Source organism: Eptesicus fuscus, chromosome 21 (genome assembly GCF_027574615.1).
Source record: "Eptesicus fuscus isolate TK198812 chromosome 21, DD_ASM_mEF_20220401, whole genome shotgun sequence".
Lineage (NCBI taxonomy): Eukaryota > Metazoa > Chordata > Mammalia > Chiroptera > Vespertilionidae > Eptesicus > Eptesicus fuscus.
The window spans coordinates 27,327,862-27,453,657 of NC_072493.1; the positions used below are offsets into that span (position 1 = coordinate 27,327,862).

At 54.0% G+C, this 125,796-nt stretch overlaps 4 protein-coding genes across 9 annotated transcripts; 1 reads left to right on the plus strand and 3 right to left on the minus strand.

The window, feature by feature from the left end:
* Positions 1-220: 220 nt before the first annotated feature.
* Positions 221-20,584, plus strand: SLC38A8 (solute carrier family 38 member 8). Its single transcript, XM_054711015.1, has 10 exons — positions 221-403; positions 4,209-4,407; positions 7,443-7,584; positions 8,401-8,502; positions 11,720-11,777; positions 15,667-15,781; positions 17,088-17,235; positions 17,657-17,850; positions 19,100-19,151; positions 20,491-20,584. The coding sequence occupies exons 1-10, from the start codon at positions 221-223 to the stop codon at positions 20,582-20,584; spliced, it is 1,287 nt and encodes a 428-aa protein (XP_054566990.1).
* A 5,821-nt stretch (positions 20,585-26,405) lies between these two features.
* On the minus strand, positions 26,406-55,758 carry NECAB2 (N-terminal EF-hand calcium binding protein 2). Its single transcript, XM_054710605.1, has 13 exons — positions 55,513-55,758; positions 53,017-53,041; positions 48,166-48,274; positions 45,589-45,614; positions 45,350-45,447; positions 36,830-36,966; positions 34,250-34,368; positions 34,063-34,142; positions 30,953-31,006; positions 30,272-30,384; positions 27,721-27,798; positions 27,171-27,262; positions 26,406-26,622 (listed from the first exon to the last, which is right to left on the minus strand). Exons 1-13 carry the CDS (start codon positions 55,756-55,758, stop codon positions 26,594-26,596), a joined length of 1,206 nt encoding a protein of 401 aa, XP_054566580.1. The 3' UTR covers positions 26,406-26,593.
* Positions 55,759-56,968: 1,210 nt separating this feature from the next.
* On the minus strand, positions 56,969-89,302 carry OSGIN1 (oxidative stress induced growth inhibitor 1). Of its 4 annotated transcripts, none has more exons than XM_028142877.2 (7): positions 89,219-89,302; positions 69,797-69,898; positions 63,647-63,751; positions 62,026-62,162; positions 60,964-61,155; positions 60,614-60,705; positions 56,969-58,250 (listed from the first exon to the last, which is right to left on the minus strand). In XM_028142877.2, the coding sequence occupies exons 3-7, from the start codon at positions 63,711-63,713 to the stop codon at positions 57,302-57,304; spliced, it is 1,437 nt and encodes a 478-aa protein (XP_027998678.2). In that variant the 5' UTR covers positions 63,714-63,751; positions 69,797-69,898; positions 89,219-89,302; the 3' UTR covers positions 56,969-57,301. The 4 variants fall into 4 exon arrangements, with proteins under 4 accessions (XP_027998678.2, XP_054565988.1, XP_054565989.1 ...); XM_054710013.1 differs by lacking the exon at positions 89,219-89,302 and adding an exon at positions 75,811-75,828; XM_054710014.1 differs by lacking the exons at positions 69,797-69,898; positions 89,219-89,302 and adding an exon at positions 68,663-68,680.
* Positions 89,303-95,774: 6,472 nt separating this feature from the next.
* Positions 95,775-111,235, minus strand: MLYCD (malonyl-CoA decarboxylase). Of its 3 annotated transcripts, XM_054710012.1 has the most exons (6): positions 110,653-111,235; positions 103,753-103,865; positions 102,683-102,839; positions 99,160-99,309; positions 97,117-97,255; positions 96,813-96,996 (listed from the first exon to the last, which is right to left on the minus strand). In XM_054710012.1, exons 1-6 carry the CDS (start codon positions 111,190-111,192, stop codon positions 96,887-96,889), a joined length of 1,209 nt encoding a protein of 402 aa, XP_054565987.1. In that variant the 5' UTR covers positions 111,193-111,235; the 3' UTR covers positions 96,813-96,886. The 3 variants fall into 3 exon arrangements, with proteins under 3 accessions (XP_008137933.1, XP_054565986.1, XP_054565987.1); XM_008139711.3 differs by lacking the exon at positions 97,117-97,255 and having other exon boundaries at positions 95,775-96,996; XM_054710011.1 differs by lacking the exons at positions 97,117-97,255; positions 99,160-99,309 and having other exon boundaries at positions 95,775-96,996.
* Positions 111,236-125,796: the final 14,561 nt, after the last annotated feature.

Genomic DNA, 125,796 nt, shown 5'->3' on the forward strand with positions numbered 1-125,796 from the left:
GATAAGCTGGCAGAAAGCTAGAGGGGGAGGGGCAGGGGCGACCTTTCTGGAGGTGGAAAGCAGCGAGGAGGAGAAGTGATGGGCCTATGAGTGAGCAAGGAAAAGGGGCAGCAGAGGGCAGGAAGAGGGAGATGTGGTAGCTGGGACAACTGAGAATGAGACTGGCTATGGACGGGAAAGTGTGAAGACTGTTCTCTCCACCCTTGTGCTGCTTCTAGCCATGGAGGGACAGACTCCTGGAGGCAGAGGCCTTTTGGAAAAGCCGGTGACCGCCAGCCACGGTCTGTCCTCACTGAGCGCTGTCTTCATCCTCCTGAAATCTGCGCTGGGGGCCGGCCTGCTCAACTTCCCCTGGGCCTTCCACAAGGCCGGTGGGGTGGTCCCCGCCTTCCTGGTAGAGCTGGTAAGCCCCTGGGAAGCGATTTGGGGGGTCTCCCCGGGCAGGATCCAGGCAGCATCCTCAGTAGCAGAGCTGCCTGTCTTAGAAACTGTGTACATCTGTGGGGTTTGATTTTCTGCCCGCTGAGCTCAGGAGGGGAGCAGATAACTGTACCTGGGCACACAACATCCTCTACCTGCCCAGTCTTCTGCCAGGCACAGCACCTGGACCCAATGAACCTGACATCGCCGCTGGGAAAGCGCTGAGAACACTCGGTCTCTGAGCAATCGCCTGGCCAGTTGACCTCACTTGCCCGCTGGTCTCATGTCCACGTTCAGATCAGGTCAGGACCAGGACTGGCTGGGACACCCCCACCCGAGGTGGGCCAGGCCCTCTGCTGTATCAGAGGCCGGCAGCCACTTCCAGGGCCTGCCTTCCAGCTGAGCTCCCTTTCCAGGAAGTCAGGGCTGAGCGGCTGTAGCAGAGAAGAACCACTGATTAGCCCAGCTTTATTTTGTTTGCAATGATTCTTTTCCTGGCTGCCAGGAGCCCGTGTTTCGTGGTAAGCTCTGACAGGTATCCCAAATGCTTTTCCATGGCAGCCAGCTGATAATGGTCCTGTTCTTAATGGCCCTGTTCTGTGTGTAGGCCACAGGGCTGGAGACAAGATACTTGAAATATCAATAAGATATTTCAGACGGTGGGTAGTGCTAGGAGGGTCACATGACAGAGGGTAGAGCAACATGGCACGTGGCTAGAAGACTCTGGGGGGGTGACATTGCACTGTGCCCCAGTGGAAATGGAAGGACTTATCCAGGTGCATGAGAGGTGCAACATAACTGTTTGGATGGGTGCAACAGAAAGGCTGGCCTTTCAGCTCTGGCCAGTGGGCTCAGTGGTTAAAGCGCCAGACTTCGCACTGAAGGGTCATGGGTTTGATTCTCGGTCAAGGGCAGGTGCCTGGGTTGCAGGTTCTATCCCCAGCCCGGTTGGGGCTGGTGCATGAGGCAACCAATCAATGTTTCTCTCTCTCTCTCTCTTTCTCTCTCACTCTTCTTCCCCCACCCCATCCTCCCCTCCCCTTCCACTCTCCCTAAAAAAACAACAATGGAAAACAATATCCTAGGGTGAAGATTAACAAAACAAAACAAAAGGCTGTCCTTTCAGACAGGAGTTAATGTAGGGGGCGTGGTTGGGCACAGAGGTGTCCAGTCTGTAGCAAGCAGAGCTGTGGCCCCCACTCCTCACACCCCTGCAGCACTCCTGGGCACCTTGCTGAAATGCAGATGCTGACTCAGCAGGGCTGTGCAGGTCTGAGGCTGTGCATCCTGATGAGCTCCTGGTGACGTGGAGGCTGCTAGTATGGCTTGCACATTGTACAGTGTGGTCTAAAGACGTGAATAAATTGAAACCCTGGACAAGCGAAGGAATCAGGCTGGTAATGTGCACACAGACCCTCCCCGCCTCTCCCCTCCTCTTGGGAGACTTCTACCCTGTCTCCTTTGCAAGGAGCCAACTTGGACTTGGGGAGCAATTAAACATTCCCACTACCAGGAGGTCAGTGGTGCGAGAAGTGGTAGGTCTCTCATGACCCGTTAGCATTGGAGGATTACTAAGACTTAATGAACCTGACCCTCAGAAGTTGCAGAGACGGAGCCTGGGCATGAGCAATAAGGGCTCTTTGCTGTCTGCCAGGGTCCCTCCCGGAATGCCTCACTGGCAGAGGCATTCCTCCCACCCCCCTTCCCTTCATCCTCAAGTGCCTGTCTACTGAGTGCCTGCTATGTGTCAGGCACTTCTCTGGGGACTAAATGGTGAGCAAAAAATGCCCCAGCCCCAGTGTTCACAGAGCTTAGAGGCTCTGGGTGAGAGATGTTGGAGACCCTGTAGCAGGGGTCCTCAAACTACGGCCCGCGGGGCCACATGCGGCCCGCCGAGGACATTTATCCGGCCCGCCGGGTGTTTTTGCCGCCGCTGCCTGACCTGCTTAGCAGCCGACTTAGCAGTGTGCATAGGAATTTGTTCATAGTTGTTTTTTTTTAAACTATAGTCCAGCCCTCCAACGGTCTGAGGGACAGTGAACTGGCCCCCTGTTTAAAAAGTTTGAGGACCCCTGCCCTATAGTATATGTTCAGTTGTAAGCGTATGTCCTTGGGCTACTAGACCAAGGACCACAAACTGAGTGGCTTAGAACAGCAGAAATTTGTCCTCTCACAATCCTGGACACAGAAGTGTGAACGCAGTCTGTCAGCAGGGCTCTGCTCCCTCCTTCCTGCCTCTTCCAGCTCCTGGTGGCCCCGGGCATCCCTTGGCTTGTGGCCACATCACTCCAGCCTCTGTTCCATCATCACGGAGCCTTCTTTTTATGTCTTCTGTCTTGTCTAAGGCACTTGTCATTGGATTTCAGGGTTGCCCAGACGGTCCAGGATGACCCCATCTCAAGGTCCTTAATTACACCTGCAAAGATCCCTTTTTATTTAATTCCATCTGCAGAGACTGCCCAGTAAGTCACCTGCACCGGTGGTGGAGGTGAGGGTGTGGACTTGTCTTCTGGGGACCACCATTCAGCCCACAGCAGGCACAGTGTACCCAAGAAGGCATAGTTCTATGAGAGCCTGAGATGGGGGGGCCGAGTCCACCTTAGGGTGAAGTGTCAGGGAGGCTTTCTGGGGGAAATGACCTTGGAGAGGAGAGGGAAGATTAGGCATTCCCCAGGTGAGGGGAAGTGGTGGGGGCGGGAGGGCATTCCAGGCAGAGGAAACGGCGTGGGCAAAGGTTCAGGGACCGAAGGGAGCCGCGTGTTCCTTCCAACTCGGAAGTTCCAAGTTCCTCTCCACAGTCCAAATGATGCTCCTCCTCAGCAGCTGTGTGGTGGCGTCTGGAGTAACACAGAATTAATCTGCTTGTCAGGGCCCTGCGCTCTCTGAGGATGTCCCAGCTCAGCTTTCTTCTTCCCCAGTTCCCGGCAGGGGTGCGGAGGCCTGGAGACCAAGTTCAGTTTGGGGCAGGCAGCCATCGGTCCTGCAGAGGCTCAAAACCATTTAGCTCCATGCAGCAAGTGGGGCTCCCATGCACCAATAGGGGTGTCCAGTGGCACAGGCACTTGGGAAAGCAGTTTGGCAACTTCTTCGTTAAAAACGGGTCTCATCTATGACCCAGCGATTCTCCTGGGTGCATGTCCAGGAAGACAAAACGCACATCCTCAAAAGGCCTTGTTCCGGGTGCTCAGCGCTTTATTCACAGTAGCCAGAGACTAACCACCAGGTGCCTGTCAGCAGCAGGCTGGAAGAAGCAACTGTGACTGCATCCATGCAGAGGGGTGGCACTCGGCAAAAACAGGAGCAACATGTGACCGCCAGTGTGGCTGGATCTCACAAGCATGACACTGAGGGAGAAGCCAGATACCAAAATACGTAAAAGTAGAAAAGTATTAGATCAGTGGTTTCTGGGGACAGGGTTGGGGCATAAAGTGACTGGGACCAGACAGGAGGGCATATCAAGGTGGTAGAATGTTCTGTGTCTTGATAGAGGTGCATTTGTTGTGCCTCTTCAGGTGATGGCCCTTGTATACATGTGGCCCATGCAGTTTTAGCACCATCTGGGTTTGTGATACCTCATTTGTCCATCTGGGCAGAGTGGTCTGAATCCCAGACTGACGGCCAGCAAGGCCTCGACAGTCCACCTGCCCTGCAGCTCTAGTTTCAGGGCAGGGGGGGGGGGGGGGGCCCAGGCCATAGGCAGCGTGACTTCCGCAGGTGGGAGGCCCCGTGGAGGGAGCTGGCTGGGTGTGGCCTTTGGGAGCACCCTGGCCCACAGTCCTGCTCTGCAGGTCTCCTTGGTCTTCCTGATCAGTGGGCTGGTCATCCTGGGCTATGCCGCCTCCGTCAGTGGCCAGGCCACCTACCAGGGCGTGGTTGGACGGCTGTGTGGACCTGCCATCGGGAAGCTGTGTGAGGCCTGCTTCATCGTCAACCTGCTCATGATCTCCGTGGCCTTCCTCAGGGTGATCGGGGACCAGCTGGAGAAGCGTAAGTACTTGCACTGGAGGTGGGGTGGCCTCAGGGTTCGGTGCTCCTTATGCCCCCTGAGGCTCCTGGTTTTGAACAGGACGGGGCCACCGAGCGGGACCCTGGGGGACAGCAGAGACCGAGACCACCCCTGAGCTCCTAACGTCCTGGAGAAGGGAGACTTGGAATTAGTAATTACCAGCACAAGGAGAGTCCTGGTGGGGGGCAGGGGCAGGCTGTGGCTGGCTGTCTTGTGGGGTCCACTGCAAAGAAGCCCCTGTGGGAGAGAACCAATAACACCTTGAGTTTTGGGACGTTGGAGACTAAACCCCATGCACCTGGGCCTCTAGTTCCCCATTAACAATTTCCCTCTAAGCACAGCTTTAGTTGCATCCCCATCAATTTTGATATGTTCTAGTTTCATTTTTGTTCCATTCAAAACATTTGTTAAATTTGCTGTGATTTCTTTGACTTACAGGATGTTTAACGTTGTGTGGTTTGATTTCTAATTATTTGGGACTTTTTTTAGATCCCTTTTTGGGTTCTATCTTCATTGCATCATGGTCAGACAACACACTTGGTGATTTCCATTTTCTTGGTATTTGAGACTTATCTGTGGGCCCCCAGGTGTTCTGTGTTGGTGAGCATTTTGTGTGGGGTGCAGTGTTCTGGAAATCTCCATCTGGTCAAGGTTCTCCACAGCTTTGAACAGGTCTTCATAGCCTTGCTGACTTTTTGGGTCTAGTTATTCTATTCGTCTGAGTGAGGGTGTTAAACCTGCAATCACAGTTGAAGATTTTATCTGTTTCTCATTTTTAACTGTCCAGTTTTCACCTCATGGTCCTTGAAGGTCCGTCATAGGCACCCACCCACGAACTACCCTTTTATTGTTATGAAATACCCGCTTTTGTCTCTGGTGATACTTGGTCACTAAATCACCCTTCTCTACTATAAATGTAGGCCCTCCAGCTGCCTTCGGATTAGTGGTTATGCAGTATTTCTCTTCCCGTTCTTGCTCTGTGAACCAAACTGTGATGTGGGCTTTTCAATGCATTTCTCGTAGATAGCATATGGTCGGATCTTGCTTTTTTTTTTTTTTTTTTTAATCATCTTGACATCTCAGACAGACTTCTAATTGGAATGTAATTATTGATATGGTTAGATTTCGCTCCGACGTTTTGATGTTTCTTTGGTCTGTTCTCTCTGTCACTTTAACCGTGAATAAAAAGGCCCCTGCCTCTGGGGTGCTGAGTTTAGAGGCTTCTATGTTTGGGGCTGCACTCTTACCCAGAAAGCATTGAGGTTGGTAGATCTGAGCCTGCGGTGGGTAAATGGGTACAAAATGCCCTGCTTCCAAGTGGCAAGTCGAGGCCACATCAGTTTCACCCCAGGTCACCAGCCGTACTGCCGTGTGAGAAAAATTCTGAAGCTGCGTGCAGGCTCAGCTGTAGAGCCCAGAGTGATTAGAGTTGATTAGATACTGGCCACTTGGTTCTGGGGCCGGGGGAGGTTTTGACTGGAGAGAAGAGGCATTGTGTGTGTGTTTCTGGTTAGGTATTTGAGGGGGGAGTCTTTCTGGAGCAAGTCCAGGCTTCTCAGGAGGAGGACTACCTAGAGGTTGGGGAAGTCACTGAATGTATTGGGTACAGATGAGTTGACTCTAAGTGACTGGTACTGAGGGCATCAAGGAATGACCCAGGACGTGCGGGTTCAGGCAGGAGTCAGTATCCATGGTGTCAGAGCTGGGTTCCGGCTGCAGGAGATCAGTGGAGTGGAAGGGCTCGCCCACGCGGGCTCTGACACACACCCAGATCTCTGCAGCTTTGGTGCATGCATTCCCTTGGCATCTCTGGCCCAGAAAACCTGCCTCCCCCTCCTGCATGGGCATCTCTGTACAGTGACCTCGATGTGGAACCGTCCCCTTGCGTCATTTCAGTAGAAGTAAGCTATTCTCATAAGGCATTTATTTGTTTGCATGGCTGGCTTTATTGAGCATTTGGTGAGGACAAAGAAAGGGCAGTGCGAGTAGTCAGTTCTCAGCCACCCCCAGTGGGGTTGTCGGGGCCCTCTCACCCCACAGGTTCCAGCCTCAAGCCACCTTGCCATCTCCCCTTTGCTCTCCCCTCCCCCACCCATCTGTCTTGCCTCTGATACCAACTACAAATTCTCCATCGTATGTGGTGGAATAAAACAGTCCCAGGTTCTTAGTGTTCCCTCCACTGAGAGGTGGGTGGGGTCTGTGCCCCCTCCCTGAATCAGGGTGGGCTCTGTGGCGTCTTGGCCCAGTAGAGGATGGCAGATGTGGCACCATGCCAATTCCAGGTCTGGCCTTTAAAAGGATGGGCAATTTCTCCCTGGGTCTCCCAGTTGCCATGGACTAGGGGGTCCATGTGGAGAGGCCCCAAAACTGCAGGGAAGGCCCAGCTGAGCCCAGGTGTCCCCACCAGGCACCTGATGTGGGGAGAGCCATAGAGAACCCTCCAGACCAGCCCTCCCACCAGCCAAATACCTGCAAGTGACCCCCATGGGTTGCACATGGAGCAGAAGTAGCCAGCTCATTCTTCACATCCTGCTCATGGCAGATAATCAAGTGGACACGCCAGGCCATGTTGGGGTAGCTTGTTGTGCAGCAGTGACAGAGAACATGGCTTTGCCCAGCACCAAAAAGCCACCCTGGCCCCTGCTAAACCCACACACCCACTGAGCTCCTGAGCAGAAACAAAAGGTTCTGTTACAAGAACATAAGGGCCCAGGTGCCTCAGGGCAGGTCATTTGTCTCACTTGTGGCTGGATTCCAGCACGGGGAGCAGTGCCTGGCTGGTAGGAGCCCAGTGAGCATCTGTCGAATGAGTTTCTGCAGCCAGATCTTTCTTTCGTGGTGGCACATGATGGGGTCCCCATCACGCTTATGCCATCCCTTTAGACTCACAGGGCTGACAGTGCCCATGGCAACCCCTGCCAGGGATGGAGAGCTGGGAGCTCGGGGCAGGGCTCTGACTGCTGGGTGAGAGCCACAGGCTCACTGCGGCCCCCCCTTCCTCCCGCCTTCCCACCAGTGTGTGACTTCCTCCTGCCCAGTGCGCCACCCACCCTGCCGCCGTGGTATGCTGACCAGCGCTTCACCTTGACCCTGCTCTCCATGCTGGTCATCCTGCCCCTGTCCGCCCCGAGGGAGATCGGGTTCCAGAAAGTCACGAGGTACGGAGCTGCAGGCTTCCTGGCAGGGCAGCGGCTTTGACTGGTCCCCCATTGTGGTTGGTGTTGGTATTTGTGGGGGCTCTGTCCGCCTCTGCTAGGGGAGCTGTTAGCATTGGCCTTCCCATTTGGAGAAGGGGGAAAACATTAAAAATTACGCAAGTAACATATGTGTGTGATAGGAAATATAGAGAAGCAGAAGACAAAACTACCATAATGGCATAACCTGCTGCTGCTGTTTTATTTCACTATTACAGACTTCATATGCCCACGCATGCGTACACACAGGCACAGAGACAGACACTTACTGTTTTTCATTTTGTGGTCTGTGGCCTTATGTATATTTTTGAAGAAAAAAAAAAGTCTGGCAAAAGTTTTCATGCAAATTTGCAACTTGTGTTTCCCTGTTGTGTTCAGAGCAACAATGGACGTCTTACCTTGGAAACAGAGACAGTGGGTAGGGGACTAGAGCCCCTAGGTGCCCCAGCCCTCCAGTCTCTTGTCACGCCCAACTGAGTCAGGGGTCCTCCTCCCCATAGCCAGTGTCCTGACTTAGATGCCACTTCCGGGCCTGTGTGGCTGTTGGAGGGACAGGGTGCCGGTGGTCATCACAGCCTCGCAGGTGCGGCCAGTTAGGAGCTGGCCCAATCTGACCCTGGGCCTGGCACACTCCTGCCTGAAAGATCTTCCACCATCCCCACCGTGCAGATGAGGGATCCAAGGTGCAGAGCCGTGAGAACTGCCTGGCACCTTGCCCGTGTGGGCAGAGCCGCATTCAGACCCCACCGTGTTGGTGGTCATGCATCGTCTGTGTGTTAGCTTCCTAGGCACCCTGGCCGCCTGCTACCTGGCCCTGGTCATCGTGGCACAGTACTACCTGGGGCCCCAGGGCCTTGCTCGTGAGCCCCGTCCTGCGCCGAGGTGAGTCTGAGGGCATGGCCTCCCATGGCTTCCCGGGGTGCTGCAGGGGATCCTGCAGGAAGGACACCTCTCCCCCACTGTTTGCACAGAGCCCCGCTCCTCTCAGCGAAATCCTTGGTGTCTCTGATGCCTGAGGTCCCAGCGAAGGCCCCTTTCCCCTCCAGAATGGACACGCTGTGGTTAGTAAGAACCAGGGGCAGGCCAAGGAACACAGCTCTAAGCCCGCTCCACCCTGGGGCTCCTGGGCTTTCGCAGCGGTGTCCCCACAGCCTGGAGCCAGTGGAACTGGCCAGCGAGATGCCGATGCCTGGGCAGAGGGAGCAGGGTGACAGAGGCCAGTGTGACCCCACCAGCCTGAGCAAGGCCAGGAGCGGGGGCGGGTGTCCTGTGGGGATAGGAGCCTCACTGAGGAAGGGTTTTGCTGGCAGCTGCTTCAGGGTGTGAGCACAGCAGGGGCTTGAAATCGGATCTTCGGGTGACAGGCCAGCTCCGTAGGCATGTGACCTATGAAGTTACCCAGGGCTGCGCTCAGAAGGGCCTTGCACTTGGTTTAATGCCCTGCTGCCACCATCCCAACGTTCTTAATCATTGTTAAACAAGGGTCCTCCATGTTAATTTCGCACTGGGCCCCGCAAATTATGTGGCCCCTCCTGGCTGACAGCTTGGAAGTGGAGCATGAGAGAGAGGAGTCCAGGGTGGCTCTGAGCTTTGGCCTGAGCACCGGGAAGGTGGCGGTGCTGTATCATAGGACAGAGGAGGAGAGAGGAGCCGGTGGCTGGGGGAGAGGCAGGAGGTGTGAGGTTGGAGTCGGTTTGAATGCCTAAGTGAAGGTACAGGTAGCTTGTCAGACCTGCGTCTGGAGTTCAGGGAGAGAGAGGCTGGGCTGGAGGGAGCAATGTGGCTGGTGTCAGCCCAGAGATGGCATTTAAGGTCCGGAGCTGGGAAGGTGGTACACTCAGAACCCACATGCTCTGTCCAGCATGGGAGGTCGGCAGGGGGGGGGGAGGAGGGGGGAGGAGCTGCGGAGGGGTGGGGAGTCAGATGTGTTAGCTTTCTGGAGCTGCTGTGACAAATGACCACAAACCTGATGGCTTAACACAAAATCAGTTTGTCCTCTCTCAGTTCTGGAAGCCAGAAGTCCAAAATCAAGGTGGGGCAGGCCAGGCTTCCTCTGGAGGCTCCAGGGGAGGGCCCTGCCGGCCTCGTCCAGCTCCTGGGGTAGACAGTGGTCCTCGGCTGAAAGCTGGACGTGTCGCTCCAGTCTCTGCCTCCATCGTCACGCGGCCTCTCCCTGGGTATCTGTTTCCCTTCCTATAACACCTGTCATTGCATTAGCTCCCAACCTACTCCTCTGTGACCTCATCTTAATTTAACTAATTACATCTACAGAGACCTATTTCCAAATGAGGCATCACTCTGAGGTTCCCAGAGGATGTAAATTGGGGGGGGGGGGGGGCAGTATTCAACCAGGATAGAGGATAATAGTAGGTGTGTCGCAGGTGTCAGTGGACAAAATTTCAGGAAGTTGGTATGATCATTGCTAAATGTTGCTCCTGGTTACAATAGACTGAGCCCTGGACATCGATTTGGAGGCTGCTGGTGGCATTACTTGGTCAGGGCAGGAGAGGGAGTGAAGGCCCAGGTGGATTGGGTTCAGGAGAGAAGGAAGGAGGCAGGAAAGAGTTCTTCTGAGGAGGGGAGGAGAGGAATGGGCATGAGCTATAAGGGACAGAGGCCCCAGCCCCTGTTTTATGCTGATGGACATCTCTTAGAGAAGGAAGAACCAATGAGGAGAGGGCCAGGCTCACTGCTAATCTGCAGCCTCGAATCAGGGGGTGGGGAGGTCCTGTGCTCTGGGGACTCAGGCTAGAGCTCAGACTGTCTCTTTCTTGGGGCCTGCACATGTGGGCCCAGGGGATGCAGGCAGGCAGATGGGGCCGTGCCTACATGGGCACTCTGGTGGTGAACAGGAAGCCTGGCAGTTGAGGAAAGTGTTGAGGAAAGTGTGGGAAGCCCGGCCTGGTGGGGAGCCGCCATGAGCAGCCTTCAGAGTTAAGTCAGCCGTGTGCAGCGCAGAGCAGGAGTCACCACTGAGCAAGTGTCCTGTGGCTTCTGTAACAAACTACCACCACCCTGGGGGCTTAAACAGCACAGATTTACTCTCTCTCATCTCTGGAGGTCAGAAGTCCAAAATGGGCCTCACGGGGCTAAAGTTCAGGTGTTGGCAGGGCTGCGTTCCTCTTGGAGGCTCTGGGCGAGAATCTGTTTCCTGGCCTTTCCTAGCTTCTAGGGGACACTCACTCTCCGTGGCTCATGGCCCTGCCTCTGTCTTTAAAGCCAGCAGCATTCCTTCTCTCTGACCCTATCTCCGTAGTCATAGCCCCCTCTGCCCACCCCCAGGAAAGGTTCTCATCGCAGGGATTCGTGTGACACCTTGGGCCTAGATAACCAGGATCACCTCCCACCTGAGTCCTTCCCTTACTCACACCTGTCAGCTCACTTATTCCCAGGTTGCTGGGATTCGGACATGGGCCTCTTTGGGGGCCATTATTCTGGCACAACCAGGAAACCCTGATTCTGCAGCAGGTGTTATTTACACCCCACTTCACTATATGTTCCTAAAGGTGCTGGATGCTGGCATGTAGAGCTGCTTGCCAGAGGAAGCTTGAGGGTCACCATCCTGAAAATTCTGCCCATGCACACCTCTGTCCTTTTTGGAACTTGGGCAGAAGTCAATATCCCTGCACCGTTGGAGTCTGTTTGATGGAGGTCAAACCATCCCTGCACTGTTGGGGTCTTTTTGTTGGAGGTCAAACCATCCCTGCACTGTTGGGGTCTGTTTGATGGAGGTCAAACCATCCCTGCACTGTTGGGGTCTGTTTGATGGAGGCTGCCTGTGCTCCCCAGCCCTAACCTCGTGGGAACAGGCAGCCTCAGAGGGAGGCTGGGAGTTCCTGCTCAGCATGCCCTTTCCAAGTTCTGCCGGCCCAGAGAACATCAAGTTACCAAAATGTCAGCTCACATGTAATTAGAAAGTGCAACACAGAGCATGCCTCTCTTTCCATCTCCCAGACCTGGGAGTGGACGCAATAATTAAAAATGCATTTTACAGTCATGCTCAGTGAACACCTTTCTGGTCTTTAAAACTCATCTTCAAGTTGAACGTGGCTGTGAAGGTAGCTTTTTGTAATAAACACCTGTTCTTGTCTGTTTGCAGTCCTTCCTCCTGGACCTCTGTGTTTAGTGTCTTCCCCACCATCTGCTTTGGATTTCAGGTAAGCTCAGCTCTGTGTTGGCGAGCGTAGCGTTGGCAGGCTGTGGTGACTCCCTGCTCCCGTAGGAGAGCGTGGCCTCCCTGGCAGGAGAGAGGGGTGAAGGCTTGTTCCAGGATGTGATGGGCTGTCTTCCAGAGACTGCTTGTGTGTTGGAATCTGGGTTCAGTGAGGTGTGACTTGCTGTTGAACTGGGGCACCCGGCCCCCACTGGCAGCCAGCAGCAGCAGCAGAGTGGGAATTGAGCACCTGTCCCTCCGTCTGTAAAACCCTCGCAGGACTGTCGCCACGCCAGGACACCCAGAGTTGGCCATGTCCTCAGCAGATCTCTGTCCCAGGGGCCTCGGCGAGGAAGCATCCTGCCTCTGGAGGCATGGAGGCCGGGGGCTGGAAGGTGTGCAGGGGGCTGTGTGATGGAGGTACAGGGCAGAATGTCTGACAGAGTCATGCACTGAGGGTGGGCTCTGTGTGCAGTACAGCTGAGGGGCTTCTGACAGCCCTGGGCAGGCAGGGCCAGAGACACCCTCTTTCAGGCACTGATGTCTGAAAGGCATCTTGGAAGAATGTGTGGGAGGCGCCAGGTGAAGGGGAGGGCGGTCCAGCTAGAGGGGACAGCACAGGTGAGGGGGAGAGGAGAGAGGGGGGAGGGGGAGACCATGCCTGGTGGGGCTGCAGGGCTGTAAAGGGCTCTGCTAGGTGGGGTCCCTGGGGTGCCGGAGGGTACGGCGGAGAGCATGGGCTCTGCTCCCTGCCTTCTGGGTTTTCCAGGCTCCTAGCAGGTGGCAGCTGACTCCATTCTTCAGTGTTTATTTTAGGAAAGATTTGCCTCTCTCCTAACAACCTACCCACCACACCAACAGCAAAACCACCCCAAAGCCAAGTCGAGTTGGCAGGGGAGGTGTTTCAGGAGTGACAACATCTCAGCTTCCTACCCTGCGTGTTTCTTCCCTCAGCCTCCAACTGGCTCCTGTTGCTGTTCTTCATCTTGCATTTTCTTTGAGAAACATTTTTGAAAAAAATCTTGAAACATTTCCATTTCTCTTTCTCATAAATGAGTTGATGGTATCACTTCTGGAGCTTAGCAAGCCATTTATAAGAAATTCTCACATTTTTCCTTGCACGCCCAATATTTTGAAAGATCTAGAGCAGTGATGTTGCTGTCAGCTGTTAGTCTGGATGTGGTTTAACGCCCTCTCTCTGGTGTCTGAGCGCCATATGGTGTGGCAGGCTCCCACTGGGGGCTGCTTTTCAGATGCTTCCTGGGGGTGCCCCCCTCACCTTTGCCTCAGCGCCCTCCTTCCATTCTCCTAGCAACCGAGGCCTGGCTGAGGTTTCCAGGGACAGGGATGCTGGATGGAGATTTGGGAAAAGATGTGAATTGCAGGGTGTGGGTGGGGCTGAGGCCAGAGGCCAGGGGCTGTCAGGGTCTGGCTGGGAGAGTCTGTGTGGATGAGGGCAGGAAATAGGAAGAGAGGGGGCAAGACTGGAGGGCCGTGCTCCTTGTCCTCAGGAGCCCTGGCCTGGTTCGAACACCACCCCCACATTTAGCAGCCCCACCACCAGCTGCAGGGAGCTGGTAAGAGGGGCCTGCGGGAGCAGAGTGGGTGCGGGCTCAGCTCCTGCCATCCCGACCGCACTGGGGACTTCTCTATTGCTGTTTTTCAAACAATAGCTTTCTTGAGATAGAACTTACGTAGCATGCATTTCACCCACCTGAAGTGTAAGATCCAGGGGTGTGGTGTGTTCACAGAGCTGTGCGACCATCACCACAGTCGATTTTAGACCATTTCATCTCCCCAAGAACCCTGAACCTGTTACCAGTCACACACACACACCCCCATCCCTCCCTCAGCTCCTGCAACCGTGAGTCTCCTTGCTGTCTCTGCCTGCCTGCTGTGGACGGTTCACGTAAATGGAATCCCACGACGCTGGTCCTTTGTGACAGCTCTCACAGCATCGTGTCCACCTGGTGGATGTGTCAGTGCTCTGTTCCTTTCTATGGCTGAGGCATATTCCACCGTTTGCTTATCCATTCCTCACCCGTGCACACCCGGCAGTTTCCACTTCTTAGCCAGCGTGGGCGCCTCTGCCCTGCATCCTGTCTCCCACAGGTTGTTCCAGCAGGGCAGCCTCCCCTCCCCATCCCGGGGGGGGGGACCTGTTGTAGCTTCCCTATGAAACCAAGAGAAACGTGACCCAGGAATCTTAGGACAAACAGAGAAAGAAGGGCAGGGCTCATCCAGACCCCGCCAAGCATTTTCCCCATTTCTGAGTTTGGGAGACAGGCAGGGGGAGCATTGATCCACGGAGTTCCCTGCCCCGCGGTTGAGGGTCCCCAGGGATTCAGGGCTCCTGTGAGGCCAGAGAAGTCCCAGGAAAGAAAGCCGAAGATGCACTGGTGCCCCGAGGCTAGTCTGTCCTAGAAGGTCCATGTGAGCTCACTGGGGACCATGTTGGGCTAGTTTATGTGGTACCCAGACTTGCACTGAGTCAGACTGTAAGATTAGAGTCCCGGAGAGCTTGGGCTGGGTAGGGGCAGCCTCCCTGTTGCCGGGTGGGTTACATAAAGGGATGGGTAAGCGAGTAACCCCTGGAGCATTCCTCAGCGGTGGACTAGGCTCCCTGCTTGGCTTGAGCAAGACAGATGTGGTCCTTGATGTCAGGGAGCTGATGGTAGATGCTGAACAAGAAAACCCCAAGTTGCTCACGTGGGGTGGTGGGGAGAGGAACTTGGCCGGGGTGGTTGTGTGGGAACACGTGAGAGAGGAACTTGAACTGCCTGGGAGGCTTGCCTAAGGCATGAGAAGGAGCTGCCAGGCCAGGAGAGAACCCCAGGGAGAGGAAACGGCTGGAGAAAAGGCCCTGTGGCCGCGCAGGACAGGTGGGCCTAGCTCAGTGAGTGGGAGGGGTGGGCCCGAGCCTGGAGAGTGGGCAGGAGTAGATCAGCACGTTTGGTTTTGATCAGAAGTGAGTGAGCGTGTGACGTGACAGTGGGAACCCTGACCCAGGAGCCTGGGAAGGTCCCAAACCCACAGGGCACATCCAGATACAGCGGCGCCTCTCAGCCCTGCCTGCGCGTCAGGGCCTCCCAGCTGCCTGTAAGACACCCCTGCCCAGGACTGCCCCCGGGAAACAGCGTCCCCGGCACAGGTGGGCTCTTGGCATGGGCTAGATGGACTTTAGATTACATTTATGACGCCATAGTCATACTATGAAATATGCGAGTCATACGTATGTGTGCTCCCGTGCAGCCACCACCCCAGGCAGGATAGAGAACACTGCCAGCTCCTATGGAAGGCTCCCTCGAGACATTTTCCACCGAGTGACACCCACCCCACCCACACCACTGCTCTGCCTGTGTCGCCATCAGTGGCGGTTCTCAGCGGGGGTGATTGGGCCCCGCCCCCAGTGGAAATTTGGCACTGTCTGCAGACATTTTTGGTTGTAACACTGGGGGCAGATGTTCCTGGCATCTAGTGGGTCCAGGCCAGGGATGCTGCTCAATATCCTACAATGCCCAGGGGGGCCCCTGTTTGGGCTTGTTTGGCTTGTACTTCGAACTTCACGTACAGGAAAGTGTTCTTTCGTGTCTGGCTTCCTTTGCAAAAACATCAAAGCTGTGAGGTCCTTTCTTGTTGAGGTGCATAGTGAAGTGGTCAGCAAACTCATTAGTCAACAGAGCCAAACATCAACAGTACAACGATTGAAATTTCTTTTGATCCTTTTTCATTGCCATATAATATTCCACCAAATGAATATCTAGTGATTTACTTAAGCCTCTTACTGCTGGTGGACATTGGGTGGTTTCCTGTATTTTGGGACACTGACACTTTTGAGGTTGTTCCGGGTGAGTCCAATGCCCGGCTACCCACTGCGCCCGCCTGTCTCCTAGTGTCACGAAGCTGCTGTCTCCATCTACTGCAGCATGCGCAACCAGAGCCTGTCCCACTGGGCCCTGGTCTCCGTGCTGTCCTTGCTGGCCTGCTGCCTTGTCTACTCGCTGACAGGTAAGGCCCTGCCTGGGGCACCCGGGTAGGGACTGGCAGGAGAAATGGGAATAACGACGAGTATTTATAGAGAGCTTACAGTGTGCAAAGCACGGCACTATGCAGTTTGGGTGCCTTCTCTCATTTAATCCTTAACACCCCCTAGGAAAGTCCCCATTTCATAGATGAGCAAACTGAGGCTCAGAAGGTCCAGGGCCTGCAGGGTCATGGGTTGGCCAAGGTCTCCAAACAAGGTGGCAAATCTGTGACCCTAACCCTGGCCCGGCTGTCTCCAGGGCCCCTCCCTGCTCTGTGCCCCTGCCTGCTGCTGCCTGATGGGACAGTGATAACAATGGTATCATCGCATTACATCTGGGTAGCAGTTTGCAAAGTGCTCTCATGGATTCGATGGATTCGGGTGCTCACAAACCTGTGCTGTACACAGAAGGGTCTTCAAAGGTGGCGGCAGTGTGGCTCAGAGAGGGGCTGTGATTTGCCCAAGGTCACTGCATGCCCACGGCACAGCCCAGGTCCAGGCTCAGGCTGGCTTCTGGGCGCCTTCCTCCAGCCCAGAGGCTGGCTTTTTCGTCTGCCTGTTGGGGCCTCTGACTTGGGAAGCCTTGGGCACCATGGTTTCAAAAAACTTGCTGGGCGACCTCTCCCCAAGCAGGGGAGGTCCCCGTCAGGCTGTGTCCCCTGCGTAGGAGGGCCATGGCCTGGCCACTGAGAGTCACATCCAGATGGCTCAGGTCGAGTGTCAGTAGGATCATGAGATTAAAGGGAGCCATAGCTCTCGGCCAGAGATGGGTGTCTCAGGGCAGGGCAGGTGACTAGGCTGAGAGAGGCAGCATTGGGTTGCAAGCAAGGGGCCTGGTGCCCTGTACCCAGTTCTGTGCTGTCTGTGTGATTCTGGCGATTGTTGACACCTGGGGTCTTGGTCTTCCCCATCAGGAAAATGGGCGCACTGCCAGCGGCTTTCTGTAGGTGCTGTCGGAGTGGGATGAGGGGCATGAAAGGCACTGATACCGTTTTCAGAGCGCTGTGTGCCCCTGCAGTGCCCACTCCATGGCCAGGCCCCTGGTGGGCTATTTGGAAGAAGGGTTCGCAGTAGTTTTGCCCAGAGGGAGTGTTGAGTCGGAGGAACAGAGTCTCCCATAGGCTGAGGATGGGAACACCTTGGGAAATGGCAGAACAGAGAACTCTTCCAGAACCTTCTGTGGGCTCCTAGGAGAAGCCTTACAGCTGGTAGAAGCCGGTGGGTGTGTCAGAGTTGGGAGGGGCCGAGCCTTTTCCAATCAGCTCCCTGCCCCACCTCCCTCCCTCCCAGGCGTTTATGGCTTCCTGACCTTCGGGACTGAAGTCTCCGCCGACATCCTGATGTCCTACCCGGGTGACGACGGGGTCATCATCGTGGCCCGAGTCCTCTTCGCCGTCTCCATTGTGACCGTCTACCCCATTGTGCTCTTCCTGGGGAGGTGAGCGGCTCGGGGTGGGTGTGTTCAGCGCAGGGCACGGATACCGATCATGGTTTAGACGTGCCGTGCACTGCTAGCCAGTGTGTTGTGGGACGGCCGCCATCTCTGCTTCTTAGAGGAGTAAACGGGTCAGGTAATTAGGTCACTGGCCCAGCATCACCCGGGAGCAGCGTCAGCACTGGAGCCTGGTCTCCAGCGGCCCTTAACCACCCACTGTGGCCCCTCGCTGCCGGCTGCCTGACACGGACTGACCGCCCGAGGGCTGGCGCGGTGCCTGGGGAATAGTCGCGCCTGGTGTGGAACCGGAGCCCGGCCAGGTGTGCAGGGCATGCATGGGGTGGGCCTCTAGGGCGCCCGGAGGCAGGCAGGTGAGAGGGCTGGAGCCCGGAGCCCTGTGTGCCTGTGCTGGCGTGGCCTCCAGGTCGGTGATGCAGGATTTCTGGAGGAGGAGCTGTTGCCAGGCGTGTGGGCCCAGGGCCCTGGCCAACCCCTCGGGGCTGCTGACCGTCCTGTGGGTCACCGTGACGCTCGCCATGGCCCTGTTCCTGCCGGACCTCAGCGAGATCATCGGCATCATCGGCGGCATCAGTTCCTTCTTCATCTTCATCTTCCCAGGTGAGGTGCCTCTTCTCGGTGCTGCTTGTTGTCTCTCCCCGGCCCCCCCCCCCCCCCCCCCCCGCTCCTCTCAGCAGGGAGTTCCTGTGTTGGGGGTCAGGGGTCTGGAGGCAGGAGCCCTGTGTAGACAGGATGGTTCCCAGCCTGGTTTCCTGGCCAGGCACAGGCTGGTGGCTTTATAGACCTTCCCTCATGAAACACCTCTGTGCCCTTGACACTCCTGACCTCCTGACGGGGGCTCCGTTACTCCCACCTGCAGATGGGGACCGAGGCCTGGGGGCCTCCCCGTGGCATGGCGAGCGTGTAGCAGGCCCAAGTCCACCTCCCACTGCTGCCACTCGCTGCAGGACTTTATTTCTTAAAAATGTCTTCAATTACATGACATTCATAAGGTCCAAAGGCACCCATGAAATCTTTGTCCCACCTTATCCCCCGACCTGGAAGGCAGTTTCTGACAGTGTCGTAGGAAACTTTCCCAATGTTAGTGAATGTCGAAATGTCCTGAGGGGGAGCCGTGGAGGCCAAGGCCTCCAGGCCACACGTGCATCGCCCTTAAAGCCCTTCTGCCTACGAGGAGGAGCCCTGGAGGGGCTGCGGTCTCAGGCGGAAACCCAGCCCGGCTGCCCCGGCTCTGGGAAGCGCTTTCACATGACAGTGCTGCGGTCAGCACGCCCCCTTGGCCTCCTGGTCCAGCTGCTGCCGCAGGCATGCTCATTTGGGGTCTGAAAGATATACGCGTCGGCCTCGGTGCCCATGACCTGGGTGGTGCCATTAGCTCGTGCTGGGAAGGACTGGCAGGGATAGATTTGGGATGGGGACATGCCATGGAGCTTTAGGCAGAGCTGTCTGGCTTCAAATCCCAGCAGAATTATTTGGAGCGGGGGAGGGGGGGTGAGGCAGGGGGAGGAGAGAAAGGAAGGAAAAGCTGCCAGATGTTGAACTCATCCCAGGTGTCAGCCCGAGTGTGGCCCTGAACATCTCACAGAGACCCTGGCACGCAGCTGTGCGTCAGTGTCATCTGTGAGACTGAGGCTCAGGGGCCCAGGTTTCAGGGAGATGTTGAGCTGGGACGCACAGCAGTCCTCAGCCACTGCACTGTGCCCCTCGCCCCGAGCAGGGTGAGCCAGGGGGCCTTGAGCAACGGTTTAGCTGGCCTCTCGGGTCCCTACTGGGTGTTGGCCGAGCTCTGATAGCTCAGGGCCGCTTTAGTTTCCATAATGAAGAGCCGGGGACCCTGTCTCCTTTGCAGGTCTGTGCCTCATCTGTGCCATCGGCACCGAGCCCATAGGACCACGAGTCAAGTAAGTGTCCCCCAGTGAGGGTGCAACGTGGGCATTGGAAGGGCCCCGAGTGAGGAGAATGTGAGTGCTGCAGGGGCCAGGGAGACCCCTCGTCTTGCAGATGAGAAAACTGTTGGCCATGGGGGTAGGGCCGTGTGCACACAGGGAGAGGGAGTCTGAGCCAGGACTCGAACCCAGGCCAGCAGCACATGGCCTGTTATCTTTCCCTTCGGCTCTGAGGGTTGTGGTCTGTGGTTGGAGCTTTATGTGGACTCGGGGTCTTCCTGACAAAGACCCTAGGTCACATTCACAGGTTCCAGGTAGATGTGAATTTGGGGACCATTCAGCCCAGTTCAGATGCTCATAAGTCCTAGCAGCCATGGCCTTGGGTCCCACCTGCAGGCCGGGGCTCTGTCTCCCACTCCCCAAGCTTGGCTGTCCCAAAGCCTAGCTCGGCTTGTTTCCTTCTGGGTGGAGAAGGGTTTTTCTGGATGTGCCTACACCTGCCTGGGCTTAGGGCTGGCCCGATGGTCTGGTGGCCCCCGCACGGCCCTTCCGGGTAACGCCCTTTGAAGTCCTGCTGCTCACAATAGTTGAGTGATGGGCTTTCACGGTATTGTTAATTCTGGAACCGCTTTAGGGCCTTCTGATCCATCAGAGCTGCTCTGAGAGCGCTGCGGCCCCGTCACCATCACCTCGCTCTCCCGCTCTGACGGGTGGATGTTTATGGCACCAAATTGCCGTTCTGAGATGCTGCTTGACTAGAGATGGTCTTTCCATGACAACGGGTCCTCGTGGCCTTTGTTAATGGGGCCAGAAATCTCTCTGGCGGCCCTGCCATTGTGTGGAGATCTTATTATCATCGTTCTCATCTCATTGCTGCGCCCTCTCTTTTGGTTACATCATGAAGCTCGAGATGTGGCCTTGGTGGCGGCCAGTTCTAGCCACCTCTGCCTCCTGCACGCTCGTCCCCTCGCCACTGTTCCAATCCTGTGTGACATGGGGCTTTCTTCGTCTCCCTTATTTCTGGGGGCTTCGCCCCTCCCACCCCAAAAGGAACAGGGATGGGCAGGGAGTTTGAGACTAGTGTCTCTCTCTTCCTATTTCTTTGGCTTTGATAAAAAACTGAACAGGACTGAGGTTATGAGAGGACAGGTGGAGGTTTTTTAATTGACTCAGGTTCTTTCTTTCCTGTTGTTTCAGGAACCCATCCCTACAGGCAGGGGAGGGATACCCGGACTTTTTTTTTTCCAAATCGATGACTCTACTGGGCTTCAAAAAATGTTTTCTCTGTGTGCTTGGCTTGTCTATGCAAAACTCGCGAGGCATGCGTGCTGACGTGGATTTGTTGACTTGGCAGGTGCTGCTTGGAGGTCTGGGGAGTAGTGTCCGTGCTCATCGGCACCTTCATCTTTGGGCAGAGCACGGTGGCAGCCGTCTTGGAGCTCCTATGAGGGGCGGCCACCCTGGGCAGGCGGGGGGCTTCCCTGGGCCACCCTGGTGCGGCTCCCTGGTCCCCGCATGCGACCGATGTAATCCCATCATAAAGATGCTGGAGAAACTGGTACCTCTGCCTTCTCAGGTGCTCATTGGGGCTTCTGCTTGTCTGAGGGTCTCTGGTCTCTGGTCTCTGGTCCATGCTTCAGTCTCCGGGGCTGCCCTAACAAATGACCACAGGCTGGTGGCTTGAAACAGCAGGCATTTATTCTCTCAGAGTCCAGAGGTCAAGGTGTGGGCAGGGCCACGCTCCCTCTGAAGGCTCCAGGGGAGGATCCTTCCTGCCTCTTCCAGCTCCAGGGGTTGCCAGCAATCCTTGGCTTGTAGACGCATCCCTCTATCTCTGCTTTCCTCTCTACATGGCCTCCTTCCCTCTGTGTCTGTGTCCAAATTTTCCTCCTCTTGTAAGGATGCTGTCATGGGATTAGGGCCACCCTAATTCATCTTAAGTTACTTAATTATGGTCTGCAAAGATCCTGTTTCCAAATAAGGTCACATTCACAGGTTCCAGGGATAGAACTTAATATTTCTGGGGTACACAACTCAATTCAGGGGGCTGAGGCCCAGACATCCCTGCTTTGGGGCACCAGGATCAAAGACATGGGGTGAGGGTAGCACACAGAGAGCCCCAAAAGGGATTTCCGGTGGCATCCTCTGGACATGGAGGTGGACTCAGGCTGGTCCGCGACCAGGGCACAGGGAATGTGGGAGATGCCCAAGGCGATGAGTGCCCCGAACTGCCACACAGCCTTGCCCCTGGCCCACGCTCCAATGGGGAGAGCCCTTTCCTCCACTGGCTGGACCTGAAGGGCCTACAAGCCAAGCGGATCGTTTGCTCCATAGCTCCCTTCCGACCCAGACCAGCTCTGCAGTGAGGAGCCACACCTGCGGCTGAAGATGGGGGCGGAGGGCCTGCCCTGGGGCCAGGGAGGGGAGAGGAGACGGGTGGGGAGGTCCAGAGGCTCCCCCAGGCGCTGACCCTGCACCGGCCCAGCATGTTGCTGGGTTCAGGCCACTCCTCCCCCTCGGACGCCTGACAGAAGCCAGCAGTGCGGGGCTGACGGCCCAGGACACCTCCCGCAGGGTAGGTTCTCTTTGTGTCGTGCAATGTGTACGTGACCACGAGAGGGTGGTGGTGATAGAACCGTTTTTTGTGTTTTTCCGGCTTGTCCACCTGCATTAATTTTTTTGAGATATAATTCACATACTAAAATATTCACCCTTTTGAAGTGTAGAATTCAGTGGGTGTTAATTGACGCAGAGTTGTGTAGCCATCACTGATGTCTAATTCCAATCCATCACCCCTAAGAAACCCTGCACTGTCAGCAGCCACCCCCCCCCCCCCCCCCGCTCCGCTCCCCTCCAGTCCCCAGCAACCACAAATCTGCTCTCTGTCTCCACGGATTTCTGTCTGGCCGCCTCATGCAATGGACTCGTGTACTATGTGGCCTTTGTGTTTGGCTTGACTTAGCATAACGTTTTCAAACCTGTCCATTTCACAGGTGAGGCAACTGAGGCTTGGAAAAATCAAGGCTGCCTGTCCTGAAGGTAGAGTTAGAGTCGGGACCAGTTTTGGGTTAAATTCCCTCATCTGTTTCCTTCCCACTTCACTCCTCGAATGGCCAAGGGGGTGGGGACTGCTGTGCCTGACCCCATGGGCAGGGATGGGCCCTCTGCCCTCCTTCACTCTGGCTGCTGGTGGAGACTCTGACCCAGGGCGGGGGACACAGGACCCTGTGCCCATCCCACCTCACCCTGCCACAGCCTGTGTTCATTGGCCACCGCGGCCTCCCGGACAAGGACATGTGTCAGGGCAGAACTGCTTAAAGGAGCATTTCTCCTCCCAGTGCTGGCAGTGAGAATAGACGGCCAGTCGCTTACTGGTTGCACCCTGCGTGCTTCCTAAAAGTGCCTCGGTGCTGGCCACACTGCTGGGCTGTGCTGGGGCCATTCACAGAGTCACAGAGAAGAACAAAGCAGGATGGGGAAGGGTTGTGCCAGTGTATGAATTGGCTTTGGAGTTAGACTACTAAGTTTTAAACATTTGACGTCTCAAGATTTGGGAAGTTTACAAACCTAAGAATCAGTTTCTCCACCAGCAACATGGAACAGGCTTATTGTATGTGATGCAATGTGGGCTTACTGTGAGGATGAAAGGTGATACTGTATCTACAGCAGCTAGTGGGGAAGCCAAACAATAGTTTTATTTCCAGAAAACCTACGTTGACATTGGCAAGTCAACACTGAGCTTCCTGGCAGCCAAGGGAAAAGGGGACACATGAGGACACTAAGTTCACCCAAAAGGAGGAAAGCACATCAGGAAGGAAGTGGAATGGCATTAACCTGCTACAAAGAGATGAGGTGATGCTGTTTAAGGGGTGACAAACATCACTGCTGGGGACAATCGTTTCTCCTTCTGTGACAGGTACAGATGTGATCCTCATAGGATTGAGCCTCAAATCAGCCATCATAATGCAAAAAACACAATGCAGTCAGAGAAATGCATGCTGGGATGTCCCCCTCTGATGTCGGACCTAGGAAAGGAAGGTATGCGCTCTCCCGTGGGCTGTCCTGCTCCAATACTAAGTGCTGCCCTCAAGTTTCCAACAGCCGCCAGATGAAGGAAGGGCTGAAGGGGCATCCTTGGACTTCACGCATGGGCTCCGAGCCCAGGACCTGAGCTGCCTGCCTGCCCGCCCCTTCCCAGGCCTGTCCCCCTCTTCCTTAGCCTGGGCATCCTTCCTCAGTCCCCGGTGAGCAGCCCCCTCTTCCCTTCTTCCTTCCGGAACCTTGGTGGAGGTCCTCTTCATTCTCCTCTGACACCTGCCCAGGATGGCCAGGAGGGGGAGCTGGGATATGCCTGCAAAGCCCATGGCACAGAGCCTGGCCTGTCACAAGTTCCTGGTCAGTGGTCACACCTGTGCTTGAGTGGAGAGACCTCCACATCTCATGACGAATGTGAACGTGGCCAAGGGGCGTTTTGTAGTCTAGCTGACTAGTTCTCTCGGAACGGCATGGGCTGCAGGGGCTCCGAGGCTCCTGGGGAAGCACCTTTCCACTGGCCCAGGTGCCCCAGGGAACTGCGCAGGGACGCAGCCCGGGGTGCCCACCTCCCACCCAGGATTGCCTCGTGCCTCCCGAGGAAGGTTAGGGGTTTGACCTGGACGTGGGAAAGGTGCGGAGCGGCCACTGAATACAGGTGGTAAACTTCTCTGTTTGGGTAGGTGAGTTGATTGGGATTTTTTTTTTTTTTAATTGGGATGAGATTCATGTAAATTAACCACTTTAGTGTACCATTCAGTGGCATTTAGTACATTCACAACATTGTGTAACCACCACCTGTGTCTAGTTCCAAAACATTTCCACCATCCCAAAGAAGCCGCACGCCCTACTTCCTCTTCCCCCAGCCTCTGGCAACCAAGAGTCTGTTTCTATGGGTTTAAGTCTTCTAGACATTTTGTACGAATGGGATCACACACCTGTGGTCATTGTGTCCGGTTCCTTTCACTTAGAATGTTTCCAAGGCTCATCTGTGTCGCAGCGTGTCAGAGCTGCCTGCCTCTTCATGGCGGAATAACATTCCATTGTGCGGATCGAGCACCACGTGTTTCTCCTTCTGCAGTTGTAGGCCTGCGGGTTGTTTCCACCTTTTGGCTGTTGGGAACAGTGCTGCCAGGAACATTTGTGCACATTTGCTTTAATGCGTCTTTTCAATTCTCTTGGGTCCCATTCATACAGGAGTGGAACTGCTGGGTCATATGGTAATTCTGTCTTGAACTGTTTGAGGAAGCTGACTGGGATTTTAATGTACTCACCTGGAGCTGTTTCTCCCCACATGTCTATGTTGTATGGTGCAGGGGTTAGGATACCTGATTGGGGACAGATAGCTCTGGGTTTGGATATACCTGCTGTGTGACCTCTGGTGAGTTGCTTGCCCTCTCTGACTCCATGTTCTCACCTGCTGATCATAGGATGGCGTAGGCAGCACTGAGGGAGTCACTGCCTCCCAAGTGCCTGACTCCGTAGTGTAAATTAAGTGGGAGCTCTCATACCTTTTAGGGTTGAAATCTGTTCTCTTCAGAGCCTGTTTCCACCCACTCGGAATCGAGGAGGCTCCAAGTTGCTTGTGGGCTGCAATCACAGAGATGCTACAACGTGGGGAGAGCTCGGGCGGGCGGTGCGATGTGTGGAAGAAGTGGAACATGCCCAGCTGGCAGTGTTCCTCAGTTGCACCCCGAAGAGCCTCAGCCCCCTGTGAATAGTACTTTTTAAATAGCTGAGCTGATTGGAACAGCCCCAGCTTCTGGGTGAGGTGGGCTGGGAGGGGGCAGCTCTTGGGCCTGCCGATGCCGCCACAGGGCCTAGTGCAGTGGCATTATCATGCGCCAGGCAGTTCCTTATCTTCAGACTAGAGGTCTTCTCCCCACTTTACAGATGAGGAAGAGAGGCTCTGAGGGGCTGGTTGCAAGGAAAAGTTGGCTCAGAGATGCGCCGCTAGGACCCAAATTTGCATTTCACTCTTCCTACAAGCCCATGTTGTGTTTTGTGTTACTGCTATCGCGTGAGCGTCAGCATCAAACCTTATGAGGAGGTGTCAGGGGTGTCAAGGTTCCAGGCAGCCAGAGGAGGCAGCGTGGGCAGGGACCTCGCCCAGTGTGATGGCTTTAATCACAGCACGTTTCACAGGCTGGCTGCTCCAGGCTGGGGCAGGAGGTGGAAAGACACACATCCATGGTCCCACCTCCCCAGGGCTCCCACTGGGCCCAACTCACAGCTACCAGGTGAAGGCCTGTCTCCCTCCTCCTCCTCCCCAGGCCTCTGCTGCTCTTAGTGTCTGTCCCCCAGCTGCCCGCTCTCCATTCTGCCTCCTTTGCGCCTTGAGATTGTGTGTGAGTCTTTCCTGATAACCAGGACAGGGAAATAGAAGCAGGCATGTCACAGAGGTTCCAGAATAGGACTTAACTGTTATCTCACATCCAGGGCCTTGGTCTCCTGTCTTGCTGGGAGAGCAGATGGACAGGTGGGCACGATTAACTGTGCCCTGAGGTCTGGCCTTTGTGCCCAGCTCCTGGGAGGTCACCTCTGTGTACCTGGGGCCTTGTGCCATCAGCCCGAGGGGCTGGACCCAATGAGCTCCCATCACCGCGGCTCCATGAGCATCCCTGGTTGGCAATACTCTGCAAAGCGTCACCCGTTAGGGAGGGAGAAAGTCGCTTTCTATACCTGCCACTGGGAGGACATAGTGTGGGCTCTGTGCCTGGTGTCTCCTGTCCCGCGCGCCTGACGCTTCCCTTTGCTGCCATCAACTGTGACCGTGGTCTCCTGGCTTCGATGAGTCCTCGTGAACGGCTGGCACTGGGGATGGTCTGGAGGACCCTGACTTGGTGCCAGGCACAGACTTATTTGTCAAAATAGGGTTAGTGCCTCTATTTTGCAGATAAGAAAACTGAGGCTCAGGGTGACATGGCTAATGAGGGCCCCATGCATCCCAATGGCTTCACTCCTCCAGCTGTTACCCCTAGAAAACAAGTAGAAGCACGGCACGTGACTGTTCCCAACGGGAGTTTATTTTGTGCTTATCCCAGCGGCGGCGGTTTGCCTAGCGTGGCACTGGCTGTGTGGGCGCTACTGCCGTGTGCAGACTTGGCACAGGCCTAGGTTGGGCACTACAGGGTGTTGACTCCTACCAGGTAGAGGAATGTAGACCAGGATTGGAAGAGGCGGAGGGAGAGGTGTGGCCTGCGAGGAGTGAGGCCAGAGAAGGCCGGTGGGGGGGGGGGGGGGGGGGGTTTGAGGATGCCGGGAAAGGGAGTTCGCCTTCACTTCAAACAGTGGGAAAATACATTCTTGTTTGGAAGTATATGGAAAAGACCGCTCATATACCAAAGTTTCTAGAAAAGAGGGGGCGACCTTTATAAGAAGAGAGGGAGGGTGCCAGGCTCGTCCGCAGGGTGTTGGGGAGCAGGTCAGTCTCGGCCCACCGTGCACCAGGCAGCTAGTGAGGGGCAGGAGAGAGACGTTAAGCAGAGAAGGCTGTTGGGGACCTGTAGCCCCTCCCCCGTGCCCCATGGGCGCTGCAGTGAAGGGCAGGAGGGCAGCGCCGGCAAGCACATCCCTCCTTCCCCCAGGCCCACGCTGGGCAGGCTGGGCTGTGAAGGTAGGGGCCCGCCCTGGACGGGGGGGTGGCCCACGCCAGGGCTCTGGAACAGACCCACAACACACGGGCTCTGGGCCCACCTCCCTAGTGACCTCGGCCCCGGTCTTGCCTGAGGCCCTGTCCTGTGGCCTCTCCCGTTGTTCCAAGGTTGTAGGCCAACCTGTGTCTCTGCCCTGCCCTCCTCACCTCTCGGACCCTCTGCACACCGGGCACTGATGCTGAGCACCCATTTGTGGACTAGAACTCCTGGCAGCTAAGGGGGCAGAATAAAGGGTCATTGGAAGGTTTGGGCATTGCCCTTAACTCTGCCTGGCGGAGGCTGCTGCTCCTGTGGGCACTGGGGCACCCCCAGTGCTATCCCAGGCCTCCCCCCACCTGCCCTCTACCTGGCACCGAGATCCTGGAGAGGGCCTCCGGCTGGCTCAGCGTGTCCACCTTGACGTGCCGGAACGCCTTGCACACGGGGCTCTGCAGGTGCCTGTAACCCATGGGGCACTGGTGAGCCCTTGAGGCTGGGGGCTTAACCACCTGATGTGGGCTTAGCCTTGGGGTTTAGCCATCATGTGAAGATAAGAAGGCGAGGCCCCAGGAAGGCTGAGCTGTGGGGCAGGTTTGGGAGGGAGAAGAGCCTGTTTCTTGCTTCAGTGAGCATCGTTAATGAGAGAGCTTTCCTGGGTTTTTATCCCCTGGGGCAGCAGCTTTCAAACAGGAGTGGCCTTGGCCTCAGATCCCAGGGCCAGGGACCTGCATTCAGGACCCAGCTGAGGGGGTCACACCCACACTGAGAAATGCTGCCTCCCCCTGGCTCCAGGGCACAGGAAGCCCACGAGGCCAGCGTTCTGGGTGGTGGTGCTGCTGGGACTGGGCTCCCATTCCCCTCCCCTCGACACCGTCTGGGACAGGAAAGGGCTGGTGTTAGGGGACCTGCGTGCTTACCTCTTCCACTCCTCCTCTGTCTCCCAGAACTCGTAGACCACGAAGGTGAGGCCGTCAGACAGCCTCCCCGCGGCGATGCTGCAAGGGGAGGGGCGAGGTTGGAGGCAGGATTAGCCTGGGCTGCCCCCCTCTGGAACTTGGTTCCCTCATCCCGCTGTCCCCCACCACTGCCCTCAAACGAGTCTGGACAAGACACCCCCAGAGCCAGGCTACGGGATACCCTCAGACCCTGGAAATGAGAGCCTGGCAGCAGCTGGGGCACCCAGTTTGCCACCCGCCCAAGGCCGTGAGCCACAGTGCTGCTGCCTTTCTGAGGGGAACAGCCCAGCGCCTGCCCCACCACCAGAGCAAGGCCTGGCCCCAGACAGTGGCCAATTCATGTTTGTTGAATGAATTACAATGAGATGTCATTTTAAAGGCTGAATATTTCTTTTCTCCTTCACAATCTCCATCATTTAAATCCTTAACCCTGTGAGTCAGAATTGGCCGGCTGAGGCTGGGGCAGGTCCAGGTCACTCCGGCATTACCTCTGTGAGGGCAGCAGCCCACTCACCTTGATTTATATAGGACTGGGGGTGCTTCCTAGAATGCGGCAGAGCTGGGGGCCCGGAGGGCTGACCGCCACGATTACATCAGCGCTAGCACCGCCCCTCTGGCCTCCCGCCTGCCCCCAGCTGCTTCTCTTTTCCCACGCTCAGCAGAACAGAACCCCGCAGCCCTCGGAGGAGAGCTGTCATGGTGGCGGCTGCTGTGTAATTACAGGCAATCCCAGGTTCGCCACCAGGACAGACGCGGGGAGGGAAACAAGGCTGCTAATAGTATCATTAGTTCATTAGGCTCCAGCTAAAATTACAGGTGCCTGCGGGCTTGTAATTTGATGAGAGCATCGGGGACCGGGGATGCGTGCCGCCCACTGATCAGATGGAGCCATGGCCTTTCGCCAGATCCAGAAAGCGCTGCTTGTGGGCCTGCCCTTGCGACAGATGAAGGTCATCGGAGCAGCTTGGTGCGTCTAAGTCTGTAGCTGCAGCAGCATGAGGCACTGATTGGGTTTTGGGGGTGGGTGTCTGGATGGGCAGGGAAACACAGCAGGCTGGCATGGGGTACAGGTAGGACACAGAGTGTGAAGCCCTACTGCGTGCTGCCTGTGTGCAGAGGAGGGGCAGCTAGGCCCCTCTCCGCTCCACCCCACCCAGCCCTGGGCCCTCTGATCCCCCGCCATGAGCACAGCGCTACTGTGGCTTTCGGTGCCATCTGCGCGCCCACCACTCCCAGCCCGCCCTCTCCCAGGATCTCCACACTCCTACTCGGCATCTCGAATTTAACGTGACTCCCCCACACCAGCACGCCTGACCTCCCTGACTCCTCTAGGTCATCACACGACACCAACCTCTATCGGGTTTCTGAAGCCAGACAATCTCAGATGCCGCCTTGTCTCCGCCCCACACCCCTCACAGTTCTCCAAAACAGCTCCCAGCTCTAACCGTGTCGCGCCAAGGCCATGCCCCTCCCTGGGTGACCGCAGGGCCTCTCCCTGGCCCCTGCTGCACACAAGAGGCCAGCCCGTGTCTCTCTCCTGCTTGTACATCTCCAATACGGTCCATTGTACTCCAGACGAGCAGCGCGGGAGTGCGTCCTGCCCGCCACCCCTGGCCCTCGCCCTGTCACCTTGTCCAGACATACCTGCTTGTTCTCAAACATGGCACCTTGCTGCCTCCCAGGCAGTGGCACCAGCTGGTTCCAGCCCACACTGCCCTTCCTCAGACTCTGCTGTCTGAATGCCTCGGTGCACACGCAGCCTCCCCCCTCCCCAGAGCCCCTTCCTTCTCTGGAAGGACCCTGCTTCCTGGCCTCCACAGCACCCATCACCCTTCAGAACCATCCCTCTTCCTCTGCCCTCTCCCGCCACCTAGACTACATGTTGAGTAAGAGCAGCGCCTGATTCACGCTGCACCCCAGCTGGCCCCCCAGGGAGAGGGTGAAGGGGCGTGCTCTCAGGGTGCAGAAAGCAAACTGGACAGGGAGCATTGGGGCAGAGAATGGCACAGAGGCCATGGCTACTTCCTGGGCACAGGTGGGTGGGCCTGGGACAGGAGAGGGCCAACAGCCCTCTGGGACCAACCCATGTGAGGGTGAGAGCTGTCGTCTTTTGTGGCCCAATCTGATATGGCCACGGCCACCTGGTTCAGCTTTGCCGAGCAGCAATGCAGGGACCAGAGGGTGAGGCCTTGAGGGGCAGCCACATAGTAAGAGGAGCCGCTGACGTTACGCAGCTCCAACTACTCACCAGGCATCGGCCTAAGCCCTTCCCATTCCTTATTCCATTTACACCTCCAACAGCCACAGGGAGTGGGTCCAGTCAGTGCTCCCATTCTACAGATGAGTAAGCTGAGGCCTGGGAGACGAAGTCACTTGCCACGTTTGCACAGTGGGGAAGAGCCTCAGCTAGGACTTGACCCGCTCTCCTAACCGCCCTGCTAGGCCTTCCCGGGGGTATGGGTTGTCCTCGGAGGTCCTGCCCTGTCCTCCACCCCGCCCACAGCTTACTCACTGGAAGCAGCTCCTGGCTCCAGCGGTGCCCCGCAGGTACTGGCGCAGCGAGTCCAGGAACTCGCTGAGCTGCTCAGGGCACACGGCCATCTCCTGCCGGACCAGCTGCAGATGCTGTGGGGTGCAGGGTGAGTGAGCTTCCTCGGGCTCCCTAACAGCCCTCTCCCCGCAGGACCCCAGCCTCCCCACACCTCCCTCCTGAGAGGAAAGGACAATTGGGGCAAAATAAAACAAAACCCCATGCACACACGCTTTCCATTCTTACACATGAACACTGGCTAAAAAGGAACAAGAATTCTAAAAAGCCAAGTGCAGGTAGTAGGCCCACAAATGCTGAAAAGCAGGGTGTGTCAAGAGGCTCTAGGGCTGCCTGTAAGGCATCCAGGGCTGAGACACAACAAACCAGTGACCAGCAACATTCACTTCCAATCAAATCAGTGTTTTGATGTCACTGTCCTGTTGACCACTTGGTTCCAAGCCAAGCTTTTTTACCAAAGCCCTGGTATCTCAAGGAACACCCGTGGAAGGGGAGGGTGACCAAGTGCTGGGCCACATCGCCCCACAGGTGCTCCCTGGGGGTGGGGTGGCAGGGCCTTTGAGCCACTTGTATCCTGAATCCTGGGTTCAGGCAGGGATTGGGCCACAGGAGGGGAAGGGAGGCCTCAGGGGAGGGGGTCCTCACCATGTTAGTGCCTTCTTCATCTGAGAGGCGCTGCTGCAGGTCAAACCAGAGGGTCTGAAACAACAAAGCATAAAGTGATGCTGGAGACAAAGGCCACCTCCGTCAGGGAGGCCTCCAGGATCTCCACAATCATACCAGAGTACCCAGGGCCACTGCAGAGCTCCACACCAAGGTCCCAGGGGCTCGAGTCCCCAGGCTAGTGGGAGCTCCCAGGGGCCAGGCCTCACTCCACCCTCCATGCACAATGCTGGCTCAGTGGGGACCCACGAAGCCAGGCTGGGAGGCCAACCACCGGAAGTGGGGGAGATCCTTTCTGGCCCTGGCATCTGGGGGCACTGGGAGCCACAGAGACCAAGCAGATCTACTGTAGAAGCCATGAAGGAGACTCCATTTTCCGGCAGGCATGTGGCAGCGGGGGTGGGGGGTTGGGGGGGTGGAGAGAGCAATGGGACTCAAGATTTCCAAATCCAAGATGCCGGGCTTTTGCCATAATTGCTGGCAACAGCCCTGAGATTCCCCATCAATTTACAAATCGCCCCCAATCTTAACCCCTGATGCCCCTTGAATCGAATGGTCTAAATGGGGTGTCTGTTTTCACTGGCCTTCCGCAGCCCTGGGCTAAATGCTTTACAAATACACCGTATTTAACTTCCCAGACTCCCCGCCGCACTGTAAGCTCCAGGAGAGCAGGAACCCATTTATGCCTGCTGTTTATGGCCACATGCTAGCGTCCAGAGCAGGGCCGGTCGCTCAGGCATGCTCAGGGGTCACTACTTAGCAGAGAGCCCTGGGCTCCAGAGGCCACACAAGCTGGCTAGGTGCCGAGCCTGGATTTGAACTTGGGGCCTCTCTCCTCCTGACACAGAACCCCAGTTCTGCTCCCTTTAACGTGGGCACCCCCATAAACGCCACCTCTCTCTATCCCTATCCGCCTCCCCAGAGGACAGCCTGTGTCTTGCCTCTCTCAGAGCACGTGTGTGCCCATCGCTGGTTTTTGAGGAAGCAGACTGGCAGATGTGTTGGCCTGTGACCTGTGCAGGTACCACCTTGAAATTCTTAATTGAACAAGGGGCCCTGCGAGCTCATTTTGCACGAGACCCTGTAAATCACCCCGCGTGTCCTGGAGACGGTGCTGACTTTCCAGGACACGCGGTGTACACCGGCTCAGTGGGCAGCCAAGGTGTCCGCCAGGGGCTAGTCTGTTTCCATTGTTTTACAACCGTGTAAGTGGGCTCCCAGAGGGCAGGGGTTGTAGCTGGCTTTGTGGCTTTTCCAGCTGGCAGGGCCACAGGAGGAGGAGGAGAGGGGAGGGTGGGGGAGGTTCAGTGGCACCCACGTCTGCCCCACCCTCTCCCAGACCGGCCGCCCCAGCGCTCCACCCTCCAGGCCCAGGCAGAACTGGGAGTGGCTCTGGTTGGCCCATAGAGGGCGGGGCCCGGAGGCGGCCCTGGATTGGCCCCTACTCGGGGCCTGGGCCAATCAGAGGCCGGCGAGCAGGGCCCCGCCCCGTCTCCAGGACGCCCAGGTGCTCAGCGGTTACCAGCCTGCCCCTGCCTGTTGTTAAGGCGACCAGGGCGCTAAAAATAAACTTCAAAGAGCCTCCCTCTCCGGGCGCCTGAGGAGTTGTTATGACAACCGGGCCACTGGGTCCACGGAACCGCTGGCTCCCACCCAGCAGCTCGCTCTAGGAGGGGGAGATCCCACCTAGGCCTCAGCCCTGCAGGTGGGGTAGCTGCCACTGCCCTCCAACTCCCCGCCTCCCACCTAGGCCTCCCTCTGCCCCCCAAGGCTTCCTCCTGCCCCCACGAATACTTCAGAACCAACCCCCAAACCCATCAAAGTACTTTTTTTGTTTTTGCCCTTTTGCAAAAGATGTAAGAAATTCAGAAAAGTCAGGGAAATGTAAAATGGCTGCAACCCAGGCCTCTGAGATAATTGTGTTATGTAGATAGATGGGTGTGGTGTGTACATCTCTATAGTTTTTAGCACCAGAACGACTAATAATAATCGCTAGCATTGCTAATGTCACATACTAGCTTCACAGCAGGCTCTGTGCTAAGGCATTAAAGACACCGTTATCTTTACTCCTCAGGACAACCCTGTGAGGGTGCAATTCTGGTTCTCTTTGGTATTGTCAGAGGAGAAATCTGAGTCTCAGAGAGGGTGGGCCACTGGCCCAAGGTCACACAGCTGCTAAGTGGTGTGGCCAGGCTTCAAACAGGCCCGTCTGATACCTGAGCCCGTTTTCTTTCTTCCCAGGAATGGTCAATGTTATGGGTTGAACTGTGTCTTCCCCAAATTGAAGGACCAGTCCCCAGCACCTGAGAATGTGACTACATGTGGAGACAGTGTCACCACAGAGGTATTCAAGTAAAAACGAGGTCACGGGGTGGACCCCAATCCAGTATGACTGGTGTCCTTACGAGAGGAGGAGACTCCGTGTGAGGACACCATGTGTCTTCTGGGGAGAGGACAGAGGTCTGCACGCCAAGGGGAGAGGCCTCAGCAGGAAGCAGCCCTGCCCCCCACCCCACCCCCCACCCCCCCATCTCAGACTTCTAGCCTTGAGCTGCGAGTGAATAAATGTTTGAGCACAGCCTGTGTATGGTACGTGATGGTGGCAGCCCGGGAAACTGGCTCAGCGCATTGTGAGTGCCCACTGAGTCATGACCTGGTCTCTGGAAGCACGGCTCTGTGAGGCCGAGTCTTTTCCATTATCTGTGGACGTGCCACATCGTCTTTGAAAGCTCGCACGCTGCTGGCCATTCAGACTGCTCATCTCTCCTGGGCCGTCACCATCCCTCAGGCCCTTACAGCTCCTCCAAGCTCTGTCCCCTCCACCCACGGTGCTGCTGGCTACGGTCTGCTCCTTGCGATGCCCCCCCTGTGCCCGCCCACCCCACAGCTCCTCCTGCCCCCAGCACCTCTCCCTGAGCCTGCGCACTGGGCGCAGCTCTGGGGTCTGTCCTCATCTCATAGTCTCCAACTCCACGCTCCACTGGGTGATGCCTTTCCAAGGCTCCCTGACTTCTGCCCCAAACTCGCGGCCTCACCCAGCCCTCCCGGGGGCTGGGGAATGGGGGGATGGAGGTGGGGGCCAGCGACCTTACCTTGCTCTCCAGCCGTCCTATTAGCTCCGCCAAACGGCTGATCTGGGCTCCCAGGCCCTCCTCCTTGGGGTCCGAGGTGACTGAGAAAGAGGAACAGAGACGCCAATGCTGGGCAGGGGCAGGCTGGGGAGGGGAGCCCCCAGGACCCCACCCAGTGCCCCCGGTCCGGGCCACCGCCTGCTCTCACCAGAAGGCACGCTCCTCTCTCGTTCTGTGGCCATGAGCTTGTGGCTGGGGACGCAGGGGGCACTGGGGCTTCCGTACCAGGCCTGCACCACGCCAGGGCCGGGCTTGCCGTGGTTCTGGCTGCAGTGCGCGTGGGAGAGACACACACGGTGAGGGCGGCCGCAGGGCCCGGAGCCCGTGGGCAGCTCTGACGAACGGGCGCCCACTGTGGGCGGAGACGCGCAGCTCGCCCCAGGGAGCCCGTCCCCGTGAGGTGGGCCTCAGGCCTCTGTTTTAGGAGGAAACGAGTTGGCCAAGACCATGCAGCCTGAGGGACTGGAGATGTGAACTCAGCCCCATTCTAGGCCTCAGCCCAGGCCCTGTTCCCAGAAGGCTGGGTTCCAGGCCCCTGCTCCCCACCCAGTGGCTCACAGCTCCCCACCCCCTGCCTGCTTCACTAGGAGCCAATGTGGTGCCGTGTGTGTGTGTGTGTGTGTGTGTGTGTGTGTGTGAGAGAGAGAGAGAGAGAGAGAGGGGGGGAGAGAGAGTGAGTTGGGGGCGGTGAGGGAGGAGGCTGGGTTTGTACTCTCTCTGAAAAGGGGAGCCTTCCGACCTGGCTGAGAGGAGGCATATGACAGAACAGCAGGTCCTACAGAGGGACCTGACCGCCTGTCCCCACCCCCACCACGTCCACACATGCCCACACGTGCACAGCCCCCGCATGCCCTGACAGGCACACTCGGCTCACCAAGCTCTGTGCCTGGCACAACAGCAGGGACTCAACCAATGCTTGGCAAAGGTCGAACACCCATGCGCGAAGAGATGCTGGGAAACTCACCACAGGCATACAAATACACACTGACACGCGTGTCCACACGCAGCACACGCACACTTCCTGTGGACGGCCACCACGCGCGGTCCCGGATCTTCGGCGCTGCCTTGTGCGGTCAAGTCTTTGTGAACCTGCAAGCTCACAAGCCCCCTGCAGAGGGCAAACCCCCCCCGCCTCGCTGCAGTGCCAGAAAGACTGGCGGAGTCTCTGAGGTCCGATCCTGGGGGCTCTACAACCAGCAGCCAATTAAATGTGGCCCTCGGACCCTGAACCAGGCAGCGGGAGTCCCTGGGCAGCAGGGTTTGAACCAGCAGCTTGTGCCGGGAACCTGACATGCCGGGCCGGAAGCAGGATGGGGCCTCGCAGCCCAGGGGAGCTGAACTAGCTGAGGTTTGGGGCCGGAGGGGGGAGCGTGTGTGGAGCAGCTGTGTCTCCCAACGAGACGCGTCACCCCACCACCGACATTCCAAAGTGAGGTCCCAATGGGTGCAGACGAGATGGAATGAGCAGAGTGCAGCCATCATATCTGTTCCCCAGCAGGACAGTGACAGAAAACGAAGGAACTCTCAGTGTCAGCGCCCAGGGGTGTGGCTAACTCGGGACCCTCAGAAGCACAAGAGCGATCACGAGTGCAGAGCTCCGGGCTCAGCTCCCAGGGATGCCGCCCCGGTGGGCCCGTCGGGGCCCCGGACCTGCCCGTCCCATTTCCCAGGTGACTGGCTGCAGGTGTTCCGAGCAGACACAGTTTGGGAACCGTATCTCTGAGCAGCGTTGCAATCACACCTGACTGGGACCAGCTCACCAACCGACTGTAAGACACACTCCAACCCCCGCACAGCAACCAACACCCTGCCACGCCAGGCCTCGGCCAGGGAAACCCGCGGCCACACACGGAAATTCAAGGGGCAGTGATGCTTGGACCAGACACCTGGCCCCTGCTCGTGCCCATCTGTTTGCCTTTATTTCCCGTTTGCCGGGCACATCAGCTGTTCTGGAAGGAGCAGGCAAAGAGAAGTCTGTCTCAACTCAGGACAGTAAATGTGAGGACTCGTGGCCCAGAACTGGCACTGCCCAGACAGGAGGACACCCCTCCTCTAGGCTAACCACCTCACAGTGTCCCCAGCAAAGGGGGGACCCCAGAAGCTTGTTCATGGCTTCAAGGACATGCATACAAGGCCTTACATGATACTTCAATAACACCGTGGGACCATTGCTCCATTTCTCTTTCAATCCTCCTGAGAAGGTGACTTGGTGCCACCCTGTCCCCATGCCCTGGACGGTGTCCCAGCCGCTGACAAAGCGGGAGCCGGCCTCAGGATTCCAGCTGACAGCAGGCGCTGTTGTACAGTGACTTCGCTTATGGCACATTCTCCAATGATGGCAACCACATACAGTTTCCAAAATTTACCTCCAGTTTTCAAAAGTAAGTCAAGCAATAGAATAGTCTTGGGTAAAGAATAATGTGAGTGGTGTGGGGACGTGGCGAAATGGATGAGAGTCTGAGAAACAGTCGTATGTATTGTATGTAGGTACTGCACGCACACCAGGCGTTCTTCTAAGCATATATATCTCATTCAGTCCTCACAGGCACTAAGGAGGTGGGTATACAATTGTCCCCACATTACAGTCGTGGAGATAGAGGCACAGGGAGGTATAGCAGCTTGCCCAAAGTCACCCAGCTCTCAAGTACACAAATATCCCCACCCGAGTTGCAAGTTGGTACGTGCACGGCATACCCCCATGTGACCCTGCAAGGGCCCCCGGACGCACCGGATCTGGCTGGTCTGCTCTTCAATGGCCTCCACTGCACTCTCCACGGAGCTCAGCAGCGACTGGATCTGACTGGCCGTCTCCTTCAGGAGGAAGCGGGTCACAAACTGGTCCACGTTGCTTCCTCCCTCATACACCTGTGGAGGGACGAGAAGGGACAGCCAGGGTTAAGGGTTGGGGAGGAACTCGGGTGTGGGGTCTGGCCCAATTGGAGGGGCACCTGGGGTCCGTGTTTTGCCTTACAGTGGGAAGGAGGAAGCCCACGCCACTGCTGCCTTCTGTATCTTGGAGGCTATGGAGCTCCTGGATCAAGGCAGGGGCATGGACTCAGGCCAGGGTTTGAGCCCTGGCTTCACCTCTTACTAGCTCTGTGACCTCTAGAGCCATACCAGCAGTCACTGTAGTGCTATCCTACAAGGTCATGGTGAGGATTAAATGACAACATGTACATAAAATGCTCAGCACAAGGCCTCAGCACAAAGCAAATAGTCAATAAACAGTAGCTGCTATAATAAAGGTGGTGGTGGTGACGGTGATGTTAGTGAAGATGGTGATATGATGGTGGTGCTGATGACGGTGAGGGTGATGGTGACAGTGGTGATGGTGATGGTTGTGATAATGGTGGTGGTTATGGTTGTGATGATGTTGAGGGTGATGGTGACAGTGGTGAGGATGGTGGTTGTGATAATGGTGGTGGTGACGGTGGTTGTGGTGGTGGTGATGGTGAGGGTGATAATGGTGGTGGTGATAATGGTGATGGTGATGGTGACAGTGGTGAGGGTGATGGTTGTGATAATGGTGATGGTGACAGTGATGGTTGTGGTGATATGATGGTGGTGGTGATGGTGACGATGGTGACAGTGGTGGTTGTGGTGATATGATGATGGTTGTGATAATGGTGATGGTGACAGTGGTGGTTGTGGTGATATGATGATGGTTGTGATAATGGTGATGGTGACAGTGATGGTTGTGGTGATATGATGGTGGTGATGATGGTGACAGTGGTGAGGGTGATAGTTGTGATAATGGTGATGGTGACAGTGGTGGTTGTGATGATATGATGGTGGTGGTGATGGTGATTAGTGGTATTGTTCCTGATGTTGTTGTTGACAGAGATGAAGCATTAGGGGAGAAGAACTCACAGCCTCCTCTCCCCGTTCCTTCTCCGAGAAGGACTCTGGGCTCCTGGGCCTGCAGACTGCTAATCAGAGAAATGATAGATGAGAATCAAAAGCACCCAGAGAGCTTAAACTGACTCCCCAAAGAGGGTGCCGGAGCCTCAGTCTCAGAGGGAGGGCGAGAGGGGAGTCTGGGGGAAGCTGAGGGAGGGAGACAGGCCTCAAGGAGAGACATCGGGGAAAAGGTGGGTGAGGAAGGTTTTCTACAAGTTTTGCTCTGAAATGTGAGACTTTTGCTAAGAGTCTGCAGCTAAGACATTTCTCAAGGTTTCTGGAACCAGCTGGGTTTCTTTTGGCTGCAAAGGCTTTAGCGTGGAAGGGAGAGCACTCTGGTTCAGCCGGGTCACTCAAGGACGATAACAATCAAAATGACGCTGTGCTGCGCGACGCTGTCCCCGAGCCCCGGCGCTGCCCTCCCGCCGCCTCCGCAGACCTGACCTTCCAGAGCCACCTGCCCCAGGGAACCCTGGAACTCTGCCCGGCCTCCCCGGGCAAGGCAAGGGAAACAAGGAAGCAAATGAAACCATCCATCACTCCGACGTGGAATTAATTAGCAATAATTGCACAACGGGAAACAGGGCTGGAGACAGACGGAGAAATGGAGGCAGGGAGCAGGGGAAGAGGAATGGGGTGCAGGGCGGCCGAAAGGAGGGGCACACAGATGGGGAGGGGAGGGGGTGGACATCCTGGGCCCGCCACCAGACCCGGCACGCTGGGGAGAGGCCCCGACAGAGAATGAATTTGTGGCAGAAAGTACTAGTAGGTGAGTTCTGGTAGCCTAATGCATTGCAATGATTGATTGTCCTTCCGGGCAGACAAGGGAACTCACAGCCCCGTGATCAATGGGCTCTGGACAGACGAACAAGAAGATCTGTGGTAAAAAGTGTAAACAAAGAGAAAGGCTGCCAGAGTCATCAAACAGAACAACGAGCTGAGTGAGTGGGTGAGAGCACCCAGACCAGGGACTGGGGGTGTGTCTGGTCAGTAAGTGTAACTGGGAAGCTGAATTCCAGAGACAAGTTGTTTTCAAAGGAGTAGGAATGCAGCTTTTACACATTTCTCCTCCACAACTGATGTCTCCGCTGAGAGGCCGCTCCATATTCCAGAGGAGAAGGGTCAGGTCTAGGAACTTTGCATCTCATGGACAAATTCCTCATTTGCAGAGTAACAGGGAGATAATTCAGAAATCTGCAGATCTATGAAACCTGCCCAGATTTCCTGCAAAGAATGCCCAGGAATTTCTCCCAAACCATCTAGGTTGCATCAGAGATAGAATGCAGCAATAGGGAAGGTGTGAGGTGAAGGTGATCACCCAAATGAAGCAGTTTAGTCGCAGAAGTCATGAAGTAAAAGCAGTAATCACTACTCATTACATTTTAATTACACTGATTAAGTCAACAAAATGTGAAAGTCTGGAAAAACAATGGAACATCTCAAAAATCTCCCTAATTCCATAAAAGAGAATAGGAAGTATTGTTATCAGCGAGGTTTAAAGCCAGAATTAAGAGTCCTGGCTGGGTGGCTCGGTTGGAGCACTGTCCTGTACCCCAAAAGGTTGCGGGTTCAATTCTCAGTGAGGGCATACACCTAGGTGGTGGGTTCCATTCCCGATTGGGGTGTATACAGGAGGCAACTAATTAATGTTTCTCTCACATGAATCTCTCTCTCTCACTCTCTCTCTCTCTTTCCCTTGCCCCTCTCTAAAATTAATAAAAACATATCCTCAAGCGAGGATTAAAATTTTTTAAAGAGTTACAAATGTTAAAATTGTGTGTTTTAGAAGTCACTAGGGAAATGAAAACTAGAATGTTCACCTTTGAAATCGTAATCAATGCTATAAACAAAGCGGACCATCGGAAGGTAAAATGCCAGAGAAGAAGGAAGCATAAAAACGCGGGAAGCTTAAAGGATGCTGCTTGCAGCAGTCCAACCAGAGAGATCAAAACAAAGAAGCCGCCGAATGCCCCTGTGGAGACTCAGCCCCAGATCTGATTCAAGGAAACGCAGCTGGAGGCGCCCGCAAGCCACAGAATCCAGGAAGAGAAGTCTGCGCGAAGACGCTGCAGCCAAGTCTGAGATGAATGAGGAGTTGCGACATCAGTGTGCCGTAGGACGGAAGTGAGAAAGGATCCCACGGAAGGGTAGGCACAGGATGACCAAGGTCACGAGGCATAACAAGGACACAGCATCAAACCTCTGAGCAGTGGGAGAGGACGGCGCTCAGCTGGCCATGGGGATTCAGACGGGCGCCATCACTTCATAAAGCAATTCTGCCTTGCATCAAGAGCCTCACACTGCTCCTATCTTTGACCCAGTGATTCTGCACTTTTGATAATCTATCCTTAAGAAATAATGCAAATATTTATGTCCCAATCTGTAATGATAAAAGTGTAATATGCTAATTAGACCAGACGACCTTCTGGACAAAGCCGGGGCTGCGAGGGAAGCCGGGGTCCCAGGTGCCAGAGGGAAGCCGGTGCTGGCAGCGGGGGAAGGAAGGCCTACTCTTGCATGAATGTTCGTGCATCGGGCCTCTAGTATTATTCATAATATCAAAAACCTGGAAATCCAAGATGCCCAACAAAAGAGGAATAGTAAATTTAAATAAGAATATTTAAATTGATGCTTCTGAACAGTTTTAAGGGGGAAAGTGTTAAAAATCTTAGGTTAAAAAAAAGCAGAAAATAAATTTTTATACCCAGAACAATATTAAATATATTAAAGAAATACACATGGAAAAAAGGCTCAAAGATAATAAACTAAAATGTTAATAATAATTAGGAACAATGGGAATTAGAAGTGACTTGAAATTTTTCTTTATACTTTACTTCCTAAAATGTACCTGTTGAATATGTACCATATTTATAATTAAAATATTGTACCAAAGTTCTATAGGTATCAAGTAACATGGGCAAAAACATTAAACATATAAAGATAAATGACAAAACACAATGTAGTGTGAAAAATGAGCTCATCCTTATCCCACAGGACAGATAAATTAGACAAAAATAGGATGCAAAAGACAGTCAGAAAAAAGGGTACGAGTCTCTAAAATGGGCTGAAAAGATTACTGGGTTCCTCATCTATACACCCTCGGGCTTATCGCTATCTTCCTTGTGATGGAGCTACTTTTAAAACTTGAAGACAAAAAAAAAAAGTGATAATGATGCATAAGTTCTCATCCACAGAAACGCATGATTCTGTCTGCAGCACATCATGGCCGCTGCCCGGAGGACACTGACGGCTCTCACACTTCCTCAGACTCCTTCAGAGCTCCTGGCTGCCCACGGTGTGTGCTGCTTGGATTTTCCTTTAAATTTCCTTTAAATTTTCCTTTAAATGAACTTTCCTTTACTGGTTCTCACACTAATGAATGAGTTAAATAAGATCTTGGACATGTGTGCACTTTATATTTGTCCCAGAAACACGATTTTACTTTTTTTTGCAAAGTTGTCCATTAACAGCATAAATTTCATAACAAGGAAAGGATAGCTATTTTCAAACTGCACATTCTGAAAGTATGAGCCACATCTTCTCAAGCATCCATAAGATACTTATAAAAATCTACAATAATAAAAGGATAATATGCTAATTAGACCAGACAGCCAAACGACCTTCCAGACGTCCTTCCGGAAGGAAGGCCTACTCTTGCATGAATTTCGTGCATCGGGCCTCTAGTATTATTCATAATATCAAAAACCTGGAAATCCAAGATGCCCAACAAAAGAGGAATAGTAAATTTAAATAAGAATATTTAAATTGATGCTTCTGAACAGTTTTAAGGGGGAAAGTGTTAAAAATCTTAGGTTAAAAAAAAAGCAGAAAATAAATTTTTATACCCAGAACAATAGGTCTTTCCCCCGGCAACAACAAACCTAAGGAAATGGAAGAAAGAAGAAAATGAGGATAAAAACTGAAAATACGGCAGAAAACATCGTGAAATTTAAATAAGTGTGTCAGGGGCTGGTTATTAAAATGACTAATGAAAATGAGCAAAACTCTGTCAAGTGTAAGTTTTTAAAATGTAGCAAAATAGGACAAAAATGGAAACAAGAACTGAGCTGTATCAGATGTTTTATTCAACTTATTCTGCATTAAGTGCCTGGTTTGTGCCAATGTTTTAGATTTTTTTTTTTAAATCCTAAGAATATACAATGCATGATTTCCCATAAAACTGATCATGTCTGTGATAGTTTTATTCAAAACTATACTAAAATGGACATAAAAAGTAAAAAAAAAAAAAAATTGCCCTGGTGTGGTTCAGTGGTTAGAGTGCTGGCCCAGGCACCAAAGGGTCATGGGTTCGATTTCCAGTCAAGGCCATGTACTGCAGTTGCAGGCTCGATTCCCAGCCCCGTTGGGGTGCGTGTGGGAGGCAATCAATCAACGTGTCTCTCTAACATCGATGTTTCTCTCTCTCCCCCCACTCCCTTCCACTCTCTCTAAAAACATCAATGGATGATCTGCCAAAGGACTTGTATGCATGCATATGGGCCTAACCAATGGGGGGTTGAGGGCATGAGTGGGAGGGATGGGGGGGGCGGTAATGGGGGAATAAGGACACATATGTAACACCTTAATCAATAAAGAAATTTTTTTAAAAAATCAATGGAAATAAAATTTAACTAAAACTAGTATTGACCTTAACCTAACTATTAAAACAATCCCCTCTCCTGTTCAGTACCTGGATCCAAGCCTCACAGATAAATTCTATTTTCGAATAGAAAAATAATTCTGTTAGAGAAACTGATTCAAAGCCACCTACAGTTCATTTCCAAACTACCATCGATTCTCAAGTCCCAGTAGAGACAGAGATAAACGCTCAGCTGGTGACAGGATCCAGCGATGTGACAGAAGAATAATGCCTCATTGAGGGTTTATCAGAGGAAGCTAAGGGCTGTTCAATAGGAGAGCAGCTAATTATAGAATCCACCCCATCGACAGCTTAAGAAAACGCATACCATCGTTTTTAAAAGACAAAAAAGGCACTTCAGAAAATTCACTACCACCTCTGAAGACAGCATTTAACGAAGGGAACGCAAAAATAATTTTTGAGCAGGCCGCAGGGATCCTAGAGTAAGAGCTGGTATTAATATAATAATTGGTGGCGAAATACGAGGGAGATGCACGTGGAAATCGGAAGCCAAACGAGGGGGCCTGACGTAGCACCATTCGGGCGTTTTAGGGTTTGGGGCAGATGCAAGAGGACTCACGGAGACACAGGAGGGACGCTGGCAGCTGGCGCGCCCACTGCGTAGCAACAAAAGCCAACGAGCCAACTAAACTCAATGGGCGCATCTGAAATAACGAGCTGCATTTCTACACACAAATCGGCTAGAAAACGCATAAGAAAAGGAAATGCCAGTCCCCACGGCAACAACCCGCGGCCACCGCCACCACGCCACGCGTCCCAGGACTGCACTGCACGCGAGCGCGTGGTTTCTGAGAGTGAAATCTCCAAACTGGTCCAGGTCAACGCGAAAACCCTACCCTGCGTGGAGGCTCAGGTCACATCCCTGAAGTTATGACCAAAGACAAGAAGCAGCTGTGAATGCATCAACAGCTCTGGGCAGCGCTGCGGAGAACCGGCCCCTCACGCGAGGAAGCAGGGCCGGAGGAGGGGGCTGCAGGCAGGAGGCCCGCGTGGGCGCAGGCGCACCTCACACAGCCTGCTGGGAGCAGGGCTGGGCCGTCGCCCTCGTCTGGGTGACTCGGATTCTAGAGTCTGGGCTCTTCCCATGCTCCCCATTACCCACCGCCCGCCCTGATACCTTCAAATGTCACACCGTCTACACGACAAACAATGAAAAGGACTCGCTTCTACGTGTTATTGAAAGACACTTTAAAACAACAAGACTCAAAACAGCATGACTCTGGGATGTGGGTGGTGGAGGCCCAGGGTTAGGCTTGGCTATTTCGGGCTCCGGGAAGAAAGGGATTCTCTAATACTCTGCAGAGCAGTGACGGAGCAGCATTTGAAGAACGTACGGAATGGTCTTACCTGTGCCTGGGCACACAACAGGAGCCTAATAATAAAAACCAGTCACCTTTGCTCTGTGCCAGGCCCTATGCTAAGCAATTAGAGACCTTCCTTACTTCATGCAATCCTCATAAAGATCCTACAAAGGGAATGCTCCCATTCCACAGATGGAAAAACTGAGGCTCAGAAAGAGAGTGGCTCCAGGTCCTTCAGGCAGGTCTGGCTGACTTTATCAGCCCAGCTCCCTGTCCGACCCAGCAGATGGGGCTGGCCTTTTCTGAGGTCCCACGGGTCACTGCAAGCCCTTGGGTGTCTAGGTGTCCCTCAGAGCATGGCCTGCTCCAAGCTCCCTCCCTGCGTGCCTTGGTCAGTGTACCCCAGAGGCCGCCCCTACTCCTGGCTAACACTCCAGTCACCCCGGGCAGCCTGAAGTCCCATGCTGTGCTCTGTACCTCCTGACAGGTCCCTGACTCAGTTTCCCCTCTCCTTTCAGCCAGCAAGGCCTGGCTGTCTGGCTGCCACGCGGCAGGGTTCACCTTTCTGAGCCGGTTTCGGTAGCTATGAAATGGGGGGAGTGAGAGCAGCCACCCATGGGGCCGCTGTGAGGATTAGACTGAGTGTTTAATCCTGGCCATCGTGCGTCTCTTCTCCGAGAATGCAGAAAGAACACGCCCACCCGTCCCCTCTGCAAGCCGCCAGCCAGCGGAGGTACAGACTCAGGCAGGAAATGAAGTTGCGGTGGGGTGGGCTGCTGGCCCCATCTGAGCTACGTAGAGAAGGCGCAGTGACCCCCAGCCCACACCTGGCCTGATCTCCCTGCCCCTATCCTCCTCCAGGTCACACACCCAGACGAGGAGACAGGACCAAAGGCAGAGACTTTGGAGCCACATCGGAGACACCGAGGGGTCTGCACTCACAGTGGTCCCTCTGCCCAGCTCACGGCTTCAGGCCTGGGCACGTGTTCTCACACCAGACACCATCCATTCCTCAGTCAAGGTCACATGTGAACCCTCCCTTCCCCTTCCCCTCTCGTAACCCTGCTGCATGACGCCGTCCACGGCCCGAGGGCTGGCTGCCTGCTGCTCCCTTCCCAGGACCCCATCCGAGGGTCACGCCCGACGCTGGGAAAGGGTCTCACCCTCCAGACCACATACGGGACACTGGGTGGACAGGGCCATTCTCGGAGCTGCTCTACTCACCTCACAGTCCACCGCGGCTCCCTCTAGGGGACCCAAGCGGAGCCCGCCCAGAGCCAGGCCCACCCAACACGTCATCACAAACCCAGGCACCCGTGGGTGTAGATGCCCCAGAGAACATCTGAAACCAGAGCTTGGACCCCCAGGGGCACCCACACCTGCTGACCTTCTTGGTGTAGCCCATGGCCTTCAGGACAGAATGGTTCAAGGTCTCCAGGGAGGCCAAGACGTCCTCATAGTCCCCCATGTGGTCCACAAAGTAATCTGGGGTAGGAGAGAGCAAAGGTCAGGGGTCACAGGAGGATTCTGCCCCTTTCACCAACCCCCCTGTGCCCCCCATTCCCGCTCCCCAGTTCCCCTCCTTCCACACCTCTTGGTCCCTGCATTGCCTAACCCGGTACCTACCACACAGCTCCTTGGTGTCCACGTGGCTGCAGAGAGAGAACAGGGGAAGGGGGACTCAGAAGCTGGCCTGGCGGGTGCCATCCTCCTGCCCTCCCTCCACAGCGTGCCCGGCCCACGCAGCTGGTAGAACGCCTGGTGCCTTCTCTCTTCATTCCATGCTCTGGCATTGCGAGCCCCACTTTACAGTTAGGGTGCCGCAGGTCAATGGCACCAACCCCTCCGAAGGATCAAGCAGGGCTCCGTCGGCACCTCAGTCTATCGGACCCCCTCACCACACCACCCACCCTGTTTCCTCTCCCCTAGTCTGCGGATCATCACATCATGAGCGTCGGTGCAGTTTGGAAACCTTCCCTTTCTGGGCCCCAGTTCCCTCACTGAGAGGGGGGCTGGCCTAGAACCGGGGTCCTCCCAACCCAGGCTCCACCACACGCCTTGGGGAAAAGGCGCCTGTGCACGCCTGCCTGTCGAGGGGACCGGGATGGGGCTCAGGCAAGGCCCAGGTCCAAACCAGCTAGACCCAGGCTCAGAGGCTGTTCGAGCCGTCCTGGAGGTTCCCTGACTCGCTGTCCTAGTAAAAGTGCTGACAAGTCTTGCAGAAAAGAAGCCAGATTACTTGTGCTTAAACTAGCATTTCCCCGAGCCTTCTGACCTGTGGGAACCGTTCCGGACAGAGCGCCTACCTAGCACCCCCAGGAGGGAGAGCCCACAGCTGCCACTCTGGGGAGCGCGGGAGGAAATACCGAGGCCTCAAGAGACGGACCTTCCCCAACGGTGAGACCTCCCGCTCGCTCCCCACTCAGGTGCTCTCAAGGTTAAATGCACAAAACCTGCACCCCTTTCTCCCCACCCAGCTGGCCCAACACAGGGGGACCCAATGAGAATGCATCAGCAATGGGTCTCAGCCCTTCCAAGCTCCCGGGTGGAAGGGACCTCCCCCCCCCGCCCCCAGACACCCCCGCCTGGATCCAGGCACAACGCCCTTCTCTGGAGTCCGTGCTAGGAAGCTGTTTCCTTCAGGTGCCTCCCTGGGCATGACACCGGCTCCACCTGCCCCGGTCCCACCTGCCCCGGCTCCACCTGCCCCGGTCCCACCTGCCCCGGCTCCACCTGCCCCGGTCCCACCTGCCCCGGTCCCACCTGCCCTGGCTCCACCTGCCCCGGTCCCACCTGCCCCGGTCCCGGCCTCCGCCTCAGGACGCTCAGCCCCAACCTCTGGTCCATGGTGAGCCCGGGGGGCAGCTTCTTGTTTCAACATCTCTGGCCTGTCTCCGGGGACCCCAACTTATGGAATCTGCCCCAAGCACCCCCACCCCGGATCTCTGGTCCTCATCCCCGGAAGTAGGCCTGAGGAAGGTGACCAGGTGTGGGGTGAAGGGGAACCCAAGGGAAAGGAGGAGGTGGCATTAAGCTTGGGGAGGGGCAGGGTGAGCAGTGTTTGCTCTGGATTCAGGGGTGGCTTGGGCCGGGAGGTTCAGACGGATTCTGAGATGTGGGGTAGGGTTATGATGACTGAGTTGATGAAGAGGTTTAGTTAGGCAGAGTCAGAAGTGGGATTCAGGTGAGGAAGTGGAGCCATGGGGAGGTGAAGCGTAGGGAATATAATCAGTAACTGTGATAACGATGGACGGAGCCAGCTGGGGACTGGAAATATTGGGGTGAACACTTTGTAAAGTATATGATTTTCTAACCACTACGCTGTACACCTGAAACTTATGCAAACTAATACTGAAAGTAAACTGTAATTAAAAGAAAAGAAAGTTAGGCCCCAGCCGGTTTGGCTCAGTGGGTAGAGCACTGCCCTGCAGACTGAAGGGTCTCGGGTTTGATTACGGTCAAGGGCACGTACCTCGGTTGCAGGCTCCGCCCTCATCGGGGCACATGCAGGAGGCAACCAATCAATGTGTTTCTCTCACATCGATAATTCTCTCTGTCTTTCCCTCTCTTCCGCTCTCTAAAAAAGAAAAACAATGGAAAAATATCCTTGGGTTTGGATTAAAAAAAAAAAGAAATAGCCCTAGCCGGTTTGGCTCAGTGGATAGAGCATCGGCCTGCAGACTGAAGGGTCCCAGGTTTGATTCTGGCCAAGGGCACATGCCCGGGTTGCGGGCTTGATCCCCAGTAGGGGGTGTGCAGGGGGCAGCTGATCAATGATGCTCTCTCTCATCATGTTTCTCTCTCTCTCTCCTCTCTGAAATCAATAAAAATATATTTTATAAAATAAAATAAAATAAAATAGAGTTAGGATGAGCATTTGGTTAGTTTGGTTTCGGATGGGAGCCGGTGAGAACAAGATGACAGTGTGTTGGGTCGGGAATAAAGCACCAGGTCCGGGCAGAGCTGGGCTGAATTAGCAGAAGGGTGACGGAGCTGCCAACTTCCCTTCATCATCCAGTGTGATTTCTGCAAAATCTAGGCTCTCTCTTTGCTTAGCCACATGTGCTCAGAAAAGACCAGCTTGCCAATGGGGCCTCTGACTTCTGGGTTAAGGAGCTCGGGGCTGCAGGGGTGGGCCCCGGGCAGAAGAAGGTGCCTCCTCCCAGCCCCCGGGCGCCGGCTCCAGCACGGGGACCCGCTCACTTGGTGTTGTCGGAGTCGATGGTGTGGAAGAGACCCTCCAGCTCCGTCTCGTTGAGGACGCCATCTGCAAAGAAGAGCTGGAACTCCTCCAAGGACAACTTCCCATCGTCTGCAAAGGAGGAAGGAGAGCAGCTGGTGTGTGAGCGACGGGACGTCCCCAAATCCAGACAATTCCCAAACGAACGGAGAAGTCCGGTCAGCGCATCCCCAATTAGCCAGTACGCGCCAGTTCAGGGAGAATTACTGACTCATGCAGCAAATTCCCAAACCGCAGACCCACACCTATTTAAGATAATCCTCAATCCAGCACACACAAGAAACAGCTCGTCTGCCGGGACTCACTCTGCAGGAATTCAACCAACAGCAAGCACCTGCCCGCCAGGCAGTCTCCTCGCATCGATCCTCCTGACCACCTGGGCCGGCACTGTTTACAGTCCCGCCACACCTACCACACCTGTAAGAGGTGCGTCCAAAGGCGGGCAGTCTGATGGTCTCTCTCTCTCTCCCGTCCAAACACCCCGATAATCTCCCCACATTTAAATTGTCTCCAACAGCCAGCATCCACATCCTGATTTGGGGAGAGGAAAGACCCCTCTCCACGGTGCCCCATCCCCTCGGCAAGCGTCCAGCCCAAACCTCTGAATGGGCTGACGTGTGACGGCTGCCAACAGTTGGCACGGAGTTCTCCCGGTGCCACAGATGCTGCCTCCAAGGTGCCAAACCACGAGGAAAGGAGGAGCCTGGCCTGGGCCCAGCGCTGGCCCGCCCGCCCGCCCGCCCCAGGGCCGGGAGCTGTGGCTCGGGGGTGCGGAGGGCATCGGGCTCTGTGAGGGGCACCACGGCTGAGGCATGCCACCTGTCCGCTTCCCTCCCTCCCTCCCACCTCTGCTCTCACCTGCAGTCCCCCTGGCACACTGGCAGGGAAGCTCTCTGAGTTGGGGGCAGAGGGAGGGGCTCACAGCAGACCTGTGGTTCCAGGAGAAACAGCCCTCAAGCTCCCCCCTCAGCTCCTCCCACCCGGGCACACCTGCTGAGAGAAGGCCTGAGAGCTGCTCTCCACCCCCTGCAGCCAGCACCCCGCAAGGAGCCTGCTCTTCTTAAAGGAGCCATGCCTGTGGGCAGCTGTGTGGGTCAGGGAGGACGGCAGGCCCACGACCCTTCCCAGCCCCCAGCCCCTGCGCAGACCCCCTCCCACAGCTGCCAGCCAGGCTGCCCTCAAGGCCCAGCAGGCCCACCTGGCACCTCTGGGTGGACTAGGAAGAGATGCCCTTTCCCGGTTGGGGGTGAGGGACTTGCCCAGCGTCGGGGCACATGGCTGCGAACGGATGCAGGCTGGGTCTGAGGCTCTCGATTCCTTTAGGCAGTTGCCCTCGTGCAGGGCACAGCTTGCCTGCATGAGCCCAGCGCGAAGTTGTTCTTGCATTTTAAAGGCGCCGGAGCTCCCGTCTCTGCTCCCAGCAGCTCTGTGTGGGCTCAACGTGAGGCTAAAGGACAAGCTGGGGAGAGGGAGACCCTCCCACTTGTCCTCACTTCCCTCCCCATCATCAAGTGTCAGGGGCGGGAGAGAGTAAGGATACCAACGTGTGAGCTGTGTGAGCGCGGGTGCCTGGGGTGCCTGGGGGGAGGGCAAGGTCCCCCATGCCTCTGCCATCCCGGCTCAGGTTTCAGGGTCAAAGAGGGAGGATGAGTTTGTAACTTTCAAAACCTAAGAGTCCCAGAAACCAACCACGTACGATGCCAGCTGTGAAATAACTCTAAGCTGCGGGTCTCTGTCCTCTGGGCAAGAGGAGACGTTCCAAGTTCTGTCTGGCAAGATTGGTGATAAAACCAGGAGCCGCAGCGCAGAATCAGGGCAGACACGTGGGGCTCTGGCTGCGTACTCACTCGTTCAGTCCCCACCACACCCCCATTTCACAGAGCTGTAAACCGAGGCACAGAGCCGTTAAGGGACGTGCCCAGGCCCCACAGCTGGAGCGCGAACCCAGGCCACCTGGCTCCCGAGGCCACGCTCTCACCCAACGTGGGGCAGGGTCTTGTGGCAAGAGCTCCAGCCACAGGGCGACATGGACTGACGGACTGACTCGTCCTGTCTGCCGTGGGCACAGCTGGGGGTCTCCCTGCCTCACACCCTCCCGCCTGCCGGGTGCCCTGTTGTCTGCGCTCAGGAGAGCGGCAGGGAGGGCCCCGCCTCCTGAGCACAGTCTCCCAGCTGACATTTACCTCAGTGCCCCCCACAGCCCTAATGAGCCAGATCAGCTAACGAGGGAGGCAACCTCTCCCCCCCAGGCCCCCCGCCCCCCCCCCCAATTAGACCAGCGGGGCCGTTTGCAGGTATCTCTCCCAATTAGCATGAGCTCAGCCTCCAGTCACTGACCTTTCAAATGCCAGGAGTCTGCATCCCTGCAGAGACGTGCAGTCCGGCACCTGCCGCCTGCCCTCCGGGTTGCACCCCCAGCCCTGCCTGTCTCCATCTCTGTGAGATCTCTGTCCTCGGAGCCACCGACGGACCAGACGGCACTCATGCTCCTGTGATCCTGAGGCCCATCCCTTCCAGCCCCAGCCCACACCCCATCTCCGCCCCCGGCATCTTACTCCGCTGGGTGCCAGGGAGGGCCCGCGTGAGCCTTCGTGTGTCTCTGGTCTGCACCCGCACTCACCCTACAGCACACTATCCCCGCCCACACAACGTTTTCAAACTGTGCTGGGCTGAGTCCGAACCCATCTGCTCCCCCCCCCCCCCCCCGCTCCAACCGAGGACCTGCAGTCTGTCCCTGGCCCCCGCCAAGCCTTGCTGTTGTCAGCTGCGGCAAGGGGTACGGTGTTTCCTGTGCCAGAGCAGAGAGACCAGGGAAGAAGGTCCGTGAACGTCTCCGTGCCCGATGCTCAATGGCGTCGCAGCCTGTGCAGCACAGGAGGGAACTCAACACCTGTGGGCAGACCAAGGCCCCTCGCGGCAGCCCTCTGCGCCGGGGGCTGGTTCCATCACCCCCACTTACAGATGGGGAAACTGAGGCCAGAGAGGTTGGGGACAGGCCTGAAGCCACACAGCTGGGAAGCGGCCGAGCCAGGGCTTGAACCCAGGCAGTCCCTGTGACAGAGCAGGGGCCCCGCCTCCCTCCCACAGGCTCCGCATCCCACACACCTTAACCCTGGGGACACCCCCACGGCCACTCGGCTTCTGGGAAGACTCGAGGCCCCGAGAGGAGCAGCAGGCCGGGCCTGTGCGGGGCCCGCAGGAGAGCCGTTGGGAGCCCACCGCTGTGCTCAGGGGCGGGCCCGTGGGCTCTGACTGGGAACAGGTAACGGCGAGGAAAGCCCGGCAGTGCCTGGAGACCAGGGTGCCACCCACCACGCACGCCCAGACGTACGCACACCCCCATCCACTCGGAGGCCACAGCCCGTCACTGCTGCACCCCAGGGCTACACAGTCACACTCGCACCCATGAATAAACCCATCACCTAAATCTACAGGCACTTACCAAGCACCTACTGTGTGCTGGGCGCCAGGCCCACGACAGGGACACGCCTCTCACCCCCTCTCTCATCTCTAACACTGCTCAGGCCACGATGCCACCACCATTTCCTGAGCCCCACTGAAGCCCCCGCTCCCCAAAGTCTGTCCTTTCTCCTTGCTCCATGTGCAATTGTTCTGATGGTCCTTCGGTCCAAGAGGCCCGGGAGGGGCCATCACTCCCAGGGACGGGGGTCAAGGGGTGGAGACCCCCGGCACTGGCTTCCAGCCAGGCCTGCGCACCCCCTTCCCCTCCCCCCCAAGGCCTCATGTTCCATCCCCCACACCATGGGGGGCAGGTCAACTCCCAGGGGCAGGGAGAAAGGGGGTGCTGGGACCCAGGCTAGAGCTGTGGCCTTGAACTCCAGCCTGCGAAGGGGAGGGGCTGGGACTGATGCTCGGGGCCCTGAGGGGCAGGCACCATCTGTTCCCACTTTCCCCCCAGCAGAGACCTTGATCCTCAATCAGCTTGTTTTCAATAAATGAGCAAGCAAACACTGAGCACTGCTTAATTCTCCCCAAAAACGCCCATCCCCACACCTCCCTGTGTTTTCCCACCAGCCTAGGCAAGTAGACAGGTGAAGTGTTATCACCCCACTTTACAGATGGGGAAACTGAGGCCTGGAGAGGAAACTGCCTCGGTTAAAGCCACGTAGAGCCGCTGTGGGCCGGAGAATAACGACTGCAGCGTTCACAGGAAGTTATCCCGCTCTTTGCCACACCTGCGAGGTTCGGGCCTTGGGGAGCGTGGTTATCCTGGCGCAGGCGGGAGCCTACCAAGCAGTCAGGAGGGGAGCCAGGCGTTCTATGGCAAAGCAACGTCGGGGAGGCTGTGTGATGTGGGGAGAGGGCTGGAGTCTGCAGCAGAGCGACCGCCTCCGCGCAGCTGGGCTACCCCGGGCAAGTCACCTAACCTCTCTGAGCCACGACAGCGCGGCTAGAGCATGCTGCACCCACTGCACCAGGCCGCCGGAGGAGGAAGTGTGCCGGGGCCTGGGACGGGCCTAGAGTGAGGCTGGGGGCTTCCTTCCCGGGTGGTCCAGCCCGGCTGCATAGGGGTTAAAGCGCCAAGCATTTCCCATGGGCAAGACACCTTGGCGTCACAGACATCAGCTCACAGCATCCACACATGGCATCCCCGCTGGGTGGGGACCACGGGAGTCCCGTTGTACAGAGGGGAAACTGAGGCACGGAGCAGAACCGGGACTTGGCCTTCAGATTTCAGGGACCTGTCCCCTTAACCCTTAGGTCCACTCCCTGCCCCTGGTCCTTTCCCTCGAGGCGTCAGGACAGAAAGGGCCCGGTCCCCACTCAGGAGCCAGCACGGGAGGGGAACTCACCATTTTTGTCCGCGCGGCGGAAAATCTGCAGGGAAGAGAGACGGGGTGAGTCAGCCCTGGGCAGAGAGCAGGTGCCCTCCAGCGGCTCCTGACCTGGAACAGATGTCCCCTCCTCCCCAGGAGGCCTGGGAAACTGGGCCCCCACTTTCTCCCTCCCCAGGGAGGAGACCCCGCCGGCGGGGACCCAGGGTGGGAGAGGGAGGGATGTTACAGGCAGAGGCCCTCCCAGCCTCCCTAGCGGAAGCAGCCGCCCACTCTCCCTTCTGTGCCGCCAGCCTGCCCACAGCCACGCCGACAGACACATGCACACGCGTGTGGACACTCTGGCTCACACGGTCCACAAGCTTGGGGGTGCACTCCCAGCGCCATCGGTCCATGGGGCTTCACCCACGGTCGCCCCCTTAGTTGCACACCCCGAATTTGTGTCCCGTGGCCACAGCCACAGGCCTTGCATCTTCACAGCTCTCCAGGGAGGTTGGGTTACGTCTGAGCAGAGATGTCTGCTAAAGGAACCTCGAGGCTTGGCCACTGGACCAGCCACAGGCAGGAGGGGGCTTTGGGGCGGGGGAGTGAGTAGAAGCAGGTTGACAGGAGCTCGGAAAACCAGTTGCCGCATCAGGTAGGAAAGAGGAGGGGCCCACGCCCCCAGCCCACCCCCACCCCCAGCCTGAGCTTGGAGACCAGATAACTCCTCCTCCTGGTATTTCGGGACAGGTAGCCCTGCTGATGGAAGGAGAAGGTGGAGGACCGTCACTTCGACCACCCACCTCTGGTGCTTCCCTGGGATAAAGGACAGAGACCCCCCTGCAAGCAATGGGGCGGCATCCATTATCCCCCCGAGGCCGTGACACACTGAAGCAGCGGCTCAGGAGGGCTTCTCGGACATCAGCCCCTTCCTTAGCTGAACCCCGATGCCAGGGGACTGGGCAGGAGCCACTGTGGCTGGGAAGAAAGGGAGCACTCTCTGGCCCCCCTCAAAGCCCACACTCCTGCTCCGAGGCTGGGTTCCACCCTCACGTGCCTGCCCGGGGCCTGGGTGTTAGTGAACGACATGACCACTTGCTGTGGCTCCAGAGTCGGCACCAGCACGGCCCCTCCCCGCCATCTGCTCATCACCCCAGTTCACAGATGAGGATATGGAGGCTCAGAGCCCGCAGGCAGCACTCTAGGGCCCTGGAGCCCGCCCCCTGGACTGTTAGAGGAGAGAATGGGAGGGGTCTGCACATTTCTTCCCTGCAGGGCGGGCCCAGGGCTTTCAGCCTCCAACTCTGCTGGGGTCTTGAGAGAAGGTCCAGGGTGTGTCGGGCTGTGCATGTGGGAGTGTGTTTGGGGGCGCCAGCACCAGGACCCCAAGCACTCCCAGCAAAGCTCCACCTTCCCCGCCCTGCCCAGCCCTCTCTGCCCAGAGCCAGCTGTGGGTTCCAGGAGAGAGAAAATCCCCTCGTGCTCACGTGCACAAGTGCAAGCGTACACACACACACACACACACACACACACCCTCCCAGAACACCCGCCCGCCCTGCCAGGGGCCCTCGCTGGGACATGCCCTCCCCACTGCGGTGCCGTCTACCTCTGGGGGTATGGGGTGGGCAGGAAGCCCTTCCACCGCCTCCGGGCACCCCACCTCCCCAGCCCCTGCCACCCACCCTACAGCATCTCCCTCCCATTTGGGGAGTGGGAGGTGGGGGCAGGCTTCCCGCAGGAAGGCAGTTTGGGTTCCAGAGAGGATGGGGGAGGGGAAGTCAAGGGACAGGGACAGGGACGGGGACGGGAGGGGGGGGGAGGGGGGAGGAGGAATGGACAGAGGGGACTCAGAGTGGCATGGGGGTGGTGATGGAGCTCAGAAGGGTCCAGGCTCAGGGCTCCTGGGGGTGGTTCCAACTCTGGAAAGGAGAAGCAAAGACAGAGGTGGGCAGTGGGCTGTGCTTGCAAAGAGCGGGTGCAGGGTGAAAGGGGCTTGGCGGTGAGAACACAGGGGCTGGGGGTCTAGCGAGGAAGAGAGCGGTGGTCTCAGGAAAGTAGCAACTCAGGCAGGGACCCAGGATGGAGAGCAGGAGGGGGTTGGGGGCGGCCAGGGGCCCCCGTCCTGGGAAGGAATGTGGTGAAGGATGATGGGCAGGGCTGGGAAAAGATGGGGATTTGGCCAAGACAAAGTAGGGGGATGGTGGTCAGGTCGAGGGGGCTCCAGGATCCGGGCTCCGAGAAGATGGGAATCCCTAGAAGCTGAGGGAGGGGACGTAAGGAGGGGGTGCGTCCAGGTCCAGGGACGAGACTGGACCGGGATGGAGGCGGATGGGAATGTGGAGGGGCTGGGGGCTCACGCTCTGGGACGCAGAAGGGCCGGTACCTGCTCCGCGCTGCCGAGGGGGATGGGCTGGGGGTTCCCTGTTCAAGGAAGAGGGGGCCCCGCGGGTCCCGGTGGCGACGAAGGAGGGCGGCGTTGGGGGTCTCCCCATGGAAGGATGGGGCACGGGGTCCCGGCCCGCGCGTACTCACGTCCAGGATGACAGCGGTGCCCCCGCGCAGCGAGGCGGGGCCCGGGCAGGGGCCGGGGTCCACGGCGGGGTCCATAGCGAGGGCGTCAGGGGCGTCGGGGGCGTCGGGGACCAGCGGCACCCGGGGTTCCCCCATCCTGGCGCCCACCCAGCGCAGCAGCCCGCCCAGCGCCCGGCCCTGCGGCGGCGGCTCCCGGAGCAGCCTGTGCGCGCCGGCCCTGCACAGGCGCGCCGCCCGCTCGCACATCGCGCCGCGCCCGCCGCCGCCGCCGCCCGGAAGCCCGCCGACCCCCGCCTTCCCGCCGCGGCCCGCCCCCGCGCGACCCCCTCCCCGGCTCCGCCGCCGCCCGCACCGCCCGCCCGCCCTCCCTCCCTCTGCCCCCGCGGCCGCGGCCAGCGCGGGGACGGGCCGGCGCCGGGGGACCGGGCGGGGACGGGCGTGCGCTCCGCCCGGACCCCGAGCCACGTGCCCTGTGTCCACCCCCCACCCCCAGCGGCCGGGCGCGGCGGCAGAGGGCTGCCCGCGGGGTCGCCGATCTGGGGGCTGAATCCCGGCCGGGCCAGGGAGGGGGCTGCCCAGTGGTCGCGGGGTTGGTGGGGGTCTGGGTGCGGGGGGTTCTCCCCCACCCCCCCGCAAAGTCTCCCGCTGCACCTCCTCCCATGTCCCCCTACTCGCCCCTCTTGGCGCCGCCGCAGGGGCCGGAGCGTGGTGTCCGACGAGACCCGAGCGCCCTCTGCTGGCTCCAGCTCCCAGACTCGGTGCCCACTCCCCGGGCTTCCACCACCACTTCTGGGGCACCCGTCCTTCCCTCCTGGGGGCATGAGGCTCCCGCAGACCTCCCCTCCCAGAACCAGTCTTTTCCCCAGAACACCCTCTGCCCCTCATATTCCAAAGCTACGTGCTAGGCCTGGGGTCCCAGTAATGGGCAAAAGGGATGGGAGTCGTCGGCCTCCTGGAGCTGACGGCGGACTGGGCAGACAGAAGCTGGACAGATTCCACAAATAAATGAACCATTAAAACGGAACTGCTATGAAGTGGTGGAACCTTGGACCAGGAGCTGGGAATTTCCCTGGTGCCCATGGAGGGGTTTGTATCAGAGCGTGCTCCCAAGAGGAGGTGATTCTCAGGCTGAGAGAGTGGAAAGAAGAGGGAGGGTTAAAGAAAGGAGGGGAAAGTGGGCTGGAGACCTGCTGTGCAAAGGCCCTGTGGCAGGCGAAGGAAGCATGGTGGGCATGAGGGACTGACTGAAGGGCAACAATGTGCTGCGCCCCATTCCTCACACACACCCTCCCCGCCCCTCTCTAACACACTGCCGTCACAGCTGCCACACCTGGGGCACCAGCCCTCGTCTCCCAACCCCCAGCACAAGGGCCTCCTCGCATATGCTTCCCCCCAGCTTAGAGCAGGCTCCGGGGCACCAGGCTCTTCCCCAAGCACAGACGTCTCAGACACGGAGTAGAGGCAGGTGCTGGTTTTATTTGGGACCCGATTTTGGAAGGAGCGAGTCTGGAGTCCTCCTGGCTCAGCGCTCAGCTGGCCCCGTTGGTCCCCGTGCACACTGGCACCTTTCACCCCAAGTTGCAGGTCTGGGCCATAGTTCCCACGCTGAGCTCTGGTCTGAGTCGGAAGAGTTCCCCACTCTTCATCTGAGGAGCCTGTTGCATGAGCTCATGGCTACTCCTGTCTCCTGCCGGGAGAGGCCCCTTCCCTCAGGGCCTCTGTGTCCAGCAGGGCTGTGGTGATCTCCCCTCCTCTTTAGGGCCTGGGTGTGAGGATGCCAGGCCGAGGGCTAAGGCGGTTTCCTGGCCTCCTTTCTCAGCAGGGAGCTGGCCACGGCCAGGGCCCCGCCCTGCACAAACCGCACAAAGTTGTCCCCGGCCAGCGGCCCCACCGCATACAGGCCCTCCTGCTGTGTGCTCTGGTAGGTGAAGGGCTCCACGTCGATGGGGTTCCTCTTGGCGCTCAGAGGCTGGTCAGGGTCCACGGCGAGGTGGGCGCCTGCCCCAGGGAGGAAGGAGAGGTCGGGGTGGGAGCCAATGAGGACCAGCACCAGCGAGAGGCCGAAGACCTTCTGGAGGCCCTGGGGGTCCTGGAACAGCGCCTGGCGGTCCTCCTTGAAGAGCAGCAGCCGGTGCTCGGGGAGGCTGCGGTAGCCCTCGTAGGGGCTGGGCGACAGGATGGACTGCTCCCGCATCATCTGGTGCACCTTGTGGTACTCGGGGTACAGCATCTTGGGCAGCTGGTTGAAGACCAGGCCCGGGTCGTCCACAGGCCGGCGGAAGGCGTGGATCACGGGGAGGTTGTAGTGGCGCGCGTACAGCACCGCGTCAGCCGCCGACAGCCCAGCGCCGATGATGAGGACGGGGTCCGAGTCTGGGGTCACTGTGCCTGCCCTGGTGGCCACCTCCAGGGCCGACAGCTCGTGGTGGACAAAGGGCAGGGTCTCCCCGGGGATGCCCAGCCGGGCCGGACTGTCCGACGTGCCCGTGGCCAGGACCACGTTGTGGGCGCACAGGGAGAAGGGCTGCTGGCTCTGGTCCTCGGCGGTCAGGAAGCCGCTCACCTGGAAGAGGGGGCTGGGGTCTTGGGCCCCAGAACCACTGGGCTCGGGGATTCCCCACTCCACAGCCGTGACCACGGCGCCGGACACAAAGCTCTGGCCCAGGCCCTTCTTGTTCACGTAGTCCCTGTAGTAGTGAGCGATGTCCCCGGCTGTGGCACGGCTGTTACGGAGACCTCTGGGGGGAAGGACACGGAAGGGTGAGTGGCAGAGAGGGGACTGGGCTCGGGGCTCGATCAGGTGGGACAGGGCTGGCATCAGGCCCTGGAGCCGACTACGGCTGGGCCACCCACCAGCCTTAAGGCGTGGCCAAGTGGCTTAGTCTCTCTGGAGCCTCAGTCTCCTCTGCTGTAAAATGGGGCCGATAGAGCATCTTATTAGGGTGGGGCTGAGTGTGGCCTCTCAAGGCAGATGGCCTGGGTCCGTCCCCTGACCCTGCCACTGGTGAGCTACTTCCTCAAACTCTCTGCCTCAGTTTCCTCATTGTAAAATGAGGGTGCCAATGGTGACAGCACCTATTTCGTGCCATTGCTGAGAGGGTTACATGATGATACAAACGAAGAGCTTAGAAGAGAACCTGCCAGGCAGTAAGTGCCATATGAGGGTCGGCCACTATTAATTCCTCGAAGGACTAAGTAATACCATACACACGTGTAGTTGAGTACGGGTGGCTGAATGCAGGTGTGTCCACTGAGAAATTCCGTCCCCCTGTACACATGTGGGTTGTGGACGTTTCTATACGTGGATATATTTCAGTAAACAAGTTGACTTAGAAAATGACGCATGTAAAGCACTTGGCATAGTCCCCAGCAGGGACTATTGATTATTATCACCATCACCATCATCATCACTGTCACCACCTCCTCTGGGGCAATGGCCGCAGGCCAGTGTGGCTGGTGTTGAGCTGTGGCTCCTCTCAGCTCCTCCCTGCTTCTACCTGCGAGCCCTCAGGGGAGTCACTTTCCCCAGCTGTGGACTTACTGTTAGAGATGAACTCACTCAGCAGGAGTCCTGAGCGACAGCCAACACATCCCCCAAGGCCACTCCGCAGCCCACCTCTTAGTCCGCTACCAAAACTGGAATCTGGGATCTGTACCTGGGGTTTCTTACTCCTTCCTCTGGTCTAAAGCACTGTCCTAAATGTTACTTACAGGAATGGCACATTCACAGGGATGAAAGCTCCATGGCCGGTCAGTAGCTTAGGAATGGGGCAGCCCTGAGGGCAGGGAGGCATCTGCCTGCTTTTCTGGCTCAGCCATCTAAGCACAAGGCCCTGCACGTAGGAACAGTCAATGGAGATGCTTCCACTCCCTGGGGAACATCATGTGGCCACGTAAAAGGGTGGCTGCAGGTACTGTGATCGCCACATGAGGTGCTATCACATGATGTTAAATTTTGAAAGTGGGATGTGAAAGGCCATGCCTACAAGTGAAATCGAAGTTCCTGTCTGTTAACACGTCACTGTGTGTTAGGTGTGTTCCTACCAGATGAATCCTGGAAGGCTGGGTGCCTGCTGGGTGGGAGTGCCGTGTGCCCTGTCACAGCCCCTGAGGGTGGAGGAAAGCGGGCAGCCACCACACAGCGGGGGATCCTCTGCCTGGACCGCTGGGCAGCTCTACGGCTCACGCCCCAGGATGAGCAGGGGCGGGAATGCATTTACTCAGTGATTTAACTTTCTCCAGGGCGGTCAGAGGTGTGCAGTCTGGGCTTTAGGAGAGGAAACATGATGGGAGGAAAATACGCCGAGATGTGGCAGCAATGGATAGAAGTGTGGGGTTGGGCGACTTGTCGTTCCTTTCTCAGTTTTCAGTTTTCTGTAGTGTGGTTGTGCTTCTAATGCAAGAGCATTAAAAAAATAATAGTAATATATATATATAAAAGCCTAAGCAACCAAATGACCAAACAACTGGTCGACCGGTCAATATGATGCGCACTGACCACCAGGAGGCAGACACTCAAAGCAGGAGCTGCCCCCTTGTGATCAGTGCGCTCCCACAGCCAACCTCCCGTGGTCTCACCCCCACCCCTTCGCCCCCTGCCGGCCGGCCCTGAACGGCCCTGATTGCCGGCCAGGCCAAGGGACCCCCACCGGTGCATGAATTCGTGCACCGGGCCTCTAGTAATAAATAAAGGAGTGCATCCTTTTAGCTGACCTAGAAAGAAGGAGATTGTTCCAGGCCAGGCTCAGAATTGTGGGAGGGGCCGTAGGGAGGCCTGAGGACTGGGGAGGCCTGGGGGCAAGGGAGGCTGTCTCCTTGGAGACTGGGATGCTATAGGAAGGCCAAGTCAGGGGGTCATGGGAGAGGGGAGGGAGCACTGGACAAGGAGGCCTGAGGTGAACCCAGCGCTGCAGATGGCTGCCTGTGTGGTCCTGCACAGGCCCCTTCCCACTGGAGCCTCGGTCTCCCCACCCAAACCCCCGGAGTAAGAGGAAGGCAGCCTAGATGATCCTTGGACCCCCTTTACCTCAGGCTCCTGGGCTAATGTGGGGGGGGCGGGCCTGGGTCTCCCTGCCCACACGGGCTCCCAGGGCTGCCTCACCTGCGCTTCCTGCGCATCCAGTCCTTGACCTCCAGGTCCGGGAGCCCCATCCACTGGCCTTGGCTCAGGGTCACCATGGAGCCTTCAATGGACTGTGTGGAAAAGGGTCCCTTGGTTCAGGCCTCTGCTAGCCCCCATCCCACTTGGGGTGGAGGACATGGGGCCTGAGCTCACTGGGAGGGGGAGGTGGGAGAGGAGGAGGAGAAGGGGAGGGAGGGGGCTGGAGGAGGGGGAAGCTAGTAGGAAAGCGGGGAAATGGGACAGTCCTAACCCTGACTTAGGGAGGGAGTCTCCGCAAGACTTCGTGTAGATTCGGCCCAAATCGCTTGCACCCCTCCGGGCCCACTTACATGCCAGGCTCCCCCAGGCAGGTTCCGGCCCAGGACCACGTGGGGGATGGCTCGCTCCTTCTGGAGCTTCCAGGTGAGGACGGACTCCGTGTTCCCCCCGAAGTCTGTGTCTGGGCGCAGGAGGGCATCAAAGAGCAGGGCCACGGGGCTCTGGCAGCGGCCTTCGAGGCCTTCGGACAGGTAGTCCAGGTCCTGGGAGGGAGGGGCACAGGTCAGGGGCCACCGAGGAAGGCCCCGGCTCTGCATTCCCGCCCTAGGGTCGGGGTGGCCGGGGAAGCTGGGAAATGCTGCCTCTCAGTGGTGTGGTACGGGGTCTACGCGTCCTGCAGCTGCCCTTTGCCCGTTTAGCTTTGCCGAATGCAGTGTCTCTCAGATGTACGGGAGTGGGAACAGTTTCTCTGCATGTTATACTGAGGAACTAGTGTCCTGTTTTGAGAAAGAGTCTTGAAAAACGCTGGTCTAGACCAAGCGTCGGCTTACTCCCTCATCCATCAGCACGAGGGTGGCAGGTGGCGTGGTTGGTGACCTGGAGGATGGGTGCTGCCTGAAGTGGGGGTGGGGGGGGGTAATGTGTGGCCTCCAGGAAGGCAAGGAGCCAGGAGGGGCTCTGTCAGCCCCAGGGGGCAGGAGGCAGGAGAGCTGGGGAACCTGGGGCGGGTTTCTCGGCCCTGCATTCCCGGCACTGGGGCTGGATCATGCTTTACAGAGGGCGCTGCGCTGTGGTTGTGGGGTGTTTAACAGCATCCCTGGCCTCCGGCCTCTAAGCCAGGAGTAGCATCCCTCCAGTTGCGACAACTGGCATCGTCTACAGGTATTGCCCAGCGTCCCCTGGGGCGCAAAATCGCCCCCAGTTCAGGAGCAGTGGTGTAGGGGGGCGGTGAGACAAGCTGACGTGGCATCTGTAGGTCTCGAAGGATAGCCCCGGTTTCTCTTTCACAGTTTCCGCGGCTGATTTTGTGGCCTCTCACGTTCCGGGTTTGGGCGTGTGACTAACAAATGCATACTCTGGTGTTTGCCCTGGGAAAGCTGGGGTGTGCCTCCCCCGCCGGGGCTCTGGCCCACCTGGTCCAGGATGGAGACCCCCGGCGCCTCGGAGAGCTTCCTCTGCAGCAGGGGATGTGGGTGCACGGCATCGGGCTTCACGTAGGGGGTGTAGCCGGAGAGCAGGTAGGACAAGCAGATGCCGGAGGGACCATTGCCTGGGGAGAGAGGGATGGAAGGCCACCGCTGCCTAGGGCGTTCCTCTTGATCTGACTTGTTCACTGAATTACTCTTCATTCATAAAAATAAAACATTCATTAAGCCCTTAGCATGTGCCAGGCACCGTGCACACTGACTACCAGCAACAAAGTAATAACAACTGTTGAGAGCCTACTAGGTGCCGGTAGCAGTGCTGTTAGGAGCAGTACCACTTAAGCAACAGTAAAGGTGTAATAGCCGCTGACATTTATTCAGGGCTTACCGTGTGCCAAGCTTTGTGTTAAGGGGTTTTAATAATAAAATAATAATAAACTGACAGATGCTGCTGCTGTACCAAGCCCCTGAAGTGCCTGCATCATTCCACTGAGCTCTCCCAATGGCTGGAGCGAGGTACACGCTACTCTTTCCCTCCTTTTACACTGAAGGAAGCTGCGGCACAGACATGTTAATTAACTTGCCTGTGGCCACACAGCAACACCACCCAGAGTCTGCGATAACTAAGAACTAGTCCTGTCTGTTGGTCAGATGACAAGTGAGATATTTTAGTACAGACTGCTGTAGGCTCAGGGGTTGCGGGGGTGAGCCTTCAGGGGGCCTTGGGTGCTCAGGAGGGGTTCTAAGCCACCGTGGGGCCTCCTGCCCCCAAGTCTGAATGAATCTCACAGCTTATCTGTGGAATTTCTTGGGCAATTACCTCAAGACATCGCTTCTATTCTCATCTTCCCCGTTTTCTTTATCTTGCTCTATTCAGAATAGTCCCCAGATGTAGAACACCATGAAAGGACGGACAGCTTGGAATTGCTGATGCTCAACTGTTTTGACTTACGAAAAGGAACACATTTCCTGTGATTCAACCTGACGTTTGCATGGCGGAGGGGCCATCTGTCCTCCATTCTTGCAGACCTGAGGACAGGACTACATGCTTCGGCTGTGCACCCCCTCACTCAGCACCCAGCCTGGTGCCAGGTATGGGAGAGCACAGGCTGAGGACCCAGCCCCCACCCCTCGCTGCCCTTTGCCTTGCAGGTTTCCTAGAGGGATTGCATGGAATGATGCTGCATGAATTGTAAGCATAGCCCAGCCGGCGTGGCTCAGCGGTTGAGCGTCGACCTCTGAGCCAGGAGATCGTGGTTCAGTTCCCCGTCAGGGCATATGCTTGGGTTGTGGGCTCAGTCACCAGTGTGGGGCATGTGGGAGGCAGCTGATCAGTGATTCTCTCTCATCATTGATGTTTCTATCTCTCTCCTCCCTCTCCCTTTCCCTTCCTCTCTGAAATCAATAAAGATATATTTATATAATTGTAAGCATAGCACTGGGCACAGAGTGAATGCTCAGTGGCCAATTTGAAAGACAACAATAAGTGAATAAATACATAAATAAATAAATAAAAGCCGGGTCTGGCCCTGCCTGGCTCCTGACCGCTGATACTGGAGGCACCTGGAGAGCTCAGGGCAGCCCCTCCCCTGTGCAGGGCAACACTCACCGATAATGATGACCTTGAGGGGCTCTGAGCTGCTGGCACCCAGGTGGTCCTTCCTCCAGTTGCTCATGGCTGCAGCTGACGGGGGGCTTGGCGCTGGCAGCTGACCTGGAGGCACAGGGAAGGAGGGGCCGTCGGGTGAGTGTTGGGTGTCATGTGGTCCCTTCCCACCTGGAGTGTAGGGTGTCCTCCTGTGGCCCTCAGGGTCGAGTCCAAAGTCCTCCCAGGGGATATAAACATGCCAGACTCTCTCCCTTTTGGCTCCCTCACACCTGCTCCATTCCAGCCAGGCCCTTTCCCCTCCCCCAGTTCTTCAGAGTCACCTCTGCCTCTCTGAGCCTCCACCCACTCTCCCCACCTCACCAATGGGGCAGCAACAATACCCGAAGCCTATTCTTCACCTTCCACGAGGCGCCCTCTGCCCAGCCCGGAGGGCCAGCCCGCACAGCGCTTCCGTGCCGGCCATAGCGCCCGCCTGCCATCCAGCTGCAGGTCTTGGGTGTAGGCTGCTGGACTTTGGAGCCATTAACGTGGCCCTGTGACCACGGCCCATTTCTGGACTTCCCTGGGTCTGTTGGCTCATCTATAAAATGGGCTGTTAGGGACACAGTGAGGTCATGTATGGACGCTCCTGCTTGCAGAAAACCTGCCACTAGGGAAAGTCTGAGCTCATTGCCTGCCCTAGGGGCTGGCCTGGAGGTGGGGGAACTTTGGAAGCCCAGAGTAATTTGGTTTGGGGGAAATGCCTGTAAACCTGAACATTTCTGGAGCATCAGCGCCCCCTGCTGGCCACAGACCAAAATCAGTCAATGGGACCCAAACCCAGTTCGTAGGGCTGTAGGTGCTGGAGAGTCCAGACCCACTTCACATCCCGTAACCCCTCTAACAGGCTCCGCCTTACCCACTGTCCAGCAGCCCTGCCATCCTGAGGCCACAAAGCAATGTCCAGGTGAGTGTGTGAGGAACGGGTGGGCGTTTAGCACTTGCTATCTACTGGGTGTTTAGCAGACTTTTTCTCAAGTCCTCCTCACACTGACCGGATGCAGGAAGTACTGTCAAGGCTACCATCCCGTGTAACAGGTGTGTAAACAAGGGCGTAGAGAGGCCGCACAAGCTTCTCAGTGTCTTGCAGCAGCATGTTAAACCAGGGCTAACATGTCCCCAGGTATGACCCAGGGCTCCTTGCCTCAGCTGGGGCCTCGGGCCGGGGACAGCCACCCTCTCCTGTCGGGGTGAGCCTCCTGGCCCCCAGCATCTCCCTGGGGAGACAAAAGGTAGCACCCAGCTGACACTGGGGTGCATGGTCCCCATGCCTGGTGCCTTGAGGAGAGGATTTGGGGTGCATCACTGCCACTCATAACAACAACAGGCTACCATTTCTGTATGCCTATGGAGTGGCTTGGTGCCAAGTTTGTTCTAAACACTGTCCATTAATTAATTTAATCCTTATTTAACTGGGCTTTATAAGTACTCTTACAACCATTCCCATATTACAGACGGGGAAACTGAGGCCCAGCAAGCTTCTTGCAGCCTGTACAGTGCGAGGAGCTCTGCCCTGGCTCGCACGGGCCCAGCTGGATGGAGCCCAGGCCACCTCTTTGCAGAGTGCAGGGTGACCGGGCATGGCAGCTCCTGCTGAGGCCCTTCCCGGCCGAAAGTGCAGCCCGAGCACCGTCCCCGCTCCCCCCACTGCCCTGTCCCCGCTCCCCCCACTGCTCTGTCCCCGCTCCCCCCACTGCTCTGTCCCTGCTCCCCCCACTGCCCTGTCCCCGCTCCCCCCACTGCCCTGTCCCCGCTCCCCCCACTGCTCTGTCCCCGCTCCCCCCACTGCCCTGTCCCCGCTCCCCCCACTGCCCTGTCCCCGCTCCCCCCACTGCCCTGTCCCCGCACTGGTGCTGGGAGGGAGCCAGGGGCCACGTTCCCAGCTGGACGGGCAGGTGTCCCAGTGCCCACCGTGGGAGAAAGGGCTGCAGTCCCAGAGCTCCTCCCCTCACCCTCCTGGTGCCTCAAACAGCCCTGGGCACCGCTCCTGGTCTCCACTGTCCCCGGGAGAACAGCGGAGCGGGCACCTGTGTCGTCCTTGCTAAATGCTCCCTGAGCTTTAGCTCCTTCAATCCGCACAGTAACTGCTTTGCAGAGGAGAAAACGGGGGCTTGGGGAGGTGAGGCTCTGCCCCTGAGGTCCCAGAGCCTGTGGGTGATGGAGCTAGAGTTTGATCCCCAAGGGCTGAGACCACCTAGACACCCCGTGTCCCCCCAAATGAGAATGCGAACCTGCTCCGAGCCCCCTGGCACGCCCACGCAGGCCACCCCTCCCCGCCTTTGTCTCTGAGTCCTCCCAGCACCAGTGAGGAGCAGGCGCCCCGTTACCACCAGGGCTTTGGACTCCAACGCCAGTGCTCACTTCCAGAAGCTTCTGGATGTCACGCACATGAGGTCACCGCCCAGGGCCGACCGGAGGGGCCATTTCCTGTGCAGCGATACGGACGGCCCAGAGGCCTGAGCAGCTTCGAGTTCCCATAGCCTCAGAGGCAGGCACACGGCCAACGCACAGCAGTGCATCTGCGAGTTTTCCTGTTTCCATTCTTTTCACGCTTCTTAGCTTGGGAGCCAAGGCAGGCCGTGTTTAATGTTAACTTTTTGTTTCAGTCCCTCTGGTTGAAGAGGGCAGATGTCATCTGAAAAAAGTTAACATTGCCCTGGGCGGTTTGGCTCAGTGGACAGAGTGTCGGCCTGCGGACCAAAGGGTCCCAGGTTGGATTCCGGTCAAGGGCACGTGCCCGGGTTGTAGGCTCCTGGGCCCTGGTCGGGGCGCGTGCAGGAGGCAACCAATCGATGTGCTGCTCTCACATCGATGTTTCCCTCTGTCTTTCCCTCTCTCTCCCACTGTCCCTAAAAACCAATGGGAAAATATCCTCAGGTGAGAAGTAACAAAAAATAAACAAACGAAGATTTCAAAAGTTAACATTAAAAACGGATTCAAAATCACCAGCGCAGATAAGCGTAAGCAAAATGGAAATCCATGCACTTCCAAAGAGTGTGTCCGGTACGTTTGCAGCACCCGTGCTTCGGAGGTCACGGACCTCAAGCTGCTCCGAGTCCCTGGGACACCCGCGTGGCTGCGTGGATTGAGCGCCTCTGGTGGCCTGGGCTCCCGACACTTGGACCCCACAGCAACTCCTCCAGGTGGGTTTTCCTAACCAGAGGGAGGCCCGGAGGTCAGGAGGAAGCAGGTGGCTTGCCCAGGTCGCCCAGGGATGTCTGAGACCAGGCCCGCACGCACAGATCCAGCCCCCGATACCTGTCAGGGCCGCCAAGGAGGTGACATGAGCTGTGGCCGGGGAGGGTGAAGAGGCGCTCTGTCGCCGAGCCTCCCCCACCTGGAGCCCCGAGAGTCTGAGGTCCCCAGACTTCCTGATCTCAGCACCTCCCTCGCCCTCCCTGAGAAGCCAAGGCCCTGGAACCCGGGGCCGTGCTCGGGCACCGGGGGTGGGGCGGGGGGATGCTGCCCCACTTGAACAGGAGAGGCGGGACCCCAGGGGCAGCACCCGGTCTGGCTTCAAAACCCAGTGGCCTGGAGACACTGGGCAGCATGCCTGGAGTTGGCCACGCCTCTCTCTCTCTCCTGCCAAGAGCAGCATCACATGGGCAGGGTGAGCTCCGACTGCGGGCAGCAGGGCAGTTGTCCTGCTGGGGCTGCCAGGTACCTGGAGGTGGGCATGGCCAGGAGGAGGAACCTGGCGGTGGGGGGAGAAGCATGCCGGCTGGGAAGCCAGGGTGGGCCTCCTCTCAGGACCACCTGGGGGAGCGCCCTTGCCTGGCTCCAGGGCCCTCTGGCCACCCCTGCCCAGGACTTGCTACCATGTCCCACCCCCATGCCTTGCCCAGCGCACTCACCTGACCTACAGGGGACGAGGGAGGCTGCTGGGCCTGGTCTGGTCGGACACTAGGAGAGCCCGCGAGGGAAGACGCTCATTACCCTTTAGGGATCCAAGAGGCTGTGAAAGGCCAGGGCAAGCCAGGGTATTTCAAGAGGCGGGCGGTGGGCGGGGCCAGGAAAATCACTTTCATAAGCGTGAGTCAGCAGGGGCCCCTGGATGAATGAACTTGGCAGTCATCCTGCCTGCCCCAGGGCCAGCCTTAAAGGGGTCCCCCCCACAGGAATGTCTGTGTGTCAGGGGGACTTAGGGTCACCAGGCTGCCCCCCCAGCCCACTCCATTCCCGGGGGCTCAGTTAGTGAATGGAGGAACCGGGAACTGCTGAGTGAGTCAACCTGGCCTGTCCCTTAGGGAGGAGGAGACAATCTGCCCAAGGCAGAGGATGCACCTTTAAGTGGAGAAAGACTTCCCTTCCTTCACGCCCCCAGGCTCCATGGTGTCTCCACTCTGTCCCCCAACCCCTAAAAACACCCTCTGGCACCACGCTGCCACTTCCTGGTCAAGCTGCCTCAGTTTCCTCATCTGAAAAATGGGGTCAAGTAACAGAGTGTTCCACTTGGGGTGGGGGTGGCATTTAAAGGACCTCATCCTGGGTCACCCTGCCTAAAACATGAAGCCTGCTCCCTGGTTCTTATTTTTTTTCCTTAGCACGTAGCAGCGCACACCTCCCATTTTGCTGATTCTTACTTATTTTATTGTCTCGCTCCCCAAACCAGGATGTGGTTCTGTGTGGGTAAGGGAAGTGTAACTGTCTGTTTTATCTCATGTCGCCGGTAGTGCTCAGCACACAGTAGGTGCTCCAGAAGGAAGGAAGGAAGGGATGGAGTTGGGACGGGGTTTGGCCCATGGACCTCCGTGTGCGGATGAGCTGTTATTTTCTTGTCCATGTGAGTGTCCCCCGGGGTGACTCTCATCGGGGGACTTCCCTGCCAGGGACGGGCGTGGTGGCAAGTGGAGCACTAACTTGCATGTGAAACGGAAGGGGGTGCCCAAAGCACTGAGAGATCAAGAAAATGTCTTAATGCAATTTTTAAAAAATCCAAAATTAATGCAAAAAGCCTAGGGTAAACAAAATACTAACATTTCAAAGGAAGACAGGGTCTGTGCCGGGGCTGTGTGGGCCGCAGGGAAGCCTGATGCGAAGAATCGGAACTCGGCTGCTGTCTGTGTTTGGAACTTGGCCATGTCGCTCACCCTGGATTTGGCGTTACTTTTCCTATTAAAACTATTGCATGAACGCAGGGTGCGCCTCGACTGTTGGAGTGCTGTGTGCCCCTTGCCGTTTGTGCCAGAGGCGATCTCTCTCCCTGTCCTGGCACCAGGTCTGACTGCAGGGCTCTTTCAGGGACAGAGGGTGGGGCACCTCAGAGAATGAGAGGCCTGCTGGGACCTGCAGAGAGGGAGGGAGGGAGGGAGGGAGAGAGGGGAGAAGGGAAAGGAAGAGAGGGAGAGAGGGAGAGAGGGAGGTGGAGTGCTGGCACAGGGAGGGGTTAGGCACAGTTGGGTTCATGGCCAAGGGTCCCAGGGGCTGGGGAGACGAGTAGGGAGTTGGGCAGCACAGGCCACCCATGCCCTAGGCCCCTCTTCTGTCTGCCGGTCCCCTGGGTGCTCCTGGGAATATGCCTTGTGTCAGGACTCACCCTCAGAAGGGCCCAGCACTTGGTTTAATGCTCTGTTGTCATCACCTTAAAAACCTTAAGAATTTTTGAACAAGCAATCCCACATTTTCATTTTGCTCTGGGCCCCACAGATTACACGACTGGTCCAGTCTGGGCAGCAGTGACCCCTGGGGCCATGTAACATGTAGAGTGGGGTAGAGGGAAACCCACTGCTCCAGGCCTCGGCGCTGCGGCAGGTGTGCTATGTGACCTTGGGCTGGTGCTCTACCTCTCTGGGCCTCTTTTCCAACCATGGCCTTGTTTCCAACACTCTTTGACACTCTGAACCCGCACCCAACACACGGACCAGGATTAGTGGGGTCTGACCACACAGAGAGCCTGTGAGAGCCAGGAGGGCAGTTTGGGGTCTGACCACACGGGGAGCCTGTGAGGGCCAGGAGTGCAGTTCCTGGTCTGACCACACGGGGAGCCCGTGAGGGCCAGGAGTGCAGTTCCTGGTCTGACCACACGGGGAGCCTGTCAGGGCCAGGAGTGCAGTTCCAGGTCTGACCACACGGGGAGCCCGTGAGGGCCAGGAGTGCAGCCTGGGGACCTACCTCTTGCACAGTCTGCATCTTTCCCCAGCAGCCACGTCGCTGGCTTCACTTCCCCATCCCAGGGCTCCGGTTTGCAACTTCCCAGTGCTTTGGATGTGTAAACTGAGGCAAAGAGAGATATCCCAGAGTCAGAGACTCCCATTGGAGGGTGAGGCTGAGGCTTGGGGAAGTCTGGGGATGGAGATCCAGAGGAGAACCCAGGAAGGAGGGGGCTCCTGGGACCCTCATCTCCTAGGTCTGGCTGGTATTTCCTCCCTGACCTGCCCGCCACCCCCATTGGCCCTGACCCATTTTCTGGATTTTGAAAATTTGCTGATAAGGAGAATCGTGGGCGAGATGTGGACTTTCTTCCCTGTCACAGGTTTACTGGCCAGGAGATTATCGGAAATAGAATGTGTTGAACTGCTTCCAGGAAATCTCAACTAAGACAAAGACAGATCATGTCACAGGCAGACAAAGGGTGATGGTTAAAGAGGGGGCCACAGAGCGGGAAGGAGCAAGATGCAGGCTGACTTTGAGGGAACCTGTGCTCTTGGACTCCACTGGACACCCCAGTTCCTCTAGACCAGCCCTGTCCCCCATTCTCCACCATGAATTCAAGTGGCTATTAAGCACCTAACGCGTGAGCCTCTGAATTCAGATGTGATGAAAGTAGGGCGGCAGATGCACGGAATAAAATACAGGGGCGCAGGTGACTTGGAATTTCAGATAAACAAGAAACAAACACTTGGAGCCCAGCCAGCATGGCTCAGTGGTTGAGCATCGACCTATGAACCAGGAGGTCACGGGTTGATTCCGAGGTCAGGGCATATGCCCAGGTTGCTGGCTCAGGAGACAGCCAATCAACGATTCTCTCTCAATATTGATGCTTCTATCTCTCTCTCCCTCTCGCTTCCTCTCTGAAATCAATAAAAATATATTTTTTTAAAAAGAAATAAACTTTTGGTATAAATATGTCCCATGCAATATTTGGGGTATGCGCACATTATTTTTTTTCATTATTTATCCGAAATTCCAAGTTACCTGGGCAGCCTGTATTTTATTTGGCAAATCTAGCTGCATTAAATACACACTAGATTTCAAAGAGTTAGTACAATTTAAAAAAAGAGGAAGGTAAAAATGTTGGCTGCTTATGCAAATTGGGACATTCCCAGGGTTAGCACTGAACCTTCCCCCTCACCCCTGCCACGCCCTCCCCGCCCCCATGCTGTGTTCCAGGAACCCCCTCAGTCCTGAGCAACCAGGACGGTTGGTCACAGGGGAGCATTGCAAGGGGCTGGCAGCGTGACTTGGGAGAGACGCTTCCCTTCTGAGCCTCAGTTCCCCAGCTGTGCACTGGTATTGCCAATGTGGGGCTTGCAAGGTGGTGACAGCTGGTCAGTGCAGCTGAGGGAAGGGACCTGGCACGTGGTGGGGGGGACTCAGACTCCGCAGTCTGTCCCACTTGGAATGGCAGCCCCGCCCCCTCCAGGCTGCCTGCAGGCCTCCTGCAGCTGCTCTGGAGCTAGGGACCCAGTGGAAGAGAAGGTAGGGTAGCCTCAGGGTGCTTCTCTGGGGTCCTCTGCCCCATATCAAAACCGCCATTCCTCTCTCCCTCAGACCTTCCAGAAGCATTCAAAGGAACCACTCCAGGCCCCTCCTCCCTCCTATCCTCCTAGTCTCTTCTCCCTTGTGGCGGCTCCCACAGCTCGGCCACTTGCTGGCACCTCCAGGGGCTGGCACTGTGGACAGAAGTTTCCTTACACACAGCTGAGGCTCAGCAGCCAGTCTTGAGCCCGAGGTCACACAGCAAGGGCAGCAGAGCTGGGGCTCAAACCCAGGGCCACTCCTGCAGAGTCCGGGATCCTCCAGAAGAAAGGCAGACGAGGAACTAACAAGGACAAAGCTCCTTCCTGTCTCAGGGGCCAAGGCACGGCCCAGGGACCCTCCTGAAAGGCCCAGCCATCCCCACGGCCACCCCTTTACCACGTGCCCACACCCCAAGGCGTTTCGGGGACCCATACACCTGATCTGGACACCAGTCGGAGGAAGGCAGGGTGTTATTCTCCCATCTACAAGCGAGGAAACGGCGGCCCTGAGAGTGCAACATGTGGCCTCAAGTCACGTTACGTGGCTGACCCGGGACGTGACCAGGCTGTGCACAGCGCCCTGGCACGGCGAGACCAGGCCCCTCCAGGGCACGCCAGGAGAACTAATATTTGCCGGGTGCCTCGCCGTTTACAGGGCCTTGTTATTCACCTTCACTCATTGATCCTCCCGGCGACCGGAAAGGTGGGCAAATATTTTCAACAACTTTAGTTTGCAGATGAAGAAACCGGAGGGGCTTGCCCAAGGCTACAGGCAATGAAGTGGAGCAGCGGCCCTAGCGCCGTGGTCGGCAAACCGCGGCTCGCGAGCCACATGCGGCTCTTTGGCCCCTTGAGTGTGGCTCTTCCACAAAATACCACGGCCTGGGCGAGTCTATTTTGCAGAAGTGGCGTTAGAAGAAGTTTAAGTTTAAAAAATTTGGCTCTCTCGCCGAAACCGGTTTGGCTCAGTGGATAGAGTGTCGGCCTGCGGACTCAAGGGTCCCAGGTTCGATTCCGGTCAAGGGCATGTACCTTGGTTGCGGGCACATCCCCAGTGGGGGGTGTGCAGGAGGCAGCTGATCGATGTTTCTCTCTCATCGATGTTTCTAACTCTCTATCCCTCTCCCTTCCTCTCTGTAAAAAAATCAATAAAATATATATAAAAAAAAATAAAAAAAATAAAAAAAAAAAATAAAAAATTTGGCTCTCAAAAGAAATTCCAATCGTTGTACTGTGGATAGTTGGCTCTGTTGACTCATGAGTTTGCCGACCACGGCCCTAGCGGGTTTGGCTCAGTGGATAGAGCATCGGCCTGCGGACTGGAGTCCCGGTTTGATTCCAGTCAAGGGTACGTACCTCAATTGCAGGCTCAATCACTGGCCCAGGTCAGGGAGCGTGCAAGGGGCAACCAATTGATGTGTCTCTCTCACATCAGTATTTCTCTCTGTGTGTCTCTCCTTCCACTCTCTAAAAGTCAATGGAAAAATATCCTCAGTTGAGGATTTTAAAAAATAAAAAATAAAATAAAATAAATGAAGTGGGGCAGGAGATGCAGACTAGTCTGCTGTGGCAGAGCCCGTGCAGGCCGCTCCAGGACAGCGGCGTGAGCTGCCAGCGTTCAGCATGGATGCTTGACTCGGGGAGTCACCGTAGATCCCCGGGAGCCAGAGTCAATGCTGGGGAAGGCCTGTGCCCTGCCTCCACCCCGCATGGGGAGACCAGGGAGGTCGGGAGCTAGAGAGGGAGTATGGGGTAGGCCCTGGGAGGAGCATCGCATAGGGGTGAATTTGGGGGGGGGGCTCCAGCTACATTCTGTTTCTGGATTCCCTCATTTTTTCCTTAAAAACCAGGGGGAAAGCTTTGGCTGAGAGTGGATGTGCCTGTCCCACAGTCAGGGTGGACAGAAGTCCAGCCCAGGAGTCAGACAAACTGGGATTCTGGCTCCATCACCTTCAGCTGTGTGACTCTGAGAAAGTGACTTAACCTCTCTGAGCTTCCATTTTCTTGTACATGAGATACGGATAATGGCAGAGCAGTGCTTCTCATCCCGGCTGCACATCAGAATCACTTGGGGGCGGGGAGAATTTGAAGATACATTAATGCCCGGGCCCCAATCCCAGGGATTCTGACATCACTGGGCTGGGGTGCAGGTGGACATGGGCAGTTTCACTGGCGATTCCCACGTGCAGCGGGGCGGTGCCTCTGATCTTGTGGCTGTTGGAGGAGGAGTTGAAATACAGTGAGGAAACCAGGTGAAGTCTTGTCTTGGGAAGAGCCAGGCTATGGGGCGGCAGGGGTCAGCTGGTGACCCTGATGGGGGCCTTATGAAAAGCCCAAAGAACCATCAGCTCCACCACCTGGGGGAACCTCGATGTCATCTTGCTCATTTACTGCGACTCGGTTTCCCTGACTCAGTTGGATAACCTCTGCAACTCCCGTGTCCGACTCCTGAGAGCCGTTCAGTAAATGTGGCGAATGCTGGGACAGGACTGCTCTGCAGCCTTGGGGAGCGGCAGCTGCAGAGCCGGGTGGCAAGGTGGAAACTCTTTATGATGAAGGTGAGGGCAGCAGACTAGGAAATTATGGGGATGCCATGCTTGATGTGTGGGCCCATAGGCAGGCACTGGAAGGGAATCAGGAAAAGAAGAAAAGGAAGCTACAATGATTGCCGGGGCCCAAGAATCTTACATGGATTTAAAAAATTTTAATTTCCATTATCTTTGTATAAACAATAATCCTATATAATAAAAGCCTAATATGCTAAGTGTCCAGTTGTCCATTCATCCATTCAACCAATCAAAGCGTAATATGCTAATGATATGCTAAGGCCACTCAACCATTCACTATGATGTGCACTGACCACCAGGGGGCAGACACTTTGACTGGTAGGTTAGCTTGCTGCTGGGGTCCGGCCGATCGGGACTGAGCCAGACACACCCTGGAGTCCTCCCATGGTCCCTCCCTGGCTGGCCAACCTTCGTCCTTCCCCGGCCCCAATTGTGCACCGGTGGGGTCCCTTGGCCTGGCCTGCACCCTCTCACAATCTGGGCTAAGGGACCCATCCCGAGTGCACGAATTTCATGCACCAGGCCTCTAGTAATGATCATAAGTAACAGTTTGAGACAAAGATTTCCTGTGTTCTATTTGGTTCACTGATGTATCACAATGCCTAGCTTAGTGTTTAGGACACAGTAGTGGCTCAATAATTTGAATGAATGAATCACTCCTGTTGCTTTCAGACTTCCCTGAGAACATTTTGGACCAGGAATGGCCCCTCCTGTCTCTATGTTGCATGCATATGGATCGGCAGGCCTTCCATATACTTAAATCTTAGACGACATTTTGAACTGGTCAAGGTTGAAGACAGGGCCCTTTCCTGGCCCTGGGAGTCCTGCGAGGGCCGGTCCCAGGCCCCTCAGCACTCAGAGAGGAGGTTTGGCAGCTTGAGGAGGCTGCAGACTCCGGACTGCCAGGGCGTGGCTGACCAGCCCCTGCTCTCAGGCCTTCTAAGGGGTAGGTGGCTCATTCTACTCCACGTTCATTGCCATCAACAGAGAGGCCAGGAGCAGCAGTGGGGCTGCTGACCTAGTTTCTCTCTGGCATCGTGACTGTTGCCCTTTGGCCCTGGGAGGCGGGGCATCACTTTTTTATTTGCCGTAATAGTCTGCTAAAAAAAAAAAAAAAAAAGGCCCTGTTTGCCGCTGTTATCCAGTTTCACAAACCTTCAGGCCTTGACTTTTCGGGCAGGTGGGGTCAGGGCCCCGGCGAGCTAATTTAGTGGCGGGTGAATGACACCTTTTCCCAGCGACAGCACAAACCAGCCGTGTGCGGAAGAGCACCTGTGCCAGCAGGGAGTCCACCTGGGCACAGGGTTCCAGAGCCCTGCCCTTTCTACTGAGGCCCTACTGCCTCCAGAGTCTCTTACCAACTTGCGAATGGCAATGTAGGCCCTGCACTGCCCGCGTGACCACCTGCTGGGGTTCCCGCTGCCCTTAGGCTGACCTGCAGGGCCTCTCCCATCAGCCTTTCCTAGGCCTCCTCCAGGCCCCCAAGCACACGATGCCATCCTCACAGCCTCCCCCTGCTCTGGCCAGGACACCCCGCCTTGCTTCCCTCTGGTTCTGGGCAGACCTCTCTAGATCCATCTGGGATTCTCTGCTGTTCAAAGTGAGGGTACCTGGAGCTTGCTTTTCCCGAGACCTACTGTGTGCTGGGCTTCTACTAAGCACTTTACAAGCATGTTCGTGGTTCACCAATAGGGCCCCTGTCCCTGTGGACAAGCCAACAAGTGCCTGACGCCCAAGTGTCCTGAGTCAGAGTGAAGGCATAGAGGAAGTGGGGTGCTGGGGTCACGGAAGCCCTGCTGGAGGGGTGGCACTTCAGTGCGGCAGGCGTGGGCCCTGGAGCGTGGGGTGGGGAGATGAGGGAGGCAGGGCAGATGCTCACGTGCAGAAGCCCAGGCTGGAAGGGAAGAGCGGAGAGGCCGGGGTGACGCTGGGAGGATGGGGCCCTCCCCACAGCCGGTTCAGCGCTCACACCCACGGGTGAGGAAGCGTCCTGCTCGTTGGAGCCCAGCAGTGCTAAGGGCTGCGCTTTCACAGGCGTGACTTCCCCCTTTTGGTTTTGACTCTGGAGTCGCCTGGGCCTCAGGCAGACCCCGTGAGGACCTTGCAAAGCAGCTTAGAGGCCCCACTGGCTCGGGGCCAAGGGGACAGGGCGGGCAGCCCGGGAGGGAGGGCGGCCTGGGCGGCCGGCAGAGAGCGGGCGAGCCGGAGAAAAGAGAGTCTGGAATAAAAAGGAGAATCACGAAAGCAATGACTTATGACCTCCTAAGCAAAGCCAGGCCTGTGCTCAGCACTTTGTGTAAAATCACTCTTCACATCACTCTCAGAGGCAGGGGATATATTTTTTTTTAAGTATATATTTTATTTATTTCAGAGAGGAAGGGAGAGGGAGAAAGTGAGACAGAAACATCAGTGAGAGAGAATCACTGATGGAATGCCTCCTGCACGCCCCACACTGGGGGTCAAGTCCACAACCCGGGCATGTGCCTTGACCTGGAACTGAACCGTGACCTCCGGGTTCATAGGTCGATGCTTAACCACTGAGCCACGCCAGCCGGGCAGCAGGTAGTATTATTAGCACGTTTACAGATGAGAAAATGAAGGACAGCAAGGGGCCGAGCTAGGCAGTGCGTTGGCAACACCTTCTATAGCTTATTTTCCCGATTTTGCCCAATTCCTTTCCTGAAGGAGACAGAGCTTTTTTTTTTTTTTTTTTTTCCTTATCCTCACCCAAGGATATTTTCCATTGATTTTCAGAGAGACCAAAATCGAACCCGGGACCCTTCATTCCGAGGGCCAGCACACTAGCCACCGAGCCAAACCGGCCAGGCAAGACAGAGCCTTTTTCGCGAGTGGCTTTGGTTTCTAGTTGGTCTTCCTTGACAGCACGGAGCTGAGGCCAAACTGAACAGGGCTGGCTTCTGGTTAGTCGTTGCCATCCTCTTCACCATTATCTCCGTCAGCGGCATCACCGGGTAGGAGGATAGCAGGGACTGTTCCTTATCTCCAAGTCTTCTGTATTCACAAGTTTCCTGCTCACAGGGTGTTAGAGAAGGGCGGCCCGGTGCTGGCGCTGCGCCGCTGTGGTGAGTGCTGGGCGAGGAGGTGGCTGAAGAGACAGGAGCCTGCCTTGCTCACTGGGCTGCTCCCAGCAGGACCTGACAGGCCCTGCGGCCCTTGGGCTGACTTCTCTCCGACATGCTGGGCAGCCTGCCAGCTGACCCCCACTGCTGCCTGCCCTCTGCAGTGCTGGGGTGCTGCCAGCGGGCACAGTCAGGTCCGGGCAGGGCCTGGGAGGCTCTGCATGGTTGGGGCATGGGTGGAGGTGGAGGTGGAGGGGCAGCCTGGCTGTCTGGGTGTGGAGAGAGGAGTTGCAGACCTGTCGGCTGCACGGGCAGGGGTCCCCAGCCATCCCCATCCCAAGACAATTCCTGCACTACAGGCCTGAATGGTGGAATCTGAGGCCTAACCGTCTGGGCCTGGCTCCGCCCCCTCTCAAGTCCGTGCAAGGATAGGCTTGTCCACCTCCAGCCATCAAGGGTTCCAGACCCGATTCCAGGTTACGGGGCTCTCTTCTGCCTTTGGGGAGCCCCACCTTCTACCCTCCACGTGATCAGGGTGGGCAGTCTCTGTCTCCCCAGCCAGCGGGCAGGATCAGACCTCCCCCTGCTCCTGTGCCCTCCTCATCCGGGATCTCTGTGGCCTGCTCGGAGCCTAGACATTTGCAGAATCGTCAGGCACAGAATCCTGGGCACAAGGTCGTCTGCGCTGGGAGCCCAATGCCCCATCTCCCAGGTGGAGAAGCTGAGGTCCAGCGAGGGAAGTGGCTCATCTCCAGGGTCACACATGGGAACCTGCCTTGGAGTTCAGCCCCTGCGGCTGCCCCTAGAAATGGCTGTGTCCTGGGGGAGGGGCTCAAAGATCCCTGCTTCAGTGCCTCACTGAGCGGAATTTATGCATCGGGTGCTGTGCTAACAGGGGGACACACGACGGTGGAGAAAAAGACACAGGTCTTTCCCTCAAGGGGAAGATGCGGGGAAATGCACAAGCGCGTGGATGATGCACTGTCACTAACTGACCAGTCCGGCCACACTGGGAAAAGCTGTCCTGAGAGAGACAGTGGGCTGGGAATGGAGGTGGTAAGGGCTGACTCCACCAGAAAAGGCCTTCCAGGTGAGGCCAAGAGCAGGGGCCAAGGCCCTGGCGTTGGTGGGAGTCTCTGGAAATGGAAAGGGCATGCGCTGAGCACGGGCATCAGCTGAGGCTGGAGAGGCTGACCGCAGCCAATCACCGAGGACCTAGGGGCTGAGGAGGGAGTTTGGTCTTTCTCCCAAGAGCGAAGGGATGACTCTAGAGGAGGGTGACCGGATCAGACCTGCATCTTGAAAGGATGGTGGGCAGGGTTAGGCCAAGCGTGGGTCAGGGGCTGTGGCAGCTGTCCCAGGAGAGTATCAAGGCCACGGCCACTTCCTGTCCCTAGGAAGATGCTCCATTTGGGACAGGCCAGGTTCCAGGGTGCTGTGTGTGTGTGTGTGTGTGTGTGTGCGCGCATGTGTAAGTGTGTGCATTGGGGTGTGCGAGGGGCAGACAGGAGAGTGGAGCTTGCTGTGGGGATAAAGGTCCAGGGTGCGTGGGTGTGGTCACTCCTTCCTGAAGAGAGGTGCCCAGTGGCTCTCTGCCCTGAGTCTGGTGGCCCGTCCTGGGCGGGCAGCCACCCCGGGCTCCCTCTTCCTCCTTCTGGAACTGGTGTGTGTGGCTTTGGGAGCAGAAAGGCCTGCGTCTCGGGCTGGGGTGACACGGGCTAAGCTCCTGAAGCCCAGCCCAGGCCTACCAGTCTGCAGGAAGCTGTGGGCCATGGGGCCTGCTTAGCCATTGTCCCTTCGTCCCCTGTGCTGGCACCTCCTGGGGGACTTCATGGGGAGGAGAGGAGCCTGGGTCCTGGCAGGAGTGGTCCTTGTGGGCCTCCTCCCTTGGTACCAGCATAACTGTACCCTGGACTGCCCCACTGTCCCCAGCAATGGCAGGACTGCCCGTGTGTGTCTAGGAGCCCCCAATCCCCATCTCCACCCTGTTCTGGTTCACCCTACCCCAAACTGCCCTAGGCCCCTCTCCCTGGACCAGAACCAGAACAGGATACAGAACATGCAGGCCCCAGGCAAAATGAAAACGCGGTGCCCCTTGGCCAACAATGATTAAGGACGTCAAGACAGCAACAGCAGAGCGTAAACCCAGCCTGGGGCCCTCCTGAGAGCCGCACGCACACCGTGAGGCTGGCCCTGCCGGAACCCATTCAGAGGCACAGGAGTGGGCCAGTCATTTTTAGGACAAGAAATGCCTCGCAGCCAAAGAACTCACTAGGAGTCTGGCCCTGATCTTCTCTCATTCCTTCATCTGCTTATTCACTCATTCATGCATTCAGGTTCTGAGCTCCTGCTGGGCACCCAGTTCCCCCGAGGCCCCTAGATTAGACACATTGGTCCTGACTCTGTGCTGGCCTTGGAGGAGCACCCCACGCCCCAGGTTTCCATGACGCCTCCGGGCCTCTCAACACCCACCCAGCCCAGGGCGCTCTGCCCGGCGCCTTCCCTCGCATGGTCCAGGTTGGGTGCCTGGGACTCGATGGCTGAACGCATTGACCCCCAGGAGGGGCCCCCACAATGGAGCATGAAGTCCAGTTGCTCACCCTTCACACCCCTCTGCCGGTCCCCTCCCAGGCCCCTTCGTCTCTCGCCTGCATCATCGTCATTTAATAAGTGAGGTACGCTGGTAACTGCCACGGAGCGGAGTGCAGACCTCTGCTGACCCTCCCACACGTGCTGCCTGCCCTTGGCCTTGACGTCAGTGGCGTCACTCAGAATGTTCTCTCCTGGGGGATCTTTCGCTCGTCGAGGCCGGGATCACCCACGTCGCCGTCTCCCTTTCTTACGAACAGAGTTCCCCGCCTGCCAGCAGCACCGCTTGTTTATCCGTCTCCCGGACACTTGGCTGCCCCCCTCCGTGCTCTGTGCGGACATCTGCTATCATTTACGTGGAGTCAATGCCTAGAAGGGGGGCTGCCAGGTCGCAGGGAAGGCAGGCGTGTGAGTTTATGAGAGACTGCGCACAGCTACCCGGGGGGCGGGGGGGGTGCGCCCCTCCGCTGGGTTTCTGCAGCCCCTCCCCCGGGCAGCCCCCCTCTAGGCTCCCAAGGCAGCCCCTGCCTTTAGGGGAACATTCAGACCCTCAGACCCGGCAGCACCACGGGGCCCCTCACCGCCAGTCCTGCCTATCTCCCAGCACCTCTCTGGCTCCCTTCCACCCACGCCTCCCACTCCAGCCGCAGCGAGGGCCCCCGACTGAACACACGTCACTTGGTCCTTCTGCACGAACTGTCCTTTCTGCCTGCAGCACGTGCCTCTCTATCGCCTTCCTGGGACAGCCCCCTTGTTTCTAAGATCTCGCTGGAGCAGCTTGGCGACCTGCTGACCTGTGTCCTGGGGCCCACATCCCCCGCCCCCTCTGAGCCGTCTTCCCTGGGGCTCTTCTGAGCACAGCTGGTCTGCACACGGGGGAGGCCTCCCAGGCAGGGCCGGCAGGGCTTCTCCTCCCAGCCGTGTCTGCGCAGCCGAGCAGGAGGCCCCGCACACCGGAGGCCTGGGGAGGTGGGCAGTAAATGAATCAGCGAAGCCGAGCCCGGACACACGCGAGGTGTGACCCCGTGTGGTAGAGCACACGCATCGTACATGGGCAGCCTGGTGAGTTTTGCAGATGCGCATGCTTGTGTGACCACGTCCAGACATGGAAATGCCCAGCTCTTGGCCTGATTTGTGTCCGTGCAGATGAGTGCTGCCTGTTCTTGAACTTGCTATAAAAGGCACCACACAGATGCTCTCTGCTGTTCCAGATCCTGCTCAGAGAGGTGGGCCCTGGGCCCGAACCCCTCGGCCCCTGCGGGAGCGTTTCCCTCTCTCTCCCTCTTCCCACTTCCTGTTCCCGTCCTCAGCCTGGTGCAGCCTTAACCTCTTCCTGCTGTCGGCAACTTATTCTTAACAGGAAGGGGACCTGGGGTGCGGTACTGCCCTGGTCCTTCTCATAGACGACCCCCAACGCCCGTGTCCAGGCCTCCTGTTTCCTTGTCTCGCTGCTCCTTGGCCACCCCTGACCTTTCAACCCCAGGAAGTCTGGCCCACAGCCACCAGGCCCACCTCCAGGCTTGTGGGTGTGATGACACACGGGCACTTTACATTAGTTGGGGCCAGTGACTTCTCAAAGTGGGGTCTCCAGACCAGCGGCATCAGTGCCACCTACGACGTGCAAATGCCAGTTCTCAAACCCCACCCCAGACTCATGACTAGAAAACACTCAGCATTTCTGTCATTTACTTTCACACTCGCCGTACTTTGCCACCAGATATGCGGGTGTTTTCCCGCGCCCACCGGGTCTCAGACACTAGTGGGTGTCCTACAATTCGATTCTGACACCAACTGGAGTTGGCACAGACCTTGCAGGTGAAGGGCTCAGCCCCATAAGACTGCCTCCACTTCAAATGCCAGTCGCAAGGAGTGGGTCCCCGGGTGACCCACACTTCTGTCCAACTTGGCGTCAAATTGAAGGTTCCCATGACCCCTTTCTCGGGGCCACTAATTTGCCTCAGCAGCTCCCAGAGCCCCGGGCAGCAGTTGCTTACTATTGTGGATTCATTACAGGGGAGACTTTACGGATACAAACGGACAGCCAGGTGTAGACATGCGGAGGTGTGTCCTGCGCACAGGACTCTGTCCCCGGGGAGCGGGTGGTACCCCACCCGTCGCTCCATGTGCTCGCCAGCCTGGGAGCTCTCTGAGCCCCGTGCCTCAGGGGCTTTATGGGGCTTCATCAGGCAGGCACGGTGATTGGTACTCAGCCTCCGGCCTCTCTCCTCCCTGGGGATGGAAATGGCTGGAAGTTCTAAGTTTCTAAGCATGGTCTTTCCGGTGACCAGCCCCCATCCCAAAGCTGGCCAGGAGCCCACCCAGAGTCACCTCATTAGAACAAAAGACACCATCACCCAGGAAGTTCTGAGGGGTTTAGGAGCTCTGGGTCAGGAACGGGGGTCTGAGATCAACTGTTTGAATAAAAGATGTTCTGAGCACCTTGATCATTGAGGAAATGACAAAGATTTTAGGAACTCTGGCCAGGAGCTGGGGCGGATGACCAAAATACATATTTCTAATTCTTTTGTTGTTGTTGTTAATCCTCACCCGAGGATATTTTTCCATTGATTTTTAGAGAGAGTGGAAAGGAGGGGAAGAGACAGAGAGAGAAATTATGTGAGAGAGACACACTGATTGGTTGCCTCCCGCAAGTACCTGGACCAGGGCCAGGGATGGAGCCTGCAACCCAGGTATGTGCCCTTGACTGGAATCAAACCCAGGATCCTTCTGTCTGCAGGTTGATGCTCTATCCATTGAGGCAAACCGGCTAGGGCTATATGTCTTATTATTTGGCAATATCACACTCACTAAATCAGAAAGTTAGGGGGTGGGGCCCAGCAATCTGTGTTCCTACAAACCCTCCGGGGGTTCTGATGCAGTTCAAATGTGAGAACCACTGACTCATAGTATGAGAACAGGATGGTGATGAATCAATCAAAATGGAACATCACTTTCTTTGAGTAGAAGTACGTTTTATCATTGTTCTAAAAATATCAAGGAGTTCTGGTACTAGGGCTGATGTGGCTGATATGCAATCAGAGCGCCAGCCCAGCCTCCTCGGCGGACCAGCTAGATCCTGGCTGCCCACCTGGGTCAGACCCGGCACAGATGCCAGCCCCACACACGGGAGAGGTGGGTCACAGGTGCCTCTCGCCTCCGTGAGAGTCCAGGCCCGGTGTGCTCATTACTTTCCACTGGCTTCTCCCAGATCCGTCCCTACCTTCTCTGCCCACGCTGAGCCCAGGGAGGCTGGTGCCCGGGCCAGCAGCCTGTGGTTGGGTTTGATCAATGGGAGACGGTGGCAGGAGGGCAGAGAGCAGGAGGACAGAGTGGTCTGTGAAGGGGTGCGCTGGCAAGCATCTGACAGGCAGGCTAGGGGATGCTGTGGAAAGCCCTAATTTGCAGTGTTTGCCCAGTTCTGTGGTGTAACTACACATACAGAAGTATTTCCACCACACAGATGCGTAGATGTGGATAACTTCATGACCACAGTTAGTAGTGAAATGAAGCAAAATCACTATGGAGTGATGAGTTTTGAGCATTATCTTTGTTTTGAATATAATTTATTAGTTATAAGTTGATGTGTTTAACAACTGACTCACAAAATTCCTGAAACTTTTACAGTCGGCTTTCACAAGCTGGCACGAGCCTGCTGGGGCACTCTGCTGGCAGAGCAGCCCCATGGCCAGGCCTGCTCCAGCTCTGTGACTCCTCCCCCTGCTCCAGCGCTGTGACTCCTCCCCCTGCTCCAGTGCTGTGACTCCTCCCCCTGCTCTAGCGCTGTGACTCCTCCCCCTGCTCCAGCGCTGTGACTCCTCCCCCTGCTCTAGCGCTGTGACTCCTCTCCCTGCTCTAGCGCTGTGACTCCTCCCTCTGCTCCAGGGCTGTGACTCCTCCCTCTGCTCTAGGGCTGTGACTCCTCCCCCTGCTCTAGGGCTGTGACTCCTCCCCCTGCTCCAGCGCTGTGACTCCTCCCCCTGCTCTAGGGCTGTGACTCCTCCCCCTGCTCCAGCACTGTGACTCCTCCCCCTGCTCTAGGGCTGTGACTCCTCCCCCTGCTCCAGCACTGTGACTCCTCCCTCTGCTCTAGCGCTGTGACTCCTCCCCCTGCTCCAGCACTGTGACTCCTCCTCCTACTCTGCTCTCTCCCAGCTCTCCTTGTCCCTTCAGCCTGGGCAGGGCTGGCTTCCTGCAGTGCTATCCCCAGTATGTCTCAATGACTCTCCTTGTTCCTTTGTTGGGTAACCCAAAGGTGGTATCCTGGGGGTAGGGGACAATAGAGCAGACGCCCACCTCCATCTTTTCCTAACTTATCGACCTTCTGCATAAGATGTCATTGGAAGAAATGATTCTGAGGCCAGAACCAGAAACCCAGGGGGCATGGCAGGCTCTCGAGGACAGAAAGATCCTCAGAAAGAGTGACTGCAGCCGGGCGCGGCAGGTGGGCGTGGCCTCACCTGTCATAACAACGCACAAGGCCTTGGACCTGGCAATGCCGTGTGAGGCATTTGTCTTAGAGACAGACTCGCACCATGTGAAGTGATGTCTGTGTAAAGTTATTCATTACAACACTGTTTAGAAGAGCTGAAAACGAACACAACTCAAGTGTCATCATTAAGAGACTCATTAAATCGGTCCAGGCACATTCTTAAACGGAACATTTGCAGCCATTCTTTACAATAATGACATGAAAGGTGCTCCATGGTCACGCGTGAAAGCAGACTTCAGGAAGGGGGTGGAGTCTGCTTCCCGAACAGGCCATAAGGAGGCCCTGCTCTCCCACTCCCTGCTGCATTCCTAGCCCCCCAAGGGCTTTACTGAAAGAATGGGGTGTGGGAGAAGCAGGAAGAGGTGTGGATTTGGGTCTGGGGTCTTCAGGGAAGGCCTCCCTGAAGAAGTGACATTTCCACGGAGACTCGAAGAACGTGTGAGGAGCCAGCCATGGGAAGAGCGTTCCAGACAGAGAGGAAGGCATGGGCAAAGGTCCTGGGCTGGGAGGGCTGGTGCGTGTGAAACAGCAGCAGGGCCGAGGCTTCCAAACTCTGGGGGTGAGGACTGGGGGACGTTGAAAAGGTGGGCAGAGGACCAACCACGCAGGGCTTTGATAGGCAGTGTGTGGAGAAACTTGCCTTAGGAGCCACTTCCCAGCTGTGTGACCTGAGGCAAGTGACTTCACTGATCTGGGCCTTGGTTTGCTCATGGGAAAAATGGGGATGAAAGCAGGAACCACTACACAGGGTTGGGAATGTTGTATCACATTGAGAACTATGCCTGGCGCATGGAAAGTTCTGCAGAAATGCTAGCTGCCATCACCATCATCATCATTATTATTAATAGAGGATCCCAGGAGACAGAGCCAGGCCTAGAAACCAAGTTCCCTGGCTTGGGGTTCTGGGTCTTTCCCATTCTACCTCTCCCTGCACACACCCTGATTTGGAAAACCGCAGCTGGCAGAGACCCTGGGTCTGGATCCTGTCCAGGCCCCTAATTGGGAGCTTCTGTGTCTCTAGCACTATGATCGCATCTCTGGAAAGAGGGCTTGGCACGCCTGCCCACCCCTGCAGGCTTCCAGTGTCCCTGCAGGTGTCCCGGCAGGCCTGAGGCTGCCTCCTGCCCTGAGGGGGAAGGAGCTGGAGAGTGGCCCTAGGCTGTGTGCTGATGGGGTGGTGGCTAAGGGGCCTCAGGGGCCCTGCTGGGGAGGTGTCCCAGGTGCTCAGGGACACAGTGACCCTCTGCATGATCCTCCAAGCTCTGGCAGGCATGGGTTGGGCTGAGCCCTGGGTGGCTGCTTGAGTCCCTGGCCTGCACTGCTGGCTCGGGGCAGGCAGCGACTGGCAGAGGGAAAGTGCAGCCAGGAGGAGAGGATAGACTTGGAGCAGGACCTGCGGATGCCTCCAAAGCTGGGCCCCAGAATTGCTTTTCCTTCCTTCTAGCTGCTCAGAGTCGACCTTGACTCCTCTTCATTCACACCCCAACCTATCAGCAGACCCCACCAACTGGACCTGCAAATGCACTTGGAATTTGACCACTCCGCACCACACCCAGACTGCTGCCACGCCTCCTAACCACAGCCCATCCTCCAGCAGCAGCTGGGACGATCACAGGAAGCCAGGTGGCATCCCTGTTCCTGCAGTGACTTCTCCCCCAGAGTATAAACCAGTCTGTCTGACCCCTCCCATCTTGGCCCTCCCGGGCCCCTTGCTGCCCCCAAACACAGGGCCGTGCAAGTGCTATTCCCTGGGCCTAGACGGCTCTTCCCTGACTGCCACGTGACTCGTTCCTCAGTTCATTCAGGTTTTTGCACAAATGAGTTCTCGGTGGCCAGAGCACCCCCTATAAAACAGCAATTCTACCCTCCTTAGCCAGCCGTGTTTCCACATGGCCTGTGCCATCACATTGCATACGCATGCTTACCTGCTCGTTTGTTTGTCTGAATCCCCCCCACACTGGGATGGATGCAAGTTCCCAGAGGGCAGGCTGTTTTCTGTTCTGTTCCCTAGTCCAGTGGTCGGCAAACCGCGGCTCGCGAGCCACATGCGGCTCTTTGGCCTCTTGAGTGTGGCTCTTCCACAAAATACCATGGCCTGGGTGAGTCTATTTTGAAGAAGTGGCGTTAGAAGAAGTTTAAGTTTAAAACATGTGGCTCTCAAAAAAGAGATTTCAATCGTTGTACTGTTGATATTTGGCTCTGTTGGCTAATGAGTTTGCCGACCACTGCCCTATTCCATCTCAAGCCCAGTATAGGGTCTAGCACATAATGGGTGCTTAACAAATACCACTGCATAAGTTGAGCCATGAGCATTCCTTAAGCAAGACACCACGAGGGCCACAGTCTCCTGGTCTCCTTCCTCTGGGACTGGCCTTTCTGCCCCTGGTGACACAGTGTCGGGGGGGGGGGGTGCCTTCAAAGCCCAGGCTTCCCCTCCAGCAGAGGCCCAGACACCAGAGTGGGAGCAAGGAGGGCAGAGCTGGGCCTCTTTCTGGCCATTGATTGGGCAGGTCTCATTCCATTCAGCCAGCCAGCAGGGCTAGTGCTCAGCTCAGAGACAACATGGTACTATGCCTGGGGAGCTCACAGATTGGGGGAGAGGGCTGCGGCAAGCAAAAGGCAAATGGGAAACGGATGAGGAAGCCTGTGGCCCCAGCTAGCAGAGTCAGGCCATTTTCTGCAGAAGGAAGAGGAAGCCGGGGAGGGGGAGACTGCCTCCGGGAGGGGCCGTGTTGGCAGAGCCAGCCGGGTGCTCTCCGCAGACATTCCAGGGACATTCCATCTCAGCTATCCCAGAAGTCAGCTCTCCCCACCCTCTCCCCCGTTCTAATATCAGGTGGCTTGGGGAGTGGTGGGACTATGTGATAGGGATTACTGGTCATGCGTGGTAGCTTATCTACCTGTTACAATGCACATTCCATACATCTCTGGGTTCAGACACCATCATATCTTGGGGAGAGGAGACAGGGAGTAGTGGGCTAAATGGTGGCCCCCAAAAGGTATGTTGAGATCCGAACCCAGGAACCCGTGACTGTGACCGTATTTGGAAAAAGGGTCTTTGCAGACATAATCAAGCTAAGGGTCCTTATAAGAGACGGAGATCTGAGACACAGGGAAGGCTACTTGGGGAAGGAGGCAGAGCCCGGAGCGATGCAGTCCCAGCCAAGAAAGCCTGGAGCCGCCAGGAGCTGGAAGAGGCAGGGAGGACCCTCCCCTAGAGCCTCCGGAGGGATCCAGGCCTGCCCACGCCTGGATTTAGGACGCTGACCCCTAGAACCGAGAGAATAAATGTCTGGGGTGTCGGCCCCTCCGTCCCCCGTTTCTGGTCATTTGTTGTGGCAGCCCAGGACACTCCTCCAGGAAGGACTGCGGGGGATTAAAACCTGACTGAAAGGTGATTTTGTTTAGGATTAGCTTTCCTTCCAAGTTTCAGGTTTGGGCTTAAGTGTGGTTCCTGCCCAGCTATGTACCTCGCTCCCCTTTCTGCAAGTTGGGGAGGCGTGGTGCCTCCACAGGCAGAGAATGAGGCTCCCGGCAGCGAGGCCCTGGTGCCTCTCCCCTCCCAGAGCCCAGCTCCGAGGCTGCCCAAGGTCAGGGACGCAGGGCAGCACGTGGCGCAGCTGGCCTGCCTGACCTCATCAGCGTGGCTGCGGCCTGGCAGCCCAGGAGCTTTTGCTGTCACCTTGGTGGCCACTGAACGCAGGAAAAGAGACCGTGGGGGAGTGACGCTTTACCAGTCCTGGTGAGGGCCCCCCCGCCCCCCCCGCCTGGCTCCGGGTGAATCTGAGTGTTCAAGGGGTGTGCTGCTCCCCAGAAAGGAGATGGGGGACCATTCACATACAGAGCATTCACCCAGCCCACAGAGCTTAGCATGTCATGTGCAATACTTCACAGGGCGCCAGCTCCCTTCCCAAGGCCACCCCCCAGTAAGCGGCAGGGCTGGCTGGGCTCAGAACCCCAGGAGCTCAGTCTTGGCAGAGCAGCTGAGAAGGAATAAAAGGGGCTCCTGACCAAGCCAAGGGCCTGAGGTGCGGGAGGGGGGGGAGGTGGCAGAGGTCAAAGGTTCAGGGGGAGCAGAGGCCAAGGGTTGGGAGGAGCAGGAGTGGGGCTGGAGGGACCCAAGGCCAGGGCTAACCCAGATGTGGGTCCTGCCATGCTAGCGGTGTCCTGGGGGTGGGGCTGGTGGGACTCTGATTGGGGTCTGGGGGTGGGGCTGAGTGCCAGGTGCTTCCCATGGGCAGTCTCTGGTGTGGTGGACCCAGAGAAACCAGGGCTCACACCGTCGCTCTGCCTTCGCTCAAAGGACAGGGAGCGCACTGCTAGTGCGGAGAGAGCCCTGGGTGGGGTTAGCTGGACAGAGAAACCCAGGCGGGGAAACAGTGCAGCAAAGGCTGGCCTGAGGCTGCAGCGGGGGTGGGGGAGGTGGGGTGAGGGCCTTGGGCGTCTGCCAGGTCTGCAGTTCCTCTGCAGGACTCGAGGCCGCACTGAAGCACAGAGGTTTAGTGGGGGAGGGGGGCATGTGAGAGGGGGGCTCGTTCACCACATGTCAGGCTCTGCCCCAGCCTAGATGCCAGTCAGAAAGCCTAAGGCCGAGCGGGGTCAGCCTGACAGAGCCCAGGCGAGCACTGCCCTGTCTCCCAGGCTTGGGGGCGGGTGGGTGGGCACTGGTGAGGACTGCTCCTCAAGAGGGGGTGGCACTGGGCCCGGTGCTCTGGAAGCCACCCACTCCTAGCTGCAATGGGATGAGTGGTGACACTTGTGTGGCCTGATGACATTGGCCGGTGGCGTGTTTTAAGCACCTTCCGCACACGCACACGCACACGCACACGGGGTGTGTGCCGGGGCGTCCCACGGAGGAGCGCCCTTCTCCCTTCAGGCAGCCCTTCGAGGGCAGAACCAGACTTAGCCCCTTTTACTACTGGGGATACTGAGGCTCAGGGGTTGCCGGATGACAAGCACGGTGCTGGGGTTCCCACCCAGGCTCCCTGACTCTACAGCACGATTACCCGTCCTCACTCCAGGGCAGAGCCAGCCCTCTGGAGACCCTCCTCCTCTCTGGCCCACATACCGGACCCCACGGCTCCCCTGGAGAAGGCCGTAACCCCCCAGGCCTCTGGCCCCCTCCTTACCTGATAATAAAGGTGGGGTGCTGTGGGGCTGACAAGTGACCGGCACTAGATGGAGAGGTGCAGGCACGGGGGATGCGCCCTCCTCCGGGGGCCCCCACCTGGGTGTGGCAACAGGAAAGTTGGGGGACAAGGGGCCAGGCTGGCCTGTTTGTCGCATCACAAAGTCCTGCCTAGTCTGGCTGGGTGCTTAGTAGGAGGAAGGCTCAGAGGGGCCCTAGCGGCCTGGCCAGGCCCAGCTCCCTCCCATAGTGGCTCCACAGAGCACTCAGTCTCAGTGGGGGCACCTTGGAAATGGGTACATCTTGCCAAGGTTAAGTCCAAGGCAAGAGGTTGCCAGGTGAGAGGCCCTGCAATTGGGGTTTCGACCTCTGGGCTGGGGCGGGTGTTACTAGGGCCAGCCAGAGCCATCACCTGATTGCGGCCTGGGCTGGGGCCCAGGTCTGAACCTCTGCAAGCTGTGTGTGTGTGTGTGTGTAAATGCACCCAGGTCCAGGCCTGTGTGCCCCGGGCATCTCAGACAGGCGGCCCTCCATTCCTGTGGCCAGCAACTGCCTTTCTTTACTGGAGCTTTCTGGACGGAGCCACGAAGGAGAAGCTAGACCACAGAGTCTTCCAAAAGGAGGCGGAGCCAGTAGCTGCCCTGTGGCAGAAGTGAGAATAGACTGTGGGCGGGAGGAGGGGGTCCCAGATGCCAGAGTGGCCACTGCCATTCAGAAGGGCTGCAAATCGCCTCGCTCAGCATTCCCAAACTTTCCCCCCAGCAGCTGCCAAGGCTTTTAATAAACAAAAGCTCACTTGGAGTACCAGTACCAAATATTCTAAAATAAAATATTTTACTGGTTCATATCTGTTTTTTTTGTTTATATCTGTTTTATAAATTAAAATGAATACACTTACTTATTGCAAATTCAGTAATGGCCACCCAGCTCACAAGTAATGATGCCAGGATCAGAGCCATATCTGGGTTTAAATAAAATGTGTCCAAGCCTGTGTCACAGCTAACGGTTCTTGGTAATCACAAAATTGAGAACAACTTTAGGAGCTATGGTTTCTCTATGTCTGAGGGCCATCAATATAACAAAGATGACCAGAGAGTCATGTCTGGGGTTCTGTGCTGGGCTGGTGAGTTTGGATGAGTAATAAAAAGCACAGGCAGACGTAATTCATAAACTTTCATAATTCATAATTCACACCGTCCTGTGGGAAGCCAGGCTTGGTCCTGCAGGAATCCTTGGCTTTCCTCTCAGGGAAAGAAAGGACCTGACAACTGAATGGATGTGTCTTCCTCTCACCTCATCTCTCCTGCCACTCAAATCCTCCTCCCTCTGCTCTGAAGCGGTGTCGCTGTCTGTGGGCGGGGGGCGGGGGGGGGGGGGAGGGGGCGGGGCGGGCAGGACCACCTATGACCTCCCGCGAGTTTGGGCACACTGGCCTTTGACTCAAGGACATAAAGCAAGAGATGTGGAGCGTGTTTCTCTGGGCTCGACCGATGTCGGTGCAGGGGTGGAGGTTCAGTTTGGAGGGACAAAGGTGTCAAGCGTCCGTTAGTCAATTTCTCCTGTGTGTGTGTTTGCCTGGGTTTAAAGACCAGGACTATTGTCACTGTTGTTTTTAATACTTCACACTCTTCACAAGTTCAGCTCTCAGCTGCTTCACTGGAGGGTGGTGGCTGCATGATCCTGAGATCTTGGGTAGAAATCTTAACTTTTAGCAACAAGGCTATTTGGAAATAGCAAACACTGGAAAGGAGCGGTTTGGGACGTCTGGTGCTTGTTCTGACAAGCTGATCTGTGTGGCTGCATAGTACAGAGAGCTCTGAGGCATGCTGATAAAAAGCTGAAAATTAGTATAGGTTTAGATAGTTCTCTCAGGGTGCTCAATTCAACAGATTTTGGGAGAAGCCGGGGTATTCTGAGGGTTTAATGAAGTTGAGGTTAGCTTGTATCACAAGCTGGCAGGTTGGTGGCACCAATATTTGATAGATCACACTGATGAATAGATTGTTTTCGCTTCAGTTAAAAGTTACAAATACAATTTTTAAGTGAAAGCATAATAAAGTATTTGTGGAGCTCCAGAAGGCCCACAGAGCCTGGCCAGTCCCCGACCATCACGGTGCCAGGTCCCACTGGGAAGCCACCACCTCCGGCCCCCGAGGGCAGTTCCTCTGGCCAGGAGCCGGGTTCTGAGTTCTGCCCGCAGGTGGCTTTCCTCGGCTCCTCGTACTTGTTGCTGGGCTCTTGAGAACACACCTGTAGAGCCAGCATTAGAGCCCAAGAGAGAAGTTCACTTTGTGTCCAGAGAGAGGATCCTTCAAAGTGCTTCCCTTGTGAGATGCATGCTACTCTGGTGGCTCTTGGACAAAGGGATCATCTCGTTTCATCCTTTTCCAATTTTTGTTCTTTCAAGTCTCTCGAGGACCTTTTGCGTCTGTGGGGAAGTTATCCTAGAGGCGGGAGAGCAGCAGGCTTGGGCGGGCAGCCCCAGATCCATGCCCTTGTGATGTGCAGGATCTGGGCACAGGTTTAATACCAGGGTCGGTTTGTACCTGTTAACTTAGGTTAAGCTCCAAGTTCAGGAAAGGGAGAGACAACACTGCCATCTAGTGGCAAACGGGGTGGACAGCGCACACAATGACAGCTGATTCGGATCCAGTTGTTCAGGCTCAGAACCATTTTTAGCATCAGAATGAGTCTCTGACCCCATGTGACAGTGGCCGAGGCAGCAAGGGGGTGGGGGAGGGTTTGCAGGCTCCTTCCTCTCCAGCCAGGGCACCGTCACCACCCAAGGAGCCAGCTGCTGTGCTGCAGGCACCACACTACACTCCAGACCTGCCTATCTCCTCAAGTCCCCTCTCACCGTCCCAGGAAGGAGCCAGTGACACCAGCATTCCGCACAGGGAGCGGACGTGCAGACTTGTGTTCACGGCCAGGCGGGCAGCCCCCCTTAGCCTGGGGGGAAGGGGACACTGTCTAGTTTGAGAGAGGTGTAAGTGGGACTGCAGAGAAGTGTGGCTTTTTAATTTCCCTTTTTGTGTGTTGGAAGGAACTTCCCTGATAGGCCTTAAGTCACCCAGCAGTTCTGTAAGGGCAGGGCTCCTCCCCTGCAGCTCTGCCTGGGCTGCCTGGCTGGGAGGCAGGTCAGTGTGGTGGAAACGCATGCTCTGGCACTGGCCCACCCTCGCCAGCTGCTCGGCCCTCTCTGAGCCTCAGTTTCCTCATCTGCCAGTAAGAACACTCCCTCAGGCTTCGGTGTGGAGAATATCTGGCCCAGAGCAGAGATACTGTTTCTTTCTCCTTTGCTGGGTGATTAAGTATTAACTATTTGGGAAATGCAAATGTAATTCAGAAAAAAAAAGAGAAAAAAACCAAAGGTGCAAGAGACCTGGGGTTCACCTCTATAGATTTTGCTAAATGGAAACTAATGCAGAACTTTCTGCAGTGCGGAGAAACCATTGGGCAGCTTTTGTTTCTAAGAATAGATAAAAATGGATTTGATATTCCAATGAGTGTCTTAGAATCCAATTAAAAATCAGAAAGAGATGTTTGCTCCATTTAAGTCTTAAGTGCACATTATGCTTAATTTCAAACAAAGCCCAGAATAAGCTGATGCAAAATGTTAAAGAGATACCAACTCCTTTTAAGCCACATACTGAACAAGAAGTGGCCCCTTTTTGCAGGAGTGTTATGTCCTCAGAGGACCAAGAGAGGGCAGAGCAACACAACCCTTAGTTGCTATACATGCATCTGGATCCAGGGAAGATCCAGCTCTGGGAGAGGAAGGGAGAGAGGGAGGGAAGGGGGAGGCAGGCATCAGTGACTCCAGCCCACCAGGCAGGGCTAGTTGGGGGCTGTTGGACAAGGTAGCAGCTGGGAGAGCTTGGGCCATGCCGCTTAGTCGGGTCCCCGACTGGAACTGGGGTGCTGCTTAGTTACCAGGGTTGCTGAGAATGCCTCAAGCACTCACGCAGTGAACAGAGTAGAAATTCCTGGGAACATATTACTCCACTTAGTCACCTTGTAGAAACTGTGAACAGAAGCCAGAAAACGGCCAAACACTGACAAATAAGGGGATGACAGATTCCAGAACCTACATAAGGTAAGTGCAACAGTCAAAGTCCAGATGCCTGGCTGGCGTGGTTCAGTGGTTGAGTGTCGACCTATGAACAAGGTCAGGGTTTGATTCCCAGTCAGGGCTCATGACCGGGTTGCAGGCTCGATCCCCAGGAGGGGGCGAGCAGGAGGCAGCCGTTCAATGATTCTCTCATCATTGATGTCTCTCTCTCCCTGGCCCTTCCTCTCTCTGAAGTCAATTAAAAAATGTACCTTATTTTCTGGCGTATAAGACAACTTTTTAACCCAGGAAAATCTTCTCAAAAGTCGGGGGTCGTCTTATACACCGGGTGTCATCTTATAGGGCGGGTATATCCCAAACTCTGTATTTTAACTGGAAAAGTTGGGGGTTGTCTTATACGCCAGAAAATACGGTATTTTTTAAAAAGTCCATATGTCTGAACATTTGTAATAAGGACAGTAACTGTGCACTTAGACAAAGCATTCAAGTGCACAGTTGCTGTCCTTATTCGAATGCTTTAAATATGTCGCTTTCCTTGACCCTCTCAGTAGACCCCGAGGTAGGTGCTATGGTTACACACATTTATAGACAGAAAACAAGAGCAGGTGGCTTGCCCCAGGCTACCCTGCTGGGAAGTGGTGGGGCTGGGATTTGACCGGGGCACTGGCTGGAGCCAAAGCTGGTGGACTCAACCTTTATGCCATGCATTGTCTTTCAGAAAAGGGGACCTATGAGCAAGTCAGAGCAGGTTGGCCCCGAGTCCATTAGCACCCCTTGAACCAGAATTATTCCGAATTCTGGCAGAGCCCACAACTGAGCCTCCAGGGAAACGGGATGAAGATCTGGGGTCAGAATTACAGACACCAAGGCAGTGAGAGATGAGGATACCTGTGGTGGTGGGGGAGACATCGAGGAGGAACAGGCTCCATGGCTTCAGCCTTGAACCTGGGGAGCTATGGAAACCACAGTGACAATTTATTGAGCACCTACTATGAGCCCGTCACTCTGCAGGGCATTTTTCAGAGGACTGTGGTCAGAGGGATTGCTAGGGTCCACTGAGAGCAATGGGATGGAAACCAGGCCTCGGAGACAGCGCCTACACCCAGAGCTACTAGGTCGCCTTGTGATGATGTCACCTGGGCAAGGGGCAGGGCTCTCCTGGAGGATGTGAATTCCCAACGCTAAGATCAGCGGAGTAACCTTCTTTTGTTGCCTCCAAACCTGGCCACTGATATTGACTTCTGCTCTGCTGTGATCATTGTGCTAAGGACAACATATGTACAACTGGGCAGTCTAATCATCCCTCAGAGCAAGTGGGAGCCAGGCCTTCTGCTTCTAGGGGCTGTAGGGTAAGTGTGAGAAGCAAGCAATGAGGGGTTTCCTGTGACATTCATGAGGTAGGGGAATTCTGGCTCAGCACATCATAAGCTCTTTCCTTAGTGATTTGGACTGAGGCACGGGGAAGGAGGACCCATCCATCCATATCCATCCATCTCAGTCCGTTCAAGCTGCTATGAAATACCACTGGGTGGCTTATAAGTAGCAGAAATTTCTTGCTTACAGCTCTGAAGGCTGGAAACTAGAGATCAAGGTGCAGCATGGTCGGGTGAGGGCCTCTCCTGGATTGCAGACTTCTTGTATCCTCACATGGTGAAACGGGTGAGGGAGCTGTTGGGGTCTCTTTTATAGGGCACTAATCCCATTCATGAGGAGTCCACCCTAATGACCTAATCACCTCCCAAAGGTCCTACCCATTAACACCATCACCTCCGGGGGTTAGAATTTCCACATGTAAATTTTTTTTGGGGGGTGGCACAAACATATAGACCATAGCACCATCCACATCCACTCACCTCTCTATGGCACGCCTGCTGCAGAGCAGCTGTTGATCTTGGAGCCTGGGGGCGACTAACAGGGGTGGAAACTCTGGTACAGAAGTGGTTACAGACACTCGAAGGGCATGGGGCACTGGCAGACCCCATCACCGCCATGAGGAATTCCGTCTTTAAAAGGGGGCCCAACGGGATGCCAGGACTGATGACCAGGATTCTGCAAGTAACACTAGAGCCCGAGGGCTTTCAGGATTAGCTCAAAGCAATGCAAAGAAGCATGAGACAGCTTCGACCAGGATTCAGAAAAAGGAAAAGTTCTCATAGTGACCACCGCCATGCTGACTATCACATGCAGAACCTGACAGGGAAGGACAGGGGACAGTTGTGGAAGATGAAAAGCAAGGAAGGCCAGGTGACCTCTCTGCCCGACAGCACAAACACTGCGAACACAGACATGCAGAGACACGCACCTGCCCTCCATCCTGTAGCCATGGTATCATTTCTCTCTACATCTCTGATGAAGGCCACACACTAGGGCCTCTTCATGGAGCCCCCAAACATGCCAACGGGCTGGCTGGGGACCAAAGGCGCAGCTGACATCTCAGAGCTGATTCTTGCTTATAAGGTCTCAGATCTCAAAGACAACCACCACGTGATCTTAAATGTGTTTAATGCTTTGCAGAACAAACATGTTCTTTACTATTAAGTTCATTATGAACTTGAATCACTAAAAAATTTAAAGTCCATAACTGATTTTAAGCCCTAAGCAACACCACCTTTGGTGTTCAGTGATTTAACTTAGTAAACTCTGTGCAAAGTCATGAACCTTTCCATACATTTGCAATCTCCAAAATATAACTAGTAAGTCGTAGCATAGCCCTCTATCCCTTCGCCATGAGTGGAGAGCAGTGGCTCAAGTCACCACGGCTGAATTATGTTCTAAGCTTGAAGAAAAATCTGTTCTCACCAGGGCCATGTGCCTGCATCCTTGTGAGGCTGACTGATCCACCTGGGATGACAGCCGGCAGAGGCTCCAAAGCGTTCGGAAGCCACAGGGGCCACAGCACCGACCCTGGGCAGGGAGCCAGGCCAAAGGCAACAAGAGAATCTTTGGGAGAAAGCACTGCATCCCCGCCCAGTCTGTCAGGGCCCGCACCTTTCCTTGCATCGTGGAAGTTAGGGCCCTGCCTGCCGTGTAACCCTGCTGTGGGCAAGAGAACACAGTGTCACTTTGCTTTACTAAAAGAGTTCCCTTTTGATACATCATCACCACCACCACCCGACCCACCCAGAAAATTATGCTTTTCGGAGCCGGGACGTTACGTCTGCTTCAGGCAAGGTTTAAAGTTTGCTGTTCTTCTGGAACTGGGCCACCAGGCTGAGGACCTGCTCAGAAGCCTTGATGTTCTTTGAGCCGAGGTAGGTGGTGCTGTTGGTGGCCGTCTCCTCCAGGTAGTACCGGTAGTTGACCATCATGCCACACGAGCCAGTGATGCCCTTGAAGCTGAGGTCTGCCATCCAGTTGATGCGCCACATCACTGCCCCGTTCTGCAGGTGGAAGTTTGCCACGGGGTTCAGGGCGTAGCCCCGGTGCTTCTCTCCATACAGGTACCAGGCACAGAGCCTCATCAGGGGGGCCTGGAGTGCCTTGGCCAGCTTTTCAGATGTCGCCCATTCATTACTGCTGAGAAGGACCTTGAGGGTCTCATTAAGGGGACTCCCTGTGATCTCAGAGATTTCTTTACACTCAGAATCTGTAAATAATTCATTCCTCCCATGATCCTTTGCTTGTGAGTTCAGAAGCCCCAGGAGCCATTTGGTGAAGCCAGGTATAGGAGACAGACTTGAAAATGTCCCAAGGTGAGGAAACTCTTTCTGTAAGGCACGGTGGGGTGGGGAAAGGAGGTGGAGAGAACACACACACATAAAGAGAATTCAGCAGGTGTGTCACCCACCCAGAAGCATCTGTCCACTTATCATTTATGTATCACTAACCTGGGTATGCTGTGTGGCTTACAAAGTGATGTTTGATATGCACTGACTTTCTTCTTTCAAGGAACATTATGAATCTGACGTGGGCCAGGCCCTGGAGGCATCCTGAGCCCCCAGGCAAGCCTTTAGGTGGTGTCTCCATCTGCACCATTGAGAGGGTGGCAAGTCAGGGAACCGCGGGAAATCAGAGCCACGCTGCGAAGTGGGACCTGGTGTGCAGTCTTCTGACTGCAGAGTGTGTCTCTCTGGCATCCATTCTCCACCCACAGACATCTGTGCAGCCACACAATCTGGTTTGGTGCTTGGCACACAGTACCCAATGACTGTTTGTTGAATAAATAACTGATTTCCCAGCTATACTACAGTGGGTGCAGAGGATGGGATAGAAGGGGAGGCAATGGGTCTTTTTCCACGTCAGCCGATACAGGTCAATCATTATTATTCAAAGTACAGAGATCTCAATGATCATTTTTAAAAATCCAGTATTTTTGGTTTATAAATGTAATATATATGCTCACTATAGAAACATTTTTAAAGATTTCTGACAGAAGCAAAGAAAACCATAACACTCCTCTACTCTGAGATAACCACTCTCAATAGTCTGATAAAGTATAACTCCTGGTCTTTCTCTAGGCAATTTTTTCATTGGTGAGACTGTTATTTTATATCCTGCTTTATGAACCTATATCATGACCATTTTCTCATTATCATTACAATTCAAAAACAATTTAAACAACAGAATATCAAAAGATGAGACTATAGCATTACTTTCCTAACCACGCTGTCACCGAGCATGTAAGTGGCTTAGTGTTTGCTGGTACAGCCCTGACGAGCACGCCTGTGCAGGAGGGGATACGCTTCCTTGAGGTCCTTTCTGATGACTCCCCGGCGCACAGCCGAGTGGTGGCTGAGCGGCCAACCGTCAGGATGGCTCCCGGGCCGAGGGGCTAACTCTGACTGAGAAAGAGCCTATGGGTGAATCCCCAGAACCCCGGATTCCACCCCCTTTGATCGCCTGTCTTACAAAGTCACCCTCTTCCTGCGCCATTCATTTACACCTTCGGCAAAGAAGAAAGAAAGAAGAAGTTGATATTCACTAGATGTGGCTTCTTACCACCCCTGGGGAAAAGAGGCAGAGGGATTCTAATGAAGCTGATATGCATCTGAGTCCTCAGATTTAAAAATGATTATGAATTTAATATGAAGCACCTACACATTTTAATTCCACTCCGTCTCTAAGGAAGAACTTGGGTTGCAGTTGTGTTGAAACTACCCAAAGCAGAGAACATCACTCTCAGAGCCAATTATTAACATTCCAATTATTTTACCTAATAATTAGATTCTACTCATTATAGTTTACCCTAGCCCCTTATGAGAGTTTTAAAAAGCCTAGACCCAGAGTGAACCTGAACAGTGCTGTTGTAGGATGGTTAAAGTGTTCTTCCCAGGGCAATAAAGAAAAGGAAGATACACACACACACACACACACACACAGACATATATACACACAGTATGTATATATGTATGTATGTATGTATGTATTTTAAAAAGCCAGTCTTTTGTAAGCTGTCTGGTCTAACCTTGACACTCCCGCTAATGATGAGAAAGCCCAAGCTGATGAAACAGCAGGGGTCAGAAGCCTGGAGAGTGGGTGAGGGTGGCTGGGTACAGTCAGGTGTGGCTAGAATGACCATAAAATGTATCATCCAAACTGGGACAGTTGAGAATGGAAGGCGGCACTCCTACTGATTATGCTGCGACAACACATGCAAATCAGAATCCAAGGTCCCCGAGAAGCTGATGTCCTCAGAACACATCTGCATTTGTGGCCAAGGGAGAAGCTAGTTTCCTGACACCCTTTTCTCCTCCCCTGAGTGGTCTCAGGCTCCTGGGAAGTGCCTCTGGCACTTTTCTAAACCCTCTTCCTTCCCCCCAGCTCCTATCTCATCCCTTGCCCATCACCAATCCTAGGACCTGGTTACTGACTGCACTGCAGCATGGGCAGGGGGTTCAGACCCAGTGGTCCCACAGCGGCGCCTCACTCACCTGCAGCTCCTTCACCACGCGCTTTATGAGGAAGGTCCCCAGCTCTACCCCCTGCAGGCCTTGCTGGGTCAGACTGATGGAATAAAATATGGCGGCGGCAATTTTGTTCTTCTCCTCTGTTTCTGTCGGAGGACACTCCTTCACTATTGACTGCAAGACATGAATGATGGCGGTGAGCGGGCTTGGCTGCTCTCACATCCTGCATCTCACCCGTTCACTTCCGGCCATGAGAAATTCTCTCAGGGTGTCCCCCTCAAGGACCAGGCTCTGAAGACTACACACTGCCTGAAACCTGGTCTGGTATCTCCCTGAAGGCGGCAACTGCACGCTTCCCTGGGTTGTGTGCTCCATGTCATGTCATTTCGCGCTCTTTGTAAGTCTCGTGCACACTTTGTTGAATAGCAATTTATGTCCTTTTTGTCCTTTTCAGGCCGTTGTGCAAACTGAAATGTGATTAATGTGCTCCCCTTCAACACCCAGAGAGAACACCTGGCCCTTTGTCTAGACCACCTGCCCCTTTCTGTAAAGGCCTGATTCTGATTGTTCCCCCCTTTAGGTACCTGGACTCCTTTCTCTGAACTAATGTGTTTTCCATTTCTCAAGAAACCAGTGAGTCCTATATCATTTTTCTTTCAGGAAATTTAGCTTTTCCTGACTTTTTTATGTACCTTTTAAAAATATATATATTTTATTGATTTCCGAGAGGAGAGAGATAGAAACATCAATGATGAGAGAGAATCATTGATTGGCTGCCTCCTGCACACCCCCTACTGGGGACCGAGCCAGCAACCCGGGTATGTGCCCTTGACCGAAATCGAACCCAGGACCTTTCAGTCCAAAGGTTGACGCTCTACCCACTGAGCTGAACCTGCTAGGGCTATGCACCTTTTTTATTTTGTGTCACATTCTTGTTTTTCCGCAAAGCAATCTGAGATATGACTTGCCAAGTCTGATTTTATTAGCTTTGAGCTTTGCGGGGTTTTTTGAACTGTGATATTCTGCAGGTCACTTGACAATAGTGGAATAGCAGGTGGTTACCTTTTAGTTTGCTTTGATGACGGCACCAGCTTGCTTCTGAACACAGTTACACTAACTTCCATCAGCTACATGTGATTCCTAAAGTTGGGGGTGGTTGACCTAGAGCCCATGATGAGGCCTGGGAGTCCACAAACTTTCTGAAATTGTGGATGGAATGTGCAGGTTTGCACTATGTCCCTGGGGAAATGTCCTTAGCTTTCATCCCCTTCAGATGCTCAAAGAGTCTTTTCTGTGACTCATGAGAAGGTAAGAACTGCTGCCGTAAGGAAAGTGGGGTAGACAGTGAAACAGAGGCAGCGACACCTCCTGGGCTGCGGCCAGGCCTCTCTCCTACACCTGTGCTTCAAAGGACAGACCTCACTTTCCATCATTATTAATATTCATCCTGGTGACTTATTTACTTTGCTTTTCAAGAAGTCTGTAGGTTACCTTGTGGTTCCTTATTCAAAAATTTCCAGAAACTCCTTTTTTAAAGTTTTCAAAATAAAAAGGAATCTTTCTTTGGTTATGCAAATGAGATACACATAATGTGCAAGAGATAAAAATAAGTGCACAAAGAAGGAATCACAAATTACTCCAAAACCTAACACCAAGTCCTGCTGTTAGCCATTTGATGAACAGACCTTTCCAGGTCTGTCTCCTTAGCTATATAGGTAGGTATACACAAAACTGTGTATACACGTAATTCTCTCACAGGCCCAGATGCTCAATTACACACACACACACACACACACACACACACACACACACACACACAGTGGCTGTCCTAAGGGCTTGGGTAGAACCCCAGTACCACCCTTAACTATTCTATCATCACAGGCAAATGACTCAAGTTCTCTAAGCCTCAGTTTTCTCAGGTCTAAAATAAGGACAATCGTTAATAATACTAGAAATACCTAACTCACAGAGTGCTGTGAGCAGTAATGCATGGAACGTGCTTTGAGGGCTGACAGACACAAAGCAAATGCTCAATCAATATTATTAATATTATAAATAAGATCATACTGCACACGCTATTCTGTAACCTGGTTTTCTATGCACTAGTTTGTCAATGTTGGCTTTCCATGTCAAAAACAGAAAACTAAATCAGTACCTAAACACACTCTTCTGCCCCCCATGCGCCTGCAGGAACGTCCCATGCACGTGAGGATGTACCAGATGGATATGCCATCATTTCTCTAACGCGCACTCTACAGGTGGAGCGGTTATCATTTCCAGCCTTTCAACGCTGTAGACAATGCCGAAACCACCTGCACTCTTAGATCTGAGTAGCTCCCCTGGACAAATTCCTCAGAGTGACATTCTTTTTTTTTTAAAGGAAGATTGGTTGAAAGTTTATTTGAAAAGAATCCCGAGATCTCTTCCCCAATTTCCTGATGTGAGGCAACTGCCCTTCACCTAGGGGAAGACTGGAGTTTTATTCTTTTTTTTTTTTTTCTGGGAAGTTCTCATTTTTTTTAAAATTTATTTTTTCTTTATTGACTAAGGTATTACATATGTGTCCTTATCCCCCTATTGCCCCCCTCACACCCTTGGTGTCTGTGTCCGTTGGTTAGGCTTATATGCATGCATACAAGTCCTTTGGTTGATCGAGAGTGACATTCTTTAGGTCAAAGGAATGCATGTTTTATATTTTAAAAGATATCACCAAACTGTCCTCAGAGAGGTAGTAACAATTCTGGTGCGAGAGTATGCCAACTCTTTCAAACACAAAATCCTAAGGGACTTCTCCCTGGTGATCAATAACACCTGCTCATTTGCCTGCTCGATTTCTCTACCTTCTTATACTAGAAATGCCACCCAGAGGGCCCATCCTGTGATCTGGTATCATCTCTCCAGCTTCCGAACAGGCCATTCCCATGCCAAAGCCTTTGCCCACCACAGCCTCCTGGTCTAAGCAAACACGCTGTACCTTCCCTCACCTGTCTTTACCTTCATCGAGATCTGCTCTATTCCCAGTCCCCATGCGTCTGCAGGAATGTCTCAGACATTCTCGCCCACTCCTTAAGGAGAAGCCAAGCTTGCCACAGGCAGGGCCTGTCAAACGCAGCCCCCATCACCTCCATTTGATGAACAGACCTGGCAGGGCTCTGGGCCTGTATCAGGCACACAGCACTGTCTCTTTTTCAATCACATGTTGTTTAAAACTACCCACAGGCACTTAACAAATGCTGAAAAGATGAACCATGCCCCCTCCTTCTCTTCTGCCCTCACAACTCTTTTCTGCCTCACAAAGATGTTCTGTAATAGACTTCAACCCTGTCTCAACTCAAAGTCAGTAGACCCAGATGAATGCTCTCATTCCAAAACTGTCTACATACTACCCATCTACATTCTGTAGCTATAAAATTAGAGGTTTTATCCAGCCAATTAAAAAATCCACAAAAGCCTAAAGCTTCTGAAAAAAGGGCATAAAACCAAGTTTAAAAACCTTAAGGGCTCCGTAGGATGCCTGCCTTGCCCTGAATTTACCGTCCGCAGGTACCTGAATGTTGTTGGAGATGTCACTGGTCAGCGCCACATGCAAGACCACCAGGGGCTCCTCAGGGGTGGAACAGTGAGAAAAGAAGTAACATCTTCTGTATGGTCCAACACGTTGTTTTATATCCATCCAATTTTTTACAGGGTGCACAGCCTCCGACCTGATAAGATTGTAATGAGGTAAGACAAATGTTCAATTACAAGTTAAATAACCATTGCTGATTCTGATTCATATTACTCACTAAAGTCAAATAAATCCTTTAAATACAGCTTCAATTGCCTCTTCAGGAAAATGTAAAGAAAATTATTTTAATGTGAAACAGCAGACTAAAAGGAACTATAATTAATGACCACTTTCCACGCGAAACTGTGCTCTAATTTTTAATACCCGGTCTTAAGACTAGTTTGCAAGGCCCTTGGGAAGCAGTTATGCAGCAGATTGTAATGCAGAAACTAACCAGATGCTCAGGCGTTGAACATTCTATGTCTTTTATTTCCTTTGAATCTCTGCAGTTTGAAGTCAGTGCTGCAAACACAGGTCTCTTGGTTCCGTTTGGCTAGCCACCTCAGCCACCCAGTGTTCTGTTTTCAAAATGTGCAATGGCCACAGTGTCTCCAGTCGGTTACACCTCAAATAGCACAACCTTTCCCAAACCTTAGATCATGTAAGACAGCAGAAGAGTGAAGACCCTGAGGCGGGAAGAGCTGCCCATTTGTGAGAACAACCATGACGTACTAGGCTGCATCTACTGTGTCTTGGACAGTTGGAATTATGTTCAATATTGTTAACTTAGAGATTTTATCCAAGGGAGAAATTTTAACGATGAGATAGATGCTTTTTGGATTAATGCAAATACTTGATCCAGTGAATTCATACAGCTCTGATAATGGGATCTTGGGAAAAGGGGGTCCATGTGCTTTAAATATGAGGACATCAATGAGACCCTGCATGTCACCTGTGGGGACATCCACAACGTTTGTGTTTGGGTTTTATAGGGTTGGAAGAAAATGTACATGTGAATGGAGACTGGCTTTCAGCTAAGATGTAAGAAACGTGACAAGCTGAGTACTTACTCACTGATTTTCTGAAGCACTTCACATGGCGAATGCCAGGTCACCCGTTCGAGGTTTAGGAATCCCGAAGAAAACCACTCCGTGAGCATGCCTTTCAGCACACCATTCATTTCCTGAAAAGGAGAAGAGAAAGTGTCAGCTTTCCAAGCCCATCTCTGCTGCATTGTCACCAGCACAGTGAATTAAAACACGAAAACGTGAGCTCGCAGGAGACTGCAAGATGCTTCTCTAAACGGCCTTTTCTGAGACGGCGCTACTGCACTCTGACCTCAACCAAGTTACACTGAATGCAGCGCTTCACTCAGCCTCCACCACTTCAATCTGGAAGATACCTGAATGGGAGCAGTCAACTTGAATTAACTTCCCACATCAGATAATAGGCTCCAATTCATTCCCCGTAGTGAACACAACTAAAACCAGTTAGCAGAACAATGAGTGGTGGTAAAGGAGGCACTAACGCAGGCAGCACAGAGCTCCAGTCCCACCCTCTCAGGAAGTTTCTGATAAGCCAAAGCATCATTCCTCGTTTCCTGGGAGAAGCAGGCACTGGGTCCAGGTACCGTATTTCATCAACTTTAAGATGCGCATTTTCATACTTTAACATCTCTCAAGTCAGGATGCATCTTTCAAAAGATGGCAGGGCACAATTTAACTGATAGCATTTTTCCCCCTTAATGGGGACATAAAATAATATTGTATCTGACAATCAATGCATTCAGATTTGATGAAATTATTCTAATTTCACTTCACTTACTTATATCCAATCTATTTCTGAAAACTGTTTGAGTCAACTTTACTGAAGATAATTTTCACTGAAACCTTCCAAGCAAGATGGGAACAAGAGGTGCATAAGGAAAGGACAGGAGCAGACCTGTCTCAGTTTAGCCTGCTGTGACCACACTGAACATGTAACAGCAGTAAGTTTTCTATAGTCAGAGTGGTGAGGGGCGGGGGTAAATCTAGGACCAACTGGGGGAGACACAGAGTCAGACTCAAACAGAACTTAAAGAGCTTTTGAATAGCTAGGCCTGTCCACAGATGTCCTCCTAGGAGAGTGTGCATCTCCCTACGGAAGTGACCAAGCACAGGGTTGACAACGTGATGGAGCTGTTTTAAAAAGGATGTAAGCGCCCTGGTTGGGTGGCTCAATTGGTTGGAGTGTCATCCCATACACCAAAGGTTGCATGTTCGATTCCTGGTCAGGGCCTATACCTAGGTTTCGGGTTCAATCCCAGGTCAGGGCACATATAGGAGGCAACCACTCAATGTTTCTCTCTCTCTCTCTCTCCTTCCTCTCTCTCTAAAAATCAAGAAACATATTCTCAGGTGAGAATTTATAAAAAAAAGCATTTAGCCCAGCTGGCATGGTTCAGTGGTTGAGCAATGACCTATGAACCAGGAGGTCACAGTTCCATTCCTGGTTGTGGCATCTGCCTGGGTTTTGGGCTCGATCCCCAGTGTGGGGTGTGCAGGAGAGGCAGCCAATCAATGATTTTCTCTCATCATTGATGTTTCTATCTCTCTCTCTCCCTTCCCCTCTGAAATTAATTAAAAAAATTACTTGGCTCCAAGCTCTGTAAAGGCACAGATCATTTCTAATTCATTCCCCTAGTTCCTTCCCAAAGCATTCAGTGGGGCCACCCATGTGGAAGATGGCTAACAGATGGATATCAAATGAAAAAGAGAAGAAAAGCTGGAGAATTGGGGATTAAGAAGTAGAAGGGAGGATATGAGGTGTCATTTGCTAGGCAATATAGAATGGCTCCTTATAAAACTATATTTACTGCATTTGGCTTCAATGGTTCTTAATCTTCCTGGGGTCCTCACATTCTCTTAAGCATGTGATAAAATCCAGGAACCCCTTCCCCAGAAAAATGCACACAACATTAATTAAATTTTGCATACAATTTCCTGGGGTTCATAGACCTTTTGAAACGCAACTATGGATCATTCCCAGGGGTTCATGGACCCAGGTTAGGAACCTCTGCACTAAATGGTTAGAAATGGATTCCATGTAAAATGTACTGGCATCTCTATTACATTCATAACAGAAAAAAACTGGATCTAGTTTCAGTATTCAGAAATAATTATTAAAGAAATTATCTGACTGATGAAAGCTCCTCGTCTAAAAGTCTCTTCATTCTATTTTGGGCTATTGACAGCTATAAAATGTGACACTGGTCACAAGAACCGGGAATCTGGGTTAAAGGTTACATGTCTCCACTTAGTTCTGACAGTACAAGAAGCTGTTCAGGCTGGGAGGAGCCACCCCTGCAGCAAGGCTACTGGATCCCAGAAAGCAGGAGGGAAAGAAAGCACTGCTGCGGAAATCTGCTCATTAACCCTGCAATCGTGTAGCAACAATCCAAGACCGAGAAATACGGCTGCTGGGACTACCGTGGCGATGCCACAGTCAGCGTTAGGTCTGTCTTTTCTGGACTGCCAATTCTAGTTATCCCGGACGACAGTTCAGAAGGCCAGCCAACTCTTTCAGCAGAGAAAAAGCTGTCTCCCCACTCTCCTCTGAAGTCTTTGGCTACAAAGACCTCCTCATTTTTGACATGTGAAGAAGAGTTACTTTTCATGGCTCAGAAGCCCTGAGGGAAGGGAGCTGAGAGCTATGGGGAAGGGTCATAGAGTTGAAGTTACATTTTAGGTACAATTCCAACTCATGCAGCTGCTACACTCCAGATGGCTGGGGCCCACTTTCCTAACTACAAATAAGGCTTTTTTTTTTTTTTTTAGCCTAGCTAAGCACAGAATTTAGCAGAAACAACAAGGACCACTATACTAACTTAAAGCAGGACACGCCACCAAAAACGTTGTACGACAGTGCCTACCACAGCTGGGCATTGCAACAGTGAGGATGCTAAGCGTGTCTGACACACGTTTAGTCCTTCCCATATGTCCCACCTATGTGCACCTCTCATTTCACCATAATTTCTATGTTTAAATCGCCCATCAAGAAACCCTTTCATTTTCTAAATGCCAACTTCCCTCTAGCGCCCACAGATTGCTGAGCAGCACTCAGACCTTCTGCTATAATGGGGTTCAGTTCAGTTTCATTGGGGATTTAATCTAAGAAATCTAACTCTTCAACCCAAATGGGCCTTTGGGAATGTTCCTGGGGAAAAACTAAAAGCCTAGAAACCAACACACAGAAACCACATACCACCCTCCCCTCCACATAACCCTTTCCCACCATGTTACACACACACACACACACACACACACACACACACACACACACCCTCTCACATGCAGGGCTGGGCACACACCTACAAATTTACAGGGCATTTTGTTCAGGAGGCATCCGTGTATCGGATCTGCTGTCAAAAAACAACAACATAGATATTTGACTATGCCAGGTTGTAAAAACTTTCTTCAACATAGCACTTGTATCTTCTCAGCAGAGACTTGAAACTTACTCTGAACTTCTTAACAAAAAGGATTAAGATCCTCCTGGGAGAGAAAAGAAACCTGTCTGACTTAAACTGTCCAAGGAGATAGACAGACCCACTTGGCCTCATGTCTTTGGTCTTCATCCTGGGCGACACTCGAAATGAAGTGTCACTCTTCGGGATTCTTCCCACATTTCCAATAATCACAACCCCCGGTCAGAGCAGAGGTCTTAACAAACCTGCCCTCATTTGTAAACCGTATTTTTAGCAAAGCTCCACCATATCCCTCAGGGCACTGCCTAGAGGAGAAGCAGGCTGACCTTGAGCATACCAACCACCAGCTGAATTTCTCACCTCAGTGCAGAACCAAAGGGCCCAGGGAGTTAAGTGGCTTGGCTAAAGTCACATAAAATCGTGCCTCTAACCAGTGGATGGCAAAGACAGGATCGGGAACCTGCCTCTTGTCTCTCCACCCAGTGCTTCTTCCACTACACATACCGTCTGGCCAAAGACAGTGAGAATCAGACAGGGCTGGCCTCACATTGCTAGTTATTCTAAAGGCTCCAGTAAACGAGAACCCGTGCCAGCCACGCAGTGGACCAATCCACTCCAGGGTAAATGCTCAGGTCCAAGCCCACATGTGCCAGCAAACCAGTGTGTGTTCACTTAACTTTACCCAGCAAGTCCCAAAGTCAGCAGGGGCCAGGCAGGTAGCATGCCTGTGTGACAGGGTGTCTGCTGTGTGCACACAGGAAGGGGTGCTGACATAGGGAGCAATCCTGGAGGAGTTCCCCACTCCCCAGTGTCACAGGCCCCTGGGGGTCTGGGACTCCTGCCCTACAGCATCACATGCCAAACGTCTGGTGGTTTCTAACACTGAGTCCCTAAAAGCAAGAAGCTCTAGCTCGATCACTTCTTTAACTTGAATGCAAAATCCAGAATGAGACAGAAGGGAATCAAGTTGGACACTAAGCGACTCTGGTGATAGATTACAATTTCAGATCCCAGATGACAATTTTTATAGATTAAAAAAACTATTCCCTGAATGATTTCAATGATAGGGATTTAAAAAATTTTTATGTAACTATGTAGAGCAAAGGAGAAGGGAATCACCAGGATTAGCCACTGACATACTAGATATAAGGACAGGATATGTAGGTAGAGAAACGGAGGAGGTATGATAGAAATAGAAAAGGCTTCTGCACCCAATGTGTCCAGACCACGTGCAGAGGCAAAGGTCAGGCTGTCATTATTTATCCTTTGTTCTAGAAATATCTTTGTGCCCAGCCGGCGTGGCTCAGTGGTCAGGGCACATGCCCAGGTTGTGGGCTTGATCCCCAGTGTGGAGCGTGCAAAGAGGCAGCCGATCAATGATTCTCTCATCATTGATGTTTCTATCTCTCCCTCCCTCTCTGAAATCAGTAGAAATATGTGTATATATACACATATTTTAAAAATACCTTTTTGCCTGTAGGTACACAACATTTTCCCCTCACCTGTGTGGACAGCTTGGTTAAATAAATAAAGGAAGCCTGAACATCTGAGGGCCTGGTGCTCAAAGCCCTGGATTTCCCTGGGGCAAACGCCTCTCTTCTCAGTCAAGTCTCAACGTCACAGCTTTCAGCTGCCACAATGTTCCTTCTCCAGTGCAGGGTAACTAAGCATTATCCCGTGTGGGCAAGAGCAAGGGGACGCATTGAGTAATGTGTCAGAGAATCAGAGGATTAGAACTGGATGAGGCATTAGAAACCTCCCAGGGCCAACACTCAGCTGCAATCTGCCAAGGGCAGTCCGAATGTCTGCTGTCTCTCTCGGCTGTGCAGAAACCTCCCAAGCCCTCTGGGCTTCCTTCCAGGATCAGAACTCAGTGAGTGGAGCAATCTGACAAGACAAATGGCAATGATTAGTGTGCTGTGTCTTACGGCAGGGCACCCAGGAGTCTATCTCAATGCTTCATTCATCATTTTGCTTTGCAAGAAATTTAAGACAAGGTTTCCAGTTTTTAAGGAGCTGATCATCTAGTCGGGAGCAGAGGAAGTAATACATTTCCAACACTGAATTCTGTGGCTGACGTATAAAACCCAAGTGAGGGGCGCACTAATGTCAGGAAGCTCAAAATTGGGTGAGACCACCTTGAGCTGGAGTGGCTAGAAAAGCTGAGTGAATGAGCTAAGGGTGGAGGCAGCTCCTTTGCTACCAGGCCTCCCAAGCAGGAACCACACAGGGATGTGGGTTCAGGAACTTTCCATCCAAGAATCAGCATGGCTGGAGAGGAGAGAGTAATGGAGAGTCATGATGGAAACATTGTCCAGGACGGTTTGCTGTGCATCATAACTGCCAAAGGAAAGACACTAAATGCGATCCTTCTGGGATGTGAAGCCTGATGATTTTTCAACAACGGAATAAAGGCTGACCTCTGGTTTTAGAGAAAGATGGGCACTGGGATTGCTGATAAGACAGACGCTTGCACCAAGTATTAGAAAGAGTAAATATAGTCACAACTAGAGAACCCTGAACCTCTAATTCAGAGAAATTAAATAAAACAAAGCTACCAATGTACTGACTGTTTCACCCGCCCTCCACTTTAGAGAAAAGGGCAAATTCTAAGAGAACAAACCCGTTTTAGATCTAGTTAAATGGTCAACTCCAAGAGTCAACTGCGTAGTGATGAAGTACATACACAACTGTGGAGCCATTGAGACTGGCTCTCTCACTAGCTCTGTACTCTGGGCACTGCACCTGGCCTCATCCACGACACAGTTCCCTAGGCTTGCTGAGGATGAAAGGAGCAAATGTATGAAAAGCACTCTTCCCATTCTAGAACAGAAACTCCTGGACCAGGTGACCTGGGAGCCACACAAGATAAATACTAGACAGCCACATGTTGAAGGGTGGATGGATGATTTCCTTCTGAGGCAGGTGACATACTACCTCAGTCTCCAGACTCCTATACAGTTAAGAATCAAGTTCCAGCAGGCAACCAGACTCTAGACAGTGGAGACCTCAAGTTCTAGTCATCTCTGTATATTTCACAGGACTTCTTAGGATGATGGCTTACACATAACTTTGCTGACACAACCCATGTTTTTAGAAAGGCTGTTTGGTGCTCAGTTTGGTACCCATTCAAGTAAACCACATAGATGAAAGCTCTCAGCTAAAATAAAAGTCTTTATGAAGCATACTAATCATGAATGAGGCATGACAGTCTCTCAAACTAGGCGATGGCCTTATCTAATAAGCTGTGCACAGTAAGGACTGGAGCAAGACATGACTAGAGGGAGCTAAGATTCAGGGAGCATGGGAAGGAAGGGGACGGGGTTTGGGGACTCATAATGAGGTGTGCAAGACTCCAGGCAGGGAAAGCGCAGTGTCTGGGGCTTGAGGGGCAGTGAGGACTACATAGGGGCTGCCACGGGCCCACGGACCTGGATGCAATGGAGGGCACGACCCGGGCTGTCCCTGGCGCCAGGGGATCGGGGCGGCCCTGGCGGGGCCTTACCCGGACGTGCGGCCCCTCCACCAGCTTGAGGGCCTGCGCCTCGATCAGGTCGGCCCGCAGCTGCACCAGGAAGCGCACGCCGCCGTCCAGCTTGCTGATGTGGTGGAAGAGGCCGCGGTAGCGCGGCACCAGGGCGTAGCGCAGCCGGTCCTCGGCCTGCAGCAGCACGGCCGCCTCCCGCGGCTGCTGGCGCAGCTGGAGCACGCCGGCGCTCTGCTCGGCCACCTGGCCGTGGTCCACGCCGAAGTCCTGCGCCAGGCGGCCCAGCAGCTCGGCGCGCTCGGCCACCTCGGTCAGGCCGCCGTAGAAGCTCACGAAGTCCGCGCACTGGCCCTCGGCGGGCGCCGGCGTCTTCTCCCGCAGCTCGTAGACCGGCGTCGCGGGCACGGCGCGACGCAGCAGCTCGTCCATGGCCCGGACCAGGGCGCCCGCCACCGTCGGCCCGCTCGACAGCTGGGGACCGGGTGGCCGCTGCGGCCGCGGGGGTAACCGCAGCGGGAGGAGTCGCCGCGCCGCCAGACCTGGCCCGAGGCCTCGCATAGCGCCGAGAGGCAGCTGCCTAGGTGACGCCGCCACCACCGATGCCGTGTTCCGGCTTCCGACTTCCGGCGCGCGCCGGCCTTATTGGCCGAGGCCCAGGGACGGGCGGGGCAGCGGCCTATCGGAGGGCGCGGCGTCGGGGCGTGAGGGCGGGGCGGGGCGCGGCCCGAGGCCAAGTGCGACGAAAGGTCCCGGCCCGGAGGCGGGGCTGGCAGCGGCTTCAGGACTCTTCTCCGCCGACCTGTGGCCAGTCGCCCGACGTCACCGTCTCCCTCCCTCCCTGCTCTTTCCCCACCGCGCAAGCACCTTTCTTTCTCTAGAGCCGAACTCTCCAACCTCAAGATGCATCGGAATCACCTGCGGAACGTGTTAGGCCTGCAGATTCCTATTCGCGAGTCCCAGCGATTCTGACTCAGTGTGGCTGGGGAGGAGCCGAGGAATCTGCATGTCTACCAAGTTTCGGGTGGTAATCCTCTGACAAGGCAGCCTGGGCGCTCTCATTTCGCTGTCAGGGTCTGATTATACAAGTGACTCCCAGAGCTGCAGCCCTTCTGTCTCTGAGCTCGGAACCCAGGCTCCGGCTGCCTGCTGGAGAGCTGTTCATGGATGCGGCCAATAGGGCTCTCCTGAGCGCCTAGTTCACAACCTGTTCCTCCCTCCTTAGTATTCGTTCGTTCGTTCGTTCATTCGTTCGTTCGTTTGTTCGTCCGTCCATCCATCCATCCATCCATCCATCCATCCATCCATCCATCCAACAGAGTGTTTATTAACCACCTGGTATATTAGGTACGGTGATAAAATAATTAACCAGACAGACCTAATCATGCCCCATGGAGTTTACAATCTAATGAAGGAGACAGACGATAACATAAAACTAAACATTGTGATAAACTATCTATAAAGGAAATAAACGACGGAATCATATAATATAGAAGGGCCAGGGTGGACTTCCCACTGTAAAAAGGATCATCAGGGAAGGCCTCTCTGAAAATGTGACATTTAAATGTAGGACCTGGCAATAATAATAACAATGTTTAAAGAGGGGAATAAGTGTTGGTGAGGATGTTGAGAAAATGGAATTCTCATACACTGTTGGTGGGAATGTAAAATGGTGTGGTCGTTCTGGAAATCATTTTGACAGTACCTCAAAAAGTTAAGCATAGAGTTACCTTATGGCCCAGCAATTCCACTCCTAGATATGCAAGAGAATGGTAAATGTAAGTTCACAGAAAACCTTGTACATGAATTTTCATAGCAACATTATTGATAATAGCCAAGGAACAGAAACAACCCAAATGTCAATGAACTGATGAATGGGATGAACCAAAAGCTGCATATCTATACAATGGAATATTATCAGCCATAAAAAGGAATGAGGTACTGATACACATTACAACATGGATAAACCATGAGAACATTATGCCAAGTGAAAGAAGCTAGGTAACAAAAGACCACATATTATATTGTTCCATTTACAGTATATGAGATATCCAGAATAGGCAAATCTATTGAGTCAGAAAATAGATTAATGGTTGCCTAGCACCTGGGAAGGGAAGAAAAGGGAGTGACTGATAATATCTATGGAGTTTCTTTTCAATGATGAAAATGTTCTGAAATTAGATGAATATTGTGCATGTACTAAAGACCACTGAACGGCACACTTTTAAATGGCTGAATTTGTGAATTTTGTTATGTAAATTTTATCTTAAAAAAAAAAAAAAAGACTGCCCCAGAGAGATTAACATCTAGAGAGAATCTGATTGGTCCAGTGTGGATCAGGTACCCAGGCTGGGATACAGGGTTACATGGACCATGCAGGAGGCTGGGAGGGAGTCATCCTTTTGGGTGGGGACACAATGTTCAGAGAAGAGGGGTATGGGCTGGGCCATTGTCCCAAGAAATGTCTACTTTATTATTTTTTTAAAATATACTTTTTATTGATTTCAGAGAGGAAGGGAGAGGGAAAAAGAGAGATAGAAACATCAATGATGAGAGAGACTCATTGATTGGCTGCCTCCTGCACACCCCCTACTGGGGACCAAGCCACAACCCAGGCACATGCCCTAGACTGGAATTGAACCCGGGACCCCTCAGTCCGCAGGCCGATGATGCTCTATCCACTGAGCTAAACTGGCTAGGGCAAGAAATGTCTACTTTAAGTATAAAAAAATAGTGTTAAAGAAAATCCTGGGGAGGGGGAGATCACCCATAATTCTAGCATCTTAATTATGGCAGTTTTTATTTCTGCAAATCCTTCCAGTATTTGCTCACAGACCAACATACTTTTTCTAGTTGTAATCACTGTGTCTGTGTGCCAGAAGCCAATTCCAGCATGTCAGCAGGGCTGAATCATCTGGGATGGCTGAAGGGCATTTCCCAAATCTGAATAGGATTGTCTACTGCCAGACAGCTCAGAGCATCCTTAATCTGCATGTTATTGCCTCCTGTTGGCCAAACACCTGAACAGCTGTAGGCTTTTCCCCAAACTGACAATGCTTCTGTAAACCCTACCCTTTGAAGTATATTATCTCCACCTTGCCTTAGGACAAATTGTGTTAATAAATAGCACAGGGTCCTGAGTCAAGGGGTCTTTAGCTCCTTTAGCTGAAGCTCCTCTGACCCCCAATGCCTTTCAAAACTATCTTTCGTCTTTGGACTCCTTATTGAATCTACGCACAGCTCCTTTCTCCAGATTGCTGAACCCTTTGTAATGCTGGGACAAGAACCCTGGCATCTGTGCTGTTTATTTCCTGTAGTTTTCACTTCTCATCATATCACATATTTCTCATGTTTCTAAATGAACTTCATAATTATGTTTTAATGGCTGCTTAACATTCAATTGAATTGCTGTACCATAATCTCTATCTCTTAATCACTTTGCCATGTCTGGATATTTACATAGTTTCTAATTTTTTTGGTTGAAAAAAATATTTATATAGTCATTCTGCAGGAAATACTTTCATGCATGCTGACTTTCATGCTGACTTTTTTTCTTTACTGGAGTTGCCCAAATTGCTTAAAAAGACCAACTAGGATACATTTCCCCATGAAATGTCAAACTAACAAGAAACCTAGAATGAAAAGAGACTCATGAACTCAGAGCTGGCTGGGAATGCAGGCACAATTCCTGGGGACTCCCTCCAGTTCACACTGGTGTGTTTATGCCTCTCTCCCCACCAATAATTCAATAAAGTCATCTCTGCTATGAATATACAATGCTAATGTAGATTTATCTCTTCATTTGGGTTGTATCAGATTGGGTTGTTTTTTGCTGTTACAGTGCTACTCTGAACATCGTTAGTCATGCCTTTCAATCCTGGGGTACACATGCAGGGGTCTCTCTAGACCAGTTTCTCAACCTTGACATACTAGACATTTAGGGATAGATTATTCTTTGTGATGGGGGCTGTCCTGTGCACTGTGAGATGTTTAGCCTCATCCCTAGCCTCTACCTAGATGCCAGCAGCGTATCCCATTTGCGACAACCAAAAACGTCTGCAGACATTGCCGAATGTCCCGTGGGGGACAAAGCAGCCCTCCCACTGTTGAGAACCACTGCCCTAGACCAGTGGTTCTCAAACTTGGTTGCACTTTAGAATCACACGGGGGAGCTTTTAAATATCCCATGCCCAGACTGCACTCGGTCCAATTAAATCGGAAGTCATGGGGCACACTGCTGGCACTGATCCTCACATTGCCTGCACCCCGAAATCACCTGGGAGCTTTAAAAAACACTGATGCCTGAGCCACAACCCAGAGGTTCTGATGTAACTGGTCTGGAGTGGGGCCCGGGCATTAGGGTTTTAAAAAGTGAAACCTCGGGTGAGTCTAACGTGCAGTCACGTTTCAACATTGGGGCCAATGCCTATGAGATGGCTGGGCTGCGGGGCTGCACTTTATTAAGTAACAGAAAATGGTTTCCAATCACGGTTTCCAACCGTGTCTTTGATTTATGTCTGCCCTCCTCCCCCATCGCTGCCCTCAGCGCTGAGTTCCAGGAAGGCAGCATCTGCCTCATTTACCTTTAGGTAACTGTTGCCTAACCCAGTAGCTGGTACAGAGTAGCTGCTTAATGTATATTTGTTGTTGAATGATTGGGAATGGGTTATAATTTTGCTGCAATTTTAAAACACCTTGTTGTTGGAGCCAGTAGGGAGAGAAGCAGAATTAAGGTGACTGGACATGGAGCCAGCACCCCATGGATCGTTAACACATTCCTCAGTGTCAAGCTAAGAAAGGCGGTCAATGTCAGCAAGTGTGAGAACTTGTAGATGCTTCATTCTGACGCCTCTGAGGACTTCCTGCTGTTGGAAGCAGGGGAGAGGTGAGGGGGTGCCAGGAATGAGGGGCTTTGGGTGCTGGTAGAAAGGACTCAGGACTGTGATGGGGTGAAGGGACTCCTAGGTACCATTCTATGAATGCTGTCCTCCCAATATGTCCATGTCATAATCCCTGGAACTTGGGAATGCTGGGTTACATGGCAAAAAGGAGTTAAGGTTGCAGATGGAATTACAGTTGCTGCTGACCTGGAGATGGGGAGATCTTCCTGTTTGGTGCTCAGTGGACGAGGGAGGCTGAAGAGTTAGAATCAGAGAGAGACTTGAAGATGGAGGAGGGAGCCACAGGCCAAGGAATGCAGGTGGCATCTAGAAGCTGCAAAAGGCAGGGAGACAACATCTTCTCTGGAGCCTCCAGAAGGGACTGACCACGTGTGATTTGAGTCCGAGACACGGGGTGGACTCTGACCTCCAGTCTGTAAGAGAATAAATCTGTGTTGTTTTAAGCCACGAAGTTTGTGGTCATTTGTTACAGCCGCCAGAGGACACGTAGCTACCTTCCAAGGTCTGCTTTGTTTTCTCCAAAAGGAAATGCAATGGGGAAAGCATGTTTTGTATCGAACTCTGGTCTTTATTAGTAAGAAAAGCAGATGTTTGGTATTGAGCGCGCTAGGTACCAGACATTATCCCGTGCACTTCACATGAACGTAGTCCTTTAACCCTCACAGCAACTCTGAGAGGTAGTTCTATTTTTATCTGTATTTTTTACTAATAAGGTAAACTGAGGCACAGAGAGGTTAAGTAATCTGTCCAAGGTTGCCCAGGCAGTCTAACTCCAGAGTCCACGCAACACACTGCCACGCTTGTTTGAGAAAGCTTTGTTACTGTAGAGCAAACAAACTTCTGTATTGGACAGATGAGGGTTGGAATGATTCCAGGCAAGTCAACTTAATGTCTCTGAGCTTTAGTCTCCTCACTAGCAGCAAAAAAACATGATACTACCTTAAAGGGTTGGCATTTTGGTGACATGAGGAAAACTATGAGAAATCACTCAATAACCTAATTTTCTTATTTCTTGCCCTTCCTGGTTACACATTGTAAAATGGTAGATAAGTGGTTTAGAGGGAGACACTGAGTTCTCTTAGTTTTTGTGTTCAAATCCTAGAGCCACCACTAGCTTACTGTATTAGTAAAGCAAGTTACAACCTCTTCAGCCTCAACTTCCTCATCTGTAAAATGGGTGCAGTGGAGATAGTACCCCTTCAAAGAGCAGTTGTGGAAACTGACTGGGACATTGTGTGCAAAGTACTTGGCACAGTGCTGGGGATTCAAGGAACTCAAGAGGCGGGGGCAGGGGGGGGCAGTATTAGTTCTTCTGCTTGTCCCAGATAGAAGGGAGGAGCCCAGTGATGCTGGTGGGTTTGGAGGGGCAAGAAGAGACCATGTGAAAAGCAATGGCTGACAGGGACCCAGAGGGAAGGTCTGAGTGGGACAGGGGTGGCCTAGGACCAGAAAGCTAGGCATTTCTTAGGACAGAGGGTGGGCAGCTGGAGCTTCGACCAAGCCTGCAAGGACCTTGCCCGCTTACACAGGGAGGTCATGCAAAGAAGAGTGGTAGTCAGAGTCCCTCTCTGTACCTGCCCCCTGGCTTTAATTCCCTGCGGGTGCATGTGGCAGCCTCACTCATCTGGGGATCATATATTGCCATGTGAAAAGTATCTGCATACAAAATACCATGATTCTATTTTTATTTTTTTTTAAAAAAAGAAGCAGTATTCTGGAAAAGAGTTCACCAACATGTTAATAATGGCTATTTCTGGATGGTGGTATTTCTTTTTTTTTTTTTTTAACTGCCTTTTAAATTTATTTTTGAGTTGCCTGAATTTTTTTTTTATTATAATGAGCACACGTGCTTTTAATAGTAAGAAAAAAACATATTTTCCCCATTTCCATTTTAGATGGAAAAAAGCACCGATATTTATCTAGCTTCATAATTTGTGCCTCTCCCAGAAAGCTATGCTTTCTCCTTTATTAGAAGTGATCTGATGCCACGAGCACTGGAGAGCATCTACTCCGTGCCAGCTCTGGGCCCTCGTGTGACAAAGACGAATAAAGCACATCTCCTGCCTCCGGAGAGCGCAGTGCCCCAGCCGTGGCTCCTGGGTTGGTAAACGTCTCACGTCTTCTGCCCTGTAACTATAGTAAATACAGCTCAATCTCTTCTTGACAACTCAGTGTTCTCCCCAAGACCCAAGTTATTGTGGAATGCTTTGCTGAGGATAAATTCCTATTTTATAGCATTTTCAACACCTTCCTGGGGGCTTCTGCAACACACGGGGTCACTTACTCCCTACACTGAGTGGCCTTAGCCTGTTAAGATTTCCTTGCTGTTATGTAATAATAATGATGGTACCCCCATCTTCTGAACACTGACTACAGGTTTGGAAAAGTGTTTGATCTCATTTAATTCTTAGATAACCCCATGAAGGAGGGACTTTATTGTTTCCCTACTTCACAGATGAGAAAACTGAGGCTCAGATAGGTTATGTAATTTGCCCAAGGTCACACAGCTAGTCAATGAGGTGCCAAGATTTGAACCCATTTTGGGCTGATTTCTAGACATAAGGTGCTCATCCTGACACAAAACCACTTTCCTATATGCATCGTATGTTTCATGGGCTGCAGCAGGCTGTATGTCCCAAAGATGCGCTGCAATAATACTTCCTGTTCCCCACGTTCTTCTAGCATCTTACTGATTCCACACCAAGGGGTAAAGCCTGGTTCTCCTCCCCTTGAATCTCAGTGGCCGTGTGTAGCAGCCAGGCGTTCACTTAGATCCCCTTCAAGAAAGACTCTGCGTGGGTGATGGGCACACGAGGCAGTCCTTTAATGATGTTTATTGAGTTGTACACTTGAAACCTGTATGTTTTTGCCAATGTCACCCCCCCAATAAATTTAATTTAAAAATAATAAATTCCATCTGAACTTAAAAAAAGAACTTAGTGTCAGCTGCAAGGAATGTGGCTAGCTGCAGTCTGCAACTGTTGGCACCTGCAGCATGCACCTCAGCGCTCCAGCGAAGGCCATGCCCTTCCCGGGCAGCCCCGCCAATGACTCAGCAGGGCAGGGGGCTAAGCCTTGGCCACTTCTGGACAACACGGGCGTCCTTTAATGGACGATCTTTGCTCCAAAACATGAGGTTAAGCCACAAGTGTCCAATCTGCTTTGCCATCTGAGGCTCCTCCTGCCTGCACCTGCCCTTCTTTCACAGGGGTCAGATCCACACTATGGTCTCCCGGCTTTTCCTGCCCATCCTGCTTCCTCCGCCCTCCTTTCTCAGGCATTACCCGAGATAAACCTCTTGTACTCCTAACTCCGTCTCGGCATCTGCTGCCCAGGGACTCACCTGACACAGCCTATTGCTCTCCTATAACCAACAGAATGTGGCAGTGTCCCTGCATGCCTTCTGCGCCTGGGGCGTAAACGGTGAAGCAGCATCCACATCCTTCACTAGCATACATGCTCTTGAAGCCTTCGGCTGCCCTGTAAGCAGGTGAAAAACCTGAGGCCGTCATGTTGTGAGGAGCCCACATGGAGAGGCCCTTGGCCTACACAAAGGGATATATACCAGTGAGGTCAACCACCAGGTCAGCCACCATTTACTCCAATCCCCTGCTGTTTCAGTTCTAGCCATCGCTGGATGGAAACCACATGAGACACCCTGAGTCAGAACTGCCCAAATTCCTGACCCACTGAGAGTGTGAGATGCAAATTGTTGTTGGTTGTTTGAAGTCATGATGTTCTGGGCTGATTTGTTACTCAGCCAATAGGTAAGCAGTACTAGTACAACTACCCTGTGGACAGAGGAATGTGAGCCGGAGGCCTGCCATTCTTCACAATACTGAAGCTTCTTTGCTGCTAAGAGCCTGGCACATAGTAGGTGTTCAATACACATTTTGTTACTACTTAGTATGCTCAGTAAGATTATAAATATGGATGAACTGCTTAGACGTAAATGTGTAGCAACTGAAAAATCTTTCTAATTAGATTCTGATGAGGATCCATTCTAAGACACCCTACAAATATTTGTTGATTAGAGAAACAGAAGGTGCTTCTAAGACTCGGATTAAAATCATGAGCTATGAACCTCAAATTTATGAAATCCCCAATGTCAAATAAGAAGAAATGATTGTCACAAGGTATTGGCTATTGACCGATGTCTACATAGCTATAAAGATGTATGCAATTGATACTAAGGAAAGCAAAGTTGTTTTTGCATCTCTTTGGCCCACCCCAAAATCTGGCAAAGGCTATGATATCCTTAAGAAGGAAGAGACAAAAAGAAAGAAAAAAGACAGGAAGGGAGGGAGAGGGAGAAGGGCCTGATGCCTGGTGCAGTAGAAAGTTCTGAACCCAGGAGTGAGGAGACCGAATAGGCAGCTTCAGACACTTGTGGGTTGTCTGGTCTCAGGGAACTCTTTTTTTTTTTTTTTTTTTAGCTAAGTTTTCTCATCTGTAAATGGGGAATAATCATTAATAGTGCCCTCCTTAATGGATTGCTATAGGAATTCAATATGATAAGTAGATTAGAGAGTTTTATTGACCTAAGTATACATGGAAGCTTTGTTCATTTAAAATCACTAAGAAGCAGCATATTTGTTTTCTTGTTGTAAACAAGAGATAGCCCAGGAAGTAAATATGATAATTAAAAACAAAGATTTTTGAGCTGGGCATACCTGGGTTTGAATCCCACCTTCACCAAGGTAAATATAATGTTGTTGGTAAAACTGTCGGCAGGATCCTAAAGCTGAACACATGCATATTCCCTTCTAAGAATATACCAAACAGAAGTGCTCACCAAAAGAGAGGAACGAGAATGTTCAAAGAAGCCGGAGGTTTTGGAAAACCCAGACTCGGCTACTACCAAATGTCCATTGCATCCGTTTTCTATTCCTGCATAACAAACTGCCACAAAATTAGTGGCTTAAATTATTTAACTCACAGTTTCTTTGAGTCAGGAGTTTGGGCACGGACTTTCAAAAAGGTGCAATACAGTGGGGGGTGGCAATGGTAAGATATGTACACATATAATTCCTTAATAAAAAAATTGGAAAAAAAAAAAGGTGCAATACAGGTGTCTGCCCGCCAGGCAGCGGTCTCATTTCAAGGCTCGCCTGGGGAAGGGTCCATCTCCAAGCTCAGGTGATTGTCGGCAGAATTTAAATCTCTGTGGCTGTTACACTCAGGTCTTCAGTTTCTTGTCGGCAGAATTTAAATCCTTGTGGCTGTTACACTCGGGACTGACAGCTCGAGGCTGCCCTCAATTCCTTGCCATAGGGGCCCCTTTAAAGCCAATAAAGAAGGGAGTCTCTTTGCAAGAGGGAGGGTGCCATCCTACCTAATGTAATCACGGACACGAATTCCAACACCCTTGCCGTAGTCCCTTGGCTGGAATCCAGTCACACACCCTGCCCACTCTCACAGGTGGGACCACAGAGACAGGACCACCAGGAGGGGGACCACCTTAGAGACTGCCCACCACACCCAAAACCGTAGAAGGAAAATACAGTGTGGCCTATTGTACGGCAGTGAGAATGAGCAATCCCAACCTCATGCAACAACATGGGTGAGTCTCCAGTTTGAAATGAGAAAAGCCAGACACAAAAGAGTACATGCTGTGTGGATCCATTATGTCAAGTTCAGGAATTGTCAAAACCTATCTCTGCTCTTAGAAGTTAGGATGGTGGTTTCTCAAGGGTGGGGATGAAATACGAAGATTTTTTTTTTGGCGGGGGGGGCTAGTAATGTTGTGTTTGTTGATCTGGAACACATTACAGGTGTGCTCATTTACTGAAAACTCATCACGATAGGTTCACCTCCCTGTATATGTACAACATAAAAATTTTTTTAAAAATTGACCGAAGAAGTAGAAAACCTAAATAACCATATAAGACACTGAAGTGATAGAGCCTGACCATCTCCTAACCCTCTCCCGACAAGGCACAAATCTTCATGACACACATAATTCTTCTCTAGCTTAATTTTAGCTGTTTCGCACTGCATTCAAGATAAAATTTGCATTCCAAGCCATGACCCACATGACCCTCTGTGTTCTGACCCCCATCTAGTTCCACAATCTCATCACCTGCCGCTCTCCTGTTGCTTTGAGGTGCCAGTCACACTTGGCATCTCTCAGTCCCTCTAGAATGCCAGACACCTTCTTGCCTCTGGGCATTTGCACATGCTGTTCACTCTGCCTGGAACATGGGTCTTCCTCATTCTCCAGGTGGCCAGCAGTGTCTGTTGTTGTCTCTTAGGGGGGTCAACCCTTACCCAGACTATCTCCCAGGGTCTACAGCATTGCATGGTATTGGTCAGTGGTCGGCAAACTGCGGCTCGCGAGCCACATGCGGCTCTTTGGACCCTTGAGTTTTTAGCAAAGGCCAGCTTAGGAGTACCCTAATTATGTTAATAACAATGTACCTACCTATATAGTTTAAGTTGAAAAATTCGCCTCTCAAAAGAAATTTCAGTCGTTGTACTGTTGATATTTGGCTCTGCTGACTAATGAGTCTGCCGACCACTGGTATTGGTGGGTTGAACAGCAACACCTGGTCCTCTCCTGTCTCCCAGTTCCCATGTCCTGTGAGAGGGGGACAAGCAGAGGCTACGAAGCTACAAAGCACCTCTGAACAGTTTCCAGATTCTGAAGTAGATGTGTAGCCCGGATCCAACCAGCGATGGCCAAAGGGGTCCTTCTGAAGGCAGTGGGATTGGCCCCAGTGACATCCCCAAAGCTTCCCATTACATCCTTCTTCATCCTCCGAGCCGCAGCCAACGCACTGCCTACTCTTTCAGCTTGGGTTTCTGTGGTAGAACCAACATTGCTCATTACATCTTCTCTTCCCAGGAGGCAGCCACAGGTGGCCGATCTCCAAGTCATTTGCACAGGCTGCTCCGTGCTCTCCCCCGAGCCTGGCTGTGGAGATGGAGGGAAAAGTCCTGTCACCACAGGACAGGACATCAGTCAGCTGAATCAATGTCATTTCTCACTGACAAAGGGCAAAAAGAAACAGATCTGCTCCTTGAGATGAAGGCTGTAGGCTTTTCCAAAATGGAATGAGAAATGGCAGGAATAAAAGCAAAACAAGCAAACAAACAATAGTGGGCATTCTCTTTTCTTGATTACATCCTCTGCATTTTTAACTGCCAAGCACAGGGCTGCCTTAAACAAGGCCACCAGTTCAGTCCCAGAACTGGTGGTATTCAGCCACCAAAGGCATTGTTCTGAAATTCTGAACCACTACATCACGCTCCTGCCTGAAGCTTGTCAATCCCCTCAGGCACCCAAAAGAAGATCTTCAGCGGTGGTTTGAAGCTATAGCATTTTGGGTTTGGAGTGGTTGAGCGTCGTGTCCCAAATAACTTATTATTCTTAAAAGCTAAAATATGGCTGTTTGCAGATAACTTAAAACTTTTTTTAAAAAAATTTTTTTAAATTGCTTTTTAGAGAGAGAGAAACATTGATGTGCGAGCAAAACATCTATCAGCTGCCTCCTGCACGCCCCCTGCTGGGGACCGAGCCCGTATCCAGGGCATGTGCCCTGACTGAGAATGGAACCGGCAACCTTTCAGGGCATGGGACAACACCCAGCCAACTGAGCCACACTGGCGGGGGCAAAACTTTTTAAGTTATAAATTTCTGATTTTTTAAATTAAAATTAAAAAAATTAGAAATACCTATGTTTATACTAGCATAAACTGTAACCAGCCCAAATATCCACACCAACAGGAGGATGATGAATAAACGGTGATATATTCATACAATGGAATGTACTACTCAGCACTGAGAAAGAACACGTAACCGACACACAACAGCACTGATGAATCAAATAAACATAATGATGAGCAAAAGAAACTAGACACAATGATTGTGCACTGTATGTTCCATTTCAACAAACTGAAAGAAGAGAGGAAAATAATCGATGGTGGTAACAGAACAGCGATTCCATCTATGGGGGCGCGTGTGTTCACTGGGAAGGGAGCCTTCTGGGGTGCCGGGAGAGTTCTATATTTTCATCTGAGTGGCTTTCACAGACGTGTATCTATGTAAAAACCATAGAATTGTACCCTTAAGATTTGTGCACTATAGCCTCATAAAAACGGTGGGTTTAAAGTTATCTACATGTAATCACCCCAATACTCTCACTTGTGTTCTGAACAATGTAGAGGAGTTCAGAAGGGGTGAAGCTAGAATTAGTGTTGGGAATTGCACAAAGGTGGAGTGTCCACGGAGGCTGCACTGACTGTGGGAATGCTGCCTATCCCTCTGTTCAATAGTTGGAACCCTTGACCTAGAGAAAGGATGGCTCTTCACAAAGCCCTGTGATCGGCCCCTTCTCACCCCCGCAGCTCTATCACTTTCAGCTCCCTGCACACCCCCTGTAGTTTCTGACTTCCAGAACTGTAAGAGAATAAATTCCTGTTGTTTTAAACCACTAAGTTTGTGGTAATTTGTTACAGGAGCCATTGGGAACAAATACAATTATTATGATTATTCCTGTTGTTATTTTCCATATCTCTTCCTTCCTTTTTTTCTGCCTGCCTTCAAGAAGGAAGGTATCCATACACAAAAGTCAAATGAAAATGGATTATAGACTTGAACATGAGACCTGAAACTGTAATCTCCTAGAAGGAAACATAGGGAAAAGCTTATTGACAACGGTCTTAGCAACGATTTCACGGATATGACACCAAAAGCACAGGCCAAAAGCAAAAATAAACAAGTGGGACCACATCAAACTAAAAAGCTTCTGCACAGCAAAGGAACAATCAAGAGTGAGAAGTGAAAAGTCAAACTATGGAATGGGAGAAAATATTTGCAAACCATACATCTGATAAGAGGTTAATATCCAAAATATATAAGAAACTCCTACAACTCGATAGCAAAAAAACCCAAATAGCCCAATTAAAAAATGGTCAAAGAACTTGAGTAGACATTTCTCCAAAGAAGACATATGAATGACCAAAAAGATATATAAAAAAGTGCTGAACATCACTAGTTATCAGAGAAATACAAATTAAAACCACAATGAGATACCACCTCACACCAGTTAGGATGGCTATTATAAAAAAGACAAGCGATAACAAGCATTGGTGAGGATGTGGAGAAACTGGAACCCCTTTGCACTGTTGGTGGGAATGCAGCTGCTATGGAAAACAGGAAACCTCATAAAAAATTAAAAATAGAACTACCATATGATCTACCAATTCGCTTCTGGGTATGTTTCCAAAAACTGAAATTAGGATCTCAAAGAGATACCTGCACTCCTATTGCTATGGAATACGGAACTTATGAAATTGGCACGGAAGTGACAGTCAGACACTGTGAGGTTCGGGAAAGAGCCTTTAATTAAAGCAGCGCTGCTGGATCAGGGGACTCTAAGATCCAGATCCTGAACAGCCTGGACAATGAGATTTTCTCTGCATACATTGAAGGGGTTGAAAAGAACAAAACGGGGCAGAGAAAGACTGATTGTGCTGAGCAGATATCCTGTAGAAAGCCTGCAGCCTTGAGCACAGCATAGCTCAGATAACCAGAAGACACCTGGCATGGGAGGAACCAAGGACGGGCCTGACCCTTCTTATCTGGTCCTGCAAGAGCGGCTTGCAGGACCAGATAATTAAGAAGGGGCTGGCAGTGACTTAATTATAGGCTATCAAGAGCATACATTAGGTTACTGGCACAGATTCAGATTGCTAGGCTCCCCGCCCCCCCTCCCCCCTTCAAAAAAAAGAAAATGTCTCATTTTCCCCATCATTCCTCCCTCTTGATCCACAAGCTAGCCTTAGCCTTAGCCTTGGGGATTATATTAGACTCAGTGTTTGGGGATAGGGACGACAACCGCTCTAACTGCTTCTGGGTGAAGGGGGGCGTCAAAATAAAGGGGTTCAGCATGCCGAGTCTGCATCATCTTCCCCAAGGGGGTCGTAGTAGTGTGGGGTCCTGGCTTGTAGTACCATTTGGAGCTTAAAGGGTTCTAAACGAGAAGATAGACACTATGTTAGCATATTGAGTATACAGGGGCCACATAACAGGGCTAGGAGTATCATTAAGAGAGGACCTGCTAGTGGAAGTACCCACGAGGCCCAGTTCCATATATTATTCCAGGAACTCCAAGACTCCGATAATTCCTGTCTTCTTTTTGAAGCCGATCAGCTAGCGTCTTGGCCCCAGCCCTTACAATACCAGACCGGTTGGCATAAAAACAGCACTCTTCCTCAAGGAACAGGCACAGCCCTCTTTTTTCCACCGTGAGAAGGGCCA

Excerpts from the sequence above, each read along its gene's own strand:
- SLC38A8 (XM_054711015.1), top strand. The coding sequence starts at position 221 with ATGGAGGGACAGACTCCTGGAGGCAGAGGCCTTTTGGAAAAGCCGGTG. Across the intron at positions 4,408-7,442 it reads CGGGGACCAGCTGGAGAAGC|TGTGTGACTTCCTCCTGCCC; the intron begins GTAAGTACTTGC and ends CCTTCCCACCAG. Across the intron at positions 11,778-15,666 it reads CCATCTGCTTTGGATTTCAG|TGTCACGAAGCTGCTGTCTC; the intron begins GTAAGCTCAGCT and ends CCTGTCTCCTAG.
- NECAB2 (XM_054710605.1), bottom strand. The coding sequence starts at position 55,758 with ATGTGCGAGCGGGCGGCGCGCCTGTGCAGGGCCGGCGCGCACAGGCTG. Across the intron at positions 27,799-30,271 it reads GGAGCCAGGAGCTGCTTCCA|CATCGCCGCGGGGAGGCTGT; the intron begins GTGAGTAAGCTG and ends CTCCCCTTGCAG. Across the intron at positions 27,263-27,720 it reads ACAGAGGAGGAGTGGAAGAG|GCACCTGCAGAGCCCCGTGT; the intron begins GTAAGCACGCAG and ends CATGGGTTACAG.
- OSGIN1 (XM_028142877.2), bottom strand. The coding sequence starts at position 63,713 with ATGAGCAACTGGAGGAAGGACCACCTGGGTGCCAGCAGCTCAGAGCCC. Across the intron at positions 60,706-60,963 it reads TGCCTGGGGGAGCCTGGCAT|TCCATTGAAGGCTCCATGGT; the intron begins GTAAGTGGGCCC and ends TTTTCCACACAG. Across the intron at positions 58,251-60,613 it reads TGGATGCGCAGGAAGCGCAG|AGGTCTCCGTAACAGCCGTG; the intron begins GTGAGGCAGCCC and ends CCTTCCCCCCAG.
- MLYCD (XM_008139711.3), bottom strand. The coding sequence starts at position 111,192 with ATGCGAGGCCTCGGGCCAGGTCTGGCGGCGCGGCGACTCCTCCCGCTG. Across the intron at positions 102,840-103,752 it reads GTGCTTCAGAAAATCAGTGA|GTCGGAGGCTGTGCACCCTG; the intron begins GTAAGTACTCAG and ends CAATCTTATCAG. Across the intron at positions 99,310-102,682 it reads ACATCTCCAACAACATTCAG|TCAATAGTGAAGGAGTGTCC; the intron begins GTACCTGCGGAC and ends CATGTCTTGCAG.